We start from the raw sequence: 120,056 nt of genomic DNA, 5'->3' as shown, positions 1-120,056 counted from the left end.
ACGTTGCATTAACACACATCTGCGCCCTGCGCCATTTCACACATAGAGCATAGAGCCAATTAAAGAGAGGAGTCTTATTAGTGGAGGTGTCCCGGCTCTCGTTAATCACCGGGGTTTCCTGGCAGGGGCTTAGTGACACTGTGAGCTCTTCGTCATCTTTATGGGACTTGTCTCATCACTCCTTATAAGACACTCATCCAAACTTTAGTGAGACTAATGATTTAGCCGAACTGCTTGGCCCGCCAATGCGTTCAGTCATCCGCGGGTCTCCTTTGAATGAGCTTTGAGGGATTAGGGAAGGTCTCATGTGGCCAACGCGTGCATGATTTGAAGTATAAAATGACTATAGTGGTTCTTCTTTCTGCATGAGAAGTCATTATAATCCTCGCCGCTCAAACTCAGACCCGGCGGGACGAGGGAAAGTGGCCCGACAACAATAATGTGACGTGAGGCGAGAAGCTGTAGAGAATCCGATTCCAGGGTAAATATCCATCTATAGTCCCCGCTGAAAAGTGCTCTTGTTTTCTTCCCTGGCGGGGCTGAATGGCCTGCTCGGACCACCTGCAGCTCTGCCGATGACAGATTCCCTCCACACACTTGGACCATCTCGGGCCTCGGCGCTAATCCTCCTTCTTGTGTCCTCTAAGGTCAATGGTCCTATCACTCGTGCACACCTTTAGCTGCGTTGACGCCTGTGTGTCAATGAGCAGCAAACCGACGGCACACAGTTTGGAAGTTCCCACGGCGCTCTTATTCATTATCTCTAACCTGTTCTGGCCTGTCTCATGAAAGCTGCTCCTTGTCATTGAAGGGCACTGATCCTTTACTCACTTTACAGTCACATTAACAGTGCTTCCTCCCCCTGATCCAAAACACATTCCTTCACTTGATTTGCTCAACACATTTTACTGCATTGTTGCAGCACACAGTACTTGTGCCAGAAGCTATAAAAAAAAGCAGTGAACACATACTGATTGGCACAGTTTGATTGCTTTTTTTTTTTTTTCTCAAAAGTGAGAGACCCCACACATGATGAGGACAATATCGCCATGTGTCTTCTTACAGTTATTATAGTGGTGTGGTCGAGATGACCAACACCACGCACAAACAGACAATTGGGAGCCTCCTCCCCCAAACCAGAAGGACTGTCACAAGGCATCCAGACTGTCAGAAAACAAAAAGAAGAAATAGCTAACTGTTAGCTTATTTGGTAATTGGATTGTAACTGTACATAAACTCTTCTTGTGATTCTTATTGTGGTGGGTGAATGACTTGTGAGTCACGAACCCTCAATTCAACCGGTTGCTCCTTTATTTTTGTCAAGCTTCAGGTCGCGTCCTCATTGATTATTGCTCTGTTTCAAGTCACTATCATGGAATTTGTCGCTCGGCCAAACTAACCATCGCAAGGATGAACAGGTTTACATTTTCACAAAAGTTTACTGAGCAGATCAGGTAGAGGGGGAAAATAAACACCCTTTAAAGGTGCACACACCACAGGGTAATTGTTCAGGATAGTCTTTCAAACATCTGACCATTTGGGTGTTTGCTGACAATTTTAGCTCGATTTTCAGGATGTGTATATCCCACTTAAGCAAGGCACCAAACTCCTGAAAGTGCAAAGGTGGGGATGGGAGTAGGCTATGTAAATAAAATAAAAAATGTAATTCGCAGACCATTTGCCTGTACCAACATAAAGCCATGTAAATGTAAATTTGTCATGTTTTAATGTAAATATTTTGTACTTTCAACATGAGTTCTTACACAAATGTTAAAATAAAGTGGGTAATTGGCATTTCACACAAATATCAGTTTCATCATATACGGCTAGTGTTGGGGCATAGGCATTAGTTTTGGCAATAATTAACGTTTACCCATTATTCTAAATATAAATTCTGCAATGGCTCTTTGTGTTTTATGGTTAATTAGTGGTTAGCATATCTGCAGACTGCACAGTGTGATGGGGCACCCGAATTTAGTTTGCTCCCAGGTCTCGTATTTTTTTCCCTGCAAACCAGGTTTTAAATTATTGCCAACCCTATGTACACATGTAAAAATAAATACCTGTGTTTGGTGTGGAAAGAAATACCTTATTGCACTCACTTTGTAAGTGCAATCAGTTGAGTTTGTGTCTGCGTTCTAATCTGAGCAAGTCCTGGTGAATGATTTTCCAGGATTAGATGCTTTGCATTTAGAAGCAGATTACAACCGGCACTCTCATTAATGATTTATTCACTGGATTCGACATTTTCTGGGTTTGCCTTCACGCAGACTCTGGGACGTCTCAGTCTGTGTTGAGAAGCCCCTGAGATTTGCCATTCAGCACATGAAAAGAAAGGTTGTCTTGAACATACACCAAGTGCATTTTACATTTTCATGAAGTACGGTTCCAATAAGATGACTTTTAGTTGTGAAGTCACATGTGTGAAGCATGGGAGCCAGTCCTCCTTGACCCTCTTGAGGTCTTAACATGGCCTATGCTGATAGGCCTGTGGAGGACTGGAGGTTATCAGGAGTAAATAGAAGCCACTCAAGAGGCTCAGATTTAGGTCTGCAGCCACGTTACAACTCAACAAGCTCAATTTAGCACAACACTTGATTGTTGTATGATCAAATAACTGAACAAGTGAAACTTGTTTTGCCGCAAAAGCAAAGTAGTCATTTGAAAACTGGCTTGACAGTTTCAGCTACATGCACAACTGGTTTCACTTTTACAGAAATGCCTATCACCATGGGGTGAGAAGGATTTTCTTCCGCACATGATTAATACACAAACACACACGCACACATATTTTATATATATACACACACATTTTATATATACATACACACACTCATTACATATATAAACACATACTATATACATATATATATATATATACACATATATACATATATATACACGCGCGCGCACACACACACACACACACACACGCACAAAAACACAGGCTAAGCATGGTACAGACAACACAACAAAAGACAACCACAATATGACCACACAATCTATCAACAGTTATTTTGTGTCTGTGATGGAACAGTGAGAACAATTCAAAATACCAAGTGACATTTGGTAAATAGGACATCAGTGCCATTTTAGGACTGTTGGTTAACTACAACTTGGTCTTCATTGCCCCCATGCGTTTTCAAAGTGAACTTCAGCGGGGCGATGGCTGAGATCTGGATCAGGCGTTCTGTAACGCCGTCAAATCTATCAAACTATTCAAATTCCAAGGTTTTTTTGGGGGGGGGGGCAAATGGGTACATTACTTGTAAATTAAATGAGAAAATGGGAAAGCCATACAAGATGTGTAGAAGTGTACTGAGAGATTCAGTATTTTTCTTACATTTTTAGTTTTATGGCTGATAATCTGAATACCATTTCAAAATGTAAGTATATTCAATTTATTTTACAGTTGAATAGACTGGTCTAGTTTATAGTTATGAATTTGTATAATTGTTGAAAAAATAAATTCAAACAATGAAAAGTGGCATCTCAAGCTTTTGCTTCATTCCCAGCTAGGAGTCACCCACGAAAGAAATCCGACGCCAATTATTCATGGTTTGAAGTAAATGTTTGGTTTGCAGTAAATTGAGTAAATATTTATGACAGCTGAAATTGTGTGTTGATTTTTATTCAAAAGTTACTGTCTCCAGACAAGTACAAATCAGAAAACAGCGTGACTGAAAGAGGGTAGGAGAATAAACAACTCAGGGTATAGGCAAGAGAAGAGTGCAGAACACAAAATAGCCGAAAAGAAATTAGAATTTGAATATATACACAATATCTAATAAGGATTTATACCAATGTAGTGGTAAGCAACAAATAATAAACAGTACTTTTTCCTTAAAAGAACTTTCTTTTTACTTACATAAAATAATTAGGCAAAACACACATTGACTGCTCATCTACTTGATCACATTACATTTGACCACCTCATGTTTCTAAGAAGCCAATTATCCACCCTTCAAACATGACCAATCTGCTGACATGGAAGATTAGCGTGAGAGAAGAAGCATGTTTAAGGCTTTAGCATGGAATGACTTTAAAAAAAAAAAAACTCAGTAGACAGAACAGTTCATGAAAAGTCATGTGTGACAAACATGTCAAAATCTAAGCTTTGTCTAGCTGCCACATCGCTGCTGAATAACTTGTGTTCAGTAATTTCTCATAGACAACCACGTTTATTAACATTGGAAGTTCCTAAGTATATTCGTGACAGGACTCGAGCTGAGAAACTCTTAAAGCTGAATTTCATACGTTTTATCCAAACTAATTTACACATTAGGAAAGAAGGTAAAAACCCGAAGACATTATCAAGACAAAAGGAAGAAAACAAAATCAAAACGCAAAAATACAAATCTAAAAATCTTTCTTGCTGCATGAATTTACATGCTTTCAATTTTTCAGTTTCTTATACATTTCTTTCATTTGTGACTGAAGGTCGAAAATAAGAAAACCAAAGCACATATATAAAAATCAGCACCAATTCATATATATATTTTTATTTAAAATGTAGAGATACCCATTTTGACATGATGCTGCTAGATTCAGAAAGTGAGAGAGAGAAGAAAAAAAACGATTTCATTGGACCGGGCTACTTGTTGTTCAAGGGAACAATTCTCTTAGCAGATGGCCGGCAAGGAGCGGTCCAAAGCTCAGGTTAAGCTTCGAGACTTACATACTACTGGACTGTGGGACTCTTCACAGCATAAACAAGGATTGAGACTGATTCTACATGACATCTCACAATCTTAACCACCAGTGGTTATCAGGACCTTAAAGAGGGAAGATGAACTTAAGAGAAAGGAGGGCAAAGAAAGTACAAGAACAGAAAGACCTCCATCCACTTGGCTAACACGGTACAGGCAAGCTACTACAGTCTGTTTATAAATTACTACATCACACCTGGTAGTTTACTACAAATGTAAAAAGGGTTAGACAAAAAAAAAAAAAAACAGAATGTTCCTTAAGTTAAAACACACCAATCCATCCATCCCTGCACTGGGAAAGAAAAGAAAAGAGGGAAAAAGCTATTTTTCTTCTGACACGTATCGTCTTTAATAGGTTTGGAAGTAGCCTGTTTCACTATTTTGGAACAGGAAGATATTAACTAAGATTATAAAAGTATATATTTGAAGTCCTCTCTGAGCAAGCAACACTGAGTGTGGGTCATCATTGGTCCACATGGAGTACAAGCCAAAACGTTTTTTTTTTTTTTTTGCTTTTTCTTACAGAAAACACACTTGTTTTCGCATCTAAAATTCTCTTTAAATACAAAGCTCCTCTTCTCGTATCCCAGTTTCAAAATCATTTGGATATTAGTTTAAAACATAGACACTCCCAGGACCTAGAAGAGAGGGGAAAAAAAAATTCACTGAGACGCATCTCAAATGGAAGAAAGGCCAACACATTGTCAAGTGTTCAGACAGACTCAAAGGCAAAAATATAACTAAAACCAAACCATACAATTGCATTTTAAATGAGGATTTGGCTATTATATAATTTAGGTGTTATGTGTTTTCACAAAATCAATTCCTTATGATCTGCTCTTTGCCCGCATACCAAAAACAACATTTTCAGTTTTGGAGACTGGTCTTGACAAAAGACATGACAAAATATATACAAGCCCATTTTCAATGACGCTGGGACGTTGGGTTAAACGTAAATAAAAAGAGAATACCATGATTTGCAAATCACGTTCAACCTATACTTAATTTAATTAAACTACTTTGTATTAAAAATGTGACAAAATTTCCATGAGAACTACACTGGCAAATAGTCATCTGTGGTAGGCTGTGTTTTCATTCAACAAATATCAAATCAAATATGTTCATGAGAAATGTGAGTAACGAATCATTTGGAGTTGACACAAAGCACTCCTGAACATTGTTCAGGGCTCAGAGTTTGATGTCTGACCTGGATTTCAAGGCCAAGGGTAAAGGAATTTTGGCTACGGTGCACACAGCTCAGATAACTGAGCTCGTACAAAGACGTTTCATAAGCCTCATGTCGACGACTCCAATAAACCGTGGCTGAGAGTGGCCCAAGGTTTGTGTTGGAATGAGTAAAGACTTATCAACATGCAAAACGTCAAATATGTAAGCAGCGACTCGGCCTTACCGACTCATCCATAATAGAGGCAGGGTCAAAGTAGTCCGGCTTGAGTTCAGACCTCTCACGACGATTTTTAGATGGAGGCTAGAGGAGAGGAGGACAGTGTGATGAAAGGTGACTTTAGAGGGGAGGGTAAAGAAAAACACATTTCATAGACAGAGGTCACTCAGGTCGGTTTATGCATCTTAAAATAGGTTATGAAAATGACTGTAGGTCCTTTTCTTGTGAAATCAACTTGACGTTTGGAATGCAGTGGAGACATATGTTTTGGATTACAGTTAGTTCTGGTTTTACACTCATCATGCATGGTTTTGTGGAGCGGGTGTAAATTGTCAAATAAATTGGTCATGATGTTGCAACGCACTGTCAACACAATGTTTCATTAAACAACACACAGAGGGCCTTTTACGCGGAGCCAAAACAAAACTTTTGATGATTACAGTTCATTTCTTTTCGCATTTGGAAACGACATTGAAAAATCAACACAAGATGCTCTATGGTAATTGTTGCAGGCCTAACAAATCAGTCTTCTCTGACTGACTGGATACTCAAAAAGGATTTCAGTGAAGCTCTCGTGTCATCTGGGTCAAAGAAAGATGTCTGTTGGAACAAGTGCTGATGAAATAAATTAAATGGTTATGTTTGGGGAAACAGCTGCCAAAGGAAAATGGGCAACTGTAGGATGTTGTTGGGGAACCTCAGATTTATGAGCGTTAAAATGTGACAGTAAAAGTTAGAAGCACATGCTGATACATTCGACCAGATGATGGGAAAAAACAGCATTTGTATTGCTCAATCACCACCACCGCAGTGACCTCGAAGGCCGGTCGCAGGCATTTTGTGATGGCGCTGCACATCAACAGACTACAAATGTAAGAGCAATTAAGACCATGACTATCAGGAGCTTGACTTAATTAGCTAATGACCTAACCAGTTAAGGGTGAACATAGTGTTTGAAAGCAAATGAAATAGAACACCTATAGTGTGATAATTCCAGAGGACCTGATGCAATTATCTGAATTGAGGCCATTACTAGTGCCTTGCATGAGAGTGACGGCAAAATAAATAAAAGAATAAAGAACAGCTTTACTTATAACTGGTTAAGTTGGATAGGGTTTGCTGCCTTATGCGAAAATTTACAAACATTTGTTACATCATCTCGTAGAACAGGATTGACCTTCACCGAATGGAAAACCTCAATAAATATTTCTATTACGGTTAAGCATCGTTTCAATTTGGACAATTTCAGTTCTGATTCTTCAATTCGATTCTGGGTCCTAACAATTCTTAATTTCAATTCTCAACAAAAAAGGAGTTATTTTTTGACAAGATGTGTGAACTCTGTACTTAAAGCTGCACTCAGAGGGATTTTTAGTTTCTAATCGCTACTGCCACCTGCAACCCGAAAAAATTAAATTGAACACTCCCTCTCTTCACGTACAAGGTTTTCCTTTTTTTTTTTTGCCTTCCCCAAACAAACGGAGTGAACAAAGAGTGACCACTGCCACTGCAGGGTCCCAGCGGGCGACAGGAAGGGCATGCCGCACCCACACCGAGTGCACACATTATCTATCGATCCTTCTTTGTTTGTGCTTCTTCCACGTGGCTAACTAGGAAACAAAGTTTAGCACTGACATTTCGAATGATTCCAGGAGAACGCGAATTATGGTGCCAGTTCCATTCAATTCCCAACCCTAATCTCTATAGGGTTGCTCTTACTTCAGGAGTTTGGAATAAATTAATGGTAAATGGTTCTCACCAGGTCAATGTCCATTGTATCAAAGTCCATGCCTTCATTGAGGTCATCCATGCGACCCTCAGATGACATCATCACATCTTCCACAATGGGCTCTTCATCTTCTTCCATGAGGCCGGTGCCACGACGTCTGAACAATTGAACGCAGTCATTGAAATTGGATTTGTTTTTTTCTTTCAAGACATTAAAAGAACTTGGTGTCACCCTGCTGCTGGGTGGATTTCTTACATAGCGTGCTGCAGATTGGTCCTGAGCTTGGCGTAGTTCATGGCTCTTTCCTGCTGCTGACGAGCCTCTTCTTGCTGTCTCTGGGCCAGCATCCACGTCACTTGGGAACTAGACAAATTACATGAATTAGATGTTGCTGTTCACCAACTAGCTAAAAATAGAATTTTCTTGTCTCACTGGCCAGAATTAAAAAATAAATAAATAAAAAAACACCAACATCAGTCACCGCTTCCATAAACCACTTGGCAGGCTGTTGAGATTTACAGTCAAGTTCTAATTCCACTCACACAATAGGCACGCCAAACATATGAAGAATGAGTTTGGATCCGAGATGACATGCACTAAAGTATGAGACCATTATCAATAGAAATCAAGAACGCATGAAAGTGTTCAAGCTGCACATTAGCAATTAATAAATATTACAAATAACAATTGTAAAATTACAGCACGAAGCAAAGAGTCAACATGTAGGAAAGCCTAATTTACAATAATTTAAAAAAATTACCATAACCATCACAAGAGCTTAACTGCCAAAGGTTTTGTGTTCTGTTTTGTTAGACAGGTAAATAGAGACTGATTACATTTAATTTTCTGAATTTGGAACTACTTCAATGACTGCAGTGAAACTTTGTAGCGGACAGTGAAGTCGATATATGGAGTTATCCATACTTGTAATCCATTGGGGTCTGATGGTGCTGAGGTGTCTGTTGGTGGTGTTGTTGTGGGTGTTGGTGGGGCTGTGGCTGGTCGTGTGGGAGGGCGTAGACCCCCATGTAGCTGTCATCACGAACCCTTTTCGGGTCTCGCATGGCAGTGGAGGTGTGGTGGGGGGATGACAACATGACTGGGGTTTGAATGCCCTGCTGCCACACCTCACTGCTACTGCTTTCTTCTGGAAGGGAAGAAAATTCGTTAGACAAAGTACACATGAAACATAAACACCGAGCGGTTCTATCTCTGTTACACAGACTTGCTTTGCACAGATGGCTCACGGGCTTTGTGAACAATTCAATCACAATTCTTGTGATGACAGCAACTTGATCCAAACTCCACTACCGTCACCACCTTGGATGATCCAGCACCATATTTTATTTTCTTGTTGTTGATGAAATGAGGTGGCAATTGTGATAATTAGACAGCTCCCAACCATCTGCTGTTTTATCTCTTTGCCCATCAACTTGCCGGAGCCAAGACGCTTGGAACGCGTTGGGACAGTTGGAAGACATTTTTGCTTTTCTGGGCTTCAACTGCTCTATTGCAGCCATCTTGTAATCCATGCCACTCACACGAACGACTAGATTATACATAGCATACTAAAGTAACAGAAAAGTGGCACACTTGCTCTGAGTATTAAACACTGCAGAGAAGACAGATTCCCGAATGCTTGCTACCTTCTGGAAGCTTTCGCTTTGCTGCAGAAGTTCCAGTTGAAGCAGCAGGAGCCTTCGTCTTTTTCGAACGTACAGATGAGCCTCTGCTGGAGTAACCACTCATCACTGACATGGTGTCGTCGTCACCACCGGCCTGTAGGGAATTCCTGTATGAAATGAGGGGGAGCCAGCAATCCTCTCTTTGCAGTGCCATCTGGAACGTCATGAAACGCTCCAAGTACATGTGGCTGTGGAGAAATGGATAAGAGATTGGGATTAGACAAACAAATACATGCAGATGCAAAAAAATTCCCAAACTCAAGACGAGGCCCAATTTGAAAGAGTTTTTTTTTCTTTAGGTTGTTGCCCTGACTCTGACAGAAATCAAACTTACACAGTCCTCTTGTCTTGTCTCATCAGTTTAGAGGAGAATTCGCTGAGGATGTCTAAGAAGGCCAGGTTGAGAGGTGGGCCACCTTCTCCCTGGGGGCTTGGATCCTTAAAGGAAAACTCTATTCCATCCCTAGGAAACAAGCAAAGACGGACAAGAAAAATGAAAATTGAAATGGGAAGAAAGAATGGCTTTATTGGCTTTAAAATAGGAGATGGTTGCTACAAATGGACAAAATGGTCATTGAAGCTTGACTACAACTGTCAATTGGGTGGCAGTATTATTGCACAAAATCTTACATTAGGATTTCAAGTTTGTTGCGCATATAGATGTGGTGTTTGCAAGGTGTAAAGTGAAAAAAAACATGAAAAAAGTCATACTTGTGTAGCATGGCGATGGCATCTCTGGTTTTCACTTGGTCAAGGCCAAAGGTTAGAGAAAACCGACGGGCCAACTCTTTGATTCCACAGAAGGCGGAGGAGGAGCGATCAAACCCATGGCCCAGCTCTGACAGCATTTCATTGAAAAGCTAACACAAACACAAAATGAAACATTGCATTAGCATTTGCAATATGGCTCAAACAAATTGGAAGCTCTGCAATAAATTTAATGACTACAGTAATCCCTCGTTTATCGCGGATAATTGGTTGCAAGACCACCCGCGATATGTGAAAATCTGCGAAGCAGTGTCACCCTTTTTTTTAACATACATAAATTGTTTGTGTATCAATAAGTGTATATTAAACCATATAAGTGCTATGTTATCATTAGAACATTAATAGTTTCAAACATTTAAATACTATTTTAATACATAGTATAAATGACATACAGAAAATAATGTATAAATAATATAAATATGATACGTGTGTGTGTGTGCGTGTGTGAGTGTGTGTGACATATGTATATGTAGCTAAAGTTACAACAACTTTTTTATAACAAGGTACAAGTGTACATACTGTAAATGTTTTTAGAACTCTTTTATTGTTATAACGTTTTTTATAACAAGGTACAATACTGTAAATATATTTTTAATAACAAGGTACAATACTGTAAATATATTTTTAGAACTCTTAATATTACAAGTTTTTTTTTTTTATAAAAAGGTACAAGCGTACATACAGCAATTGTGTGGACACTCCCTGCCTTCTACTGGCATGTGGGCAACTTTCGTGCCATAATTCTTCAATTTAGAAGGTTTATTTTGAATTTGTGATTTTGTATTTTTGAAAAAAATCCATGATGTACTGAAGCCGTGATAATCGAACCGCGATGTGGCAAGAGATTACTGTATACATAAAAAACAAAACTGAAGACTGACCTGCTGAAGGCTGAGGATGAGGGTTTTGGCACACTGAATCTTGTCAATTTGTCGGGTCTTGCTCATTGTTTCCTTTATGATGTCACCATAATCATTGTAATACTGTAAAAATAAACAGGAAAAAAAAACTTTACATGCACATCGAAAAGGCCAAATAGTTGCAGAGTTAGTTTTCTGGGCATGGTGCGTGAATCATAGTGAAATAAATGATTATTTAGAGAGAGAAAAACAAACTAACCCTCATGTACTGTTTGAAAATGTCAGCTCCGGTTTTCATTTCTACCACACAGTAGATGATCAGTTTACAATAGCCAGCCAGGAGGTTTCTCCTTTTGTGTAACGCTTCAATTTTCACTGCCTCGTCATCCTGTTGGCCATCTAAAAATGGAAAACGACACAAATATTAGTCTTCATAATACACCCCTTGTTTTCTGCAACGCTCAATTACCAGTTAACACACTGGAGAGCCAAGGCGTGAATCAAACTATAAAACATTTAGATAAATATTGTCAAATAAGATAACAAATTTCTTAGAAGTTATAAGTAGATTTATTACGACGGTTTGTTCTTCTGTCGTGGCCAAATGATTTACGCTGCCTTTGAGTTTATACTTGATTCAGATGTGACCTTTTCTTCAGGCATTCCAGAAATTAATGGCAAGTAGATGGAACTGAGGGAGGTCACAGTGACCTTGGTCTTTTCAAAATCTAATCAGGTCTTCCCTAATTCTTTGGCGAAATTCCTTGTAGGCAGTCATACATATCACTTTCACAAGAATAGGATGTAAACAAAAGTTAAAACAAAATGCCTCTGGCCATGGCTGCTGCCAGCTAGTGAAAAGGCATGAAAACCTACAACTCACTTAGTGTCTTTGCTCAGGCCTGTTTGACAGTTAGACAAGACTGGCCTAGAATCAGCCCAAAGATTTTGCAAGGATTTCAAAGAGTTATGAGTGGATATTTGTATATGTATATATACATTCAAGTCAAAATTGACATTTACAAATAGACCATGCCGCTTGCAACCAGGACAACGGTACCTAACCCCACCCCACGCCAAAATTAGGGCTGGCCAGGAATTAAATATCAATATGTATCATGTGATGCTTTCAATAAAATATTCAAAAAAAGAAATAAACGTACATAGCTTGTACGAACACTGAATGAAGGGTAACATATGGAACGACTAACTATACTGCTTTGCGGTAGCATCTTTTGCAAATAAACATTTCCAGTGCACTGCTAAAGGAGCAACTTTGCATATTACAATGTAAACAAAAACAGTTAATTCTTTATTTCAAAATGTATTTCTTTAAAAAAATTATAATAATCAACAATGAGTGATATGAAATATTTATAATGTGAAACATTTTCAGCCAAAATTGCCCAGGCCTACTAAGCACATTAAGCTTAAAAAGATCTTTATTTAATGTTTATATTGACCAGTTTTGACTTTTTCATTGTTGCATTGACCTGTAATCTTAAAGTTAAGTATTCTATGTTAAAATAACCTAAAAAAGCAGATCGATTTCGACACACCTATCAGAGCAGTGGATGGACATGCGACTGTACCTGTGCTATTGGTGTCATCATCTTGGTCTATGAAGACATGATTTAGGATGAAGGAGAGCAGTTCGGACTGGAGCGAGTCCTCTGGGGAATAAACTAAGGGCTCAAGGTGTTCCCTTCCTCCAGCCACCATCTGGTGGCTGAAAATGAGCAGGAGGTCACAAAGGATGGTGAATGCCTGCAGTGAGAAGAAAAGAAAAAGTAGTTACACATTCATGCATGAATATAGAGGAGCAGTCCTTGTTAAAGATAACAATGATTTCCTTATCAGTTAATTTGTAAAGGATTTTTCATCGCTTGAATACAAAGTGCTAATATGAGGTAAAATGTCACCTGTTCTTTAACAGCCGTGTTGACATTTGTGAGGTACCTTTGACACATCATACAAAAAGCCCTCATCTGTTTCCTCAAGGTAACCATGTCCTCCTGAAAAGTCAGACAGGTGTTTAGCAGAACAGCCATGCTTCACAGAATTTGGGTGAGTCGGCTCTCACCTTTCGGGAGCTGCCTTCAGATAACTTGGCCAACTGCCACAGGATCACATAGTGGGTACACTGCAGTGAATGGATGACGATCTGCTCAAAAGAGAAATTAACAAGAAAATTGTCAATACTCAAGAAGTGAATTGAATTCTTAAGACATGTTCATAGAAGCATTCAAACAATTTATCTTCAAATGTTGTATAAATAACCTGCTCGGGCATATCTCCATTCTCTATGCCTGTGTTGAGCAACTTAAAGTTGCTGGTGAAGAGGTCCCATCCAGAGAGATCATGTGCGCTGCAGGAAATACAACAAAGAAAATCAAAACAATTTTCACTCGCACACATCAACATGGACAAACATGGCAAAAAGCGGATTATCAACAGGAATAAATTCCTACTTGTGAAAAGCTGTGATCCTCTTTAGAGTCGACAAGACCTGATATGCATCGTCTTCATCAGTATCTTCACCCTGGAAAGAGGAATTTAGTTGAGTAAACAATACTGGTGATGGTTCGGACAAAACCGCTGGGCGCATTTAGGCGCATGTGTCGAGATCAGAAAAGTAAAGTCTCGTGCCCCTTTAAGAAAAGCTCACATGACCGATTCAGCCCCCATATTGCTCATCACTTCCTGTCACTGAGGTGCCAAAAAAAAAGGACATCTTTTGAAACGCAATTGTTTCCCTTTACTGTGATAGCAAGCTCGAAAGATTAGAGAAAGGATTCCCTCGTGTTTTGATCTCATATTGGTAAATAAGATATTTGTTTTCATTTCCTTGTTTCATCCTGCTCCTCTAAGTTTCAGACGGTGCGCTGTAATGTTATCTGTCCATATGGTCCCATTATAGCCATCATGGCCCATAACTATATTTATATAGCACCAACAGAAATAAAGTTCAAAGTGCTCACTGTTCATATAAATTATTGTTCTTGTTGATAGTCTAGTAGTGCAATCTGGCATTGATACAGTGTAAGGGAGGCGATTGGGTGGTGAGTCAGCCTCACTGAGCAAAGGTTGTGGGTTCGATTCTGGCTCTGGATTTTCTGTGTGGATTGTGCATGTTCTCTGCGTGGATTTTCCTCAGGTACTCTTATTTCCGCCCACAATTCAAAGACGAAATGTATGGAAGGTCAATTGAGCACTCTAAATTGTCCTTCGATTTACATTGCCGTATGGTTTTCCTCAGGTACTCTTATTTCCGCCCACAATTCAAACACGGAATGTATGGAAGGTCAACTGAGCACTCTAAATTGTCCTTCGATTTAAATTGCCGTATGAATGTCTGTTTATCTATATGTGTCCTGCAATTGCTGAGATAGGCTTCAGCACATTTGTGACCCTTGTGAGGATAAGTGGTCCAGAGAGCGGCTGGATTGATTGTCAGTTTATTTTCTATTTCTCCTGTGGTTAATACACTCCACGGTATGCACAAGAACAAAACTAAAACAACCTTTCTCCCCCAAAAACATGAGGATCATCAAGTCAAAAAAGGAACCTTGACTCCTACCTCTTGTAAAAAATCCTCCAGTAGCCTGTTGAACTTGTCCACCAGCTCATCCAGCAACTGGGAGCGGGCAATGTCGACCCTGTTAAATATTGTGAACTCTTCATTGCAAAGGGCATGGTAGGTCTTGGAGCATGTCTCCAAAACTTCAGTGTCTGTGTGCTTCTCCACAATTTCCTTGATTTGGCGGAGCAAGGCTTCGAGATGCTGCAGTCAAAAGGAAACACATATAGTCAGCAATAGCCCAAGACGTGGCACCTAACATATTTGTACTGATTAAATGGCAATATTCATAAAGTACAATAACAACAAATTTCATTTGTAGGCACCTTTTCATTCATTCAAGATCACCTAACAATTATCAAAAATAACTCCAAGTAGGAATCTCATGAAAAATAATGAACTGTAAAAGATGGAGTATATATAACAAATAAGATATATTTTACATGACTGGTGGAGATAGTCAATATCTCAGACTAACTGCAAAAGTGAGAGCAGAAAAACTCTTAATTCCTACATTCGCTACACCCTCTTCTGACTACCCTCGTCGCTTTTTGCACTAGCTTTATTAGGAGACATGATTGACTACAAAAACTCCGGACAAACTACGAATGAACTCCGGACAAACTACGAATGAACTTGTCAATTTGCTAAGGAGCACCAGGACAAACACAGGAAGTGGCTGAGCGAAGGGTAGAGACACACACACGTCACAACGTCACCAGACACGCACTGATAGTCGCTCACAGGTTCAGATGTCAAATTTGGTTCGTAAGAAGAGGCAAAAAAATGTTGAGGCTCTGTTTTATATCTTGAAACGTTCGTAAGTATAGGTGTTCATAAGTAGAGGTTTCACTGTAAAGTAATATAGAACATTTTGGCATACAGTCATCCACAGTGGTGCATTAAATGTTATAATAGGAATCGGAGAACATTTGGCTGACCTTCTCCAGACGTCCTGTGGTGTAAATTTCCAGGTCAAAGAACTGAGGAAGCTGCAACAAGTTGGTCACTTTCTCTGCATCCACAGCATACTGTTGGGCAAACATGAAGCTATATGTTATAACCTACACAAAACAAAGTATCTAAGTAATGACGTGCCTTGGCCAGTAGAGGGGGCAAAGCCACAGCAAAGAGCTCCGTCATTCTGGTTCTGTCATCAAGCTGAGTCTTCTTTTCTTTAGCTGTCATCACCTGAAATACAATTGGAAGTCAAAAACCTTTGTGCTATACCAATTCTGTATTGACTAAAAAAAAAATAGCAACTAGAAATACATGGTGCTAGAAAACCGTAACATTTCATGGAACAACGTCTACATGGAACAGCCTCTGTTTAGACATTAGAAGGCGTTATCTGGCGCCAGTAACAGTCATCAGTTACAATGTACTGTACATTGTGATAAAATTTGAAGGGATGCCACTTTTTTCAGACGGATACAAAAAAAAAATTTTTTCCAATAGTACTTTTGATTCAAACATTTTCCCCCAAAAACAAGAACAGATATTTTGGGGGAAAAAATACCTTACTACCCCAATACATCAATTTTCCTTGAAATTGTATGAAATTAATGGCAATTTTCTATTCTAATTACTAGTTCCTGATTATAAAACGGCCAATACCATGAAAAAATGATTTTTAATATCTTATAATTACCTAACAAGGGCCAAGGGAAAAAATATTAAAGTTTGCTGTGAATTTAGGTGTTTTTGTTTTAATCATGATGATTATCTCTGACGCAGATAAACCTTGAAAGGGTGTTTTTTTTTTTTTTTTTTTTTTTAAACAGCCTTGGAGATGCTGAAGCCTTTGATTGATCATGTAAGCTTTAAGGTGACAATCTTCCATACTACAACATGAAAAAGAAAACGACTGCGATGTGGCAAAATCTTATGTAAAAAATTATGTACTTCTTAATCTACTGTGCAATTTACCCGCTTTCCGGTGCCTCTTCCCACAGGGGGGTGACATTCAGCAGCCTGGCGTACAGTGCACAGCATAATTTCAATCAAAGCTGTCTCTTGTCTATCTGTAAGAGCTGCATGTCACAAAGAAAAAATTACAGTTAATAAATAAACACAATTACGTCAAGCCACATCAGTAACATGTGACTGTGAGGTTTTTGTCATACCTTCCTCTCCTGGCAATGGGTCATCTAACAATAAGCTGATCATACAGTCCCAGTCCTTCAATAACTCAGGACCACAATCCCAGAGAGAGTCTACCAAGTAGGCTGCATGTTCATGGAGCTAAGAATATTGCCACAAAGTATAGGTGAATAATTTGATAGTTTGCATGCAATCAATTACGAGCAACTGAAATAAAACGTGTGTACCTCACTCTCCAGGAAGAAGAAGACAGTGGTCTTGATTAGGTTGGCATTGGGACTTTGTCTGCCTCTCCTTTTAGGGGCGCCTTCCTCTTCTGGTTCCCTCTGGCTAAACAATCTGTGAAAACAAAATTATTTGGTAAAGTAAATCATTTAGTCCCACAAAAATCATTTTGTTAAATTAATGTCACCGTTATTATACGCAAATTAAATTCACAATAACTAAACCACAAGTGTAAATTCCACTGTGTTTGTAGTTTTTGAATGTTGTAACTTGTACCGGCATTACCTAGTGGGGAAACTTGGTGAATTCTTGTATTATCACAGGGACACTAAACCATTTAAACTTCTGTGCAATCCAAATTTAGTTATTAAAGAGGTCATAAACTGTTCATGTAAACACAGCAGGCATACAAAATGATATACTGGTAAATTCCATGTATCCTGGTAGGTAGGATACAATAAAACCGAAGACACAGACGGGTAAGACACGCCCAACATGGAACATAAGCTCGGCGGTGAAAAGCTCAACTCTGTTAAAGTCAAGTCTGACATACTTTTTGTAGAGAAATTCTCCTGCTGCAACAGCAACAGGCCTGTGTGCTGAGTATACTAGATGATAGACACTCTCACAATCCTCGGGGGTCAACACCTCATCTGTACTACTGCAGAAACAAACAAACAAAAGAGCCATTCAAGTAAAAGGTACAAACGGAAATGTTAAGTTACTCCAATGTGCTGGATGAAAAAAGCATGTGTGTGCATGGGTACGTGCATGCATGTATAGGGGGTTTCCATTGAGGAAATTATTTTCCACTAATAAATGGAGTGTTTCGAGTCCGGGACAACATTTTATAATGTACGTACTTCAAAACTAAAGTGAGCAACTTAATTGCTTGTACTGCAACATCATACTCCTTATCAAGGGTCATGGAGACAATGCGGTCCTGGGGAAAAACAATAGGGAGGAAAAAATTATCAGACTTATCAGTACAAGTGAAACATCTGACAAAAACCCGTCAGTAGTGTCAGACATGTCAATACCAACTGGTGAGCTTTTAATCAAATATGTGATTAGTGTCAATTTTCTTTTTAAAAATAACCAGCAGATGGCGCTGACCTTGAAGCGACTGGTGAAGAGTTCCAGTCTTGCATTAAGCTCTCTGTTGTAGTACAGACCCTGGAGAGCTGTCAAACACTTGAGTCGTACCTCACCTTGCTAAAATCAAGAATTGGAAAAAAGAAAAAGTATGTATTTGATAACCACGCACATTCACGTCAAACAAATGACATTTCTGAGGAAGCTTCTGGCCAAGATAAAGAAAATAAAAAGAAATACAACCGCTTTTACTTGAAATATTTGAAGGCTAAGGTTTTGTAGCCATTTTTGTGGGTGAAGATGTGTGGTTTGGTCACTTCATAATGTGAACATTTCAGCAATGTTTTAATTCCTAACCCAATGCAGCGGTCAGATCGAACAGGAATTGAGTGTTTCTGGCGGCGTGTTCGGCATTACAGATGAAGCGAAAATGTTGCTTCTTCTTCAAATTGGCTGGGGCCTACAAATGTTACCACTTTTGGTGTCATCGCATGGCTGAAAGCCAATCCGAGTCAAGAACGTACTTACGTCACACGCAGTGCAAGCATAAGGCAGCGTGGTGAGAAAAGTAAAAACAATGCAGGGAAATATCACTGCGGTTTGGGAGCACCAAAGGGTAAGAAACACAGCTAGCTTCCGCCAAAAAGGAGCAGGCTTGGAGAATGGGGAGCGAGAGGAAGTTGGTATGTGTGGTGAGTGTATTGACTTGTTTACAGTTGTTGACCTGTCAACAAAGCTAGCAATAAGCAGCACAGGTAATATTGTTCAGCACACTACAAACGCATCGCAATTGCACCAAACTGTGTCCTGAAATCCAAGGGGCGGACTGTACCGTAGATTTGCTGTAACGCTCAAGCCCTAGTTTTAATGTGGTATGACTTTTTAGATCTGGAAGAACAATGGAAATTAGTAGAGTTTTATTTTGGTGGCTAAAAGAGATTTCTACATAGGCATCCCTGACAGCAGTCCAAGAGAGAGAAATGTTTGATTTGACAGAAGCATTAAGGGGGACAATGCCTTTGTTTAGCAAAAGAAAGAATATGGTGTAGAAAAATCAGAAGCTAAAGTTACTTTCTGAGCTAACCCACCTTATCGTGCATGGTCCATCCTACATACTTGAGATAACTGTCGTTAAGGAAGGCATCACTATAGAGCTTCATCCAAACTCCAATCTCTTCTATACAGATGGCTCTGATTTCTGCTATTGAATCACTGTTGAAACAATATAATTATCTGTAAAAACGACAATACAACAAATATGCGATGCACAGAAAAAAAACATACCGATAACGATGTACAAAGACTCCTTTGAATATTGCATTCATCATGTTTTCAATCTCATCCTGATTTTCTTGGAGCTGAAATGGAAACAAAGTAAATTACTCGATCTTGTCTGGAAAAAAACAAAGCATCGGCATGCAGGAGGTTGCATGCACAAGGTTAAGAATTTCTTTGTAAAGATCAAGTTTGTGTCAACCTGATGTGACTTGCCAAAAGCGGCAATTGTTTAAAGTGTCCAAAGAACATTCTCCCACAAGCTTTGTGGAATGACACTTCAGTGTTGTCAGTTATTTCAGTAACCATTGCGGGGTTTTATTTCCTTTAGACAAAAGAGTACTATCAATATTGCCCATGCGTTTAAGTGGGAGCCAAATATGCCAGCAGGCTGTAGTAAAGCGGTACAGTGTAAAGGCAGATGGAAGGCATCTTGCTGGGCTATAACCCAATTAACAGATGACACGAGTTGAATAACACCAGGTATAAACGTGCAGACATTTGGACCTCCAACATCACCGTTAGACCGCCAAAAGTGGAAGGCACATATTCTATATGGAAAAAAAGTGATTCACACTAGATAACTGTTATGCATGTTAGTCAAAGCATAAATGCCTCAAATGACTGGCAAAATGCTGTATCCTTACTATAAACATTGCTTCCTAGGGAAATTCTGTCATGGATTTAAGAGGGGGAATACAATACTAACACTGCCAGCGTTTGGGACGTGCAGAAAGTTGCTACAATGTGTGAAAAAAAATAAAATAAAAATACTGCTGTAGAATTCCTCTCTAACCCTCAACCCAGAAGACACATTCATCTCTGCAGTTTCCATTACAAACACACGAGGGCACTGCAGAGATACGACACTTAAATAAATTCCATCCCTCCCTCACTCCCTCACTCCATCCATCCATCCATCCGGCAAACAATAACAAAGGGCTGAATAATAATTTGTACAACTGTTGGCAAGCATCGAATGACGTCGCTGTCGAAGTGTATGGGAAAAATATTGTGGCAGTTGGCTGGTCATACCCTTCCTGTTAATGATAACTGAAAATTAACACTATTCCAAATTTGTATTTGTACAAATGACCGTGACAATACCTCTTTACGTTTCTGCAAGAGGAGCTCCAGTCTGTCATTGGCCCTTTTAGCGACCATTTTATTCCTCTCTGCCTCGTATTGTCGCTGGGTGTTGTCCATGTTAATGCTCAAGTTTAGAGCTACATTCACCAGGGCTGTCATCAGCTTCATTGCTATTGAAAAAGACAGAGCACCAAAAGGGGGGATTTTCAGAAACAAAGTAACAAATGCAATTTGAAAGTAGTTGTCCCGCAAAGCAGTACTATAATGGTGCAACATGCAGCAGCCCTTCTATTCAATTTCAAACAGTGAGAATCTTACCTGCCAGTGTAGATGTGTGTCTGAAGGCTCTGACTTGAGAGTCTGATAGTCCGGTGAGAAGCGAGATAACTGTGTCCATCATATATTCATCGTAGATGATACTGTATTGACACTGCCGTACGAGGACTGAAATGAATTCACAAAAACTTGACTTGAACTTCTTCCACAGGGGCCCCGCTATAGTAAGAGGGTAGTCGCCACTGTCCTACAAAATCCACAGAGGACAAGAGAAGCGTTATTACCAAGAGGTGCTCCTGGAGGTGTTCTCAATTTCGTGCCATAAAATAGTATGTGCAAAAATCATTGGTTCTAGGCAAATATCAAACACGTACAAAATGTACATTATACAGGAAGGGTGAAAATAAATTACCTCATCAAATTCCTCAGTCATTCGTCTGATAATTTCAGAGTTCTGCATGTTGCGGAACATCTCTCCACTAACAACACCTGTTCAATTGGGGAAAAACATTGCATTATCCAATGCGACTTTCAAACGAGAAACAGGCGAGTAGTAGGTTAAGACTTTGTACATAGTAAGGCCCGAACGATATAAATTTTTAGCATGGGAAAACAACCAAAAAATTACCAATTAATCGATCAAAAAATGTAAGGCATAAATTACTTTTTTTCCTTTCTAATATACGTCAATTCTACACAGATTTTTATTATTCGCAGGACGGCTTGGTAACCTTTCCGCACTAAAAGTGGAGGTCAACTGTAAATATAGTTTTTTTTTTGTTTGTTTTTTTAAATCATTTAGGTTCCCACTATGCATTGTGTGTTGCAATACCCTATTTAATGAAGCCATAAGAACATTAATCATTGTCATATATATGTTTGTATTACCAGTAGATGAATGGACACGGGGTTATGGTTTAGATTTATAAGAAATAATGAGACTAGTGTTACTTGTGTACAATTGCTGTAAATGGTTAGACTACATAAAGGTAAAAACAATTTTAGCCGATATTTGGAGAGCCATAACTGATTTAACAGGTGGCCGGGCCCTTGTACATATTTCTTCTCGTGTATGACAATCTATATGCACAGTTAAGATTGTACTTGCTTTGCCGACTGTAACGAGGCAAATTATTGTTTCGTTAATCCCCTTCACACGCAACTGAACAAACGTGCCATGAAAGTGGAAGGACTAGATAAACCATTTTGGGACATGTTGAAAATCACAGCTACTATTAAAGGCACACAAAATGGGAACATGGTCCAAAGAACACTGTGAGCTGCATTCTGCACACAAAATCTTTAACGACATTCAATATATCCAAGTAGGATAACAACAAAGCTTGGAGCAGTTAAAGGTTCACCAGCATTTGTGAAGCACTCAAATAACACTTAATTTTTAACATACCTTTACACCCTGAGCACTGGATGAAGAAGTTGATGAGATCAAGCAGCGCAACATCTCGGTCATGTTTGTAAGACTCAATCCAGTCATCAACAACAGACTGTAAAGGACAACCATAATTCAATAAATATGAGAAAGAATTTTCTTTGATGTGCTTTTTTTTGGGTTGATTTTAAAATGCAACATCAGCGTTTACAATTAAACATATCCCACCTGCATGGCACTCCGCCCAAGCTTAACCACCTCAAACAGCATCATGTTTTCCATGCCATTCTCCTGGTGGTGGCCATTTATCCGACCCGTCCCCTTTGCCCCCTTGCTTTTGTCTCCTGCTGGTTTCTTCCCCTTCTTTCCACCCTGAAAAAAAAAACAATCGCATTAAGGAACCATGAAACACGCTTTCCGACAATTATTGCTCTTCAACAATATGGTCATGTCAAGCTCAGAGATTGTGCAGTATTTACTAAAGTAAGGGTATTCTGGTTGTGTTGTTAACATCTTGACACCCATTTGAGGACATACAACTAAACACTTTAACAGTTCTGTTCATCAAGTGTATGTGTCAATGCCTGGATGTTTGATTTAATAGCAATATTTTTTTTGTATTGTCAGTTTTCATTTACAATTTTGCTTACACATCACTGAATTTTCTACATCTACTCAACACAAGAAGAAGATGCCCAAAATGCACATTAATAACAACACATATGTCAACACAGGAGTAAATAATAACAAAACAAAATAATCAAATATTGACTTATTTGACCTAGACCTGGTCATTTGGAAGAGGCCTGATTACAAACTGAAATAATTCAATTTTGTGGGTGTGTTTTTTTTTTTTTTTTTGCAGATAAAAAGTTTGAATTGTATCGTTTGAACCTTGTAGTATAAACACAGCCCAATTACAGGCTCAATCTGCAACATAAGATATACAAATTACGTGTTTCAAAGATGTAGTAGCCATATAGTGTTGTTGTGTACTTAATATTAATGCATTGTGGCCTAAAAGGCATGCTTGGAGGCCAAACAGGTCAGGACACACTTATATTCATATTATCTCATTAGCCGTAAAAATAAAACAGTTGGCTTTTGTGATCAGCCAATATGGAAGCCTTCAATCAAAAGACTTTGAACAACAATGCAGCTAGATGACGGCACAAATTAGTTTATTATTATATGTCTATTATATTGTCTACTTTGTCATGAAAATTCATAATTTAAAAAGTGTGTTAGTTCCAATAGCAATGGAAGCCAATACTGCTTTACATACCTTTCCTTTAACTGGATTTGAACTCCTCCCATCTGGATCTTCAGAAAAATCTGTGTCTGAAGAAAATTGTGTGTCTGTGTCCCTAGTGATGAGAAAATAGATGAGTGCTTGGTTCTAACAAAAGCAAACTAACAGAACCAAAATTACAAGTAGCACTTACTGAGCAAAGGGGAAGTCTGCTGGTATTTCTGGTGCTGCTATCATTTCTCTAACATCTTCTGGATAACTTCCAATGTATGACTGTCTTGTAATGCTCAGTAAACACAAGACACGGAAGCTTGCATGAAACCTGGATTGAGATATCCAATTAGAAAAGCAACTGTTTGAAAACAAAGCAAAAAACAGATGAAAAATGTTTTTTCTTGCTTCACATGGTAACAGTGGGCGGTACCGATGCTCTTGTAGCACTCAGCACTCAAAGCATTGGTTCCCTCTTGCTCGTCCCCCTTGCTTTACAGTCATTGGAGTCATTCCTCACTGGCCATATATGGATGTGCTCTGTCCGCCCAACACTTACTTCGACCAATCAAAACGCGTTACCAACATCAACAAGATACTGCAGGACACAACTGTGTGTACTGTGTGGAAAAGTGTCACATACATACAAGGAAATATTGGGACAGCAATTTTTGAAACAAAGTCATCTTTCCTATTGCCCCTTAAACAATGTAATTACACACTAGTGTTAATGTGCCACATCGTGCATCCTACAACATATAACGACATGTCGTTATTGTAGAAGATAGGGTTTTAAATAAATCGATCGATCAATAAATAATGCAGAATAAAACAGGCCTGTCGCTGTTTACAATCTCCCGTATTTGTCACGATGGTCTGGACTTGTCAACGATTATAATGCAGGTAAAAAATAGGTACCAGAAACAACTCCAAGAATCTGCTGTTTTGTTTGCAATGGAACATGGCATTGCTTGATAAAGTAATTCTGTTTGTCATCTGAAAACATGATTAATGTGCCCATTTGGCGAGTTACTGCGTAAATATTACATGACAAGATGACGGGATTCAATGGGTGTTGACTGAAAAAGTGGCGCCAAATCACTCAGTGAATCTCATAAACTTGCCTCCACGAAGCTAGGGGCGAAGATCGTGGAGAGAAACGAGCCGTAAGCTCCATATTGAAGAGTTCTCAAGTCAACGCAGCAGCACACAGATACCCGCGTTCACTCCAACCGAGCCGACGTGACTACGCTCTTCGTCGGTTCCTGTCAAAATTGACACCGGTGCGCGGGTGGTGCTAGCGGCGCTAGCAACCGTGAATTTTGGAGCTCTCGAGAGTTGAAATGCACAAGCAAGTGCTTTATACCTACGCGTAAAAGTCTGATTTGAATCTCCACGGCAAGCTGTTACGGGAACTGGTCCGCGTTTGTTACCGCTATCGGAGGGCGACCATAATAACACAACGACGCAAGCTCGACGGTGCAATCACATGCTAATATTAGCGAGACTGGCGTTAGAAGCAAACGCCATCCAGTGACCTGTTTTTCGCCAGTAAACTACGCTTATCCGCCAGACTCAGTTTTGATGCCAGGAACAACAATAATTACGATTCATTTCACGGACACGATAAACTCCGATTGGTCAACCATGCTAACCGAACGTGCTAACGTTCCCTAAAAAAAACATCACGTCCTTGCGTCCTCCATCTTGCCTCGGGAGTTTCAGGACCGTATTGCATAAGCAACAAACACTGTTTACAATTATTGTGAAGTGCAACCAAGTCCATCAAAACCACAAAACATTTTGTTGTGTTTTGACAGACATATTCTGCGTCGTTGTGGTAAGAATTGAGAGCACTGGGTCGCTACCAACCAGAGTAGCGCTAGCCTCTCTCAGCGGAGCTAACGAGGCGACTTGGCTGAGCAAGCAGACATACGCGCTCAAGGCTTCAACTAGCCTGGCTAGCAAGCAGCTAGCAAAATACAAATCAACTAAGTTCCACATAGCTTTCCGCCATTTTACAGCTAACTTACCTTGCTGAGAAATAATAGTTCCAGCTGATCCCGAACTTGAACTACTTCGACAAGCCTCGGCCGAATCTCACTCTAAATTCAGTAAAAAGAGTTTAAAAGTCGCGGTCAGAGGCGGTTTCGAACGTTCTCTCACCCGCTTGCTCCCTAGTTCAATTTGTTGTTTCGACGACCTGGGAGGAGGAAATCCTAGTACAGCGCTACCACCTAGCGGCCAAACGATCGGCGCTCGACGATTCGACACCCAGCGGCCATTGCTCAGTATTGCACATCAGACAATGTTTACTGTACTTGATCGACACCAATTGCACTTTCCCTTTATCAACTCAAACATCTCGAAATTATGTAACTGCATGTATGCATGTTTAAACTTCGTAATTATTTACCGACCTTGTGAATAAATAGGCATCACAGCATATTTCATGACCAATTAGTGCATTTTTTATTGCTGAAACTTATTCAAATAACATATAATTGGGGATAGTTTTTAGGGATTCATTACTTACATTAGTTATAATCTATTTAAACAGAAATAGCCATGGGGTGATAAATAAACGTAAAATTATTTATTAATAAAAAAATCACACAAATGAATTCAAGATAAATACAGTAAGTCATTAGGTAATTTTGAGCTGTTCTAAACACATCAAATGAAAAGCAGTCAAAGGCACCTCTGGAATGGAACGTGGGAAAAAAATATTTAATGTTTCTGCACTAATTATACCCCTATTTAAAAATATTTTATAATATACTCTTGATTTGCTTTTCAATAGCCACTATTTGTTGTTGTCCCGTCTTTTGCAATATTACAGGCTATCTACACTTAACATTAAAACACAGTCAGGGATTGTAAGAACGCAGCACAGAAAGCTTTATCGGAAAAACTAAATATTTCTTAAGCGATGTAAGTTTTTACCTTCTGCGTAATGGCCCCGCAACAAATTGGACACCTAATAAGCGTCTCTGAACATTCCTCACAGGTGGCCAGATGACCGCACGGAATGAAAACGACACAAGTATCTCGATCCATACACACTTTGCACTGTTTTTCCCTCTGCAGTTTCCGTAATGTTTCCAATGGGTCATCATCTGAAAGACAAAAAAAAAAAAAAAGTTTACTCATCATCAGAACATGAGCGCACACAACATACGTTTTATTTCTTCATGGTATATAAATACACCTACAGGGCTAGAGGCAAAATTACATCACGTTTTTTTTTTTTCTCCGACAGGATTAAAGTAAATAATGTGAATTTTAGCATAGTTTCCAATTCCATTCTTAATTTACAGTCTTTTTGAAAGCATTTTTGTCATTTACTGATTGTTACAATGATACTAGGGGAGGGACTTTGGTTCACTTGCATATAGTCTTGTGTTTTGAAGTTTTCCCAGTTATATTTCATTTGACTGATTATTGCACAATAACACAACACCATTATTAATGTTAGCAAACGTTTGTGATGTATAGTACTGCTAAAAAAAACAAAGGGAGATAATAGATATAATGGAAAAAAATATTTTGAGATTTATTCTGATTAAAACTAAAATTGGCATCCTGATTGCAAAAGTGGAGGGGTTTTTTTTTCCCACCATGTAAGATTTTTGTCTACAGGTTAGCAAAATTCCACTGACGATCTGTAGTAAGACCTGTCAAATTATTCCGATTGGACTCATCTACAGCTACAAGGCAACTTGTTTGTGCAGTCGCATTTGAGACAACACGGTGAAAGGTGTGTGCATTTCCCAAGTCCCAACAAGTCAGTACAATCAACATCTGCAAACAAAAAGCAACCATAAAAAGTATTAAAAGGATTAATACTGGCTTTTCTCTTAACGTTTTAACCACAGGCATACCGTTGCAAGTTCCATTTGTTTTAAGAAAACATGGATCCTATAGCTCAAAAAAGTGACATGAAAGAGAAAAGCTGCAGTCAGTTGTCAGTTTGGAAACCGTCCGACTAACACAGACAAAATTCTTACAATAAATAATATAGAAATTGAAAGAGTAAATGAAATAAAATTTCTTGGAGTGCTTATAGATAATAAATTAAGTTGGAAACCACATATAATGTATATCAAATCAAAAATGTCAAAATCATTAGCAGTATTATATAAAGTAAAAGACCTTATAAATCAGTCATTATATTCCTTGTACTGCTCCTTCATACTCCCATACATTATTTACTGTGTGGAGGTGTGGGGCAATATATACAAAACAAACACAGATCCAATCTTTATTCTTCAAAAAAAAGCAATACGACTTGTAAATAATGCTGATTATAGAGAACCATCTAACCCTCTCTTTATTAAACTGAACTCACTGAAATACAACGACCTAGTCGACTTTAAAACCATCCAACTCATGTACAAAATAAAAAAATAATCAATTGCCAAACGGTATCCAGAGGTTGTTTGAGTGGAGGGAAAGTACCTATTATTTAAGAGGAACACTTATGTTTAAAAGAGATTTGGTGAGAACAAACTTAAAGTTACATTGTATAACAGTTAAAGGTGTGGAATTATGGAACACCAGCAGTGAAGAACTAAAGAACTAGTACCTTACCTAAGTTTAAAAAAATGTATAAGGACAAAATATTGATGGGATACCGTAATATGCTGTGAAGCTGTTTAAGTTGCTTTTGTATTTATTTAAAAAAAATTTTTTTAATATATTTGACTATGGTCAAATGTTGACAGAATCAAAGAAAAACATATGTAGTTACAAGAGGTAGAGTCTATTGTACTATGGAGTTATCAGTATCTGTATTTTTTCTACTTTTTTCTTGTATTTCTTTTAATGTTCGAAATAAACAAACAAACAAAACAAGTTGTGGGTGGGAATCTACAAATGTACGTATTTACCTTTGTGGTATGCTGTAAATCCATTCTGATGACTTGAGGTCTGAAAACAAACACGTGCATAGTTAGAAAATATTTTTCAAAACTCAATAACTAGATTGACCACCACAAGATTAAGTTAACAAAAAACTGCTGCTACCTCTTTTCAGGTACAACATAGTAATATAATAAGTGTGTGCAAAGGTTGCACCCATTCTCAGAGTTGCATAAAGATTAGCCAAGTAGTGTAACAAGTTCAACATTAAAAAATACTTCAAGATTCTGTATGGTTAAGAAAAAACATTTATGGTGGAAGCTAAGAGAATATACCAGTAATCTAAAAATAACTCAAATTGAAGAAAAAAAAATCATAAATCACCTTTTTTTTTTTTTAAATGAAATAAATTAAAAACTACAAGCAACTACAAACAATAAAAAAAACAATTGCAACTCCATCTTACATTTGTAAAACTAACTGAAACCAACTTTGTTAAAAATGAGCTTTTTCGGTTAATTTCAAATATTTTGATTTTCAGTATTGCTGACATACATAATAAGTACAGAAATGTCAGTCATTTGAAAATTTTAGATAACCTTACTTTATCAAACAATAATTAGTGACTTTTTTTACCTTGCACTCAAATACTCCATATAAAAACATTCAAATACTAAAACTAGCAAAAACTACACCAAAACTAAGTATTTTGAAAATAGAAACGAATAAAGACTACATAACGACCTGCTCTAACAAACAAATTAAAAAAACAACTAAATTTGAAAAACAAAAGTTATCAAAATAAAAACAAACTGTGGTGAAACATTCCAAACTATTATAATCCAGCAAATAATTATAATTCAGGTAGACAGATTGCGCTCATATTGATTCACATCTTTTGAAACAATAACAGAAATAATCAATTCTATACTCTGTCATCACTTTGAAAACAAAAACTGTAATATTAACAAAATCATGTTGTATGTTGTACATATTGTAGGCTCACATTTTTGTTTTGTTGAGGACCTTGCAGCTGGATGGTGTTGATAAATTCTTGTCCTTTCTCTGCTAACAAGAAGCTGCATCTAGTTGAGGAATGAAATGGCATTCACTGACTTTGAACACTAAGTAAAATGCATGCATGCTGGAATTGCTGTTGTTCTTGTTACCCAGGATAACTTTTGGCATGCTCTTCCCACGGGTCTTCATCAGGCTCCCAGCCTTTTAATCCTCCACCACAATGAAAACACATCACCATGTCTCTTTCCCCTGCACGTATGCATGCACACACACAAGAACAAATGATATTCAGGCATAAGAGTAAATTCAGAACATCATTACACTGAATTTTGATCCAGTGGAACTTCCAAAAGGAACCCAGTGGAGCAAACTACGAATTCAAACCACCATCCTTCAGATCATAAGCATCTCGGATTAACTCCACAAATGTATTTGTGTTTGTGTGTGTTTTTGCGTGCGTGTGTGTGATGCTACTACTACTACAGAAGGGTATCAGTGGTGGCAAACAGGAAAGGCTTAAAAACCATAAAAACTTCATTGAAGTCAATTACATAAACAGCAAGGGAAAATACAGTACCTACACTAATTTTACAATTCTTCATTCCAGTTGTTCCCTCTTGATTGCTTGTCTGCAAGGCGTCTTAGAAGCACGAGTAATTTGCTTTATTATTTAGTTTGAGTTGCACAGTGGCGCTAGACTATTATGGAAAAAAACAATTATGATTATTAGGGCCCGGGCATGAGCCGTGAACACTGCAAGGACCCTATTGTTCTCATAGAAATTCTTTTCATTTTTTCTCCGTAAAGACTCACATTTGTGATTAACTTCAAATGTTGAACTGAGGAGGTTGCAGTGCACATGTGTTAATTACTGCCATACCTGTGCTGTAGAAGCCAGCCCTTGCTAGTCGAACATGATCTATTGGGTGCTGAATCCCTGCAAAGCTGCGCAGCCTCTCTTGGAAACTCCCCATAAGGATATAAGTGTTGCCTTGAGGTGCACTGCGAGGATTCTCCAGTCCCGTGCCCCCCTCGGATGGGACGTTTCCCACGTCATGGCCGAGGATGAAGAAGCAGGTGGGAAAATGTTTGCCGTGTTCACCCCAGGCCGCGTCTCCTGCTTCCCAGCCACCAAGCATGCCGCCGCAGCAAAAACACTGAACCTGGTCACCTTGGCCCAGGTAGTAAAGGCCAGCTTGCGCCAGATCGCTGGGTGTCACAGGAGCAGTGGCTGGCCAGGTGGAAAAAGTCTGACGTCTGGCCTCTTCCCTCCTCATATGAGGGACCATTGGGTAGGTGGACTCATCGACCACCTCCCCTGTTCTCAAACGATATTCCATGTCTTCGTCAACTTCATTGTATCTGGAGCCCGTTAGCTGTGTACTGTGCTGGAAATTGGTGCGATGGGTGCAGCTGAGGAACTTGCACAATGGGGAAACCTAAAATTGAGTTCAAATGCAGTATATGATGACGCAGATCATAAGAAGGATGTGTTCCCCATTTCCATGCCATCTTACCTCCTTATGCCTCTCTACAGGTATGTCTCCCTGGCACCAGTTTTCCACATTCATCCTACAGCTGAAACAGCGAACCCGATCGGCAGGACCAGTGTAGTAGAATCCAGCCCGGGCCAGTCGCTCTGGGGGCACCTGCTCTGCCAGAGTGGAGCCGTTGAATGAATGGAGACGGTCGCTCATTTGGGAGTAGTCGACCATGGAATCGCTCTCGAGTACACCATCTTCTCTGAGGTCTGACATGATAGCAGCAAACAGGGGATTGCTACTTTGGAGTAGAAGGAAGAGTGGGTGGGGAGGGGGTGTAGAGAGACCAGAAAAAGTTAGGCATCTTCTGTATGACTTGAAGCCTACGAGACGTTTTCACCATCGATGTACTTCCGGTGGCAATAGATACATCTGTACCTTAAGTAAGCTAACCTTCTTGTCACGAGGCCAAGGCAGAGCAATTGAGAACACATTGAGAACACAAACAAAATGGCTTGAATGTTGATTTTTAACCTTTCCAACTCGGATAGATTGGATCAAAGGTTTTGCACTTGAAAAATCAAAACGTGTACTTGGGAAAAAATAAAACTTGAAACTGAAAATAAACGTGTTGAGCTTGAACGTTGAAAAATAAAACAACGTACGCATTCAAAATAAAAATACGAAAAGTTTTTTCAAGTTGGAAGTAGTTTGAAAAAGATCTAAATCTGAAAAAAAGAGTTGAACATGAAAGAAACGAGACCTCAAATCTTTAAAAATTAATGGAAGTGAAAACTGAAAATAGTTTATTCAGAAAAAGTACCAAGATCTCAAATCTTGAAAGTGAAATCTGAAAATAGTTTCCTCAAAAAAAGCACCAAAGTGAAGCAAAACTACTTTCAGCTCCAAAAAACTTTTCATTACTAATTAATCAAATATTCTATTTGTCATTTAAAATAGATTGGGCTCAATGGAAAATAATAAAAAAAAATGGTTTTTTTTTTTTTTTTTACCTGCGCGTGGTTATCATATTATTACAACCTGTCCAATATGTTGGGACATAGCGTGTGTGTGCGTGTGGGTGTGGGTGGGTGTGACGGGCACGGCTGAATGAGACAAGTTTGTCTTCAGACTCATACACACGTGAGAACAGGGTGTAGCACTCAGCAACCCAGCAACACAAACCCTGTCAACACAGACCAATATTTACCTCGACTTATCAAGTTTGATATGCATGTCGAGTCAAGTCAAGTCAGGTTTATTTGTATAGCCCTAAATCACAAGCAGTCTCAAAGGGCTTTACATGTACAAAACATTTATTGACAATTATTCTCAAATTCTTATTCGAACATACGAGAAAGCACTGTAGATGATTGCTGCTGTAGTTTTGAGTGATATTCAACTGCACTGCATTATTTTATATTTTATAATTGGCAGGAGGTAAAGAATGTTGTTTTATTATACGCATTTCAAAACTTGATGTTAGAGCTTACTTTTAATTGATGCAACCGTACATCTAGCAGTAACAGACAATAATCGATAAGCAGTCTTTGCTCTTTAAACTCCACATTCAAAACTAAATCACCAAGTAACTGCAACTGCGTGGGGGAAAAAAACAAGGGTAAAGTCCAAATTTGCTGGCTTTACGGATTCCATTCCATAGACAAGCGTCATTACAAATTCCAACCACAGCGTCTGAAACGACTCACGCGGCTTTGAGCGAGCTGGAAGTCACGCTGGGGAAGTAATAAACATAAGATAGCACACGCAGGCATAATACTGATAGGACTCTGTCATTTTGCATTCACAGCTTCGTGCTAGCAGTAACATGCTAGCCCGAGCTATTCTACATGTGCTTGGAATCACTTGTGTTTGTCAGAGTTAAAGAAAATAAGTTTTACCTTTGTCCCGTTCGTCACGCTTTAATCCAACAACAACTTTAAGGAGTTCTTTAGAAGTGACATGAAAGAGGTGTATCGTATGACGCGACCCTTTCAGGAAGTAGTTGCTCAAAGGTTGACTGGTGCGCACCACGTCTGCGCATCCCACGTGACACAATAGTGATGTGCATTGCAGTTCTTTTAAGTGAACTGAATCTTTAGAGTCAGTTCACTCAAAAGATTCGTTCAAACAAATCGCTCAACGAATCGTCCCCCCCCCCCCCCCCCACCACCACACACACACGCACACACACACACACATATCCTTTTTTTTTTTTTTTTTTTTGTATAAATCAAATAATCAAAAATCATGGTCAACGCTTCACGGAAAGTGAAAAGTGCCACACCCGCTGTGACGTCACTCGGACACTCCATTAGGTACACCACCATTTTCAGGTGTTCCTAATAACAGGCCAATTCATTAGGGAATTGTTTTACGGCGAGGTGGCACCAGCTTCAATGCGCATTACCGACACCTACTGGTTGAAGTCATATGAACTGAAAAAAGAACGAATCACCTTAGGAAGTGATTCGTTCACTCTCGTTCACTGAAAGGAATTCGTTCTTTCGAACGTATCGTTGACTCACGAGCCAACACTGACACAACAACGCATGAATTATGAAAGAGACTCATCAAAGTAGCAAACGCTCGCTTGACACGGTTTAAAAAAACGAACAAGTGTTAATAGATTACATGTTTTGTTTTTAATTTTTATTTTTTACTCAGTTGCCCAATATTACAACAGAGAGCATAGGTTTCCAAAGTCTATAATAGAACCCCAAATTAGTGGTTCAAATCACGGAAAATAAAGCTTACGCCTCAACTGTCGGACACCACTCAATGTGATGAAAACACGCCCAGCTCAAATCTTACCTGTCACTTCAAGTTTCTCTACCAAAGTATTTGCTCTACAGTCTTATGTCCAGAGCCTGAATACGGTAGACCACAGGTGTCAAACTCAAGGCCCGGGGGCCAGATTCGGCCCGCCACATCATTTTATGTGGCCCGCGAAGACAGATTGTGCATCAAATTCGTGTGTCATTACTAGAATTGCAAATTGTCTTCATTTTTAATAATATATATATATTTTTTTTAATATTTGACCAGTTTTTACTCATCTGATTAGAAAACGATTTATTTGTCAGTTTGTTTTGTAGCTTTTACTGTCTATAATATGAGGTGCTCATACATTTATTTGGGTTGACAGTCATAATGGCCCTCCGAAAGAAGCTATGACTACAATGCGGCTGGCGAAAAAAAAAAGAGTTTGATATCCCTGCTGTAGACTGTGCCGCTGAGTGGAATAAACAGTTAACGTTCACTGAAATTTTGAGGACCCACACCACACAAAACCAAATGAGACGGTGACTCGCTCTGGCTTCATCCACCAAGATTGCAGTGGATGTGCAACAGAGTACACAAAAGAAAACACACAAAATAAAGAAGCTTAACACTGATTTTATTACGCAATTTGCAATACATCAAATGTCACAAAGGGTGGTCTGTCGTTTGGGCCAGTGCATTTCAGTGTTTTTGGTCAGATATGTTACCATCTGTGCCGCTGAGGAAGCCACACTTGTCTCAGGTCTGGATGAAGCTGAAAATGCACCTTTAGGTAGTCAATGCATCATCCTTCCACAATTCGACGAAGTACGTTGCCTAGACTGCCCTTGGCCATCTGGAGAGGCGTTTTCTCCTCCTTGTTTTCAATGTAAATGCTGGCTCCGTGTTCCACCAAGAGCTTTGCTGCTTCAACCCGCTCCTCATCGCACGCCAGGTGGCTAGTTCAACAAAATGGCAAAACAGTTGCAAATATAAATACACCTTTTGTCATTTAACATTTCCACATTGCTTGATTCAAGTAGTTTAGATCATGCTTTTATGGTTCAGCGGTAGGACAAGTGTTGCTCCAAACATACAGTGCTGTGTTGCCCTGCGAGTCCTGGATGTTGGTCGAGGCACTCTGTTTGAGAAGCAGCTGGATCAGGCGATAGTTGCCCTTGGTGGAGGCTCTATGAAGTGGAGTGGAATCAAGTTTGTCTGTGGCATTAGGGTCGGCTCCATTTTCAAGCAAGAGCAAGGCAATCTAGGAAAGAGGACTGAAATAAGCCTACTTTGCTTTGATTTTCTACTTTGTTCACATCGCGTGTTCCTTTAAAGACTGCCAAAGTGGTTCCAAGTTATATCTCAATATCCATTCACTTATACTGTTTGAGTATATATACAATAGAAATAAATACGAGTTCAAGATTTCTCATCTGTAAATGACTTTCACAACTTTTCATCAGAGGATATGATCTGAAGAAAAGAAATGCAGTTTTCGTTAACGGTGTTGATCATTTTTTGTGGCCCAGCGAAGCAACTAAAGTATGTACGTAATGTTACCGGCTGTCACTATGTTAATGGGATTGCGTGCATTTTTTTCCACTTTTTAAATATACTGTATCCCTCCATTCATCTACCACAATATCTACTGCATCATTTTCCATAACTTATGATTTGTAATTACATTTGATTTATACACACACACACAGTGAAAAAGGGGAGAAGAGAGAGAGAGCGAGAGAGAGAGACAGAGAGAGAATGATGGGGGAGAAAGTCAGAGGGAGGGGAGGAGAGGGAGAGAGCAGGAGGGAAAGTTAAGAAAGTTAGATATTTACCTCATATCTGTCCTTGGAGGCGGCATAATGTAGAGGAGTGCATCCATTTTGATTTACAGAGTTTAGCTGAGCGCCTTTGGCTATTAGTGCTTTGACAATGTCTTCTCTACCTGCAGATGATGCAATGTGAAGAGGGGTCCATGCAGCCTGGAAATAACATCAACAAGGGCTGTCGTTTTGAGTTCTTCCATTCGACAATCAATATTTCCCTGGCTTTGTCCCTATTTTAACCCTTATGATGCGTTTGCATCACTTTTTATTTATATTATTTTACTGCTTTACAGCCAATAGTCAATACATTTATATATACTTGAGTACATTGTTGTTATTTTGTATGTAAAAGAGGATCTGTATCCTGTAGTCTTTCTAGTATGCAGTCAACCTAAAACGATTTTCTTTTAGTGGACAACAGTAGAAAGGTAGAAAGAGTAATTATTTTATCTAAATGTACAGTACTGTGTTTTAATTCATACATCATCTTGCATGTTCACTTCAACTCCCAGGTCAAGCAGAAAAGAAACAATGTTGAAATGGCCAGCCGAACAAGCCCAGTGCAAGGCCGTTCTGTGATCCTGAAACAAGAGAAACGTGCAAAATTGAACATTTAGACTTTGCTATTCTATTATCACGTCAAATAAAACAAATTTTTACCTGGTCCGTTTTGCAGGCAAGGGCTTTATCAGATGTAATGCACTCTTTTAATTGCTCAAACTGGCCCAAATATGCCAAATTACACACGTCAACGTTTGAGACAGACCCTTCCATTCTTAAATATATTGTGCCGAAATGTATTCGGAAAATAATAACTTGTGCATATGCGTACACTGCCGAATTTGAACCACGGGTGAATGACTCAGGAAATTATAACTTCTACTTCCGCATACAACTCATGAACTCGTCACAATAAAAGCAAACGCGAGACATTTCCAAGGTGTTACACTGAAATGCTCTATATTTTAGATGCAGATACAACTACAGATAAACATAAATAATATGTGAATAAATAAAAAAGCCTCGAACAAACCTAGTTGGTAACTGCATTGCATGTGACCTACATCTATGTTTTATTTTGGTAGTTCAAGCTACATCAGCAGGAAGTAAATAAGCGTCTATGCCAACGCCAAGCAAGCGTCAAATCAAGCAATTTGAAATAATACAACGAACATTGCTGTGTTGTAAATCTCTTGCTAACGCTTTTATTTCATTCCGAGACATAGCAGACATTTTTTTTGCTCATGGCAGCGATGTTGGTAAGCTACAAATGAAACCTTTTTCGGCAACCGGCAGTTAACCTCTTGCTCGTAGTATTTGACTTGCACGTGTTCATGAACAAAAACACTAATTTGTTTGCAAACCGTTTCCCCATCCCGCAGGATTTCAGGACTCATGTGGACCAGTCTTGCAGGTATTCGGAGGAGTTCGTCAACATATACTACGACTGCATGGATAAGAAAAGAAGGGTGAGTGGCTGTTCAATTGGTGCAATGACAATGTAAATTGGAGTGATGTTTATTCTCAAACCAGCTCTCTTTCGACATCCTGGAATTATTTTAGAAAGAGTTTTATGAGATTCAAATTTTCGAGGTTACAAACTTTGCTGTCGCAAACAGACTCACTGTTTATTCCACTTCAACCTGAAGTCTATACATGTATATATTTGTGTCATATGTTATGACACAAATGACATGGTGTCTGTATAGCAATTGCATTTATTGGCCCGAATAACACAAAACAACATATACAATATCAAAACCATATTTACACTAACAAAAACATGTGTACACTGATATTTTTGAGTTTTATAGTGGTACACTAAGTAAAAAAAAAAAAAAAAGACAAAAGAAATACAGCCATCGATGCAGCATTTGAAGAAAAGAAAAAAAGGGCTCCTCCTCAGTCCTCGTGCATTGGCACCTTTATTTGCCACAGACACGCAAGTGCCTGCCTTGATGTCAAGCACTTCATAACGTGAACGTCCATTTTCGTTTCGGCATTGCTTGTAAACACTCGGTGTAGACTGGCTAGCCCACCCTATTTCGTAGCAAAGTGACTAGATTTGAGGAGAAGGGCGTGATTTATTTGCAAACGATACAGAAAAACCTGAAATTGAGTGAAAATGGAACTGAGTGTCAATTCTATTGACAATGTAATGTACATGTATTATGTTTGAGGCAGTCCAACAAAATCCCGGCCGATTTTGAACTCCCCCCTGACATTTTTTTAGGGCTCAAAAGTAGGACATGTTTGGGGAAAAAGAGGACGTCTGGTCACCCTAGTTTAGTCAGCTGTCAGGAGCAATTTCAGGAACGCACTAAAACCTTACCAGGTGATCGACCTTCTCTATCGTATAGTGTAGAGCAGTGTTTCCCAACCTTTTTTCATTCACGGCACACCTTTCCATTGGAAAAAATCTCGAGGCACACCACCAACAAAAATCTGTTAAGTGTTACACCAGCTGCTATATTAAAGTCAGTTATATTACAACAAAAGACGTAAAGTTCTATTCCTATATATGTATGGAGAATAAAAATAAATACTAAATATTCTTTAAATTGTATTTCTTTTGTAAATGAAAGTGAGTTTTTTTTTTTGTGGTCAAAATCCAAAAGAATCAATATAACTGTTTACTGTTTTAGACTAGCTCTATAAATATTGCGACAATAAGAACAAAGTCACTTTTAAAGACGCTCTGCTGTTCTGACAGCGACTGAGTGGCTATCACAGTCGAGGTGTCTTGACTTGACTGTGTATTTTATGTTGGTGAAAAATGAACAATCCAGGTTCTCCCGTTGAACTACATGCTCTGATTTCCATCGGACCGAAAACGCACCACAGCCGTCATAGTGTCACTGTTAGTAAAAGCACACAGCAACACACACATAAACTGAGTATGTGCCGATGCCACAACATGTAATCTCAAGATTCTCCGATTTGCCACGCATGCACGTTTAGCAAGTGACTGACCAGGCCTTGCGCTAACTGACCAGTGGTTTGGCAATCCTGTTTATAATGCACTCCGTAATTAATGTTGAACAATTTCCCACGGCACAGCTGAACATCTCTCACGGCACACTCGTGTGCCGCGGCACACTGGTTGGGAAACACTGGTGTAGAGTCTATACATTCAAACGCACATGTCCAACTGTTCAATGCTTCTATACGTTTTGTACACCTGTTCCCTTGACAACAAGGTGAACCGTAAAATGCTCAACAGGTGGTTAATCCATGAACTGACCAAGGAATTAAAGGATGCCCACTTGTTTGCCTTTGTGACTCTTCCAGTATTTATGTCTCAACTCAGTTAAGAACATCATGATGTCATCTTGTCAAAATGTGTTGAAATAAGTAATGTATTGGTCCATTCTCAGATCAAATGCAAATTTTGCCATTCAACATACTGGAGAACAGCAAGTTGTACAACTAAAGTGGACACAGAAACTTTTTTACTGTTACTTGGGATTATTTGTCCTTGCATTGTCTGTATACCACTGGGTGCTTTCCTGTCATACGATCACAGTACTGTTCGGCTTTCTGACGTCTCACTACTTGTTTCTCAGAACCTCACCAGACTCTACCTGGATAAGGCGACCTTGGTGTGGAATGGAAACACTGTGTCCGGACTAGTTGCCCTGGGAGAGTTCTTTGAGGCACTGCCCTCTAGCGAGTTCCAAATCCAAACACTGGATTGTCAACCAGTTCACGGTTAGTGACGTCCCAGGAGGTCAAATGGCAATACAATGTGGACCGAGGGTGTCCAAATGGATTCCTCTGAAGGCTGTATACAGAAAAATCAAAGTATAACTTTTAACATGATTTCAAATTGTTTTTTTGGGTTGCATTGGCCCTACTAGAATAGTTCCGCCCCAGCACTCAACTGTAGCTGAATCTTATTTTCCCCCCCACATTCAAAATCCAAACAAGAACAATCTGGCTAGTGGATCATTAAATGTTTAACTACCTTGATACAGGAGAAAAGTAGAGAAAAACATTTTTGCTTCTGAAACATTCTTTTAGTCACTGTGGCATAGAGAAATTTTGTTGCTCGAGTAGTTAAGTTGCAAATAGCTTTTTTGCATATCTAGCAGAGCCCTATAAAACAAAATGATTAGTACCTGTAGTAATTGTGTTAGTTTTTTTAAGGGGATCAGCTGTTTTAAATATCACCTGTGTCTTCCTTGGCTCACAGATCAAGCAACTCAAGGTCAGATGACTCTACTTGTAGTCACCGGCGGAACAGTCAAGTTTGAAGGGAACAAGCAGCGTTTCTTCAACCAGAATTTTCTTTTAACGGCTCAGGCGTCTCCAAACAACGATCAACCTGTGTGGAAGATTGCTAGTGACTGTTTTCGTTTTCAAGACTGGAATAGCTGATTGTCCTCAGCTAAATTGTCTTTTGATGTATATAGATTTGTAATGGGAAGAGAGGTGGAATGAGATCCACATTTAGTATGAAAAGGGTTTTATTTTCAAGAATAGCTTGAACAGTAAGGCCTGTGATTAGGATGAGTAGTTTGTGTACAGTATACAAACAAGTTCATGAAAATACATACAAACACGATACTGACTTGATCAGTTTCCCCTTTACAAAGGCTAAAGGTGTAGCTGCTGCCACCAAGCATGGTCTTTAGCCATTTATCGTGAACAAAGTAACCTGCTCAGCATGTGCTGAAAGTGCAAGCAAAAATCCTTTTGGCATTGTCCCAAAATAAAACATCTGCTCTTGGTGTTCCTGAGTCATTTATGGTTGGACATTTGGTCTTTTTCAGCATTGACATAAATAGCAAGAATAAAATTAGCCAGAATAAATTAAGTAAAGGTTGTCAAGCATATCTCTGGATAGGGGGTGTTGATGACCTAACGCTTCATGCAAACTCGTCGCATGGCCGTCGATACATTGAACAGTTTGTGAACAAAACGTCACGTAAAACCACTGACAAGTGCTGCAGACTGAAGGCACGGTAACATCAGTACTCCAACTACAAAAGAGTATCGTTATCAGTAACGGTTCAATGACTGTAACACAGACAGCACAGTATTAGCAATGCGTGGAGGTGTGATAGTTTTTGTTTAAGGGTTCCTTCCAAAAAAGCAGTAACCCATGGTCATCTTTAACCATCCTACTTCTACACACCAGTGGCACAGGTGGATCAAAAGCTGCATCTTCTGTGTTCAGCTCATTTTCATTTAAGTCCGTCTGGAACACAGACAGCAAAAAATCCCACACACTTCACAGGAAACTACAGGAAAAAAAGAGTGGCCAAGCTGAAATGAAGCCTCTTGGCTGGGAAAGAGTGCGACTTATTTGCCACCATACATCCTCTCTATGTGGTGGCGATAGTGGTTCTTAAGCTCTTTGCGCTTTAGCTTGAATGCATCTGTGACAAGACCCATCTCAGGTGTCCATGGCTCTGGGCTCAGATGGACCTTCACAGGAGTTTCAAAGCGCTGGAGTTTAACTACAAGGATGAGAAGACAGGTTCAATGACATTGTGTCAAAAAGGTAAAAGAGATGGAAATAGAATCGTCCTAAGACTATGAGCTCCTACTTTTAGCAGCAACCGCCTTGATTTCATTCAGGACCTCTTTCTCCATGTCATCATGGGTGCAGATGTCCTCCCAAGATGCATCCAGCCCCCTCTGCTTGGCCAGTTGCATCAGCCGCTTCGGGTTGGGAACCACAAAGCTGATCACGTAGTTCTGGTCACTGATGGGTAGGATAAGGAAGACAGGGAAATTAATTGAATACACGCCGCATTCAAAATATGTTAGTTGGAAATGGGGGCGACTCAAGCCAATGACTCATGCGTGCCAGATTTTATAGCTGCATCAGTTGAATGATTCATGAAGACTGCTGCCACCTTCTGGTCACTTGCCCTCACTAAAACGGAACATTTCCTTCCCCTTGTTGCCTTTCCTGTGCAACAGCCACACCTGGTTTTGGCTTTTGTTACAAATGCAACATTTGGCTTTGAACTTAGACAGAAGCCAATTCTCATCCTCTTTGTTGGCACATTCGCAATGGTTGCACGTGACTCACCTGTTTGCGTAAACACAAATGTTGTCGATGAGGGAGCTGTTCTTCAGGGCCGACTCCACCTTACCGAGAGACACGTACTCGCCCGCTTGCAGTTTGACCAGATCTTTTTTACGGTCTGAACAAGGATATAAAAAAGAAAAGAAAAAAAGTTAACACAAGGAAGCCAATCCAGTCATTTTTGTGATGATACATACCTACTATTTGGAGACAGCCATCTGGGTGCACCTCACCAACATCACCAGTGCAAAACCATCTTTGACCACTCTCGTCCACAAAAAAGTCCTCATCCTTACTCTCGTACTTGAAATAGCCCATGGTCACGTTTGGGCCGCCAATCAGGATCTCGCCTCTAGGGTTAGGCTTATCTTTGCTGGTGTAGCCGCCTAATTAAAGTAGCAAATGGAGACATCCAATAAGGCAGCAATAGACGGATGTATCACTGGAATGTGCAACAAGTCTGTTCCAACAGACATACCGTACCTTCAGCCCAGTCCCGCAGTCTCAACTCACAGCAAATAAGTGGCGCCCCAACACGGCCGGTGCTAATGTCTGCAACTGTATGGCAGAAAAATAAATTTGTGCATCATCATCACTATATGGTCCCCCTCTAAAATTATTGGAACAGCAAGGTCAATTTCTTTGTTTTTGTGTTATACTGAAGACATTAGGGATTCATATCAAAAGATAAAATACAAGTTCAGAAGTTTAGCTTTTGTTTTGTAGTACATGGACAGCACCTTTTCGTTGAAGCAACCCATTTTTAAAGTGAGTATAGAAATAGACATTATGAAATTAACTTGAAGTGAATGACATTTATTTTTTGGTGGCATATGCCTTACTTGCAAAAACCGCATTTGGGTGTTTCTTCATAGCTCTCATGTTTCTGGCATCAGCTGCTGTTGATCTTTGACTAACCTGTTTAACGTTTGTTGCTCTGTACACCAGTACGTAGTTACTTTTTCAGGACATTCCAAATTAATTGTACTGTTGTTGTATTGGATATGGCAACAAAACTAAAGGAATTGGCATTTCCGTTCTAATGGTTTTGGAGTCGACTGAATTTCTACAGAAAGACTGGAAAGTCAAAAGCTAGGAAGTAATGTGCATTTTAAGAAAAGGTGTTTCTGATCCTCAAAGTAAAACTGGTACAGATGCCCTCGCTTACAAGCGGACACGTTCTAATTGTTCCGTGTTTGCACACATTTCTGGTGGGACGGGAACTGTTAATTGCATCTCCAAGCTTTTACTTTCTTCATAAATATTAAAATTCAAGTGTGTTCTCATGTTCATCTGAAAGAGCCTGTAAATTGTTTGAGACTAATTGCCAATGAGACATTGTCTGTACAAGCAAAGGAGTGGCACTAAGAGCTGATAGGTGAGGAATTGTCAAGAAACTGTGAGGGAATACAATATACTGTATCTGGACACACAATTAGCTAAACAATTAACTCGAACCAAACAATTGTTGAATCATTGGATTTTCATATTTTTATTGTTTAATAAAAGCTTGGCTTCAGTTCACTGGGATTAACCTGGGAGCGCTACAGCTTGCAAGAAAGCTGCTCCTAAACTGAACTTCTTGATTTGCAATCATTTCAAGCCTTGTTAAACTGTAACAGATGTATCTTTTTGTCAGAATTTCCAGTCGACTAGTCAAGGTCAACAGTCTCTCTCTGACGTTCCACAATGTTTGGAGTGTTTGGAAGGGAACACAATGATTCAGTGGTCAAGTTCTTCCTTTACACGTAACCGATTGAGAGAATGACTCATGTGCATATCATGTGCGAGGTACACACTGTAACTGAAAGCTAGACTTCTTGCTGGTTGCTTTATTTTTTGTTCAAGCAAAGAATGATTTCCTCCTTTGACAATTTTTTTTGGCTAGTCTTCAAACTCTCCACATCCGCTGCGGTCAAAAAGATCTACTACACTATACACAATTGTTTTGCCGAAATCTATGCTCACATGGACAAAAAAAAAATCACTTGTGAAGCACTATTAGAAAAAGACGAGGCTGGAAAAAAAAAGGCTGCTTCCGTCCTAATTCATTCGATTTACATTTGTGCATAGATATGCTGAATGTCCGCAAATGTTTAAATAAAAATAAAAAAAGTTGGCACCGCCATTAAGTGGTTACATGATTGAAATTTGAAAAACAGTTAAACCTTTTGTTGGAATGCTTGAAGATATATTATCAGTGATTATACACGCAATATAAATACATGTGTATTGTAACGTTATGGCCCGAGGCCTTTAAGGGGGAAGGTCTTGGTGCTTGCCTCCAATTATTTCCTGTGCCTGCTCGCCCAAGCAACCTGCCGCCTGTCTCTGTGCGGTAAGTAAGAGCCAACCAGCGTGTGGGTGCTCATGCTCGCCACCATCTGTCAGCAGGGTGCCACTGATGCCTACCTCACGGGCTAAGAATTCCCTTCTGTTTGCACATTTAGTTACTTTAGTCTTAGTTTGTTATTTCTTTGTGCAATGTAACCATTTTGTGTGCACTCCATCCTGACAGTATGTATTACTTTCATGATAAAATATCTGTGCTGACTGGCAAGAACATCAATAGACAGATATCACTAGATTGTTTTTGTTCTACCAGGCAAAAGCGTGCAAGTCCAGAGCCAAAACACACAAAAAAAAGTCTGATCAGTGGTTGTGTGATTACAGCCTTACCCTCAGTGATGGTGCCTGCTCCACAAGTTTCAGTGAGGCCATAGCCTTGGCCCACAGGGCAGCAGAAGCACACATTCATGAACCTCTGTGTAGCCGGGGACAAAGGAGCTCCTCCCGACAGCATCAACCGCACTCGCCCGCCCAGCAGCTTCTTCACTTTTTTAAACAACAGGCTGCAACAAGGACACGTATGTGTCACACCTTATAATTTTATCAAGTTCAACCTGCTACTCTGCATGTACTTTGCGTGTAGCAACATGAAAACAGTTGTTGCAAGACAATTCCTTACGCATTGCAGAGAGGTGCGTCGTAGCCTCTCCTGATCTGCTTTAGTTTGTATTGGTAGCCCAGGTTGAAGAGCATCTTCTGAACATAGTTCATCTCCTGCACTTTGCTCATCACGTTCTTGTTTATGCGATCCAGAATTTCCTATTTGGTGGGGCAAAAGAAGAAACGATGAGCTGAGCAGGGGAATAGAGCAAAAACCAACATGATTCTTACCGGCACAGCTGCCATCAGTGTGGGTTTAAGCATAGAGGAGTCTCCCTTGCTTCCTCGTTTTATTTTTGAGGACTAGAAGAACAAGAAGACACAAAATTAACCCACCGCATAGAGCCTATGACGACTAAGTGTAGCAAGCACACAAAATGACTGAAGAAGACCCTGCAGAACATTTACCTGATCAGACAGTGTGTGGGGGGAAGAGTAGCCTATCGGACACCCATACGTGACACAGCTGATCTCCGCAGTCATCTCCAGCACATGAGCCAGAGGCAGATAGCCGATGTAAATATCCTTGGGCCTGTTTAGGCACAGAAATAAAAAGAGGTGAGATCTGTGTGGCCACATCTTGTGTTGTGGTTGGAAAATATTCAAGCACAGTTGGTGACCCCTGAGCAAGCACTGCCCATGACAGCCAATCAAGGAAACAATGACCCATTTTTAGGGAAAGTCAAATCAAAATTGCCTTGTTCTATGCGCTCCAACTAGTCTCAACATGCTGTTCTGATTAATATTGTTTCTAGAAAATAAATAACGCTCCCGTCAAATAATCCTCCTGATTTTATCCATCTCAGGGGGTGGTTAACCTTGTACTGCATCAAAGTGCCTAGTAGTGCCGGTAACTGTTTCTGGTCTAAAACCACAACTTCATGAAAAATGGTGGGGACACAGTAAAAGCTGTGATGGGCATGGAAACACATCTTCAGTGCTGTATATCAGGGCTGCGTGCCAGCATAATCAAACCATTCTTTGCTTCTTTCTTTCTAATAACACGCTGTGCCATCTCTGCCATGCACAGTCTCTATTGTCAGCACTTGTGAGGTTCTGGCAATTCTGTAACTGAGGAAATGAATGAATGAATGAATGAATGAATGAATGAATGAATGAATGAATGAGACAGCAGATGATTTAGTGTCTGTTTTGCAACTGCCAATTTGGATTTCAAAAATGTAAGGGGCTTCTGACTTTCGTCTGGAGGATTCATTCTGTAGTTAGAAGGGCTTTGTTGGCAGCTGTTACCTAAAAATCTCACAGTAGACACCCGCTTATTAACCTTTCCTGATCCAACTGGCAGCCTCAGGTCTGTTGCTGCTTCTAAGCAACTAAATCACTGCTCTTTAATGTGAATAGTTCCACGCAATGGGCATACGCGACTCCAGTCAGCCGAACCTAGTACGTACAACTAAATCTCGATTTTACGCGGACTTTGAGGTCCAGAATTTGGGAATCGCATTAGCTCTGAAAGCGCGTTGGATAGAAAGTCTTGTTTTTTTTTTTAAGAAAGGCATGTTCTTAGGCAGCCGAAAGGGTCCTTCGTTACATTAATTTAGGTCAGGCATGTTGTTGGACAACCCATTCCGTTTGCACCACACATCGAAGTCTGTTGACATATTAAAAAAGAAGTAATACGCAGACGCCAATATCAGACGGATTGAGGAAGTCATTTTGATGCTATGTGAATTGGATGGAAGCGAGAACAAAGCAGTCACTTATTCTACAACTACGCTCTTTGACCTGTGAGCGACTGTGTGGATGAGGTGCTTCTGCGAACTTCCCCCTTTACGAATCAAAAACGATCCTTGCTATCCGTAACACTGTAACAAAGCAGTCATAACGGTCAAACAGCCCAACTTCTTATTATCAAATGCCTTTAAATTGGTCACGGGAATTCGTCGAATCACTAGCGCTAAGATTTACGCGTTAGTCATTGAGCTTCGCACAGTTCTTTGATCATCCATTTACAATACTACTTGAAAATGTATTTATGACGAAGAAAATCGGGATCAATGACCAAACCGCGTTAGACAGCAAGTCGCCTGGAATCGAAGCGTGTAAAATCGTTCAGGTGCACTAGCTGGTGCAGTATAAACTAAACTACCTGCATTAGTTGTCATGAGAGACACGCATGCATCCAGTAAAAGTTTTTGGGACTATGGTTGAATCTCAATTTTGCTATTTAAAGTGTTTCAATGAAACACAAAATGCAAATTTTGCCCCGCAAACTGATGCAAAACTCCTTATATCGAGCTTTGCAGCCAGTTTGGGAAGCTGGTTGGTAGTTTATACTTGCTCGTTAGAACAATTAAAAAGTAATCCATCCAGATTTCACCATTACAGCTCAAGGTTTAACTCCTTAGGCCAGGGGTCGGGAACCTATGGCTCGCGAGCCAGATATGGCTCTTTTGGCGACGTTAAAAACGTTATTAAAAATAATACATTATTACACTCAAAAAATCATTGGTCTTAATTCAAATACATGCATTTAATTGTATTTAACCTATCTTTTTTTTTTGTTTTGTTCTTTTAAATGGTATGGCTCTCAAGGGAAATTATTTTTAAAAAAATGGGCATTTATGTCTCTGTCCGCAAAAAAGGTTCCCGACCCCTCCCTTAGGCTGTGTTTTCTAAATATTTGAACATACCCGAGTCCAGGGATGCGTTCACATTGGCCTGTCATTCCTGCGATCAAATTACTGTGGATAATCATGACTCCTTTTGGGCGCCCAGTGGAGCCGCTGGTGTACATGACCACAGCCAGATCAGACGGCTCCGGCTTCACAAGTTCCTTTCCCACTGCAAAACAGACACATCGTTTAAAAAAAAAAAAAAAAACTACAATTACATTATTTACTGTTTCTTTCTGCACATTCCCTACGGTGCAAAACACAATATGGTAACTTATGAAAGACAACAAACAGATGTGACAGAAACGGCATGCGGGGAGTCAGCCATGGAAAGGCAAACTGGTTTTCAGAGGTTGAAGTGGGCCTAAGTAGAGATGTCTCCATACATTTAGAAGCTGGTTGAGCCCCGTTATTTTGACATTTTAAGCGATGTATTGACAATGATTTCCAATGGACAAATTGCGATCGCTCCCTCAAATGACCACCAAGACATGAAGGGAGGGGAGGGGGCATGGCCATATTCCTCATTAACAGTGAGCATTTTTAAGGCATTCATTATTTCATTATTTCTACAAAATGAATGGGCTTTTTTCATTTCCCTGATCAAAATATTCATAAACTGAGCTTGTAGGTGAAAAATGGACCATGCTTGCTTTTGTCTCTCTTTTAACTTACAAAAACAAATCTGGCTGTAGATACACAACCTTAAGTTAAAAACTATGATTATAATTAATGAGTGTGCAATTAGCACAAAGGTGCAACCGATAAACTGAGGGCGGCTGGACTCGGATGCCACGATCAGGAGTGGCCAAAATTGACATCTTGGAATGAACCCCAAGCACTACTGTTGAAACTCTAAACAGGGCACAGAATCCAAAACAAACTGGAGCCTTTGCGGAACATTGCTGCTGCGAACCCACGGTTATTAGAGTTCTTCTCATTAGGTCAATAAAACGGAAAATGTTTACAGGCAAGGACTCTGAAATTACGGACGGAGAACCTGAATAAAGTAACAATGAACAGAGATAAATAATCATTTAACAATTGGAAATCAAAGACACTCAAGTGGACAATCAATAAAATATACTTCAATGTGTTCTGTGCACGAATGGTGTTTGAGTGTTTCGGGAATGTAAACAGCCAGGTATACATTTTTCTGCTGCAAAGCACAATCACAAATAACTAGAATTTGAAGTTGCTAAGACACCTCACACATTCAAACTGAGTATGAGAATTTCTCTTGGTGCAGTATTGTACATGGTCAAGGTGTGACAGAACACTCACTATTTTCAGGCAGTGTGCCCAGATTTTGCACTTCTTGCATACTGTGGATAGAGACTCCTGCCGGGTAGCCTGCTGTGGTCACTTTCTTCTGGTCCGCATAGATTATATGTTTCAGTTTGGGGATATTTGGAAGCACATTCTGGACAAACAAGAGCACAAATGGGGAGTCAAAATACTTTCATACAAGATTTTTCTTTTTTTTTTGCTCTGAATCTGCTCATGTCTCTATGTACAGGACACCACAGTTTCTCTAGGAGCTTGACTGAGCTTGTGTAGAGTAAAAAGAGACTTGTAAACTGAAAGCTGTCACCACCAACCAGAAATGTAAGTATGGAAATAAACCGTGAGAGGGCAAAGCATCCCGACATTTTCTTGTTTTATTAGCTTTGAACATCCTAATTTCACAACAAGTGCTTATATATTCGGGCTTACATTTGCGAGGAAGCTCTTTGTACAAAAGCCGGTACAACTGCAAATGTTGGAAATAGGCCTGTTTAATTTGCTTTGTGAGGGAAAACTAAAGCAAGTTCAATATTTAGAAATTCACATTTATTTTTTGTGGTGATTATTTGAGACCCATTGTCTATTAGGACAACCACTATTTGGAGTGTATAGAGCAAGTTGAGAAGGGGCAAAGCGGATGGTAATGATGATGCAGAGGGATAAACTCACTTTTAGTTTTGTTTCGAGCAGTTCCACACTTGTGACAAGATGAGAAACTCCAGTTTCATTCAGTCCAAATGCAATTGCCTCCTCTCCCAAGGTTGCATAGAATGTCACCACTAGTGAGAAAACATTTTTTTTTTTTTTAGTGAACATGTACACGCTGTGTTTTCGACACAATTCACAGGAAAGACAATGTAAATACGCACATGGGAAATTATGCCTAAAGCATGTTTGGGCAGTTATCATCCATTCGGCTCTGGTCTCACAGAAGATTGCAATAGTGCTTTTGGGTTTCTGTCCGAGGGCTGTCAATCCGCTTCCAAACTGACTGGCGAGTGAGTCAATTTGGTTGTAGGAGAGCCATTTGTAATCACCAAGGATCAGCTAACGGGAGTCAATACACAAATGCGAAGCCATTAGTCATCCAAAACTGTACACAAAACAAAAAAGGTTAGCCTCAAATGAATAAATGACATAGGTTAGCCTCAAATGAATAAATGACGTATCTACTAACTTTTTTAAAAATTTTCCCATTGGGCTGCATCTCGTTTTCCTCACTCAGCACTTCTCTGGTGCCGAGACACGGCGAATCTCCAAAGCGCTCCACTGCGAATGCAAACAACTTATCTAGAGTGTTCTTGCCCGGCAGGTCTTCCTTGGCCAGCGTGTCAAAGTGGTCCACAGAGCGGTAGGGTCCCTCCGCGCATCCTGAAGTGGAGCGAGCCTTGACCCGCTTGGACATGGCGTTCCTCTGTCCGGCACCGGTGATGTAGTACCATGGTAGGAAGGAGAGGACAGAGTAGAGCCACACCACAAGGTGGACTGGAAAAAGGAGGATAGACTGGACAGTATCTGACTGGAAAGCCATACCGTGGTGGATGTGATGGGGGAGGGATAGGGATGCTTCAAATGGGGTAGGGAAATGCTTAAAAGGCTAGGGGAGAACTATGAAGCCCAGCAATGGCGCGACGTCCACGGTCCCTCAGATCCCAGGGTATTGAACTGAAATTACAACATAAAAGCCTGTCACAAAAGCAAGCAGTGTTATATTTGACACCTAATCAAGAAGCATCAATATGCCCTTTTAAGACATGGGAACTTCAGCGCATAATTCAAGACCTTTTAATCATTTGAAGTTTCTGTAAAGTGCGTCTTTGTCATCAGCCTGGTGCTCTCTGATGGAAACAAAATCAAAGGGCAAAGGAACTTTTTGTATCAGAATCTAAGGAACTTTATTTCCTAGTAATTCTGGTGCCGAGCACAGAAGTCCAACAATAGAACACCGTGGGCGGGGTCATTCCGCCCAATCACGCCCTTCCAATCCTCACTGTCATTGCCAACGTGAGCATTGAAGTCACCCAGTAGAACGATAGAGTCCCCAGAAGGAGCGCTCTCCAGCACTTCTTCTAAGGACCCCAAAAAGGGTGGGTACTCTGAACTGCTGTTCAGTGCATAGGCACAAACAACAGTCAGGACCCGTCCCCCCACCCGAAGGCGGAGGGAGGATACCCTCTCGTTCACCGGGGTGAACCCCAATGTGCAGGCGCCCAGCAATAAGTATGCCCACACCTGCTCGACGCCTTTCACCGTGGGCAACTCCAGAGTGGAAGAGAGTCTAGCCCCTCTCGAGAGGGCTTGTACCAGAGCCCAAACTATGTGTGGAGGCAAGTCCGACTAGACATAGTCGGACTTGCCTCCACACATAGTTTGAAGTGGCTGGGGAGAGGGAAGTCGGGGAGTCCCTCCTAAAGCTGCTGCCCCCGCGACCCGACCCCGGATAAGCGGAAGAAGATGGATGGATAATTCTGGTGCAGGGCCAAAAGTGTTACAAGTTACAACTGCTATCATTCATCAGCGTACACTTGGAATAAATATTTTTGGGAGGGTTGACTCCCAAAAGATTATTTCTCTTGCACTATTTCCTTTGTTGCATATTGCAACAAATTAGAGTTCTACCTGCATCACAAAACCGGACAAGCCCTAGATTTTACATTATGTAAATGACAAACTATGAGAATAAGGAACAGAAGAGCAGTAACACATTTTGAATAATGAACAAAGGATAAAGCATTTGAATAAATGCAAATTTTTTTGACACTTGATGATTTGATATTTGAAGAGAGAAAATAATTTTAGTACGGCGCATCCGATCCATTACAACCACGAGAACCAAAATCAGATGTTTTAAAATCACACCTAAAAATGAATCGTAACTACTAGATAGGCTTCTTACAGCTTAATAGAAGTTAGATTCATGACTTTTTGATACAATTTGAAATGACATTGAAGGCCAACTTCCCTACGTCCTCACAGTCCCTCATAGTCCTAAATTGCTACATTACACATATGACACACAGATGTTCTTAAGAATCCTGACTAAAACTACATTGCTATTTTATTGTTTCCAATATTGTGATTGCGCAATCTTACCACAAGAGTCATTCTGTAATTTTCTGCATTAGTTCTTTTTAGGTTTGAGACTAATTACAATAATAAAACTCTACTTGGCTTTGAACATTCTTTTGACTTTTGAAAGATTGATTTGGAAATGTAATGCCATTTAAGGCATTGTTTTTACATTCAGTGCCCTTCAAGACTTAAAGGATCTGAGAGCGGCGAGATAAGTTATTTTAGGAATACTAATAAAAAAATCATTCTTTACATTTACAAAATTATTCATATTTTTTATGGCAATTTTGAGGAAACAGTACATTCAATACAAAAGGATCCAGGAAACGTCAAGCATAATTTCCAGTTATTTATCCTCAAGAGATGTAGTGATGGTTGTTTTTAAAAGACTATAAAGTTGAATTGAGTTGACTGACCTTTCAAAAGAATGATGTCAAAGTCTGAATGACTGTGAGCAAAACCACACAATGACCAACATTCATCAGCATCTGCAAGACACGCCAGGCTTAACCGCACCCTCCCCCCCCCAAAAAGTGTCTACTGTATGTAATCAGCTAAGGAACTTGGGATGGATGAGCGTCTTCCAACCAATCACAGCACGCAGCCCATCGTGCGAAGGTCAAGCTCGCCTCCTCATTGACCTCACAGGTGATGATGACCCGGCAACTACTAAACAGTTTTTAATGCGGCAAGATGCTAATGAAATTGTGTCAAAATAAATTGTGTTACGGTAGCCGTAACAAAACGTACCTGAATTATCGCATCATGACTATGATCGGAAGTTAAAACAAGACATAAGAGACTCGACTGGATCTGCCTTGAAGTGTACACGTCACTGCGTTGTGGAACATTGGCTGACTAATATTTGTCAAGTGAATTAGTCAATGTATTTTTTTACGTCAAATATGCGACCTTAGTAATCACAGTCTCAGCATTGCCACATTTCCCGTTCACTTGCGCCACAACACAGACTCACCCCACGTTATTTGTCGTTAAATATGAACACATTTATTTTCAAAGAATCGGAAGCAAAGAGAACAGCCGCCGCTCGTCCAAGTGTGCCAGCTCGGCTTTGAGCAACCGTTGATGCCCGCCAAACAACGGAGACGAGGACCAGTTTGGTCGAAAGCTATTCTACGCTTCCCTCTCAAATGAACCGCCACTTCATTCTACAAACAGATAAAGCCACTAATAAGATTAGTGGGCCAGCAAGCGAGTGATAGCCATCAATTGCCATGCTGGCCCCATTCTTACCTTTGACAGCGGGAACCCGGCGAGTCGTGACTCGTGTCTCCATTCACAATGACCGACAGTTACCTCCTCGAAGGACTCAGAAACACGGAACTACTACGTCATCTGATTCCATTTCTCTCGACCAATGGGAAGGGGAAATAAACTTAACCCTCTCAACCATCTACACCCCAAGTATTATATGAGCATGTGCAAGTGTCTGATTTTGCCTCGCGTGCACACACACACACGCACATTATATTATTTATTTTCTTCTTATTTATATTTTTATGATAAAGCATATATATATATATATAGAGAGAGAGAGAGAGAGAGAGAGAGAGAGAGAGAGAGAGAGAGAGAGAGAGAGAGAGAATAAAAAGAAAAAAATAATAAATATAAATGACTAAAAATATATAATAAATCCAAAGGAAAGGCAGATAAAAAACCTTGTGGCATTTGCCAAGGCGTATTGCCTGCTAAACGGATAGATGCTGGAAAAGTGGCAGAAGGTGAATCTTAAGTTGAATTACACTACAGCGCCCACAAATGGATGCAAGATTCACCCAGAAAATCAGGCATGAAAATCATTTAACATATTTGGGATAGAATTAAAGAGGAAGCATGGAAGACAAAACCAAAAAATCTTGATGAACTCTGGGAGGCATGGAAGACTGGATTCTTTGCCATTCCTGATCACTTCATCAATAAATTGTATGAATCATTTTCGAACCGCATGGATGCAGTCCTTCAAGCTCATGGAAGTCATACAAAATATTAACTATGGCTATAATAGCACAACAACTTCATTCACCAATGTGACACATTGTGTTCATTAAATGATTCATATTTCTGCAGTGAAGCAAATTCATTTTCATACGTTCCACCTCGTTTGCCTGTTTTATGTTTTAACAATTCACAACCACAGTCCGTTGGCTGTTGACTGCAATTCGCCCGCTAAACTAAACTGCCCTTACACCAGTTTGTGGACCCTGTGGAGGTTTTCTTGTGTGTTTTGGGGTGTTCTTCTAGGTATTGAGGGGAGCTGTGTGGCGCACCTCGGGATCATTTATAATATTTAAGCCTCTCACCAGCTGGTGTTACTTTTTTCCTTTGTTATTGTCTTTGTTGCTTTGCTTTGATGACTTTTAACTTTTGCACTTATTGGTTTTCTTTGTGGCGCCGTTGTGAGTGGGAGCCTTTTCTAGAAGCCTATTGAGTTGCACTCATGTCCTCAGTATGTCTTTTATATACCCACTCTGTGGTATGAACGCTGCTGGAAACCTGAATTTCCCCCCAGAGATCAATAAAGTATCCATCCATCCATCCATCCATCCATCCGTCCATCCATCCATCCATCCAGCCTTCCTTTTCTTTGATGCACTGCAATCAGAAGAGTGCCTTACGCTTGGGAGCTATATGTATATTTACTATATGTATATATACACACTATATGTGTATATATATGTATGTAGTGTATGTGTTCTTAAAGTGCTGACATCTAAGACTCAATGTAAACAGAAGCATGTGTAACAGGTGAAGCAAAAAAAGTGTGGGCGAGACTTGGCCACGCCCACCCAAAAATCATTCAATGCTAGGCTAACAGTAGACCTTCCTGTTGGACAAGGTGAAATAAAAAAATAAAAAAAGTTTTGCCACTGTAGTGGGGAGCCCAATAGACGATCGATGTTGCTGTAAAGCCCATGTCAGTGCTCCTTTAAAGTGGAAGAATTTTATTTCATTCCGCACGATGATGACTGGATAGCACATGCACCTCAGTGCAGAAGGTCTTGGATTCGAATCCGCACTACGATTTTCCTGTAGAATCTGTATGCTCTCCCCGTGCTGCCGTGTTTCTCTGCGTGCTCTGGCTTCCTCCCACATTCCAAAATCATGCATTGGAGGTTAATTGAACATTAATTTTCCATAGGTGTGATTGTCAGTGTGAATCATTGTCTGTGTGTGCTGCCCGCCCCCTAGTTAGCCTTTCGTAACACAAATCACGATAATCAAATAATGACTCCAAAAATAATTTCATTTGGGGGGGGCATAAGTCAGCTCTCAGCTCTCCAGTTTTGGGATTCAAATCTCATCTGATTGTAAACGAAATAGTTAATGGATCCTCAATTAGCACATTTTCACTTTTTAGTTTTGGATTTATGGAAAAACATATTGTGTAGCATCTGTAGGCTATGCGTTTTTTCACAAGCCAAAAGTCTTTGCAATCACTGTGTAACAGTTTTTTGCTGCTGAAAATTTGTCTCTCGCTTGATGTTTGTCATGTAGCTGAAATGATTCCACTATTAGCTAATTTTCTAAGTAAACTTTGTTGGGTTGATCAGCTTTGTGGTCAGGTGGAAACAAGGCACTTTTTTACAGTGAACTTGTCAACTGACAGTTCACTTCCTAAAAAAAGTCTTGCACTTTACAAATTATTTGATCAGTTCCTATTTGTTCGTTTAACACAGTGGTTCTTAACCTTTTTCCTTGTTCGCACCCCATTCAATTCACTAACCAGTTCTCGCACCCCTAACCCTAACCCTAAATAATTATTATAATAATAATTGGTTTACTTTACAGCTATAAGGCTTAATTAGCATTATCCCTAATGCCAATTAACACAATGACTTCTTGATTTCCAGAATTTTTCACTTTTTTCAGTTACCTGACCATTATCCCCGAAAAATTGTAAATTTCCCCCAGGGTATCCTCGCACCCCCTAGGAAGCATTCTCCACCCCAGGTTAAGAACCACTGGTTTAACCTGTGTAGTGCAACTTCAAACTGGCTATAAAGATTAAGCAATTTAAAAAACAATAGTTTGGAGGTAATATTCTTTATTATAATCACTCACATAAAATGATAATTTTATTTGAAAAAATAAACTAGCCATAAGATATACTGAAGAATAATTTATTCAAACTTTCATTGCATAAAAACGATATAAAATAAATTATTAAATAGGTTTCCCTGTAAAGTCATAAAACATTGACACCAAGCTATTAATCAGGACCAAACATTCTGACTGACCTAGTCGTTTGTCATATATCAAACAGGAACTTCAAATCTAATCTGCTAAATCAGTGACAGAGTGAACAGACTCCTACGATGTTTCTGAAGTACCTGGTCGCATCCAGGGATCGGTTGAGAAGGATTCTATTGAACTTTGATGTTTGCGATTGAGGTGAGAAATTTGGGGAAGTAAAGAGTCATCGTCAGACAGGTCCACCGTTCCTGAAGATCAGGAAGTTGTAGTCACGCACCGTAATTACCGAAAGCTTTGAACATTTATATTAATAAGTCACAAACTGTACCTGCTGTGTTTGCAGCACGACATGGGGACATCTTTTCCTGGCTTTTTTCCTCATTGCTCGACTCTGCTTCTCGCCGCTTCCTGCTACCGGAGTTGGCGGGGTTGTCTAGTGGTTCCTAATCATTAAAGAATGCAAAACAAAAGATGAGTAATGAGTAAGGTTCCTCAATATTGCATTATAGCAGTAATAATGTCACACGGACACTGGGATGTACATAATATCTGAAATACATAGATCAAGTAAGGTAAAAGTGAGCACCAAAGAATACTCTGACTGTTTGGTCAGCCTCCTCCTTTCCCGTGCTGTGAGCGGTGTCTCTTCAGTCTCTGGGGAACTTGGCACAGGAAAAACATCTCCCAAAGGAGCTGAGCACACCCAAAAGCAGAAATTTGATCTCTATTAATGCCACTCGAGGACATTGGAATGATATAGGACTTGTGCTCTTAAAACCAACACAGCAAGTTGCTTTGAGTCCATCAGTTCAAGTACAGGGCTCATCTCTTACCGAGAAAAGCACTATCAGAGTCGAGGAGAGATCCTCTTGCATGTCTTCCTATCACGCTCTCCTGAAACACAGACAGCGCCATTCAAAACTCTGTACCAAGAGTTTCCAAGAAGTTCACAGGAGAAAACAACCAATTTGTGTCACTCACCCGATCGTTTTGATGAGTTGGGTATACGTCAAAACAGTCTGAAACACAACATGTTTATTTTTTGGCTTCCACAAGCAGCAAGAACAAATTGATCACATTATATTCACAACTGCAAAAAACGGCTCCCAGTTTTCACTCAAGAAATTACAAATGGAAAACCTCATCTGTAACCAGGAACATGCAACAATGCTGGTAAAAATATTGGGGTAGACATTTGTATTTGGTAAAACATTCGCCATTCCTGTATTTTTCTTTTTATCATCAGGACATGGCAGTCTCATGAAGACTAACACAATCAAGAAGGTACAAATCAAGTCAAATGTGAAATTCATTAATGTAGCGTTAAGCACAGAAACGCCTCAAAGGGCTTCACATAGCCACATAAAACTATTTTACAACATTAATTGGAAGCACTGTTCTCGAACCATTTGTGCATGTGGATCTCTGGCTGCTGGGCTTCTGATGCGGATAATTATAAATCTGCCTCCTCCTGCTGGCCACACCCACTCTCTCCATCCTCTCAATATCGACGGAGCTGAGACTTGATTCTCGATCTGGCATGCACATACAAACCAGTCAGTCGTAATTTGCTGCAGTTATCAATTCTAGAAAAAAAATGCAATTAACAACTGAAGTTCATCAACCTGTGTGGAGCTGAAGCGAGTCATGAATTTGAAGCAGATTACTTGGTTCCATATTTCTGGAGTGGGGCTTTCGAACTGGAGCCTGAAGCCGCAGCATCGCCATATTAAAAACATCCACTTGTGGACGTGCGTGTCTGTTTTAATCAAGAGAGGAAGATTTTACATGCTGGAATAGGCCACGCCTCCAACTCTTGTGAGAATAAGCGGTTTGAAAGATCAATGAATGAAATTAATCATTTAAAACTCTATTTACACTGCTATACACATCTGTCCATCACTGCATATACTAGTCAAAAGATACATTAAAAAAAATTCAGCAGAAAGTCACGATACTGTGTCCCAACTTACGATCACATGATCAGATTGGGACATCCCTAGACCTCACAACTCAATAAATTGTTTCATGCCAGGATGGAATTGAAAGAGGACTATTGTGAAACATAAGAGATCTGACCTTCCCGTCATTCCGGAGTCCATTTCATCACAACCGCCCTGATGCAGATGACTTTCAAGTCGCTTTTGCTCAGCGCGAAGCTGCCGACGCAAAGCTGATAGTTCACTGTACACATCACGTTTATTGACTGAAAACAGAAACAATGCATAATATCGTTAATTCTGTGAGACCCACAATAGAATGGGAACACAAAAACGCATTTTGTTGCTGTTCTATGTTTTTCTTATAAAAGCAGTCACATATAAGACAACAGAAAGCTAGATGGGTTATTAATTATTGTGTGGTAGTAGTCTTTGCCGAAATAGTCAAAACTCCAAATCACTCCAAGTGCTATTAATGCACGTCATAAAAGCCTAAATCTAAGTCTGCATTTATGTGAACGTAAGCAGAGTACCACGGGATGGGAAGTTCCCATTTTGATCAAACGGAAGGGCCTTGAATACCGAACCAAATTGGACCCTAAAGGGAGTTCAACTTTAACACCGGATGGATGCGGGAAAAAAGAAAAAATAAAGTTTACAGCGTTTTTACTTTATGATACAAAAGCTCGTTGTGTGTATACACCTGCTGCTCGTTGTTGATTCCTGCAAGCAGGGACAGGGGGGGACTGGCGGCCAAGCAAAGACTTCTCCTGAAGACATGAATGGAAAAAGTAGAAGGGTCATATTTCCAATCAGAATGACCAAGTTACACTTGTGAAAGAAAGGTATTTCTGTTTTACGAGTTACCAACACAGGAAACGTACCATAAAATTTTGTGAATAACACATGTCTATGCCCCCTCCAAAATTACGCTTTAAAAACTGTTCTTTTCTCGATAGTTGTCTTTAGTACGGTCACATGGTTTGCTTGCTCCCTTAATTATCGGAGTGAAGAAATAAAAGTTCCTGTAAATCTCAAACTGCTTTTAAATGTTGGACTTTTAAATTACAGCGTGTGAAGCATATTGAATTACATTATGTATGAAATGTAGTAGGATGCAGAACAACCCTTGGGTGCTGCTGAGGTACTTTGGCACATCTAAACAATTTGAAAACTTGTCATTTCTTAATAAGCCTCCTGTATGAAATCACCCCGCCCCCCCATTATTTTTTTTATGAGCTTTTACAGTATTCTTGCTCTTCACTGTATACGCATGTGTGAGACTCACTGAGCGTGGAGGAGAGGAGTGACGGGTCTCAACAACGGGAGACTGGGGGCTCTTTTGCAGAGTGGGAACTGGAGTGGACAACTCCCGCTTGACCTAAAGCCACAGGAGAAATGGTAAACATGACACATAGGGGGAAATCTATTTACTATACTCTTGTAAATTTCATTGTGACACATTTTTTTTTCTTTTAGGACACTTAATACTGTACTACCAATGATGGCTACTAAACTATGAATTGCAGGCTACAAGTAACTGAATTGCAGGCTACAAGTAACCAAGCAAAGACCAGAGTAAACGTACCTGAGCAAGCTTCTCTTGTTCACGTTTCTTCTGTGCTGCTTTCTCCCTCTCTTCAGTCTTCTTTTTTTCAGCTTCTATATCCTTCTGTTCCCTGGCCTTTTCCTGTGATGCAGATTGCAGCCACCTCACAAAATGATCCAGAATCAAGTTTTGGGGCATTGTGCTTTTGTACAAAAGTCAACACACCTTTAATAGCGCTTTTTGTTTCTGCTTCTCTTGTTCTTCTTCATACTCCCTCTTGATCCGAGCCATATCCTCTGCCACTTTCCTCTCTAGCTTTTCATCCTCCAGTCTGTTCCGTTCTCTTTCCTCTGCCTGTTTTTGCAGCTTCTCCTCTATCTGAAAGCAAAGGCAGTTGAAAATATCTTTACCTAGATTCAAAATCATGAAGCAGCTTTCTGGATAGGTACGCCAAATGGAGCTTGGAGGGGTGAGGGAAAATCTTTGTGAAGGACAATGGTGTCTGATTTCAATCTGTATGTCTCTGCACATAAGCAGCCGTACAAAATCTCCACATGATGGACTAATATTGGACCTGACTAACATCCAAACCTGTATGCAGTGTAGCAATCACTCACACAGTCTTTCAGGTCAACATCAACTCTCAATTCTGAGCTTGAAAAAAAAAAAGCCACATTGGCCTCATTAGCTTTTCTAGGAAGAACTTTTTGAACCAACATAGCTTTAGGAGATACCTGCTTTTTCAGGTAAGCTTTGTACTCTTGCTCCTCAGGTTGTTGCTGTTTAGGCTTAGACACAGTGCCCGGGGCAATCTGGGGCATTTGAACATTGTTGAATCCTAACACACGTACGCACGCAAAAAGGAAAAAAAGTCAAGCAGTTAATATTTCAGCATAGAAGTTTAAAGCTGAACAATCAGTGCATTAGAATGCAATTTCCAAATCACGAAGGAATGCAATTTCCAAATCACGAAGGCTTTAATTTGGGGGGGGAAGTCAGTAGGCCTTATTGTTATAAAAACATATTTGTGTTGTGTCTGGATAGGTTTAGTGCTTAGGGAACGCAGTCCACAAGTTTACATGGATTGGTTTTTTTTTTTACATACAGTATATTTTTTATAGTGTATTTCAAGCAAGATCATACAGTCATTTTCTTCTCATGCTGGAGAGGACAGCTATAGTGTTAAAAAGAATATTATAATATTATTAGTGCGTTACAGTATGACCGTCATGGATACTTCTTTCTCTACAGTACCAGAGATCTTGTCGTTCGGATTCTCAGCTGGGCCGGCTGCAAACACAACTGGGGCTTCCTGTTGCTGTTCCAGGTTAGTGTGAGCGTCTTCAATCAACTTGTCTAGCTGGTGGCCTGCAAAAGGAAATTACCTTCAAAATACTGGTTACATGCATTGGTTTGTTGTTGTTTTTTTAGAAGATCAATTTGCATTTCAAGCTAACAGAAAATTAAATGATAATGCAATTTCTACATGTGTCCTTCTATACTGCATGTAAAATAACTTCAACATTAGTCCTCTTTACGTGTCTGAGTAAGAAATGGAGCATTAAAACAATAAAACTAATATATAAATAATGGTGCATGTTAAGGACTCCAGCTGATCTTTTTTTATTACTATTATTTTACTGGGAGCACCATGGCTCCTAACCGGAAAATTTAGGATCACAAGTAGAACATTTTGGGACACACACTGTCAATTAAGTTGCAAAGTATAAATATCACTTTTCCACTGATACTGTTAATACTGATAAATTGGGTAAATGTGGTGCAAATGTTTGTCAGCAACAAATCACAAATACCACTAATAACACTAATAATAATAACAACAACAACAACACTACAATTAACTTACATGTCTCAAATTTTGGGGTGAAAATGCAACAGTTTATCGGCAGAAGGACCCCTGCCTGATATTAGATATCCAAAATAATTTACAATTTCTCTATCTTGTGAAAGCTAGGTAGACAGGGCCAAAGAGAGAGTTTACATAGAGATAGTTTTAGATGGAGAACGAGATAAATTACAGTTAAGGATTAATAACTATACAAGCTCCAGCACTATTGTCATGGATAATTTGCATTGCTACATTACCAGAGATGCTGATGTTAGGGTTGGAGTATTCAACTGGGAAGGTGGCTGTCACAGCTGGGGCTCTCTGCTGCTGTTTTGGGTTACTGCAGGCTTCTACGTTCAACTTGTGCATCTGCTTGAGGTCAGCTGGCCATGTGAAAACAAAGGCTTACTATTATATGTGAACAAAAGAGAGTAGTGTAGTTATCAAATTGGGTATTATTAGGCAAAACGTTGAGGGTAACAGTAGGACAGACCAATGAGATTTCCTGTACTGTCTTTGAGTGGAGCTCCACCTCCACCTCGCCCCCAAGGCTGATGCCTCTTCATGTCAGCTTCGATCTTGGCATCGTAGCGCTCCCGCTCCTCCCTCTCTATGCGCTTCCGCTCTTGTTGCTCCTGAATCTTAAAAATAAACAGCGTTTCTTTAGTCAGCTGAAAATCCTGCAACGCTACTCATGCTCAAACCAGTGATTCACCATAAATATTTACGGCAAGACTTTTTTTATTCCATTTGACCAAATAAATAGATCATACATTAAGAATTACCATTGGACAACAAAAGTCCATTTCTATACAAGGATAAAAGATGCGATCGGGGGTAATAGGGTCCTATACAACAAATGACGAGAGGCACTACAGAAAAAACAAAGGGATTGGGACAGTGTTGGTGTGGCACAGGAGCATTTAACATCTGACAGTATAACAAACACATCTAATAAATACATGTCTTTAGAAGTGGGGATCCAAGGATAGTATAGGGCTGGTCTTAAATTGATTTTACCTTGTTCAATAGCTTGCTGCTCCTTTCCCTGGCATCGTTCTGCCAACATGTCGCAAACTAAGATGCAATGAATCAATGAATCTCAACCTCGTCAAACTTCTCTTCAACCACCTCACATTTTCATACAGTACGTATGTGCAGGTCATATACATTCATTCCCATTTATATAAATTAAAAAATTGGTCGGACCCAGCGTTTCATCAACAGAGCTGTGAATTAGGAATACATCTCCATGATGTTCAGCCTGATATGAGGGCTGCAACTAATTATTTTTAAATAATCGATTAATACAATCCATCCCTTATTCAAAATCAGAATATAACCAGAATATTTTATATTGAAAATATTGGAAATGTACAAACAACATTCTTCCGGTATGGCGCCGTAAGTGGCTGCCTCCCAGCAGTGTTCTCTCTTTTCCTCTTTATTTCCTTCTTTTCTCCTTTTTCTTTCTGTCTTTTTGTCCATTCGGCGATGCTGGTGCCTTCTACCGCACCTCGGTATCTCTTCGGATCGGGTGTTTTTTTATTTATTTTTTTCTTTGTGGGACCGTGATCATCGGTCGGGGCCGGCGTATCTCTACGACGGCTTCCTGCTTATCCGGCCAGTGATGACCGGGTCCCGCGCCTTGGCCCCTGTGGGAAGTCCGCTCCCTCGTCGGAACCAACGACTTTCGCCATGCTAGCCCCGTGGTGACCATCTGCACGTGCACCCGACTGGATGCCCAGGACGCTGCTCACACGCTTGCCTGCTTTGTGATGTTTTTCACCGATTCGCGACCACGGTCCATTGGGCGCCGTTGAACTGGACTGCCCTTACACCTGTCTATGGACCCCGTGGAGGCTATTTTGTGTGTTTTGGGGTGTTCTCTTGTATTGAGGGGTGCTGGTTGGCCGCTGTTACTTTTTTTCCTTTGTCTTTTGGCTTTGTTTTTGCTTTGATGGCTTTTATCTTGTGCACTTTCTTGACTTTCTTTGTGGCGCCGTTGTGTGGCAGCCTTATGAGAGCCTATTGAGTTGCGCTCATGCCATCTGTGTGTCTTTTGTATGCCCACTCTGTGGTATGAATACTGCTGGGGCCTGAATTTCCCCACCCCTGGGGATCAATAAATATTCAATCAATCAATCAATCAATGTCATGATTTAGTTGCTGGTTTGGTCCCTAACATCTGTGATAAAAATCAGCATTGTTTTCCCAAAGTAAAAGCAGATGCAAATGTTGAAATAAATGTCTGTCTGCTTTCATGGAGGGTAACTGAATTCAAAATGTTTACTGTTCAGACGCTGAAATTCTGAGGACTTGGACAATAAGATTTCTTAATGATTCATCAATTATCAAAATATTGATTAATTTGATAAATGTTGCTAATCAATTGTTATGGCTCCAAGTCAGTGATTCTCAACCAGTGTGCTGTTGCGCGGTAGTGTGCTGTGAGAAATAGTCAGGTGTGTGCAGATTTCATCCAATGTCAATTATTTTGACAAAATATTATATAGAGAAAGAGCACGAGAGAGAGATTGACAGATATAGATATCTATGCCAGCCAAGTATATGATAAGACAAAACAATAAAATGCAGGCGGCACGGTGGGGCACTGGTTAGCACGTCCGCCTCACAGTTCAGAGGGTGCGGATTCGATCCCACCTCCGGCCTTGTGTGGAGTTTGCATGTTCTCCCCGTGCCTGCGTAGGTTTTCTCCGGGCATTCCGGTTTCCTCCCACATGCCAAAAACATGCATGGTAGGCTGATTAAGCACTCCAAATTGCCCGGATGGAGTGCGGGTGGTCGTGTGTCTGTCTATGTGTGCCCTGCAATTGGCTGGCAATCGGTTCAGGGTGTCCCCCGCCTACTGCCCCGATGACTGCTGGGATAGGCTCCAGCGCGCCCGCGACCCCCATGGGGACAAGTGGGACAGAAAATGGATGGCTGGATGGATGGCTGGATGGACAATAAAATGCTCTGCCACTACATGCATCATCAACCTGTATAAGCACTTTTTGTGAATCGTTTTGTTAAGCGGTGTGCTGTGAATTGTTTTCCAATGTGCAGAATGTGCGTGCCTTGGTTCAATAAAGATTTAGAAACACGGCTCGAGATATTATTCATTCAAAAACAGCCATTGTAATTGTCAGAAAAAAAAAGTTCACTAGTCTCTAGTCAATAGGGAAATTTAAGGTGAGAATAAGATTTCATAGAACATGCTATTTTTAAAATCCCTTCATCATATACAATGAGGCTGATATATTGGCACACAGTGCTAGCTGACAACCGTTACGTATGTATGAATGTCAGCATGCTCATTTGATATGAATTTCTACAGTACAACTTACCTGTTTTTTCAGGGATTCTGCGTAGTCCAAAGTCTTTTCCCTTGTTGACCTGGACCTCTCTGGAAGCATAATCCCAGTATGGGGACCTGTTGTAATCGTCTCGGTATTGGGCCTGCCAGGAAGAAAAATAATAATTATTTACAATTCAAAGGTCATTTATTTTGCCATAATAAGGCTCTATCAATTAACCTATTAATGTACAGCATTGAGAATTTGTAATGTGATCTGGCTCATTGTAAGCCACCATACTGCAGCCTCGAAGACTAACAACATTTAAGGATTACATTGAGGCTAAACTGACTTAAACAGAGAAGCGGGAATGTTTACAGTGGTGAGGACTCAGGGAAACTGCTCCCACTTTGCGGGCTTGAGTCACCAAGCTGACTTGGCCCATCTCCTCCAGGTGACATGTTGTAGTAAATCAGGGGAAGTCCCATAGCAGGGTAAGGCAAATGACCGTCTAAAGAGGGAGACAGATCAAAATTGTGAGGTTGACTATGTTTAAGATGAAAGTGTGGTTCCTAATCAACAGAAGAGTTTAATACTCACAATGGGCAAGGTTTGGGTCAGGCAGATTTCTGTTGTTGTTGTAGTAGTAATGGGGCTGTGGATAGGGACCGCTGAATGCTTCATTGCCTGCATGAGCGGAATGAAGAGGGGGGAAAGGAATTCTGAAGAATGAAGCAAAGTTGAATTAATCTTTTTGTCATATTCAAAGGATTTTAAGTCATTAGATCTACAGCAACAGGTCAAACTAAAACAAATTTTAAAAAATTCACAGGCCAGAAGTTACCCTCCCTGATCTATTCGTCTATCAGGAGGTGCAGCCCTCTGGTTAAGTCATACCAATAATGTTTCCAACAATTAGAGAAGAAAAAAGGTTACAAACAATGCATACCTGGAAGCGCCCATTGCTCTAGGGAAGGGGCGGCCAACAGGCAGTCTATCGGGAGTTGGCCCATCTCCATGGCACTCAATGAGCGGAGATTGAAAGGCTCCATGTGGTAAATCAGGTGGAGGCATCAGCCTGCCGTTAACGCTTGGCTTGTCATGATTAGGGAAGCTGGATGATGATGATGTTTCGCTTTGACCCAACATGGAATGCCGTGACAGCTGAGACTCTTTTCTCTTGCTCAGTCCAAACTGCCTGATTCGGTTGGGCTAATGTGTGGAGACAAACAAACAAATTTGCTATGACCAGATTGGCTTCGGTGGCTATCTCACATCAGCATAAGCCATAGAGCTCTGTTCAGTATTGATGGGCAGTGTAGATGTAATCTACAAATGTGATACTTGTCAAAAAAAAAAAAAAAAAACATTTTTGTTTTTTTTGTAAAGGTAGGGCAGTGACGTGCGGTGATGTTCATGACTGGGAGGCACTGACGTCATCTGGTGTGCAGTCTTCAACCAAAATAGAAACTAAGTACAAATGATTACATTACAACATTGAAGATCATGAGAATACAGTACAGTGTCTTTTCATAGGCGCAAAAGGAAATTACCTCGTTGCCTCTTGCCAAAGTTGCTTATCTAAGACTGAAGACTTCAGATGTGTTACTTTCTGTAGTTTTGGCCTGTCATGGACATAGTCTTTCACTTCTTTGTGTCCCGAAGACCTTTTCAAAGTCTCAGTCTTCCTGACACATCTCACTTTGTGAATCACTTTGCCTGACGGTAGCTATTAAAGCTTTATGACATGGAGATGATTACCTAAGAGCAAATGTCATTTAAGAGCTTTGTGACCTAAACGTATGTCATTTACATTGCCCACTAATATACTTGTTTACACTGATGGAAAAGATGCCCAATTCAAATTTTTTGTTAAATACCATCTTTTTGTGTGGTCGTTCTCATTAAAACAATAAAAAGAAGAAAAGAAAAAGTGACTTAATGTGGACGGAATTGGTCCTTCAAGTGGCACACACTGGGCAAAAAAACACCTGCAGTATGAACAATGCCAATCCCTACTATACTGTACCACAATTCGAGATTTTAAAAAGAGTTATAGCCCCCCTAGGGAGCTTTTCAGTTTTTGTTGATTATAGCAGCGCCACAAGGACAAAAGCGGTAGTGTTTTGGCTGAAGTCGACCACATTTCCCATGAGTGCCACTGTGCAGTGACGGAATTCTTACTTAAACTAGAGCTGGGAGTGACAAGTGACTTGAAGCAAGGCTGTTTTGCCTTTTATTTGGAGCATTATTTACTAACTGGACACATGCACTACGATGAAAAAAATATACAAGTACCCCTTCATTTTAGATAGAACATCTGCGTCCGATCGCAGAACCTGTGATGGCGTGTCCGCACAGTACATTGCGATGACAACGCTTAAATGTTATATTGTGCAGCGCTACATCAGACATATGCTGACCTGTTTCTCTGGATCGTTCACCCCAGTTGCAGCAACATTTAGCTCCAAATCTTTTTCCCTGTACAAAGTATACATTTAGTATATGGTTAAACATATAATACTTGAGCGGCGCACCAATAAATCAATTAACTGTCAAATAATTGATTATCAAATTATTGATTGTTGGGAACCATTGCTAAAATTAAAACTATCCAAATCCTCGGACTTTCAACTGAAAATATTCAGATGTCTGTAGCCCTGCAGGAAAGCAGACTGAAAAATGCTTCCTTTCCTCGTAGTGCCTGAAAGACTGGAGCTCCAGCATTCCTTTTTTTGGGGAACTCTGAATAACAGAACATTGATTTTCCTAACAGTCAGAGTGAAGCAGTGCGCCCTCCAAACATATTTTCGAACGCACCCACGATTAGGGAAAGGGGGATGTTCGGGGTGAATGTACTTTTGCACTAGTTGTAGTTGTTTCAATATCCCCAAAAAACATGACCTGTGCTTCAATTTTTATAAGCTTTTTCTTCATAATGATTTTTTTTTTTTTACTAATACCACATACTACAAATCCAATACAATTTTCAATAATTTTCAGAATAGTATTATGTTATGTACTCTGGATGGTTAGCACATATCCCTAACAGTTCAGAGGTTCTGGGTTTGGCTCAGTTCAGACCCTTCTGTGTGGAGCTTGCATTGCATTTAATTTGAGATACATTTCATGCAACAACTTGTGCATTTATTCAGGGCTCCGTGCACTCGTGATTGTAGTTCAAGCATTCTGAGCTTTTAAATTCCTTGATACATTAACTTGTTTACATGTGAATGTGTTTTGTTAGCATGAATCATAAATCAGTCAAAATCAAGCTCAGTTAAGACTTGCCTCTGTTTGTTTCTGTGCTGCTCAGCTATCTGTTCCTGCAGCTCCTCTCTGTAGCGCTCTTTCCTCCTTTGTAAGGTTTCATCTGTATGAATTTCTCCTGAAAAAAATGTGTTTGTATCAAAAACTTCATTCATTAGCTGCGTCCTACAAGTCCTTTTTACCAATTAAAAGACTGGTCGAAAATTCAGCATCATCAGCTTTGATCAGTGCTCTTGATCGTCTGCCTTGGCCGACAAAACCTGAAGGACTGTCCCTCTCTTCCCTGAAAAAAAGCCCAAACTTAACAGAACATCCAGAAAAAGAAACAGTTGAAAAGCTATGTATTCTAACTACCTGCCATGAACCTTTTTGGGTTGTGGCTTCTTGTAACTGCAGTCCAACCCCATTCGCCTGCTACTTCTGAGCTCTGTGTACTGCTCTTCCTCCAACTCCTGGTCCACAGGCGTCGTCTCTCGTCGCCTGACCTGATGTATGGGACTCTCAGGAGGGGAAAGACCGCTGCAAGATTCCTTACGGACTTCTGTTAGAGTGCCTACGTCCCTCCGTGAAAGGGGTTGCTGTCTGAGGACACCCGCTTGCTACAAAAAGACGGATATACACAGATTTCTTTTTAATGATACAAAGTTCAATTATTCCTCGTGTTGTTTTTTATTTTTTTTTTTAACTTCCAAGTGGTCAAGATATTCAACAGTCACAATTGCATGGGTGGTGCTTGTGCATTAGTAAATGGTTAATTACATCTTGACGATAAATGCAGGCTAACACAGCTGTATCAATTCATTTTTTCAAACTGTGCAAGTTGCAGGTCATTGCAGAGGAAGTTGAAAATTACACAGAACGAGTGTCATTATTTGGGCACGTGGGAATTTTATCTGTAAAAAATCATGACTTTTATGTAAGCACTGCTAAATCTGTCACCTGTGCAATGTAGTTTCTGTAGTCCATACGAAGCTCATGCTGAAGCCTGTCTTTCTTCTTTTGGTATTCCACACCAAGGGGAAGACCCACATTGCTGCTTTCCACTGACAGAAACACACCAAACAATATTTTAATACTTCATTGGAGGGATTTCAAAACAAGACAAATACAATTTTACCATTTTACAGTGGCTATCCTTGGCTCATATAATCCGTCGCTGTGCATATGTTTCCCATTAAATAATCAAATTTGCAAACAAAACATGACTTGACTGAAACATTAAAAAAGTGTTATAATGCTGATTGATTGCTTAACATTATTTGAGTATGTGAGGAGACGAGCAGTATAAACCACAGGACCTTCCACTCCAGATGACCTTTTTAAAGCCGAGGCAGTACCTGCATTGTCACTGTGGAGATCTGATGAAAATGTGACAAATTTGCTGAAATGGCAAATTTACTGCAACAAACACATCACAGGGAACTGAAATTAACAATGAGAATTAGTGTACCTTTCTTCTGAGCAGTTAATCCAGGGGGGATGTTCTCCTTGAGCAGGGACCCATAGCTTCTATGAGGTTTTTCCTGTCAGATGAAAAGCAAAATATTTTCAATGACAAAATTAGATCATTTATAAAAAAAAACATCTAAAATAATATAGTATTCATTTGAGCTTTTCCACAAACATTTGACTCTGCTGATTACCTTTGATCACAATGCGTTATCAAATCATCGTCATTGTTTGAAAAGTGTATCCTAATTCGGATGAATATGCCAACTCACCTGAATTTCCATGTATGGAGGGTCATGTTCCAAACTAGCTCTGTCTTGGGCCAGTCTTGCTTTACGCTCCCTGATGAAGAGCTCAAGCTCATCTTCCATCTCTACCTGGCAAAAGGTATTAACGTACCACCTGAAATTGTAAAAATACTGTCATGGAAAAAAAACATGTCCAGAAAGTGTAATTTCCACTCTTTTCTTTTGTATTTATCCTAGGATTTTCCATGAATTTTTCATCTGCGACAGCACGACAGTAGTTACCAGTCTGTTTTCAATTGTACTTCATATTTTGTACAATGAACCACCCTGCTTAAAAAACAAACATAATTTACCCCAAAAGAGCCATTCAAAAGAATGACTTATTTATTAATGTATAATGATCCTAGTGAGGAAGAGCGGTTCAGAAAAGAGGTGGCTGGATGCATTGTTGTTGAAGCACAAAAGGAAATATAATTGGGTATTTAACTTTTATGACCACTTTCTAATTTTTTAAAATCCTACTGCGAAATATACTGCAGTGACGGCGTCCTGTGGTAAAGTTCTTGACAAAAAGTTAAAAATAAGGAATTTGAAATAAACTGCTGTGAATTTCTTAGGTTGGCAGACTGGCGGCTTTGTCTTTATAGAAGAGTGGCAAGAAGAAGACTGTTTCTCCCAAAAAACACAAGACTTGCTACAAGCCACCTGGAAGACACAATAAAGGTGAAAGAAGGTGCTCTAGTCAGATAAGACTAAAATTGAACTTGAGGGGCAAAATTGAACGACTTAGTGAGCGAATCTTTTGAAGTATTTTTTAATGAACTGATTTTAATAATTCGATTCACTCATAAGAGTTGTAATGTCCATCACTACTCATCCCCCACGCAAAAAAAAAAAAACACCGGCTACTGCCTCGTTATATTTCCGTTGTCTGGCAACCACAGGCAGAAGCACCGAACAGTAAGCCATGGTGAGCAACAAACGGCGTTAAGACGCTATAAATAGTAGCAAGTGCAGCTTTTATCTTGTTGGTAGGCCTACTAACAATTAAGACTGTGGTTTGTTGTATGTTGTACAAGCTAATACAACCCCATATCTTTGGTTTAGCTACCTTCCTTCTTGAACCAAATAATCAAGGCAAACATTTAAACTAACAAAGCTAACTCGTACATTAAAATATTGGGATGTTAACGTCTCACGCTGTTCACCAACTTTGACCATAAATTCGTTTGATGCGACTACCTACCTTGTGGAATGGTTTGTCGCTCTGTTTTGTGGCGCCTTGTCATAAACACTCACGAAGCGAGAATGTCAATGTAGATTCCTGTGTAACCTGTCGAAATAAAATTCAAAGTTGCAGGCAAACTGACAGAATGGAAGTCAAAGATAACTTTTATTTTGAAAACACGATGCTGCACTTCCTATGTTACATACTTCATCATGACGGAATAAAACTCTGGGAGACAGTGGCAACTCGCACTGTTTCTGGGTTACTGTGAAGCAGCGACCCCCAAACTTTTTAGCACCACGGACCGGATTTTTGTCAGACAATAATTTCACGGACCGGTGTTTGATGACGTCGCGATTTTTGCGAAGAAAACATCTAAAAACAATTCGAGAAAAAACAAATCAAATCAAATGTCGAAAGTACAGAAGAGGATTAGGGCCAGTGACGAGAAAAAAAAGGGGCGACAGGATTCTGTCTTTTTTTCTCAGAATTCTGAATATAAAGTGAGAATTCCCACTTTAAAGTCAGAATTATGAGAATAAAGTCAGGATTCTGACTTTAAAGTCAGGAAGTGGGAATTCTGACTTTATTCTCAGAATTCTGACTTTAAAGTGGGAATTCTCACTTAAATGTCAGAATTCTGAAAATAAAGTCAGAATTAAGTCAGAATTCTGACTTTAAAGAGGTTGCATTCAACACGTTGTCACCTGACTTTAAAGTCAGAATTCTGAGAATAAAGTGAGAATTCCCACTTTAAAGTCAGAATTCTGACTTTAAAGTCAGTAAATGGGAATTATTCACTTTAAAGTCAGAATTCTGACTTTTTTTCTTCACTGGCCCTAATCCTCTTCCCTACTCCAACAACACAACGTGAGTAATGTTTTGTTCACATCATAGGATGTAGGTGAGAATCAGGTACATTTTTCAAAATAAAAGATCATTCAGACTCATAAATAAAACGAAAATAATGCAAGTTATTTATACTTTCTTGTGCGGCCCGGTACCAAATGATCCACGGAGCGGTACCGGTCCGCGGCCCAGGGATTGGAGACCAATGCATGGGTTGGCAACCCCAGTCCTCGAGGGCCGATGTCCTGCATGTTTTCTATGTCTCCCTGATTCAAACGATCAGGATTTTTATCCAGCTTCTCCAGACCTTATACACTGTACAAGACCATGAATGATGGTCAGAGTAGCCACTTCAGACTGAACTGGTTGTGCTGCATAGTAGCGTTAGCGCAACAAATACTTTAAGTTCATTTTGTTGACTTGTGTTAATTGCAATAAAATACATTTGATGACTTCAATGTACGTCTAACGTCTGCATCTGTACGGTACTCTTATTAAAATACTACTCTGTACTTCACTGTAGGGAATGCTACTTATCAAACACTGGAATAACGTATAATTTGACTTAAGTACAGATTGACAAAAACTCTGTTACCACTATTCTTACATTTTTGTAAACCATTTTTGAGACAAAATACCACATGGATTTTTTTTTTCAATATATTTATTGCTTATATAAATGTTCTCTAAATAATTGTTGGTAAAAATAAAATCTATCAATAATTATCATAAATAAAATAATCACAACGACTTTTACATGGCATTATATTGCACAATTATAAGCCTTAACAACAATCACAGAACACAAGTGTTGCTCAGATTTTGTGTAGCAGGAATGTTGAGAGGTTGCATTCAACACGTTTGTCACCTGTCAAAGGCAACAAGCAACCTGAACCCCATTTGTTTTGCTGCATTTAATCAAGGTCTACATATAATCAGTTTGAACATGATGACTGAACAACCGAATTTTCTACTTTCACGATTTGTTTCCACTTTCTGAGCTATAGATCAAGAAATGATCTTCGCTGGCAGTAATATAGATCTGGTGTTTACTGCTAATGATGAAGAACAAGCGTGTCACAGCTTCAAAATGCTAATTCACACATGTGAATTGTGGAGTTAGTTTCATTTGGGTAAAAATATTCCAAATCAGTGTATTTCCACATTGTACCATCATTAACACAGTCCAGCATGTTATCCTTCCACAGTCAAGTTTTACAATTTAGATCAGCCAACTACTGCTTTGTCCATTTATCTTGGTAGGTAATGAGCCATTAACTTTAGAAAGGCAAAGTCCGTGCCAACATAGCGCTTTTTCGTCCCCTCAGTTTAATATTTTTTATACATCCACTCAAAAAACATGTCGTAGAAAATCACTCAGAATTCCATTAGGCTGTCTTTGTTGTCTCTGTCATTGGCAACAAAATAACACTTTTAATGGCTCATTGTGTGCTCTGGAGATGCACAATCACAATGTTCCTCCCACGCAACAATAGGGATCATTTTAAGGTTGTCATTTATGACAGACGAAAAAATAAACTAATGAATAAGGTCGTCACTGAAACAAAACCAAAACTTGTTTTTATCCAACTCTTGGTATCCCTTCATCACAATTCTGGCAGCAGGTTCTGCAAAGAAAAATCCACATTTAATATGGAATAAACAGCCACATTTAATATGAAATAAGCACGCGTACACGCACGCACGCGTACACGCACGCGTACACGCACGCGTGCACACACACGCGCACACACACGCGCGCGCACACACACACACACACACACACACACGCGCGCGCGCACGCACACACACACACACACACACACACACACACACACACACACACACACACACACACACACACACACACACACACACACACACACACACACACACACACACACACACACACACACACACACACACACACACACACACACACACACACACACACACACACACACACACACACACACACGATAAACTAGTACAAAATATCTGAAAATAAAAATATACTTGTTCACATGTTGTCAACTTCTACTCTGAGTTCAGAACACACTTCTTTAAGTAGCATTTCCATCAAGACCTAAAAAAGACAAAACTGTTACGCTTACAGAGATAAAAAAAAAAAAGGATTACCAAGAAAGTTAGTGTTCTTACATAGAGAAGATGTTTGTTGGCACTAGCTTCCTGTAGGGCATTGAAGACCTTGATGACTCCATAACGGGCATTCTGTTGGCCCACTAGATTTGCTAATGCATCTGATATACAAGGTAAAAGAAGAGAAAAAGTTCCCCGTCACTGCGCATCTTGCTTCTAGGCTTTGAACTTCATCAAATACTTAATTCACTCAGCTCCTTGTATCTTTTTGATATCATGCCCACACACTCCTATTTGTTTGCTACCTGGAATATTATCAAGTAGTTTTTGTTGAGCTCGTTCCTTGGTTTCAGTGCATTCGGCATCAGTTCGGACATTGACATGTGGTGCCAGAATCCCGTTGGGCCAGAAAGTGTCCTTGAAGACATTGATGTAACAGACCAACATCTGTTCAGAGAAGATCCAGTTCACCGTGTCCCTGATCTGTCTGTAGTTGAGCAAGACAAAAGGTTTTAAGAGCGTATGCACAACACCATGTTCACACTTCAGATTGACACAATGTTTGTCACTCACTTGTTGATAGTACGTCCAAATGTCACCTGGACTAGTGCAATAAGAGTTTTCCTGACCCATTTAAACACTGAGTAGATGAACAGAAATACACACATTTAAATGAAATAGTATATCTAAACACTCAGGAATGAATTTTTCAAAGCATTTGAAAAACAAAAGTAAGCCTGACATCAAGATAAAGTGTGACTAAAACGAGGAAGTGATGGACTCACTTCCTCGGAGTTCAAATATCTCGCCAATGAGCATAAAGCAAGGTTCGGCCAGAGCGTCTCTCCTGCCGTCTGTCTCATCACCATAATCTGACAAGTCGCTGTCGTCGTCTGCCTCCTCCTGTAAGCAGCAATGACAGCACATGTAGTCCAAATGATGGCCAGACGCTCTGCATGAGTCGCTACCTCTGTATGAGAAAAAAAATCCCCAGGGAGTTTCTCCAGGAAGGAGGCCAGAGAGAAAGAGGACTTCTTCTGAATGGACATCACCTTATAGGAGCACAACGTGAATGTATTGTATTGCCATCAAAATGAATGCATACGAATCGTATGATACGATATTTAACGTAAACAGCTCGGTCAATTCTATGGTGGCAGACCCTTGATGATGCTCATTTATACAGTCTGTTCTGACAAAACTAAGAAACTACCCAGAGCATATTGCAAATTGGCGTGAGCTAATAGACACAGAAATGAAAATCACAACATGCTATTGCTTGTTAACAACGTAAGAGTATGAGGAAAAATTGCTTACCTTTAGGTGTTCCGGGGACGGACTGAGGAATGCATAAAGTGCTTCTGACTGACACAATCGCTCATCTGTCAGCAGTCGCTGCAAACACACATACGAAATTATGAAAATTGTTGATATGGTCAGCAACAATGTGGCCAACTATGTTGACTTGAATCAAACAATTGATTTTGAGGTATCCGGCCCTTCCTCCCTCTGTTCTAAATATTGTTCTAAGGGTGACTGCACATGTAATGTACAGTTTTCAGGTTTACCTGTAAAAAGGTATTGAGCTGAGTTTTGCTCTTGTCTAAGAACTTTTGGTCGATTGATTTGAAGGGAAGTTTGCTGAGCGATGGTAATTGGAGTTTCTTCAAAGATGGAAAACACTGAGAGAAGACTATAATTAGTCGAATGCAGTGACATTGTACATCAAATTACTACTACAAGTATTGCAGTGATGTGGTTACTGGAATTAAGAGTTTGATGCTGTCTTACCTCAGTCAGTTTGCGGTGCAACATATGGAATTCACTAAGTTTTCTTTGGACGCTCCAGCGGCTGTTAACCGCCTCCTCGCCTTCTAACAGGTCGACACACACATTGTAACAAGCTACAGTTTCCCCGCCTTCCTCTGTAGCCTGAAAAACACAGATCGTCATTCGATCTGAAATTAGTTTTACCATTTTTGAAATGACCACGGTACAGATTTTCCCACAAAATCTCCAATGGTTTATTAGCTAGTACCAGACACTGTCATTTGTTAATGCTTTGAAGAGAAGCATTGTGGGATTGTACTGTTCTGTGAAAAAATAAGTCAGTGAAGGGATTGCAAGATCTAATGCACCGGTTTCTTCCTACCAAATGATCGATGTAGAAAATCAGTTGGCTAATTGTGTCACGGTAGTGTCTTATGTATAGCATGAATTATATATTGTACGAAAAAGCAATTACTTCAGCAGTCGTAATTGTAGCCCTCCAGTGACCAAGGTTTTCACACCACCAATCCGTCCTGGTGATATGCTGCTGGAGTTCACTGTGCTCTTTTTCCATGGCTCCTATTTCTTCCTTTAGTTTGCTCACAATCTAGGACACAAACATTTTGTGCAATAGTAAATGTCTGGTAAAAGCATTCATGATTTATTTGCAGATGCCAAGAATTCAATTTGGAGTGGCTTGTGTTAAAAAGTATTGGTATACATTGTACTAATTGTATCCACACCCTCACAAAGATCAAGAGCTTGATGATTAGTTGTAACAGTAACAATTTATGAATGTCCTTACCCTTTTATCTGGTTTTGGTGCATTCTGAATAGAGCCCAAGGCTTGTCTCTTGTACTCCAATTTGTCATACAACTGGCAAAGTTTAGTGGCAGCATAGCTGGCCTGTTCATTGATTCTTTTACTGCCCTCATCACACACCTCCTCTCCAGTATCAAGACCCCGACACTACACCACAACACGAGGGGGGAAAAAAACAAAATCAAAATTAAAACCCTGATCTCAAATTGCAAGGTGTTCTGTGGGGTGCAGTCGGAGGTTACAGTATGGCATATTTGTGCAACAATTACAAGCATGTGAGATAAATATGGAGCACAAAGGTGTTTTTCTCTAGATGGTTGTTGTCGCTATCTTTATAGTTCGATTTTTATTTTGATCAAGGAAAACAATTACAGCTGATAAGAAATACTTCAATTTGCAAGACATTTTCAACTATATTGCCCAGCCTTATTTACACCCAAGAGGAATGTAAACACCAAGGCATTAGTGGATCGTGTGCGTTCATGTTAGGAATCGGTTGCATGTCTGACCCCTTCTTCCTTCTCCTCAGTGCTACACCGTGATTGGCTGTGCTGCTCATCGCATTTGATGAGCCTTTCATAAAGATCCGAAACCAGGAAGGAAGGGTAGTAACGTTCCCTCATCGTCTCAGCCACCTAGAAAATGACAAGGACAGTATTGACACTGTAGTCTCATCTAGACAATGCTTGACTTTTTGGAAATTGTGGAAATTTGACCTGTTCCTGAAGTTTCACAAAGACTTGCGTTCCTCTGTTTCCCACTAAACTTTGTTGGATTTCTTTCAACAAAAACTTCTCCACTGGAATCTCTCTGCTTTCTACAAAGAACTTTTGGTAGATTTCCCCGACAATTTGGGGCACCTCATTCTGTGAAATTTTAATATATATATATAAGAACACACCCACACATACTGTATTGCATTCAAACCTTCGTTGACTTTGTATAGTGAATATTTTGGCATGCGTGTTACCTTGTTGGCAGTTTTCAATGTTTCCACCAATTCCCAGAAGCTTATCAGAGCTCTTTTATCAACTCTCTCCATGTAATCTCGAAAATGTTCCCTGTAACCTGGATTGTGCATGATGTCATCGAAGAGGAGAATCTGAATGTGAGGAAGAAGACTGTTATGAGACTCATGAGGTTTGGTCCAATCACATGCACATTCAGCCAATATAATACGAATAATTCAGGCTTCATTTTGCAAGATGGTTAGAGAATAAAAAAGAATACCCTCTGGCTTAGAGGCTCATCGCTGTCATCAGTTCCTCCATCTTCATTGTTCTCATAGTTTGGTCCACCAAATAGACGGATTCGTTTCTCACATTGTTTCTTAGCAACAGTCAGCTGATTGATGTATCGTTTCATATCTCTGGCCCTAAGCAAGTCTGCCTTCATGGCTGCTGATTCTTTGCCTTTACGCTCTGGGGAAGAAAGAGAAAGACGTAAAGATGGAGTAACCCCAAAATTACATAGTGCGGCATCACTTCTTTTTTTTTTTTTTTTTTTTTTAATTCATTCAATGTTTTACCAGGTAAGCCAATTGAGAACACTTTCTCATTTACAATGGCGACCCGATCACTGTCACTTTATACTCAAAAGCGCGAGTGTTCAATAGATTGTGCGGGTTCAAAACCCAATTGATAGGACTTCAATAAAGTATTAATGTACTGAAGTAGTACTAATTACTACACAGTTGGTAGCGCCGCTCTTTTGCTGCGTAGTAGATATACAATATATACGTGATACATATGATATACATTTCACCATTCCTAATTATTGTGACGTGCAGTGTCTTAAACATATGTAGTATGTAATGGCACAAAATCAGAAGTAATCCAAAAATCCTGAATGATGTTTTAGATAAAAAAAAATAAAAAAAAAACACTGATATTAATGAGAAGAACAAATAGTACCTTTCTGTTTCTTGAGCTGAGGCAGGCTGCTGATGGTGGTAGCATGAATAATTTCTACCACTATCTGATACCTGGATGGAGGAAAAATTGGGTTGTTTAGTAAAAGAGCTGTTTTTGGATGTCAGGATTATTACAGCATTACATGGACAACAAATATTACATGCACGATTATTCTTTATCTTTTGAATCATAATGTAATGTGGCAAGCAATTGGAACATGAGTAATACGACCGAAGTTGGCAGAATATCTTGGACTAATGAGACAAAATAGCAATCGGATTTGTTTTCCGGCATTGAGGTATCTCATATCGCCTCAGACACTGTCTGCTCCCATGGTAACATCAGCTCACAGCTGCAAAAACAATGAGCCCTTAACACCGTTAGCTAAACATGTTTGTGTACATTGCACTCAGTACATTGGACAGCAAGACCTGCAGGTCTCACAGTGTCTTTCCATTCCATCACTTGTGTGCATTATTTTAGTGCCATGCCTGAGTTGCTTGAGGAAAAGGACATCTGTGGAAGTTGATATCAGTTTAATGAAGTCTTCATAAGAGGCAGCATAGGTGTAAGCTTTCTTCTGCTGCTCCGCCTGCTGCTCCCGCTGCTCCATTTGAGATAGCAGCATCCTGTTTATGGAGTCGGGGTCGCTAAGAACTTCCACCAAAGGCTTCAACACTGCAGTACATGCACAAAAAATGAAGACTTGGTTATCAAATTTCCATGAAAAATAAAGTATTAGATGACAAGTGCTCGGGGCATTATCTTGTCATAACAAATCTCCAATTCAAGCTCTACTTTATTACGTATACTTTTGGCTGTTGCAATTGTTTATTCCCAAATGCTGTAGATGAAAAATCTTTTTGTGTGTTATACGTGACGAGTTTGCAGTGGATGTTGAAGAAAAAATTATTACAAAATTGTTGTTAAAATGTCAATGTTTGGTGATGTTTAAAATTAAACCAAGATACATTTATGAACATCAATGTGCCTGGCCGTGTCCAATTGAAAATCTCTGAGGTGAGCTGACAAGGGTGCTGCTCTAACAAACTTGGCGACTCAAGAGCACTTTTGAATGGACAAATACTACCAGGTGAAGATCGACCCCTCCCAAGATTGAACATGGGAATCAAATAAATCGCATTACTTGATTTCTGTTTTACTATAAAAGTATTGACTTAGAATCACAAGCGAGTGACAAGAAAGTTAAAATACCTTTAGTAGTGATGACTTCTGTGAGGCAGCAGCGTAGTGTGTGAGACTTTGCGTCCTTTTGCGGCAGCAGACATAGCAGCAGTATTCTGGCAACACAGCGGAGGAAGGTCAGCTCTGACTCCGGACTAACCAAACATGGATGGAGAGGGAATGGCCGAGCTCCTTCATCCGGTCTGTCCACACAAAAGATGCACAATGAAGAGGGAACAGGATAAACCCGGTATTGAAAGTCCTATTGAGATTAATACTGAGCACTGCAGTGAGTTCTGAATGAAAATTCATACACATTAAAGATCATCATTTATCTTACACAGAAGGGCTGATATTAAGGCTTGTCTGGCCTTTCATGATAATGCAACTAGTTGATCCGCAAAAGCTTGCACTTTTTATGTAGGTGATAGAAAGTGAGGGCACATAATGTAATTTTGAGAGACAGTGAGTCAGATCGGGAAAAAATAGGTGAAAGTTACATCATTACGAAACCATTTTTTTCTTCTTCCTAGAAGTTCACACACAGCCACACCAACTTTTGGATTCAGTATGTTTTTGGTTGTTGTTTGAATTTATAAACATAATAAAATCGGTAGAAGTGTGTACCTTGAAGATGCAGCCTTGAGACCAGTGAAGTGTGCATGTAAAATTTGGACAGTGTCATAACACACCACGTTCACAAGATCTATATCAGCCAGTCGACATCTCAACTGGCCGATCATTTGCCACCAGTCCTCTGACAGCATGGAGTACAACTGGCCCTCATCACGACTCAAAGGAATGTACCAGGACAGGATGTAGTCTCTGTAGGCATAGTCCAACACTGTGGGGAGAACAAACATATTGTGCTTTGGAAAAAATAGCTTTAGCACGGCTGACAACAGAAAATATCACATGAAACAATGTGCCAAAAATATATTCCCATTACTGTACAGTGTAGACACACATTTTACAATGATACACTTACCTAACAAGCAAATGTGCATATGCTACGTTTTAAGGTCTGATGAGACCAAGATAAACCTCGACCTAAGTGATTGAAAGGCCAAAGTATGGAGAGAAAAAAAGGATCTGCTTATGATCCAAAAAACACAAGCTTATCTGTGAAGCAAGTACAGTCATGGGTTGAGCCTGCGTGGCTGCTTTTGCTCTCTTAAAAAGTGGCTCGCTTCAAACAAAAGGTACTCTGTCCTGAGTTGTTTAAAACATCTAGATGTCTGAACTTTTGTCTCTTTTGAGCCTGATATTACCAATGTTATTTGTTACCAAAGGCAAGCAGCAGGTTCAAATACACACTCCTTTGTGTAAATAAGGAAGCCAACTGCTTCTTTGTTTTGTAACTCATTTTGCAGACGTGTTACACTGCTCTAAGAGTTACAATATCAGCGTCTGGCTGTGATGACATGGAGGAACAAAGATCCATCAGTCAGCAGTTTTTTTAGATGCTGAGGTTGTTGAGAAATTTAGAAAAACCAGGTCAACACATGAGGTAGTAGGCATAGTAACAGAAATATATTACAAATTAGAATTATATTCTATATACATTATGAAGACATTATAATATATTATAATTATAAAGACTAATCATACACTTGTAACATGAGAAATGCAAGACACACAGCAATGGGAGTACAGGGACTAGACTTCCTGAAGACATTCATAAATTATGCTCCTAGTAAAATAAAGTTTAGTGCACATGACCTACAACCTTAGTTTCATCCTGTGCACCACCATACGAAAAAATGAAATAAAAATTCTTCGTTTACCTTCCTTTAGTGCTTTGTCCAAATTGTGTGACACCACCACCCTCCGACTCTGGCTCGATTCTTGTACTGGGGCCACAAATCGAGTCTGGGGAAAAACAGTCAACATCAGTTTATTCCCTTCAATCGGGGGCGCAGTAAAAGATTGATATGAAGGTTGGGGGGGGAAATGTACTAGGGCTAGAAATGTAGGATGGAATTGAAAGTTTGTTTTAAGCCTCTACATAAAAGAAAATGCATACAATATGGCTTTTTTCTTACAATATCAACATAAGTCATTGAGCGCAAAAGTGAACAAACACAGCATTGCTGCTAAAGTCAAGTCAAAGTCAAAGTCAAAGTCAAAGTCAGCTTTATTGTCAATCCCTTCATATGTCAAGACACACAAAGAAACCGAAATTCCGTTTCCTCCATCCCACGGTGACGAGACATACAAGTAGGCGACACAAAACAAAAACAAGAAGGCACAAACCATAAATAATAAATAATAAATAAAATAATAAATAATTAGTGAATCAGCCAAATTGTAAATGTACACTGAGCTCACTGAAACCATCGCATTAGTTCTGCTCAGCGCTACACGACAATGTCTGACATCAATCGGCCAGAACAATTAGGTACGATTATTATAAAATACCTGTGATTGGCTGGCAACCAGTTCAGGGTGTTCCGGCCTACTGCCCGATGACTGCTGGGATAGGCTCCAGCAAACCCGCGACCCCCATGGGGACAAGCGGTACAGGTAATGAATATTAAAAAAATACTTGCGTCAAAAATAAAAAAGCTTTTGCACTGTTATTATTGCTTAGTTCCAATGAGCACTGAGACAAAGTTACTGTGTGGTATTTGCTATGTCGAACGGCACTGCATCTTAGGTCTAATATTCATCTCATTTACCTGTCACTAAATACCACAGGCACAGATACATTTGCAATTCATAAATAATCAAATTAAGCAAAATGAGATCGTTTTCTACAGTATCCCTTGTGCAAGTGGCTGCAAATAAAAGTTTGATGTATTATTATTGAATGTCGTGGCTGGTTGAAGGAGGGAGCCTGTGTCTTATTTTCTGACAGTAGCGACATCTTACCATGAGCTTGTTGAAGAATTCCAGCTGTTGGACTGAATGTTTCTTGTGTCTGTCAAAGCAGCTGACTTTGAGCGGACTCTTCCTGACAAGCAGAACAAAGCTCCCAGCCAGGAAACACAGTAGGGCGAATGATACATAAATGAAGAGCTTCAAGAAGAAAGATGTAAGGGACAGGCCTCCCCATGACAGCTGCAACACTACTGCTGCCACCACACCCAGAAGAACAGCTGGGACAAACCGGAAAGATGAGTTAAGAGAAGAGGAAGAGCTGGCAAACATGGGCCCCTCTCCTGCACTGCTGCTCCCTCCAGTCTGTTTTGTTGTGGTAGATGAGGGGGTGGGCATACTGCGACCCCACCATCCATATATGTGCCACTACTGGTTGGGCAGAAAAGTTGATTCGCGTGTCCAAGTGCCGATTTAGAGAGGTAGGTACACTCTTCTATACCCTCAACTACAGCATTGTGTTCAAGAAGCGGCATCCCCACTCCGGCATCTCCTGACCGACCTACTCCGCCGTGTTCCCCGCTCCTAACATCGGGCCGCCCGGCGGCGACAGCCACGCAGCACCGTCACGTCAGTCATCCACAGTATGGTCTTCGTGACAGCACCACAGTTGATCTTGAATGATCAACAGTGGCACGCGTCTTGCAGAAAGATACCAGGCGGAACGAAATGAATGGAAGCACAAGCCCCGTCACCTTGGAGACAAATGGATAGAGGTAGCTTAGTGACGGTGCGAACCCGGATAGCAAGAGGCTAACGCGCGTTGTTGAAGTTGTTAATTACAATCAACATGACATAAATATTCATTTAATAAACAGCAAACTCGCTTGAGAGTTAGCCATGAAGCTAACCGCAACTAGCCAGACTAGCCACCTCTTTAAATAAGCAATTCAACACCAGCTAACATTAGCTACTTCAATATCCTTTCAAATTAGTCCACATTACATTCTCACGTTCCTCCTCAAATATGAATGAGTCGAGCGAGTGCAATTACATTTTAACTTTTTAAAAGTAGCCTTGATCCAGGGAAAAATCATCCGCGACAATCAGTATAACAAGCTGTTATTTTTCATCGAGCTCCAGCTGAACAACAATCTGTCTGAACGCGAAAGAGTATCAGCCAATCAGCTGTGGTGTTAGCGCCAGATGGCGTGGCTTGTTTTGGCTGTCAGCACACTCCGAGCGGACGGGACAGCCGTTGTTGTGCTCAGCGGAAGAAGAAGAAAACGCTAATAGGGAAATAAATGAATATAATCAAGTGCACACACGTGAAGACTTTGTAGCGTTTACCTACACCGGCTCTGGTTCTATGAGAATAGATAAATAAATGTGGCACAACGAGTCTTGGGCTCGTGTCTGCATGTGTATGTGTGTGTTTGAGAGAAAAGAATCGACTTCACTTTCTTCAATCAGAAGTTCTTGTTTTTTCACCAATGACATGATAAACAGCACAAATATGCTCTATATGAGTTATTATCAACTTGTGGTCCGCGGCCCCTCGGTGGCGCGCTGGGTAGCACGTCCGCCTCACAGTTAGGAGGGTGCGGGTTCGATTCCACCTCCGGCCCTCCCTGTGTGGAGTTTGCATGTTCTCCCCGGGCCCGCGTGGGTTTTCTCCGGGCACTCCGGTTTCCTCCCACATCCCAAAAACATGCTTGGTAGGCCGATTGAAGACTCCAAATTGTCCCTAGGTGCGAGTGCGAGTGCAAATGGTTGTTTGTCTCTGTGTGCCCTGCGATCGGCTGGCTACCGGTTCGGGGTGTCCCCCGCCTACTGCCCGTTGACGGCTGGGATAGGCTCCAGCACTCCCGCGACCCCCGTGGGGACTAAGCGGTTCAGAAAATGGATGGATGGATGGATGGTCCGCGGCCCTCTAGTGGCCCGTAGCTGTATTGCGGGTTGTCCGCGAAATTGGAAATGGAAAATAATTGCAACGTTTTTAAAAATAAAATTTAATTATTATTTAGACGTGATTTATTTTCCAGCGAATTGTGTGAATCATTTACTCATCTAAATTATGTCAAATGTAGCTGAGATTCCCAAAATAGATTTACAGATGCAAATAAATAGTCTGTATAGGGCTATCCTCCTTTGGTACAAAATAAAGTAATATTCCGCCGAAGCAGTGTTGCTTCTTGGTTATAATGGTGGTCCCTTGGACAAAATCAGTTGAAAGTCCTTGCTCTATATAAACGTCCTTTTAAATTAATTTAGCCGCGGAACATTCAACAAAATAGTTAATTTAAGCCTATTACAACAAGCCTATTAAATCTTTACCCTAAAGACTTTTCTTCGAAAGCCCAAGTAAAGAGTATCCCCCTTCCCCTCCCCTTGCTCACAAACAGCAGTAGGTGCAAAACAAACAACCATGAAAGCAGGAGTTAGATTGGAGTAGAGTGGACCTTTTAACCTGAACCTCTTAATATAACGTAATTTAAAAAAAAAAAAAAAATGCAAAACGAATTGCTCAATGGTGGTGGTGGTGGGGATAAAATATTTCTGACTGTGCGCTACCACTCCCTAGCTCCGGTGTGACACGCCGTGCCTGGACATAAACTGATGCGAGGAAAAACAGTTTCTATGCAAAAAAAAAAAAAAAATGCATGCGGGATGGTGATAATTTGTACTGATCTGTTATTTTAATTTGTACCGAATATTCCCGTCATCATTTTTCTCCATTATACTCCAGGTACAAGGGCCAAAACAGCTTCGTGACAGCACCACGGTTGATCTTGAATATGCAGGCAAAATGCCCGTACATTAATGCATCCAGTATTGAGGGGAAAAAATATCTATATAAACGTTGGGGTCAATGTTGAAAGTTTCGAGGGGCGGCAGCAGGGGGCGCTGTTAATTGCTAAAGTGCACCGTGCATCCGTTTTAATCCAATAGATGGTGGTAATGTTCTAATTTTTCTAGGCACTCACAAGTTTAGTCGTCCCCATTGGACACTGCATTAGGTACAGTTACACATTTTTGATATCCATTAGTGATCTAAACTACAGGTAATCCAAGGCCAGTTTCAATATTATTGTTGTGGCTTTCCAAAACGAGAATATTGTAGATTATTTAGATGGATATAGTAGATACATTTAGAAGACAAAATCTCAGGCAATGTGCAGAATATTGTAGATTATTTAGATGGATATAGTAGATACATTTAGAAGACAAAATCTCAGGCAATGTGCAGAATATTGTAGATTATTTAGATGGATATAGTAGATAAATTTAGAAGACAAAATCTCAGGCAATGTGCAGACCATGAATGAATAATTTTTACGTTCCGTTGAATTGCTGCTGGCCCGGGCTCCAATATACACTGCTCCAGTTTGTTCCGTCTGAAATCATCGACCATCGTGCGTCCGCGACACTAATCTATCCATCTAACTATCACCTCGTTGTACACATGCAATAAATATATTTTAGCCAGGCTATTATATTATATTATATTATATTATATTATATTATATTATATTATATTATATTATATTATATTATATCATATAATATCATATCATATCATATCGTATCATATCACATTACATTACATTACATTATATTATATTATATTATATATTGCACTGACTACCTTTGTTACAATGTTGTAATCATTTAATACCAAAAGTAACACTAATTTAAGACATGGTGGCGGACCTCAGTACCAGGCCTCTCACCCAGCAGTCCTACAATTAGGGGTGATATGTCCTTTGTCATGATGTCTTTGTAGCTCTGATGACTTTTTTTTTTTTTTCATCTCAGCCTGTCTACATCACAGGAGGGAGGCAAGCATTGCAATGCATATTGTGCCACGTTTTGTTGCCACCTAGTGTCTGAAATGGCAATTAATTGCCACCAAAAATAATACGCACATTCCTACTCTTGTTCACTTCAACCTGTGAAAATACAAAAGCGTTCTACACAATATTGTGGGTTTATGTCACATGTCAGGTCCTATGAGTGAAATCAACCCACTATCACCGGCAATAATTGTGACCTTGTACGTCTTGTGACTACCACCAAGACATGAAGGAACGAGCATGGCCATAGTCCTCATTAACAGTGGTTTCAAGGCATTCATTATTTCATTATTTGTCCAAAATGAATAAATAAAAAAGAAAATTAAACCCACTTTCTTGATCAAAACATACATAAACTGAGCTTGTTAGTGAAAAATGGATCATCAAGGCCTGGAGGTCCTTTTAAGAGCTCCAACGGGACACTAATGTGCCCCAGCACATTGGTTGAGAATCACTGGTGTAGACTGTGGAAGTTTGACATTAATTTGAGGTGATGTATTGGAAGATAAAGGTAACGGTGTTTTTTACTCTAGTAATAATGATTTTCATTCTCAAATATGTGAAATGCCTCTATCCCTTCTTCAATACCACACATGGCATATTTTTTTTTGTAGATTAATTTGTAACGGGATGGTGTTACCAGGAGGTGGATCTTCAGCAAACTTTCTGAACAAATATGGGCCAGTCTGAGCCGTGAAACTCCAGGACTGAAAATGATTCCCACTCTGGCCCTGTTGACCAGTTCGAAAAGGTACAATCCTCCAGGTTACTCACAAAGACCCAAAGTGTTCAAAGACAATCAAGAGATAAACTTGAGCATTGTGAAATGCAAATCGTCAAATTATAAGTGCCACATAAAGCAGGCAGATGCAAGTGTCAACAAAGGGCAGTGCTCCAGTTGACACAAAACATAATCTTCTTCTTTTCATCCCCAAGGTGATTTCTTTAGTGTGAACGGAACCTTGAAGCCATCAGGTAGATAACACATCCAAAGATAAAGCATACATCGCTGGATTTTCCCCGTGCAGTATGGACACGCTGAGCTGTCAACAGCGGAGAAGGGGGGTCAGCTGCAGCTTTTGGGAAGAGGTCAGGCCTCTTGCAGACTTTTCTAAAGCAGATTAACCTGATACTTGAATAAACAAAAACAAAAGTGATGAATCCCCAAACATCTCAGGCTTGGCTGGTGACTCAAACATTGGGCCTATTGATCTCCACTCAAGCATTCAACGGGACTAGTTACTTCTCTCACCAAGGGCCCCTCCAAACGGGCAACACACACAGCCTGACAAATGGCGTAATGACTTCTCTGTGACGGTTCGCTGTTTTAACAAGGTGTAGGCCATAAAATATCTCTTAGCCTAATGATGAGGCCCACTTGGTTATCAATAGAGATCTAGCAACATGCTACTTGAGGCTGCTGAGGGCTATGGGTCTCTTATCGTGCAGGTCAGGATGAAACTACAATGAAGATATGGTAATCTATTTGATCACTTCCTCCTTGTAAAAGCAGGAAAATCATCATTTATTCTTGGTCAACGTTTGAATGGATATGCATCACTAAGCCAATCACCATCAATATTCATATGCACATTCGTACTCTTGTCCAACTTGTAAAAACTAGCACAATATTTTCGATTTTGTGGAGGTGATAGTGGGTTTTTTTCCTCATAGGAGTGCACATGTAATCTCAAAGACTTCCAAAATATTGTGCAGATCACTTTTATATTTTCACAAGTTGTAGTGGACATGAATAGGGCTGTGCACATGAATTTTTTCAGCAATTGGACACTATTAACAAAATGTGACAAAGCAAGCCAGGAAACAATAGTACAATGTTTTTCTCCTTTCCCTGAAATAGTCAGGCTGTTGTGTGAAAAAAAGTAGCCCATGCAAAAATAAATAATGGGCGTCATTAATACTGACTGTTGTTCTAAAAAAACATCTCTACTGAAATTTTCAGGGGTATGAATTTTTATGCAGCCATAATTTTTACTTGCCAATGTTTAGCCCAATAAATGAAACCTATATTGGATAGAAAAGGTTTACGCACTCCTGTTAAAAGGCTTTTTGAAATAGACAAAGTTGAATCATTTCACATTTTCATACCACTAATATAACATATTATATATATAACTCAATTGAAAAATTAAAAACATATTTTTGAGAGGAGTAATAAAATCAAACAACTGAGTTAATGTGGTCACACAAGTGTTGTCAGCCTCATAGAACTGTTGTGTGACTGTTTAGACTAAAGAATTTTCCAAACACAGGTGTCAAAATGTGTTCAACCTTTGGGCTATAATCTCATGAGGTATCTTTGGTGCATTCACAACGCTGAAAGAATATTATACCTGCAGTAAAGCATTTTGATGGTAGCATTATCCTTTGTGGATCTTTTTCTTCAGCTGAAACTGGAGTCTTAAGGTGTGAGTCAAGTTGGTGCAAATTCTAATTAGCAGTCAGTGATAGCACCAAACTTTCAGGTTTCTGCTCCAAAGCACTATTGGGGGTTTATCAGGGGCACTTTAAATTGTAGCTGATCCATGTTAACTCCCATTTAACATGAATTTGCACGTGATTGGATAATTCTGACCCCAGCCACATACCATTTATATGAGCGTGGGCGCGCTTGTATGAGCACAGCATTAATTCATTTGTGTATTTTTATTTCCCCTCTCAAAAAGTTTAAAATGTTTTCTCAAAAACCTGGCATTTGAACGGGAGAGCGTAGATTAATTAATAAATTTACATTTTTCACTCTCGTTTCGATTTACAACCTGAAGAAAATGAAAGAAAAACTTTACACATACATTTCAAAAAGCTGTTGACAGGAAACGTCACCAGCACAGTTGCACATAACACTTAATCTGGGCACGAGCAAATCACAACAGCTTCAATGTATGTAAGTCATTGAGGGAATATTAACAAAACAAGCACACCTTTCATAAAACTTACCCAAAAAAAAGTGGACCATCAATACTTTGCCATGAAAATGTTTTGGTCAGTGCTCGAGAAGAAAATGTGATCACATCATTTGTCACATTCTCTGGATTGTTTTGTCAAGTGCACCAATAAACACGACTGATGAGCGTATCAACTGGATCTGTTTCACACTGCTTCGATTGAAATTAGACTGTGATGCGACTGCCAGCTAAATATTAACACTGGCATTTACTTAACTGCGCCCAAAGCTGTAAATATGTTAGTTAATAGCTGTACAGAGATCCAACCATTGAATAATTACTCAAAGTTAATGTTTAATATCTCATTGTGACTGAATTCGAGCAAGCGGCCGTTGATCCTGCACAGTACAAACACAAGCTCTGCAACGTAGTCCTTTCTCATGCTACTGGCGTCATAGCAAGTATTCTACTGAAAGGAAATACACAAGAGAGTTTTAATTAACAACAAAGTTTCTACTTTATTCCATAAACACAAAGGTGTGTGGAGATTGTGGGAGAACTAAAGAAAAAAAAAGATCAAACATTGTATTGAATACCCATATAAGCAAATAAATAAACATGGCATAGCTACCTTGGTGAGATCAAAAAACAGAGCATGCCCGGTGCCATCTCACATGCTCCGGGCTTCCACATGCTGGCTCCCTCTTTTTCAAGTCCTACAACAGGCACTGAATGTCAGCTCTTAGAAGCCGAAATATTGTACTTTTGGCATTTATGTGATCTACTTGTAGATTAGGAAAAAGCCAATGGACAAGAAAAATAATAGGTGCTATCGATTCAGCTGATTTAGTGATGAAACAAGAAGAGCATTGTGAGATTGTTTGAATTTAGAGTTCCACGATATGTTCAAACAGGCCAAAAAGGAGTATGGCAGGCATGTTGTACTGTGTTCTGTCCGGGAGGCCCTTCATGTCTGACATGAGACTGGCTGCAGCCATGCATGCAGTCTCTTGACGGGACATTGAAGCAATGAATCACATGCATAAGGTGCAGCATGCAGGGTGAAAACCTGACAGGTGATTCATGCAATGTTGCCGCTGTAACCGAAGCCTCATCGTTTTGGTGCTATTTCATTAGGTAAATGCAGGTTATTGAGTCCCTTCCTTCTGCTGGCTCAGATGTAAAGCAGCAGGGTGCAGATGGTTTGATGGTGGCTGTAATGCCATATGGGATTACAAAATGGAATATACTGGAATGGAATACACTGGAGCACTTTACACAGGTGCTTTCTCTGTGGTGTCGGACCACTTTAACTACACATTGCTGATCTACATCAATTACATATATTTTTATATGTGTTATGTGCAACAAATGATCACAGGAACAACACTTGACATCCTCTTTCCCAAGAGCAACCTCAATTCATGTTCTTGAGAATGGCTTACAACTGTTCAAAAAGTTTATTTGTCTGTAATTTTTTGTTATATGAGACAGCTGACCAAATACCAACTCCGTTGTGCTTTTCACCAGAAAAGAAGATTTACAACATGATCTCACAGCTAATTACCAAACAACTCCTGAATGCGCCTTACTGTTGCCATCTCGTCCCATGAAAAGATCCTGATATACTTGTAATTAGAAGACACTGGGGAAAGCCCAACCGCAGGCCTGAAGACATGTCTGTTATGTGTTTTGCAACCATTTCACTTTTGAACTTTAGCTGGAAAGGTACCAACAGTAATGCAGAGGAAATCAAAACAAAAAAGACACACCTAAGGTTCAAGTCATTTGGCCGCATTCTGAAAGGATGGAGCTGTCTATCAGGAGGTGTGTGCGTGCGTGTGTGTGCGTGCGTGTGTGTGTGTGTGTGTGTGTGTGTGTGTGTGTGTGTGTGTGTGTGTGTGTGTGTGTGTGAGGGAGCGAGAAAGAGAACGAGAGAAAGAGAGAGAAAGAGAGAAAGAAGGAGAGTGAGTGCTTTCCACGGTGACGCTTCGCCTTTTCTGACTGGTATCGTCATGGACAATCCCATCACAAAAGGCAACCTGAGCCCAAATACCACTTCGCAAGAAACTGTAAAAATAAAACATGTGGGTCTGGACAGAAACAGTGTCAATCTTCAGTTAAGAGGTTTTTGAAGTACAGCCTCTCGGCCAATCCTGACAAGTACATAAATCATGCGCACAGCAATACCACACACGCTTACATGCACAAGACAAAGACGACAGCAATAGCTAAGATAATTGCACAAGGCAATGAGGAGGATTTCAGTCAAGTAATCAGTCAATGCATTTTTGAAACACAGCACGTAAGACACCCAAAAAATATTAATGCATATGTTGTGAGGGAAGGATCTGGCTTGACTGGAGGTGCAGGCTGTAAAAGAAAAAAAGGAATGGTGCATGGAAGAAATAGAGCATTAAGAGAAATTCCATACATAATTCATTTAGTATTTTAGAACTGGAAGAGAGTTAGAAAAAGCTTTCAATTGATTTTTTTAGTCATAGCCATTTAGTTTATACAACTAGTGTTTTAGTGATCCTGCATTGTCTTTTTGAGCGTCATGAATGCATGAAAAGTTTGTTTATTTTACCTGCAAAGCGTGATGATGTTTTCAAATCTGGAGTGCCCGTTTTAATGATCTTTTTGAAGGTTGTGCAGGTTTCAGATTAATGAAAGATCTTCTAGAGATGCTAAGGTTAGGCCCAGCAAAGCTACCCTATGCCACGTGTGAGTGATAAAACCTCAAAGCGAAGCTCTTATCTCTCTACAGCTATGCATGTTTACATCCACCTGCATGTAGCGCAGGAGATGAAAGCCTCAGACATGTTTTACCCCGTATGGACAATTTCATACTTTAAGAGGTGCAAGCATAGATTCATTCATTCATTCATTCATTACCAATAATACCCGGATGAATGTGAATATCGAAAGCACACATCTCAAGACAATCCGAGCACCCCCAAGATTTTAGAGTTCTTTAGATTATTTTTCGAGTATATTATGTTTAACAAGATAGAAAAATATCAAACTGAATTTGGTATAAATATAATATTTTCCCCAACAAAAATACAGTACACCCCCCATTTGCTTTAAAATGGTTTGATCCACCCCACCTATCCCACCCATGCTTGCGAGTGGCCAGCGCCAGCAAAGCATGATTTGCCTGAAGCTGTTTGAACCTTTCTGTCATACCCCTGCTGACCCACCCCCACACCTCCTCGGTCCGTAGCACCCCTTTAACCTTTGATCCTTGCATTGCCTGTATTATCATCTTAAAGAGCTGTCAGGATTATGCGATAGGCTGTATATTAGTTCACAGGTACAGGTTTATAGGTAGATCTTTATTAGCATAATACTTTATTAGCATCTACTTCTTTTATTTGTATTTTTTCATTTGTATTTCTTCTTTGTTGAACGTCCCTTCTCAGAATATCTGTTTAGAAGAAAGTCATGTAAATGTTAGTCTTATATGCCTTCAGAAGCATGCTTCTTTCCTTTCACTCAAAACCCGTGAGATCAGTAGTTTCTATAATCATTCAGATCACTGGTTGAAAACAGCAAAATATTCATCTAAATTTAAGGAATTTTACAAACCATATAACTGTACCTGCGGAGTATACATGTTATATTACGATATATAATTCCTATATACAATATATAAATTGGACATATTTCATTGAAATGTATTTATTTATTTATTCGTTTGTTTATTTATGTATTTATTTATTTATTTTACTGCATGTGTGAAGACAAATCATATTAATTCATTGAAAAACACAATAGTAGAATAGAAAAGATGATTTTTTCCTATTTCAATTGCAGTTGGAAAATCTGTGTATTTGAACAAAAATGATGCTACTAGATTTTTATATTTTTTAAAAATGCCTTTACAAAGTTTCTAACTTTTATAATAAATACAATTCTCAGAAATGTCTTTTTTATTTCCATCCATTTATTTCCATTCGCATTTAACATGCAAAAGAAAAATCTGAAGGCTTCATGGGGCTGTGCATTCCAACAATTAAAACATAACAGAGAATGCAACAAAAGCTTACTCAGCTTTGCACTGACTTGTTGAGAAAGAGATATCCTGTTTAGTGGATGACAGCTAGAACAGCAAGTACAATTAGTCAAGAAACAAAAAACAAGATGTTCCCTTTTCTCCCCAAATGCGGCATCAAATAGCATCACTAAGTTTGCTTAAGGTGTTTACAAATGTTCAAAGTCACGCATCCTAGATGAATAAGCCATCCAAAGAAAGAGAGCACGCCTTCAGACAAGAGTAATCTTCTCACGCTGCCTGATAACATCTTAAAAGGTGCCTTTTTACTTCATGCTTGGTGTTCCCCTCACACAAACACAAGCTTCACTGAACTGAGCTGACCTATCTCGACACAAACCCAAACAAATTTAAAGCCTACGGCCTCTGATCGTGTTTGGGTAACAAGGTGTAATACATTCTCAAGTGATCTGTCACTGATTGAGAATGGCCGATTCAGGTTTTGTGTCGCGTCCTTCAGCTCCCTTTGTTGTGTGACACGAAGATGGGAAGTGTCACAAGCCATCTCGGAAGACTTGTCTCCTCTGCCTCTGAAAGCATTCCCAAGCTTTTGTTTGCTTGGGAAGATACAGAATCGAGCAAAGATAGTTCTGGGTGACTGCTTGGAGTGTTATGGGGGCAAAATTCAGGCTTTTGATTTTCTGCAAAGAGACATCTAGGAAATAGAATGCTTGAAGGTAAAAACGGTAAAGTTTTTTTTTGCTTCTATAATCCCAGAGCGGAGCATACCTGTTGATATAGAAGTCAGAGGAAGATATGCACATGCCAAAGTTCACCTGAAACTTCGGCACACCAAAGTGCTCCGGCTCTTTCACTTTGGCAGGTATGGCTCTATAATGACAAGATATCTTTGCCTTCAAAGCCTTTAAAGCTTAAATGGGTTGAAGAGAGGAAAAAAAAAAATACTTTTAAGATTCCAGCCATGGCTCACCAATACCACACACCTTCGCTCTTAAAGGGAACCCCCCTTCCCTCCCACCAGCTCAGCCTCTGAGCTCAAGTAGATGTTGTTAGACAATACAGAGAATTCCACAGAAACACTTCATACACAGTGGCAGTCCCGGAGATGTAATCCAATGCTTCATAATGTCCGCAGCGATCAGGGGGTGGCCAGCGGGGCAAGTCTCAACTTAGCTGGGTTCAAACGGCTCCCTCATTCTCAAAAGCAACGCTTTGTTCCCAGATCAATCCAGTGGTTTTTTTTTTTTCCTCCCTCTGACAAAGCCACAGCGTTTAACAGCAGGATTAAAAGCCCCGAATCCCAATACTGGCACTTAGCTAAAGCAACACAGGAGAGAGCAGAGTTGGGAGAGCTGACGCTTGACTGGCTCACCTCACCCACTGAGCGAAAGGTGAAAACCTATTTGTCCACACACTGGTTTGATATTAAGGAGTCCAATGTTATTTAACAACTACCGGTAACAAGTTAATGACATCCTTCTCACAAGTTAAAGCTTGTATGAATATAAAACGACACACTTGAGGTAAGGTACACAACACGATAACTCTGCCAGAGCATTGATGTCACATATTTTAAGAAGAAAACAACAAGACATGATTCTCATTGTTTTTCAGAACATGCTTTGACAATAATGTTTGTTTTTTCCCTCTCCACTTGACTCATGAGCCACTGATGAATCTCGTTGAAATGGATCTCCTATAGAGAGTTGTGTTGTTTATATCAAAATATTAAAAGTTTTGCTAACTACATTAAATCAAATAATCAAATACAATCAGCTTTGTCCAAATGATATGATAAAAAAAAAATTCTATATCTTGCTGGTGAGAGTCAGTGTTATTTTCAATATTGTTGACAATTTCTAGATAAATAAATATGTATGTATAGCACTGCCACTGTCAATTTCACACAGAAAAAAAAAAAAGACCAAAATGCAATTATTGGGTCTGCCATGCAGCCATATTACTATTATTATAAGAACATTTCTCGTAAGGTCCACCTCAGATCTTGTCCCGGGCCAGTTGGTGCAGAGTCCAGACATCAACTTTCAGTGAATACAAAACCAGGAAACGAAAAGTGAAAACCATGTTTATGTGGACAGCTTTGTGCCCTGTGTATTGCTGCCCATGCATTCCAATGGCCAATAAAGGAGCAGATAAGAGAAGGGTGTCGTAAAAACACATGGTGGATATAATGACATTGATAACACTGCCAATAACCTTGCATTGACACATTTTAGAGCCTGCATGGAAGTATGGAATGATAGTTGCTATGTGATCATCAAATGCTCAATGCGCTAATAAGAATAACATGCATGACAACATACATTATTGACTCATTAAGAAGCAGAGGAAAGTTGCCTTTACAATAAGGGAAGTCAAAGTTTTCTCCAACAACGCCAATAATAATGCTCACCATCATATTACATTGCATGTTAAAAACCACAATAAAACTGTCAAAGACAGCAATTAACATTTTTTTAACTAACATGACAAGAAAATAAGGACAGCAGGTCAGAAACCTCAAATGCCAATCAATCATAGCAATCAAAATGTCTCGTCATTACATTTATGGCAAGCCTTGCTTTTGGTCCCTGTGGATCTCAGGTTTGTTGCCACATAAGTGAGCCATAAAAGTGGGGTTGCTGGTAAAGATGTCTATCTTTATGCAGGTGTTATGACTGAAGCACATCAAGCCTGCACATATTGTCTGATGACGCAGCCAATGTGCTTTTCAACGAGTTGCTCTCTTGGAGGGTTCCCATTTGGACACTTTGACAAAGTTATCTGTGATGAGAAAAATTAAAAATGTTTTGGGAAGAAATATATCTATCCATCCATCCATCCATCCATCCATTTTCTGTACCGCTGTGGCCCCACAGGGGTCACGGGCTTGCTGGAGCCTATCCCAGCTGTCATCGGGCAGTAGGCGGGGGACACCCTGAACCGGTTGCCAGCCAATCGCAGGGCACAGAGACGAACAACCATCCGCACACGCACTCACACCTAGGGGCAATTTGGAGCGCTCAATCAGCCTACCAAGCATGTTTTTGGGGATGTGGGAGGAAACCGGAGGGCCCGGAGAAAACCCACGCGGACACGGGGAGAACATGCGAACTCCACACAGGGAGGGCCGGAGGTGGAATCGAACCCGCACCCTCCATACTGTGAGGCGGACGTGCTAGCCAGTGCGCTACCGAGCCGCCCAGAAATATATCTATATATATATTATTCTTATAACCCTTAAATTGATATCATCATCTCTAAATCTGACTGCAATAAGATTGATCATGTAAAACACAAAACAGAACAGAACATTCTGTGATTTTCCTTCAACTTGTGCGGCCGACCTTTCAAATAGGAGCCAGCGGATTCAAACTTCCAAAATCTACTTTAAAGGGTTGGTAAGCACCATCAGGGCCATAAATCTTTGCAGGTGGAAAGCAAAGTTGGAGGTATTTATTTGATAACTGGACTGAGGTGTGATCAGGCAAATCGTGACTGAGCACAAGGTCAGTTTATCAACCGAGTAGCAAAGATGGGACCAAATTTACAGTCATCAGGGGCTTTTGAATTGGAATGCAGCTACTGCAGTTCCCAGAAACATCCAGAGTCTTAATCTAACCAACTTTGGAAACCCCCATCACCAACCACTTAGATGAAAATCAGCTCACGCAGTGTTTGTATAAACACATCAACAAGCTAAAAAAACACATATACAGTATCATCACCTTAGTGGACTCAACACGGAGTGGTGTGACGGATATCCCATAAAATCTCATAATTCATCGCTCATTTTGGTCTTGAGACTATACATCAATTGTCAACATTTTGGGGTATTTTTTTTACGATTGTTTGTTTCAATGTGTATTTGTCAAGACATTGAAGAAGAGCAGAGAGTCAGGAGCCATCATGCTGTGTTTTTGCACAAATAAATATACAGGTTGTTCACGGGGTGAGAATCAGAGGCAGTGGGTTGTTTACATTTGCAGTAATAAATCTGTAGTTACAGATAGCACCAGTCTGTTCTTTCCTATTGTTTTCTTTCCTGCTGATGTAATAATGCAGCCGTCAACCCTACAAGGGCGCCGTTCGTTAACCCGAAAATGTGGTTTTGACATGTTTTGTGTTGTTTCATTGACAATTTTTTTTAATAGCTATCTTGGCATCAGTACCAATTATTTTTTTCCTTGGCAGTGTCCTCACTTTTGGTTCATTTGCTGGAGTTGAGTAATGACTAGGCACGTGCTCACGTCTCATTTCCTGACCATAAGTCAGAGCCTGCAAACGCTCATACACATTCATGAATTATTGAACAGATACATTTATTTTCTTTTTTTTAAAGGATGTAAGATTTCTGTGACATAAAGACAAAATGAAACGAAACAAGAGCCTTGCTTGAATGTTAAAACAGGGTGCATGATGTGTCGGGCCCTACTTTTCATCCTTGTGCACAAGATAATTGTCCAGTCCCAGCCAGATCAGAGCGGCTGGTCTGGTGAGGACAGAGTGGATCTCTCAGTCAGGTGGCACTGTGCCAGTTCTAATGGGTACAGAGAATGTGTTTCCCCACCGCTTAACCATTAACCCCCCCCCCTCACTAACCGACCTCACCAATCATCGAATGTCAGCCCTGCGTACCAGGGAAGTTACCATCCTCCAACAGCAAATCATTTTCTACGGCTGTTTAAGCTTGTGGGGAAGCTGGAGGCTATCGCAGCAGACTACACCCCAAAGTGACCACCAGTTCATCACACTTGGGACGGGCAACCATTCACACGCCATTCACCTTTCAAACGCTATGGAATCGATCCCTCGCTGGCTGCTCAAAAGTCAGCATTGTGTCCACAACAGCAACAGTGACCTAGTTTCCCATATAATAAACCAATTAGCAACAATACTATGGCTGCAACCTATTCAGATTCATTTAATAATGTGTTTATTATTGTGATGTGTGGCGAAAAACCACACTGCATAATTTGAGTGGTATCAGTAGCATTCAGTGTAGTCACTGGCAAAAAAAAAAATCAACACATTAATAGAGATATTGTTCAATAAATATTTCTCTGAAAGTGTTGTATAAAACTGAAAAATAATATCTAATTTCTGATACAGCTATGACAGCAATGACAGGTGTGGTACATTTCTCTCTTGGTGTCTATTATAGTGCTAATCCCAGTTTACCTTTTAGTGAAACTAACTCCAATTCGCATCTATGATCAATTTAGTGTCTGCAAAAGATACCTACTATTTTGTTTTAACGATTCAAAACAGTTGCTAAATGTCATACAGTTTTTCTTATTTACTTGGATACATATTTTAGCTCAGAATCAAAACTCTCAAAAGTACTTGTTCAATCTTTATATCATTTTGTCACTTGTGCTTTTCAAAAAAGTATTTTCTCTTTTTTGTAGAGGGGGAGTCAAGTTAAAAAATTGTCTTTACCATATGTTCTATGCGCTCACATAGTCTAAACATGGCCTTCTGATAAATATGATGTTTGTGGAACAACAATTCAGCAGAAAACTTCACAGGAGGCGGCCATTTTGCCACTTGATATCGACATCACAGTGCCTAAGGGCTCAGGTATTGACTGTCGTGGCTCACCAGTTTTCTGGGTTTGGTCACGTGATGTTGGCAACCACCTTCCCCTCCCCCTTCGGCCAACGATATATGGTGCATGAAAAACGTCTGTTTGCTCTGGAAGCTGCCTTTGCAACCACATCGTTGTTCAAGTATCCGTCCTACGATATGAAGCTGCCTTTGCGACCACATCGTTATTCAAGTATCTGTCCTATGATATAAATGTTTCTATATTTTTGACATAAATTTGGGTTGGACATCTTTTAGGTCATGTGGTCACTGCTCTGTTTCAGCACCAAAGGGCCATGGACAGCGTCTGATAGTGGCAACACGAAAGGGAGTAGACGACTGTACTTTCACATGCACTTGATGGTGTCATCATAAAGCCGATCTGGATGGCGTGTCAAGATTATACCTTGAACTGAGCTGGAGTGGAGAGTCAACATGATGCTAATGTATTAAAATAGACCCTGGAGTACTTTTGTTTTGTTTTTTTTCCAAGCATTGACTGCTGGATTAAAAATTGGACCGAACCAGGAAGTTTGGTTAGTTTGAGACAACTTTGTGTTGTTTTGAAAATACAACTGAATTTGTTGGGCTGTTTTATACAAAAAAAAGATGAGTTTTCTGCAAAACAACCCAGGAAGTTGGGTCGGTCGAATCTTTAACCCACACTAGGTTGTTTTTAACCTGGATTTTTAAGGGTGTAGATTCACACTTGTTGTATGTCTTTGATAGATCAGAGTCTGCCCAAGACATATGCAAAGTTGCAAACTACCAGCACTGGGCACTACAATCACTAGGGGGCACCCAAAAGCAATTCACAATCAACGCAGCCTGAAGTAGTATTCATTTTTGTTTGGTGGGTGGGGGGATGTGGTAGCAGAGGTGCCTGAACTAGCGAGCACTAGGGGCACCCCCCCCATCCACCACCACACGCACATACGCATGCACGCACACACGCGCGCGCACACACACGCACACCTTGCTTTTTTTGTCACGCATGGTATTGTGGAGTGGTACATGATGCTTAATTTCGTGAAACAAAAATCACCAATGCACTTTTAGCCATTCATTGAAAGGTACACACAGTTAGAAATAGACAACATGAGAAAGCACAATACTGCAACTGTTTGTGACAAGCTCAAATGTGCAGTAATTACACTTCATAAAACCTGCTTATTTCTTTATGTTTTTAAATATATTTTTTTCATACAATACAATGCTATTTTTCTGTATTAAAAATACATAGCAAAAGATGGTGGCGTTGTAAGGGCTGGAATTGATTAATTTATTTTAATAAACAACAATAGTTTGTAATAAAGAAATTGAGTTTCGAGCTTGGTCACGGAAAAAAACTAAACCATTAAGTCAAGGTATCACTGTCAGTATTGTGTACGTGATTGTTGTTATGTAAACGAATAGTTTTTACGGTGTTTAAATAAACAATTACCCTTTTACACTACGTGCATAGTTGACTGTCTTATTTTTATTACCTTTAGTAAGCCTAGATCAGGGATCATTAACATGGTGCAACACATAGATGCCTGGTCGGGGGTGCAAGGCGGTCTCCAATTGCCATGTCACATGCGCGGACAACTACATCTTCCACAGGGGGAGATCTTGCAGTTTTCAAGCCAATATTGCAGTCTCCATTTCTGTTTCTGCAATGTAAAGCACAATGTACATAGGCATTCTGCACTCCGACCTCCTTGATTTTAATGCCAATGAGGGATGTTGCTAGGGTTGGTATACATATACATATATATATATATATATATATATATATATATATATATATATATATATATATACATATATATTATGTATCATCCATGAATCAATGTTATTGGCAGAAATAGAGGGCACAAACTCAAACTTTGCTTCGGTCCTCATGAAGGCGTGAATGTCGTGAATCACCCTGTGGCAGAGGGGGGGGGGGGGGGGGGGGGGGTGCAGCCCCGCCAGGACTTGTCTCAAGTGTGACAGCCCCGCCCACTACGTCTCTGCTTTTGCACCTGCTTTACCTTGCCTGCCACTTTGAGCGCAAACCTCCCACGATCTTACTTACCTGCCCGCACTGCAGCTTGTACACATCCTTTAATCTCCCCGCCACGGACCCACAGAGGCATCAACAACCGCATTGACCCGCAGGTATGCAGCGTGAGGAGTGGTAAAACGAGCGAGGGCAGCGAGAGAGAGAGAGAGAGAGAGAGAGAGAGAGAGAGAGAGAGAGAGAGAGAGAGAGAGAGAGAAGCCTGTATTTGCAGAGTGAGGACAGTGGAGAGAAAACATTGCACAGCGTGGGTCTGTAACGGACAACATGGAATAAGTGATCGTGGCGGCCAGGTTCAACGCCAAGTGTGCTCCTCGGTGAACTTCGCGATGGCTGCTTCTGCTGCTGCTTCTCTTGGGGAATTTGGTGGCTTGCACGGCATCGACGGTATTGCGCACGTCGGATCTCATTTCCTCCTGACCCCAATCGTGGACAGTCCGCCGACTCTGCTGGGAGAGCAACTCTTACCGGGGGAAAGACTGTCCCGCAGCTCGGCCACGGATTTAACGCACCTCAAAGGGATCCTGAGGAGGAGACAGTTGTACTGCAGGACTGGTTTCCATCTGGAGATACTTCCGGATGGCTCTGTGCAAGGGACCAGAAAGGACCACAGTCGTTTCGGTACATTGTCCTTTATCTTAAAGAGATGAGAGTACAGCAATTAAAAATGTGAAATTGACCTAACCCTAACCACCGCCTCACACACACACACACACACACACACACACACACACACACACGCACACACACACACACACACACACACACACACACACACACACACACACACACACACACACACACACACACACACACACACACACACGCACACAAAATCAAACATAGGCTGCTTGTCTTGTGTGTCATTAAAGAAAATTCATAGTTGTCAAGTTGTTTACAGTATGACTAATACACTCTTACACTGCATGCTGTGCTGTGACATTTCCAGGTATTTTGGAATTCATAAGCCTCGCTGTTGGCCTAATAAGCATCCGAGGAGTGGACAGTGGACTCTATCTGGGAATGAATGACAAAGGGGAACTGTATGGCTCTGTAAGTACCTTATTTTGATAGATAGATAGATAGATAGATAGATAGATAGATAGATAGATAGATAGATAGATAGATAGATAGATAGATAGATAGACAGACAGACAGACAGACAGACAGACAGACAGACAAACATATGCGTGCACAGAAGCTGCACAATTTTACACTATATTTAACACGTAGCGGATCCACTCTCTTTGAGATTTTGCGTTTTAAAGAAATGTTTAAAAATGCTTTTCCCTTTGTTGTCAGGAGAATCTGTCAGCCGAATGCGTCTTCAGGGAGCAGTTTGAGGAGAACTGGTATAACACATACTCTTCCAACCTCTACAAACACGGAGACAAAGGGGCACGTTACTTTGTGGCTTTAAATAAAGATGGGACACCAAGGGATGGGACTAAATCCAGGCGACATCAAAAATTCACACACTTCTTGCCCAGGCCTGTTGACCCTGATCGCGTGCCAGAGCTATACAGGGACATCCTGGGTCACAGCTGAGACCTACCAAGGTCTGGCCTGGAGCGGGAATAGCTGCTAGCGCCCTTCACACGCAGACAGTGAGCGACGGGGGACGGACACAGCCAGTGCAGGCTGGAGGACAGCGGAGCAACCGGCAGGGATAAAGGCACCGGGGCCCCATCTAGGAATGCACGGGCATCTCTCAGCAGCAACAGAGAGATGAAACTGTCTGACTCTGTCAGTCTGCACGCTCAGCAAGAGGGGGTCATTTTGTCCGTGTGGACGGAAGAGCCACAAAGTACCTGTGAGGAGTAGGAGTCCAAGCGGAAAGGGCCTTCACGGCCAATAAGCCTCTGGGAACGTGTTTATTTGGGTGCTTCGTCTGCTTGAGAGGACTTTGAAGGAAAACCGTGACTTTTTTTTTAAAAAAGAAGAGCTAAAGTGTACCGATTTATTTATTCCTTTTAGATACGTATATTTATGTTATATATTTATTTATTTTCAGAATATATTTTTACATTTAGATACCTGCAATATAGAGAAACCACTAGAAATTGTATGAATTATGTAAAGACTGAAACACTGTACTATTATTATGTCTTATATCCAGAGAAAAGCTCCACAATACTGTAATGCCACCAGGAATCTGATCAATATTGGTGACATTTGTAATGGACCCTCTCATGGACCTTCTCAATGCATTTCACTACAAGTCACAATTGAAATAACACATCTGGCACAAACCATGTGTGTCATCAAGAACATCCTTTACAAATGTCAAACACTAAATACAAATGTGATCGATGTGAGGATCAGAGCTAATTTATGTTCAAGGTTACTTTGGAAAACCAAGAAGCGCACTTTGACTGGTTGCCTTTATCAGCCACAGTTTCAACATATAAACCTGCTTACAAGATCAATGTTGTCTTTCTTCATGGGCTCCATCAAGTTTAGAGGCAGTTCATATAGAGTTGATACGCACATAAAAATATCAAAGTCTATAATGCGCTGAATGGGCCAATAACAACTGTGACCTCCAGACCAGGCCCGACAAGTTAGTGGCTAAATAAAAACGGAGGTCAGAGTGATAAAGATTACGTGACCTCTGCCGCCAGCTTATTTTTTAGATGGAAGTTAAATGTTTTCTTTTTTTTTCTTTCAAAAAAGAAGACAAATATATCTCTTCCAATATGTGTCACTGTCGTCATTATAACAATCATTAAGAAAATATTCAACAGAGTTCCAATGTAAGAGCTATATCAAGAAAAGTCTTCCCCTGTAAAGATAGATGCTCCTTTTTGAGTAAATTTATCATTACCGTAACCGACACTGTCGCAGAAATATTAATCGAACAATATAGGTACTTTTGTGTTTGTAGTTTCTAATATTTGACTCATGTAGAAAAGAGTTAACCAAAATGGTGTTATAGAAGGTTGCTGCATGAATTTATAAGCAGTAAGGAAAAAAAAGATGAATGTCTCAGTACTATATTTTTAGGATGACACATTATTATGTCATATCTGTGCACTGTTTTCTCCTCGGATGAGAGCAGATCTGTACTGAAGCTTGAAAGCTGAAAGCTCAGTCTGTGATGTGCGTGCGTGCAGTTGATGGTGAGTTAGTGGGAGACAAGCCTACTGCCAGCTCTCTCACTCTCTCGCTCTCTCTCTCTACTGTGTGATCCTCTGGGACTTTCCCACTTGCACACCTTGAACATCAACACGCCTCTGTCATCGATTAATGTCAGCAACATGCAACCGGAATTATCACCTGCGTGCGTGTGGACCTCCGCTGTGTAAACACATGCATGCCTATCGTGATACACAACTCTGATGTGCCAATGTCACGACTCATCTTTCTTTAACTTCACACAATAGAAGTGATGGAAGGGGTGTGGTCATCATTCCTTTCCAGTCCCATCTCTCAATGAGATCCAAAGAACACAGTATGTATTGTGCAAAAAAGCTTGATGCTGCTTTGTTGTTTTAATGAGTTCTTTGCCAACAGCTTCATTGAAAAAACAAAGCAAACAACAACAGCAGCAAAACCAAGAATTACACTGGAGCACATCACACATCTGTTACCCCGTGAACCCGTTTCAACTATCAAACAGCTGGACCTACACATGAAGGCTCACTGATTTGAATTTCTCTGCACTTTTGTTGACAGTTTGGTCTTGGTCGTCTGTTCCACATTTGAGTTAAATAAGACTTTTGCGTTGTCCCCCCATTCTTACTCATTATTCATATTATCAGAGCATGTTTTGGAATTTACCTGCCTCCTGAGCTTCAGCTCTTCCAGGTGGTGTGCAACGACTTGCTGAAAACACTCTCTCCCAAGCCTAATGGATGCTCCCTGACTTTCATCACCTCCTCAACGCTGGTCTTGAAGGGCTCTTGGAAACCCAATCAAGTCGTGCATATGGGTGTGTGTGTGTGTGCGTGTGTTTGTAGTGAGTCCACAGTCAAGCACTCAAGCAGGTGTGGAAATCGGTGATCGGCCACTCCTCTCCGAGACTCTGATCTCAAACCTGCTGTTGAGACACGCAGAGGTGGGAAGAAATAATATAGCCTGCTTTGTTGTCTGGCCCTGATGATCCCAGGGCATCACTTCTTTATTTGGATTGAAGTTTTTCAGGAGGACAGGGAGGTCCAAAGAAGCTCACCTGTAGAACCTCCTGAGTTTTATGTCAGATGAATCCTGTGAATCTTTGAAGTTTGCACATTTCTAAGTTAATTGGCTTGTGTGTGTTTCTATGGAGGACACCAGCAGCTTAAGTGATTATCAATTTGACATCACGTGTCAACTATTGTATGGTCCCGTTATCCATTCCCCAACATCCATCCGTCATTCATTTATTGCTGCATTGTACTGTGTTGTGGCTGACAGGACTTTGCGGTCTGGCAAGGAGCAATTAGAGCAGCATACCTGATTTACTTACACTCAACATTTCAAGCAGTCAGCTCCAGTGGAAAATATCCTACTCTGTTTGCATCTCTATCTCCGTGGAAAAAGTTGAAAGAAGCTATCGTTAGATATGATGGCGAGCAAATCCTCTACAATCAAATCCCCAAATTTGGGTGCATTGACAAGTACAGAGAGAGTGACAGAAGCGCTTATGTTTTTCAAGTATTCAACTTTAAAACTCACAGCTGACAGAATACAGCAAACAATAAAGGTTCACACTTCCATCCATACCGATGGATAAATTAAAGTCTTAATCTGACGTTCATGTTTCTGGGAATGTGGAAGTACTATAGAAAACACATGCATAAGAGTACCTCCAAACAAAATTAGCACAAATTTTGAGCCAAACTTGACCTTTATTGTCACACACGTAGTGCAGGCAGACCAAATTATATTTTAAATTACGTTCACAAATATACTGCAAACGTCCAATAGATTTCAGTGAAAAAAGGGGGACCAGGGGGAAGATGACTGGAATGACCTTACACCCGGGATTGGTCACCAGTCAATCACAGGGCACATCAGCTGTTATACTCACATTCACACCAACGGACAATTAAGAGTCACTTCATGTAACATGTATGTTGTTAAAATTTGGGAGGAAATCAGACTACTTGGAAAACAATCCACTCACAGGGAAAACACAACTTCCTACCAAAAGGCCCAAGTAGACATTCCAAACCTGAAGCAGGCATTTGGACATTATTTGACAATTCAACAGGTAAGTTGACTCATAAGTAGACATGGTGGAAATTCTAACATGGTCTATATGCTATAAATTGGAAAAACCCTAACCCTAAAGACAGCAAGTTTTTGTCATAGGTCAGCGGGAGTCCATAATAACCTTTGTGCCTTTTGTTCATAAACATTATGAGGGTTTACCAACTTAAATATTAACCTAACATCTAACTAGGCCTAATGTGTTCAAGGGACAGTGATAATCATAACATAAGTGACAAAACTAATTTTGTACCCTATTTTTGTCTTTATTTATGTGCATACATTTTGTTTTTGATATTTAGTCATTGATTTGTATCATCAGTTCTCTCATTTTGACCACAACCTAAATATCTTTGTATTTACATGAGGTCATTAATAACCAATGTTGTCATTAATAATCCAACCGACTTAAATTGCATGCACATTTCCATGTTTTTGACACAGGTCGGATTTTAATATTGTCTTAAATGATTTCTGCTCACAACATTAAACAAGGCAAAATGGGTTGTGTTGTGTAACTGATTAATGATAAACCATGACAGTATTTGAGCTGCCATGATGAAAACTCTCACATCTGCTCAACAAACCTGTGAGTGAATCCCTGTGGAGAAGCCATGTCACCCCTTCCGCTGGCCCATGTGTGTGTCCACATTACACAGTCACAAATTAGGGCTTGACATTTGGGCGCCATAATTGCCCACCGAAAAGCATGAGGCATCAATTAGGCTCTCAGCACTGTGACAGGTTATCCCCTATAGGAAATAATCACCCGGCTGGACTGCCCTGCCTGCCAGGACACACACACACACTCGCACACACAAACACACCCTTGCTAAATTTGCATTAATCTTTTTTCATCATATTATTCATCCATGCATTTATACCATCATTGATTATAAATTACACCTTGCATGATTAGAATCTGGTATTATCTTATGTGAACTCAAGTCTTGCAGGAGGAGTGTCAGCTTGTCTCACAGTGCCATTACTCTAATAACAGTGTAGCGCTCTCCCTTTGATTTCCCGACTCTGGTGCCGCCTGACAGTTTGTTCTCCCACAGGGCGTAGAGATCTTTGGGGTCAGGCAAAAGGTCAATTGGTTCATTTCCATAGCTTCCACATGAAACATTCCTCTCTGCTTTGGAAGCAATTCAATCAGCAGTGAAAACACTGGTTAGCAGGAATTACCAGCCGCAGCATTCTCTAAAAGATGGATGGATTCCCCTGAGAAATATCATGTGCATCTGACGAGGGTTGGGAGATGATTCTGATGACTTTTACACATAATTTCTGCTGGAGAGATATCATACACGCCTCTGTATTTGCATTTAAATATCTATATAGCTATCGATTGATCTGTCTGTCTGTCCATCTGTGTATATATCCATCTATTGTGACTGTGTGTCTCGTTAATCATTGTTTTTTTTAAATTTACAGATTGGTGGTATTGTAATCAAACAATCACATCACATTTATTTTGATTCATGTTGATATATGTAAAAGAAATTATTTTCTTGAATACCCTCAGTGTACTCAGTTTATTTTTGCTTTTGTCTGCATTTATAGGAAGATGTACAATGAGGTGAGCTCGATCTTGTCAACCGTTTTCGGATTTCGTCTGCAGCCCTTCCTGTGTTGCTGGCTGTTTTGTTATGTCATAACATAATGGAAGACAAATCCATCTAAACCAGCATGCATATTTTGTAATTTGAGAAAAGATGGGAGTACCTGGAGAAACCCCACACACAGGCACAAAGAGAACATTTGAAGTCCACACAGGAAGGCCAGATCCCAAATTTGAACCCATGCAGGACCTCTGAACTGCAAGGTGGATGCGGTAACCAGTGGGTCCACCTTATTCATTCATTACCCATCAAGACATCTATTTTCTGAATTGTTTACGGAATCGAACCAGTGCTCTGAGAAAAAATGACCCGGATGAATGAGAATATCAACAAGCATTCAATAATTTATCAATGTGTTTATCCTCACTGTCTTTGAATCTACAATGTAATGATGATCTGGTATTGAGGGTAATCACATGTGCTGCAGTTGGTCAGGAGCAAATAATCATGTTCTAGGAATTCCCACACAAGCCTTTTGACAGATAATGTGTGGTTCGTGTTTAATGTCTTTTGTGCATGATGCAATACAGATGCAAAGTCCATTAAGGAGTATACAGTTTCTTGCACATCTACCAGCTGTCTGTCTGGTTTTGCTGCAATGCTGTGGAGTTTGAAGGATAAACACAAATTTGAAGGGAGTTATTGGTGAAACCATAAATTAAAAGATAAAACATGCACGTGGTGTTTTCGCAACACTGCCAAACTAAACAGGGCGCTTGGCGGGACAGCCGCTGCTACCAGTAAGGAGACAAGAGGCATACACACTTTTACGCCAGTGACTTCTCAATCTTTATTTTTTATTGTTTTATCTATCTTTGCAAACACGTTTTTACAATCCAACCTCTGATTGTGTGACGTCACTCTTAAAAAGGTACATTTTGTAGCTAGTGTATTTTTGCCTGCTTGCCGTGCTGCTGGTTAGACGTGATGATAGAGAAGGACTGTACTCTCACTGGCCGGACTGAACAGTGGAAGTGGAAATGTGCTTTGTTGCTCCTCATTCAGGTGGAAAATTGCAAAGCCATTTGTCATTGTGTGCCAAGACGCAGAGGTCGGTCAGTGGATTCCTTCATGACAAGCTCTTATGTTTTTCCACAGCCTCACCCTTTCACACCTGCACCTCCAGGTAAAATAACAAAACAAAGGGGGGGGGCAGAGAAAAGAGGGCTTAGACGCAGCACGTTAAAGACAGGGCAAAGAAAACGGATATGTGAGAAGAATTTACCATGAGATCCTGCGTGTTTATTGGTCACTGCACTCGAGCCCAGTATAAATGCACATGCAGCGGAGCTCATGGTGGCAGAAGAACTGCTTGGATTTGGCTGTCATCCCAAACCGTGAATTCTGCCAATTACGCTTGTTTGTGACCAAACTGGCAAACAGTGTTGTTCCCCCCCCTCTTGGTCAAAACAGCAGCTGATGATTTGAGGCAATAAATGACACGTGCAATAAAAGTCTTCCAACGCTTGATTTATTGCCTGGTCAGAGGCTACTGGCTGAAGTATTTTTCATTGAGTGCAGCAGAAATGTCAACTGGTAGAGGGCTTGCAAAAACATATACCACAATGACCTTTCATCCCAGGTCTTCTACAGCAGAACGTCCGAGGTCAAAAGCAATCTTTGTTGACCTGCGATTTGTCCAGATGTTTACTTCCAACAAATTGGAAAATAATGGAAATAAATTCGAAAACCTTTAAGATCAGGATATTGTATTGGTGATTCGGCTTTTTGATGATGGTTGATGCATTTTTGCACATCAATCATTATAGTATTGATTGGTCAATGCCATTCAGTAAGCACATAACACCTGGCAAAAAAAAAAAAAATTGTAAACCATGTGGTTAGTACATCCGCCTCATAGTTCCGAGGTCGTGGGTTCAAATCCTTCCTTTGTGGAGATTGCATGTTCACCCTATGCTTGGGTGATTTTTTTTTGGCCTGACACCCTCCCACATTCCCAAAACCTGTTTGATCACCGAAGACGCTAAATCAGTGGTCACCAACCTTTTCAAAGCCGAGGGCGACTTTTGTAGCCTACTGATGAACGTGAAGAGAGACCAGTTAGATAAACACTTCTGAGGTAACCATTTTGCTCAACATACCTATGATATTATGTATGATATTATGAATAACATTGAAAGACACTGATCATGTTAATGATTTCTCACAATATTTTATTTCTACAAATCTCTGCTGGTTTTTACATTTTATGATGATCATTTCTGTAACGTGACCAGCAAATCACAATGTCTCATGATCGGTGGTGAGCTATTTTTAGAACAGGATGGAATGCATGAGTGTTTTTGTTTGTCCGTATGTGCCAAAGATGGGCGCTGGTCTTCGAGGCCAAATTCAAGTCAAGTGTCAAGACCACAAGTGCAAAAAAAAAAAAATAGTCAAGCTGCACCAATCTAGTCTGCCCTTGCTAGTGCTAACACCATGACTCACCTAACCAGGTCCGTTTTCAAATAACTGACAAAGTTAGGTTGTCGTCTTTGCATCTGTAAATTGAACTCCACACACTTTGCATTGATCAAGTCTTTTGTCTTGTCACCGGAGAAAGTATTCCAAAGCAAACAAACGGCAGCACTGCAGCAGCCTGTTGCTTCAAGTTTGCCATGATAACAATTGTTTGTGTGTTACATATCTGTCTACTCTACGTCATTAACATTGGACGTTGCTCGGGCTTACAGAAAGGTAGGGCGTGAAGGACAGAGATAGAAAGAAAGAGAGGGTGAGACAACTTAAGAGCTGGCACCTGAGCCAAGTGCACGCACGCACGTACACACGCACACACACACACACGCGCTCCGTTCTTTTTCAAACACCACTCCTCCGTAAATGTCGCATGCCATTTCTGATTGGTCTGTCTGGTGACTGCTTTGAAAATTACGACACAAAATACCTTTTCCTTTCCACTATCGGTAAATAGCAATGAAGTCAGTGCGAACCGCGTTTTATACGAGAAGTAAGAAAAAAGTCCATTGGGTTCTTTTTGACAAAATGCTCTATATCTTCAATTGCTTGCTTGAAGTTGGAGTGGGGAGAAGGCACATTTTATATTTGTAAAATGCTTATCTTATGATTGAAAAGGACATAAGTGAGATAAGACTGACGATGCAAAGAGAATCCTGGAAAATATCTAGCCATTGTTTTTCAACTTTTGATCATTCTTTTGATGTCAGAAAATATTGAATGAACTCAATCTTCAAGCATGATCGAGAACAGGGGTCACAAACAAAGTGCCTGCAGGCACCCGTTTGCTCCTGAGGTGAACGTGAGTTGCATGTGGGCCTAAAAATAGCTCACCAGTGAGATATGATTTTTTTTGCTGTTCTATTTTTTAAGACACTTACTAGTGGGCTACTCTTTTTAAAATCTCACTTGTATCTGTGTAAATTTGAGAGACAATATTAATAGAAAAAAATAGTATAGTTCAAAGGTCAATTTTGAAGTGCATGACCAAACCATAGAGTGTGTAGAAATAAGATGATCTACTCAGAAATACTTTAAGCATATTTATTATTTCAGAAGTTGTTTGAAGAATAGTATGAAGTGTACCAAACTGCTAACTGAATCAATACCTAAGTTGATTTCACATTCCCAAAGATTGGTGAATCCTGATCTATTCCATTCTATTATTTCAAAGGAAAAAATTACTTTAATTCAAAGTAAATTTGGACTTGGCTGTACATATGCCATCTTTGTGTAGATTTAATAAATGTTGGATTTCAATGGAAAAATGCTGTGTGAGCAAGCGAGGCAGGTTGGTGTTTACATGTGTGGTATCTTTTTATGTTCGGGGGTTCCCACGATCTCAAGAAAACATTAGTTCAAGTGGGCTGGATGACTCAATGTGGACTAGATAATGTCTCTGTTGCTAGGTTGTTACTAAGGGTCAGCCTACTTACTGGAGTTGACCATTTCTAAACTACACTCAAATGTGTACAAGTGAAGTTTACACACACATTACACATTACTCAGGAGTGTGCAATTTGAAAGAGTTTGTTATACGCGACAACAACAAAAATAAAGAAAAATCCGCTGTAACGACGTAGGTATATCGAAAAGGAAGAATTTTTTTCTATATTGTTTTGTATATTATTACAAAAGAAATTATCGTTCCGAAGTACTATCAGTAGATTCTTATGCAAAATGCAGGCAAATTTGGACCTATGTACAAATATTCAGCATTTCATTCTTGGGTGTCTTCCAGAATCATCGCTGTTTCACACACATCCAGATTCCTAGTTGCAGCAACGTATCAAAATGTGTGTAAGCGTGTGGGTGGGTAGGCGTGTGCTTTTTTTTTTTTTTTTTTCCACAGTAAGACTTTTGCTTCCCATCATTGTCTTTCTCAAAAGTCTCATTTTAAAGTGCTGCAGTCCCACTACTTGTTACTCAATCCTTAAACTAACAGACCAAAATCGTTTTGCTTTTGAATCCATTTGCCATGTTTCCAATAGAGTTGAAACAGGGCTTTGTCATAAAGTACATTAATCTGCTGCTCTCACATTGCGGCCCACTACGATTTACAGTGTAAATCATGGAACCGAACCTGGACAAGTCCCAGCAAGTAGCAAGTGATCCATCCATGCACGCTTTATAGAACAAAAGCGAGCCTGAGGAAAATACTTCAGTCAAGTGCATTTGAATCAATAAATTTGTAATTACTAAAAACGCTTTTCAATATCTAATTACACTATTTGCATGGATATGGGTACAATGAAATATTTGGAGATTATATTTCAGTTAAACAAATGTAAAGTAAAATGTCATTTGAACTGGTTTTATAATTAGGTAAAAGCAAACATTCTAGTATCCTTGACAGAGCAGTGATTATTATATGGAACTTCAGAACAGCATTATGGCAGCAGAACTGTGATCCTCCTCCACACTAACAACTTCTGGAAGAAGGAAAATCCCCTGGCTGGAAGACACATCAGTGCAGCATCTGAATAGAGGCTACAAGCTGGGTGGTTGAAAACAGCCAATATCCAGACACCACCTTGAAAAAACAACATGGAAGAGTGCTGACCTCATGTCAGAGCCAGACAACGTTTGTTAAATCACACAATGTCCAACATGATCCAGTGCAATTTATAATGCGATTCAGAATTTTAATTTGGGTTTATTCTGGTGAAAACAAGAATGACAACTGCAAGGAGGTATTTATGCAAAAAGACACATCTGCTTAGAAATTCTCACCTCTTCTGTCCAAATGCGTGTGGAGAGCAGACTCACACTCAACATTCAGAGACAGGGTCTAAAATGAAAGACCCCACTTACAGTATATTGTTGTTGGTTTTTAAATGACGAGGTGACCTTAACAACCCACCGTACAAGAAAAGAACAAACAAATCCTGCTGCCTGCCATGGGACGTCCACGGGGTCCAGATGGCCAGGAGAAAACATCTGATTCTAACAAATCTGAGTTATTCTTGCAATTTTGCAGCGTCAATATTAACGGAAGGTCTGTCAACCTGTCAGTCTGTCACTGATGACGCACTCTTTCTTCTCTGTCTGTATCAGACAACTGGCCAGTAGACAACATCTAACGAATCTGGATTATTCTCTGAATTTTACCACCAGCGCATATTCAGCCCTGCATGCATGATGAATAAAAGATGCCACGTTCAATCAGGCAAGTTATAGGTCACATTAAATGGTTTACCTTATTTTTTGTTAACAAAACCTGTCAAACGAACAGGAGCATGTCAACTTTTTTCATCCATTGTATAGTAATTGTTTGTAAATATTTTGGCATAAACATCAAGAACGCATTGCTAATGAAGCTTCTGCAAGTTGGTCCTCCTTTTTGGTCTAGGAAGCCATGTATCCATTCATTTCCCAGCAGCTAATCATGGCACAGATCTGGCAAAGAACAGAGTCAATGGTCACAGGAACTATCATTTGTCAGGTTCTCTCAGGTTTCACCTGAATCTCCCTAATTCATTTCCCATGTCATGATCAGGACGATCTCCATGTTGTCTTATTCATTAGAGACAATTAGCTTTCACAAACCTGGACAGACCCTGACAAAGAGCAGGATCAAATGTTTTTGGGGAGAAAAAACTTTTTTTTAAATTATATGTTCAAGGTTGGGTGTAGGTTAGATGGCATAGTTAGAAGTGCATATATGTGATGCTCGTCAATGATGTCCAACAGTTTTTTTCGACGTACAAAGAGACTTATGACATAAGAGACTTGGACCAGCAAAGTTTCAAACATTTTTGAAGTTTTTGTCTGTCTGTAGGTGGGCTATAACCTCTGTCTAGATCTTCACCAGAGACAATGCCTAAGCATCCAAAGCTGTTAAGTATCTTACAAATGTACAATCTGGTTACAGTACAAGGGAGGCCTGGCTTGGCATTAAGTGCTGGACCATGAGTATATCTTTGGCTCTTTCTTACCAAAATGAAGAAATTAAATTAACCTGTTACCGAGTCAAACTGCAGGGACTGTGTCAAGGAAAAATGCGAAATGATAAACACACCTTGAGATTAAGAACAGAGGTGTGTATTCTCTCAGATTGATGGCAGGTCCATCAGCCTGCCCATTTTGCCGACGATATTAGATTGACGGAAAAGTGAAGTCCACCGGAATTGTACCTTTTGAAATAAGTAACAAGGGATTCTGGTTAAGGTAAGCAAAACTTTCAATTAAAACATTTTGTGTGTGTGAGTGTGTGTGTGTGTGTGTGTGTGTGTGTGTGTGTGTGTGTGTGTGTGTGTGTGTGTGTGTGTGTGTGTGTGTGTGTGTGTGTGTGCGTGCATGGTTGCGTGCATATTCTATTGTATAATGGCAGTAGATCCAGCGATATATAGTGCATTGCATTTTGTTTTGTTTTCGTTTTGTTTGTTTTTGGACCAAAGTGCTTACAAAAGTAAATTAATGATGGACTGACTTACAGTTTTGTTCGGTTTGCAATTTGAATAAATGGTGGACTGACGATGATAGATGGCTGCCCAAGCTGCTGATGAATGTTAAAATGCAGTAATATAGTACTCACCTTTGATCAAAAAATAAGTTTTGCTCTGATTACAATGGTCACAACTCGTAACCATACTTGCTTATGATTGAGAATGCCTCTTAAAGCTTCAAAGATGTCTGAAGTTGAAACTTTCTGTTTTTCATTCTCAGTGTTTTTTTTTTCCAATGACATTGTGTTCAGGTGTCATATTCACAGTGATCTTTTCACTTTCCATAAAACCCCAGCTGCAATCCCATTCTGCTTTTATTCAAGTTTAACGTGTTGTTTTGAATGTTTTATATTAGGGTTTCGTATTTCTCAGTATAGTATTTCTCTGTCGGCTTGGCTCGGGTGCCGCACTAGGCCTGGTATGTTTTTATTGGAGCCAAACTTATCAGTGAGATGATCAGAGACCTGCTGCCAACGGGGCAGGTCGGCCTCTCTGTGTTATGAAACCAGAACGCATAGTTTAATTGCTAAGAGGGAACAAATGTACCTCGATGTTGGCAACAGGTATGTTGCACGGATTGTAGTGGCCAATATGACAAATGTGCTTTCTTTAAAAAGGAATGAGCGCCCATTCTTTTGGACAGCTGACGCCCACCTGCCTTGCAGGATCAAAGCGCTTGTGTGTGCACGTTCGAAAAATCCAAGGTCTCATTTGAGCTGCTCCAAGTGCCACATAGATGCTTTGCACATTCCCCCTGTCAGAAGCAAACAAAGATGGTTTTCTGGGAGGCAAATCACACGGCATTTCCACAACAGGGCTCATCTGCAGGGACCAATCACAATGGTCGTTCCAATCCCAGGCCCTGAAGGGAGATAGGTGAGGATTTATGCTGTCATTGGTGGATGCTTTACAATCGGGCGTAATACACGGCGCAGATCGTGTTTATTTTCACTAGGACCAGCTCATTCCTTTGGTCTGACCCGGAGAGATGTGGCGTGTAATCATAACAACATTGATAGGGACGCGTTTAAGCAGCAGACGTTACACATTCATTCAGCATGCGCTATGTCAACAAGCACACTGTCATCCTGCGAAAAGTCTTCATTAGTGATAGATTCATTCAATGACACACACTGCACACACAGCAAGAGTCCTTTCTGTAATTGGGTCTTTGTCTTTCTTGCAGGTGTCCTTTCTCCTTTTTTTTTATTATTATTATTTTATTTTATTTTTACAAGATCAGTGTAATTTTGGAGACAGAAGGTTCAGCCAAAAGAAAACAGAAGTGCCAAGTTCCCGAAGACAGGGAGTGGTGGCTGCTTCCTGTCTCATTTTATTTATTTCACTTACAAAAGCAACTCCAGTCATGTGAAGTCTCAAATCTATTCCAAGTCAAGACCTGATTAGACTTGATTCTCTCACAATTCACAAATTTGTGAAGGGGATTGCATTTTGTTTTGAAGCTTATTTGATATTTTTCTTATATTTTATTTTTTACACTTAGAGCAACTTTCTTTGCACACTTGCACTCAAAATAAATGCAGACATTTTTAAGCTGTCTTTACAATTGTGCATATTTTCACATAAATTGGTCACTAATGGGTCACTCCCATGACTTGTGACGGTGTCAATATATTGGACTGGTGTCCAGTCTTGGGTGTAGTATGCCTTGAGCCTGACACTGAACAAGATAAACGGTTCTAGAAAAATGACTTTTTGCTAATTTGCTCCCAGGTGAGCAGTGTCATATACAACTCTTGCATTTGAGGACATTTATAGCATTTCATAGCTTTAAATATCATAATAAATACAACTAGTGATAATTATGAAGATTCCATGACCACGATGTCAGCCTCATTGCATTTCCAAGAAAAATATGCGTTTCTAACTCCAAGTGAGAGCTCAGCATACTGTACATTCAGCCGCCAACATTATTGTTATTAGGTTCAAATGTACCATATAAATAGAAGAGACAGATTTTCAAACTGAGTTTGCCAAACGAGTTCTTGTTATCAAATGTAGTTAGTGCAGGTGTACCTAATACATTGTCCGGTAAATGTATATAGAGGTATTGTATTGTTTTGTTGCAATATATTTATTTTTATTTATTTATTTATTTATTTTTTTATGTAAAGGTTGCTGATTCACTTTCCGCGTCGGACAATATAAATAAACATGTCTCACAGTTGTTGTTTTTTTAAAATGCATCAAGGCCATACTAAAAAGAGAAAAAAATATATGCATTATACAGTGCAACAGGAATAAAGTCATGACTTCATCAGAGAAGAGTTGCTTTTTGGACGTGTAAAAGTATTATTATTACTTAGTTCATATGTCAGAGTGGTTTTCATGTCTGCCTCGAATTTGAGCAGTTCAGCGTTACAATCTCAATTTGAGTTTGGAAGCTCTCTCCAAGTACAGCTTCCTCTCAAATTGGGAAAAAAGAACATCCTTGTTAAGTTAATTGAAGACATGAAATTGCCCATAAAATTATTGATTGTCTACCTGTGCCTTGCGACTGATTGGCAATAACTCCAAGGTGTACCTCGCCTCTTGCCCCAAAGTCAGTCGGGATCCGCTCCAGCTCACCAGCTACCCTATTGAGGATAAATGCTATCTATAAAGATTAATCTGATAGTTTCCGGCTGTGAGCAGTCCAGAAATGATGAGATTGCAAGTATACACACTTCCCAGTAGAAAAACCATTGACAGGGCCAAGTTCCCCCTCAGAAAAAAAGAGTAGCCTAACGTGCAAACATTTTTATTGATGCCTCTGTGTTGTTGTGGGGCAGACAAGAGAAGAAAAAAAGCTGATGACAGGACACTTTCATGTTACTTATCGTGACGTGCAATCAGAAGCATCTAGATGTGCCAGACAGAGTACCACCAGGTCCCGTAGCTTTAAGCAGAACTTCATCTGTTTCATCATATCTCGCCGCCTTTACTCCTGAGAGGAGATGAGCACTTGGTGGTCTACACTGTTGTACCATGCTCTGAACGACAAGATAAGTTTTGTTGGATCCAATGGGGGGGCATCTGTCTTTTGTAAAATAAAAACATACACAAACAGGAGAAGAAGAAGAGAGAGTGCATCTCTGATAACACACACACACACAAACACACACTGTCTCACGCAACACTTCTCAAGAGGAGATAGATCACTCATCTCTCAAATGTTCTAAGCTTCAAAGATGAAACGTCAGGATGGAGGCAACATGAATGAAGAGGACAGCGATCAGACAAGAAGGGATGAAAACCTGCAAGTAGCAAATGCTTTTCACGGGACACGTACATGTTTGCATGGGTTTTCTTTGCACACTCGGGCTAGTTCCCACATTTCAGCTCCAGCTCACCCACAACTCTGGAGAAGACAACAAACGGGTGGGTGGATGAATGGATGAGTCCACGAGCCACATGCAAATAGTGTATGGAATTGTTGCCTCTATAGCTGTGCCGTGGCAATTGGGCAATTATCCATCATTGGTCATTTGCCAGTGGCCGTCATTCATCACTCCGTCACTATTTCAGACTGGCGGGTCGGCCACTAGCGAATGAAAAACGATGGACGAATTGTTCACCTCCAGAAAATACATGTGCATGAATCAGTTTTATAGCAATTCATACGTTTGCATTACGCAACAAGAATGACAAATGGAGCTTGACCTCCAGATACGTGTGCAGGATTTGCTGCAATGTTGTTTGTGGAAATAATTCACCATTTTGGCATTCAGACAAAACTCCTTTTGTGTTTTATGCATCAAAATATTACATTTCCAGGGCAGGAGCAACAGGAGACTCCATTTTTGGGGTGTGTGCAAAACTGACAGAACCGATGCTCATTGTTGGACCCTTTTGAGGAAAAAAGACATGATTGTAACTTTACACATAAAAATCCCGGGAAGGCATGACTCACAAATCCCAGCTTTCTTTGAGCAAACGGCAGGGTCCATGAGGGCTGCAGGCATTTAAATCAAATTCCTCGTGAAATCCGATTTTTAAGGCTGACTGTCGACACAGTTTTTATTTAGCAAGTGTCCAAATCAGATTTGGCCCTGTCAAGACTGGACCACATTAATGTTGATCCATCTGACAGGTTGAGCAAAGGCACTGTCCAGCACGCAAAGTGTTTGACGTCATTTAGTTGTGACGGTGGCAACACAAAAAGTACTTTCATCAATGGACTCATTATACCATCGACTTTATTAATTTATCTATGTGCTCCATTCTTTGCCTCTCCTCATTCGGTATTGCGTCTTATAGCATGACGTCACGGACAAAACGAATTTAAAAAAAGAAAAAACAAACTCAAAACAGATTTGTGGACTTGGAGCAATTTGAATTTAGATCTGGATGGGCAAAAAATTCAATTTTGGTCAGCTGTTTAAATGCCGCCATAGACAGACAATACGTATATAAGCAGATGACTATTCACACTCACTCATACATAAGGAGTCTTTAATGAAACTTAAATGCAAGTTTTGCTTGTGTCATCCCAGGGAAGCCGCACTACCTGAGCAACTTGTGTGGGCAGCAGGTGAGTGCAGTGAAGAAATCCAAACCAGCAGATGAAAATGAGTCACAACCTACAACTGCAAGTCGATGTCCCGGAGGCAAAATTGACTTGTGATGATTATATTTGTGATTGTTTCCTTTTTTTTTTTATAATGGCATTAGATCATGACTTTGTTGAGAAAAAATTACTATCACTTTATAAACACAATATCAGAAGCTAAATCAAAGCATTTGTCTTCTCGGGGCCCCGATGGATTTTTTTTTTTTTTTTTGCAATCAATCAATGTTTCTGGACCAAGAGGGCTCGTAGTAGCACAACTGTTTATGTTGAAAGTATTTGGCAGTGACAGTATGTAATTTCCTCTTTTACTGCAGCCCATGTTACTGCGTGGATGCAGGTGTTACGGTGGGAAACCCCAGCTAGCCAAGAATCAGCTCATCTGCAGCAGCGATGACAGGTGGCCGCTTTTGACACAGCAATAAAAAATGTGTATCTATTTTCCATGCTTGTAATGACTGAGCTTGAATTCCGCAAATAGCTTCAATTGCAGTCTTGTCATTCTTAGCTGACGTCTCCAGAGCACGGCGTGGTGTATTTTGGAGCATTGCACGCTAAAGTACCTGTCATCTTTGATCATGCTCATCTGCACTGTTAAATATAGTGCGATTGTAACAGGAGCCACACAAAGACGGAGGGGGGGAAAAAACTCATTTTAAATGACACTAATTTTAGACTAGGTGTGAGCTGCATTATTCAAAAAGCGCATGTCTTAAGATGCTGCCACTACATGGTGGAATTCTTCCATGGCAGAGATAAGGACAGACTGCTCTATTTGTCAGGGCATGGGGCCCCTTTAAGGCCCTGGAGAATCTGATGGCCACACTCTCTTTTTTCTTGTGCACTCTGACATTTTCTCAGCAGTATGAGGTTACATGTGAGGAAAGGGACATCGACATCACTAAGCCTCCTTCTTTTCTTTTTTTTTTTTCTGCAAACGCACTCTTGTTTCTGATGACATCCGGGCAGACGTTCCCATAAGGCTGCCCTCAAAATGACGCTGTTTCTAAATGAGAACGGGGCAAAAGCTGGTATTTTTAGATGACCTGTGAATCACTCACTATTTTTATCGCCCACCTATGTTTGGACTACTGACCTGTGGCCCGTAGGTTCTGACTGGATTTTGGAGGAGGGCAAAGTGCACAAAGTGTCCGCAAGTACATGCCCTGGATTGCAAACGTTTCAGGGTGAGTGCTTCCAACCTGCAGTGGCTGCAGGCTAGTGGGGTCACAGCCCACCCATTGGGGGAGGGTGGACAGGGTCACAGAGGCTGAGGAGGAAGTACTTTCCCAAAATGAACAGCTCCACAACCTAAACCCTCTCTCACGCCACAGGCAGAACAAGGAAAAAATCTGCTCAGGCAAAAGGATGAGTATGGACACAAATTTGAAATGAATCATTCCAATTCATTTGAAAAGGGACCAGTGATTAGAATGGTTC

At 40.1% G+C, this 120,056-nt stretch overlaps 8 protein-coding genes and 1 long non-coding RNA gene across 26 annotated transcripts; 2 read left to right on the top strand and 7 right to left on the bottom strand.

Moving 5' to 3' along the window:
• Positions 1 to 3,613: 3,613 nt before the first annotated feature.
• Positions 3,614 to 25,642, bottom strand: stag2b (stromal antigen 2b). Of its 3 annotated transcripts, XM_037261556.1 has the most exons (35): positions 25,599 to 25,642; positions 25,466 to 25,537; positions 23,635 to 23,763; positions 23,475 to 23,556; positions 22,418 to 22,561; positions 22,208 to 22,304; positions 21,212 to 21,288; positions 20,842 to 21,046; positions 20,542 to 20,693; positions 19,444 to 19,517; positions 19,248 to 19,371; positions 18,181 to 18,279; positions 17,928 to 18,007; positions 17,618 to 17,725; positions 17,067 to 17,178; positions 16,863 to 16,980; positions 16,666 to 16,769; positions 15,835 to 15,927; positions 15,678 to 15,767; positions 14,737 to 14,940; positions 13,628 to 13,698; positions 13,437 to 13,524; positions 13,240 to 13,320; positions 13,079 to 13,171; positions 12,749 to 12,923; positions 11,416 to 11,555; positions 11,178 to 11,279; positions 10,240 to 10,388; positions 9,863 to 9,991; positions 9,490 to 9,716; positions 8,768 to 8,990; positions 8,099 to 8,206; positions 7,874 to 8,000; positions 6,121 to 6,198; positions 3,614 to 5,347 (listed from the first exon to the last, which is right to left on the bottom strand). In XM_037261556.1, exons 3-35 carry the CDS (start codon positions 23,676 to 23,678, stop codon positions 5,324 to 5,326), a joined length of 3,822 nt encoding a protein of 1,273 aa, XP_037117451.1. In that variant the 5' UTR covers positions 23,679 to 23,763; positions 25,466 to 25,537; positions 25,599 to 25,642; the 3' UTR covers positions 3,614 to 5,323. The 3 variants fall into 3 exon arrangements, with proteins under 3 accessions (XP_037117451.1, XP_037117450.1, XP_037117452.1); XM_037261555.1 differs by having other exon boundaries at positions 25,466 to 25,642; XM_037261557.1 differs by having other exon boundaries at positions 8,768 to 8,987; positions 25,466 to 25,642.
• Positions 25,643 to 26,013: 371 nt separating this feature from the next.
• LOC119129134 (X-linked inhibitor of apoptosis) lies at positions 26,014 to 32,829 on the bottom strand. 2 transcript variants are annotated; one of them, XM_037262203.1, is made up of 7 exons: positions 32,698 to 32,829; positions 30,833 to 31,097; positions 30,196 to 30,754; positions 29,465 to 29,564; positions 29,302 to 29,380; positions 28,325 to 28,364; positions 26,014 to 26,551 (listed from the first exon to the last, which is right to left on the bottom strand). In XM_037262203.1, exons 2-7 carry the CDS (start codon positions 31,070 to 31,072, stop codon positions 26,358 to 26,360), a joined length of 1,212 nt encoding a protein of 403 aa, XP_037118098.1. In that variant the 5' UTR covers positions 31,073 to 31,097; positions 32,698 to 32,829; the 3' UTR covers positions 26,014 to 26,357. The 2 variants fall into 2 exon arrangements, with proteins under 2 accessions (XP_037118098.1, XP_037118099.1); XM_037262204.1 differs by having other exon boundaries at positions 30,833 to 31,094.
• Positions 32,830 to 34,177: 1,348 nt separating this feature from the next.
• Positions 34,178 to 36,253, bottom strand: psmd10 (proteasome 26S subunit, non-ATPase 10). The gene is made up of 5 exons (XM_037261550.1): positions 36,049 to 36,253; positions 35,871 to 35,969; positions 35,398 to 35,544; positions 34,657 to 34,823; positions 34,178 to 34,518 (listed from the first exon to the last, which is right to left on the bottom strand). The coding sequence occupies exons 1-5, from the start codon at positions 36,160 to 36,162 to the stop codon at positions 34,365 to 34,367; spliced, it is 681 nt and encodes a 226-aa protein (XP_037117445.1). The 5' UTR covers positions 36,163 to 36,253; the 3' UTR covers positions 34,178 to 34,364.
• Positions 36,254 to 36,489: 236 nt separating this feature from the next.
• On the top strand, positions 36,490 to 40,121 carry nxt2 (nuclear transport factor 2-like export factor 2). The gene is made up of 4 exons (XM_037261551.1): positions 36,490 to 36,647; positions 36,771 to 36,857; positions 38,955 to 39,099; positions 39,584 to 40,121. Exons 1-4 carry the CDS (start codon positions 36,633 to 36,635, stop codon positions 39,766 to 39,768), a joined length of 432 nt encoding a protein of 143 aa, XP_037117446.1. The 5' UTR covers positions 36,490 to 36,632; the 3' UTR covers positions 39,769 to 40,121.
• Positions 39,840 to 52,734, bottom strand: acsl4a (acyl-CoA synthetase long chain family member 4a). 4 transcript variants are annotated; one of them, XM_037261548.1, is made up of 16 exons: positions 52,630 to 52,734; positions 49,837 to 49,968; positions 49,481 to 49,717; positions 49,173 to 49,350; positions 48,973 to 49,082; positions 48,301 to 48,439; positions 47,035 to 47,185; positions 44,789 to 44,912; positions 44,612 to 44,683; positions 44,400 to 44,539; positions 44,111 to 44,283; positions 41,915 to 41,989; positions 41,629 to 41,817; positions 41,435 to 41,549; positions 40,944 to 41,101; positions 39,840 to 40,853 (listed from the first exon to the last, which is right to left on the bottom strand). In XM_037261548.1, exons 3-16 carry the CDS (start codon positions 49,706 to 49,708, stop codon positions 40,696 to 40,698), a joined length of 2,010 nt encoding a protein of 669 aa, XP_037117443.1. In that variant the 5' UTR covers positions 49,709 to 49,717; positions 49,837 to 49,968; positions 52,630 to 52,734; the 3' UTR covers positions 39,840 to 40,695. The 4 variants fall into 4 exon arrangements, with proteins under 4 accessions (XP_037117443.1, XP_037117442.1, XP_037117441.1 ...); XM_037261547.1 differs by adding an exon at positions 51,792 to 52,041 and having other exon boundaries at positions 49,481 to 49,968; positions 52,630 to 52,694; XM_037261546.1 differs by having other exon boundaries at positions 49,481 to 49,968.
• Positions 52,735 to 55,501: 2,767 nt separating this feature from the next.
• Positions 55,502 to 70,521, bottom strand: LOC119128505 (centrosome and spindle pole associated protein 1-like). Of its 11 annotated transcripts, XM_037260975.1 has the most exons (31): positions 70,441 to 70,521; positions 69,219 to 69,348; positions 68,948 to 69,020; positions 68,796 to 68,855; positions 68,437 to 68,540; positions 67,852 to 68,096; positions 67,680 to 67,780; positions 67,519 to 67,615; positions 66,651 to 66,708; positions 65,177 to 65,439; positions 64,828 to 64,949; positions 64,606 to 64,738; positions 64,279 to 64,390; positions 61,949 to 62,005; positions 61,422 to 61,569; positions 61,186 to 61,311; positions 60,334 to 60,447; positions 59,814 to 59,917; positions 59,305 to 59,457; positions 59,119 to 59,220; positions 58,819 to 58,911; positions 58,234 to 58,300; positions 57,670 to 57,796; positions 57,216 to 57,349; positions 57,084 to 57,125; positions 56,997 to 57,032; positions 56,572 to 56,609; positions 56,424 to 56,484; positions 56,177 to 56,283; positions 55,919 to 56,033; positions 55,502 to 55,838 (listed from the first exon to the last, which is right to left on the bottom strand). In XM_037260975.1, exons 2-31 carry the CDS (start codon positions 69,315 to 69,317, stop codon positions 55,708 to 55,710), a joined length of 3,222 nt encoding a protein of 1,073 aa, XP_037116870.1. In that variant the 5' UTR covers positions 69,318 to 69,348; positions 70,441 to 70,521; the 3' UTR covers positions 55,502 to 55,707. The 11 variants fall into 11 exon arrangements, with proteins under 11 accessions (XP_037116870.1, XP_037116868.1, XP_037116869.1 ...); XM_037260973.1 differs by having other exon boundaries at positions 56,997 to 57,125; XM_037260974.1 differs by having other exon boundaries at positions 56,997 to 57,125; positions 68,835 to 68,855.
• A 1,567-nt stretch (positions 70,522 to 72,088) lies between these two features.
• Positions 72,089 to 83,072, bottom strand: snx25 (sorting nexin 25). Of its 2 annotated transcripts, none has more exons than XM_037260984.1 (23): positions 82,937 to 83,072; positions 81,937 to 82,637; positions 80,850 to 80,934; positions 79,690 to 79,906; positions 79,093 to 79,265; positions 78,369 to 78,555; positions 77,878 to 77,948; positions 77,195 to 77,385; positions 76,935 to 77,066; positions 76,681 to 76,830; positions 76,474 to 76,599; positions 75,947 to 76,111; positions 75,617 to 75,748; positions 75,163 to 75,303; positions 74,940 to 75,053; positions 74,689 to 74,766; positions 74,340 to 74,423; positions 74,157 to 74,274; positions 73,945 to 74,011; positions 73,677 to 73,858; positions 73,432 to 73,532; positions 73,288 to 73,357; positions 72,089 to 72,899 (listed from the first exon to the last, which is right to left on the bottom strand). In XM_037260984.1, exons 2-22 carry the CDS (start codon positions 82,279 to 82,281, stop codon positions 73,292 to 73,294), a joined length of 2,925 nt encoding a protein of 974 aa, XP_037116879.1. In that variant the 5' UTR covers positions 82,282 to 82,637; positions 82,937 to 83,072; the 3' UTR covers positions 72,089 to 72,899; positions 73,288 to 73,291. The 2 variants fall into 2 exon arrangements, with proteins under 2 accessions (XP_037116879.1, XP_037116880.1); XM_037260985.1 differs by having other exon boundaries at positions 82,445 to 82,637.
• Positions 83,073 to 93,434: 10,362 nt separating this feature from the next.
• LOC119128508 lies at positions 93,435 to 94,069 on the bottom strand. The gene is made up of 2 exons (XR_005099028.1): positions 93,612 to 94,069; positions 93,435 to 93,536 (listed from the first exon to the last, which is right to left on the bottom strand). It is a non-coding gene; the product is annotated as an uncharacterized LOC119128508 (long non-coding RNA).
• Positions 94,070 to 100,174: 6,105 nt separating this feature from the next.
• fgf20b (fibroblast growth factor 20b) lies at positions 100,175 to 102,731 on the top strand. Its single transcript, XM_037262485.1, has 3 exons — positions 100,175 to 100,923; positions 101,252 to 101,355; positions 101,605 to 102,731. The coding sequence occupies exons 1-3, from the start codon at positions 100,632 to 100,634 to the stop codon at positions 101,848 to 101,850; spliced, it is 642 nt and encodes a 213-aa protein (XP_037118380.1). The 5' UTR covers positions 100,175 to 100,631; the 3' UTR covers positions 101,851 to 102,731.
• Positions 102,732 to 120,056: the final 17,325 nt, after the last annotated feature.

This window comes from Syngnathus acus, chromosome 10 (genome assembly GCF_901709675.1).
Source record: "Syngnathus acus chromosome 10, fSynAcu1.2, whole genome shotgun sequence".
Taxonomy (NCBI): domain Eukaryota; kingdom Metazoa; phylum Chordata; class Actinopteri; order Syngnathiformes; family Syngnathidae; genus Syngnathus; species Syngnathus acus.
This window is presented reverse-complemented; position numbering and strand designations above follow the sequence as displayed.

Excerpts from the sequence above, each read along its gene's own strand:
- stag2b (XM_037261555.1), bottom strand. The coding sequence starts at position 23,678 with ATGATAGCAGCACCAGAAATACCAGCAGACTTCCCCTTTGCTCA. Across the intron at positions 20,694-20,841 it reads ACACACATCTACACTGGCAG|CAATGAAGCTGATGACAGCC; the intron begins GTAAGATTCTCA and ends CTTTTTCAATAG. Across the intron at positions 10,389-11,177 it reads TCATCCTCAGCCTTCAGCAG|CTTTTCAATGAAATGCTGTC; the intron begins GTCAGTCTTCAG and ends TGTTTGTGTTAG.
- LOC119129134 (XM_037262203.1), bottom strand. The coding sequence starts at position 31,072 with ATGTCAGACCTCAGAGAAGATGGTGTACTCGAGAGCGATTCCATGGTC. Across the intron at positions 30,755-30,832 it reads CTGTAGAGAGGCATAAGGAG|GTTTCCCCATTGTGCAAGTT; the intron begins GTAAGATGGCAT and ends ACTCAATTTTAG. Across the intron at positions 29,381-29,464 it reads CATGCCAAAAGTTATCCTGG|ATGCAGCTTCTTGTTAGCAG; the intron begins GTAACAAGAACA and ends TTCCTCAACTAG.
- psmd10 (XM_037261550.1), bottom strand. The coding sequence starts at position 36,162 with ATGGAAGGGTCTGTCTCAAACGTTGACGTGTGTAATTTGGCATATTTG. Across the intron at positions 35,545-35,870 it reads AAGTGAACATGCAAGATGAT|GCTGCATGGACCCCTCTTCA; the intron begins GTATGAATTAAA and ends TGTTATTTCCAG. Across the intron at positions 34,519-34,656 it reads TCGCAGGGCAACACAGCACT|CCACCTGGCGTGCGATGAGG; the intron begins GTATGTTTGGAG and ends TTGTTGAACTAG.
- nxt2 (XM_037261551.1), top strand. Across the intron at positions 36,858-38,954 it reads GCATGGATAAGAAAAGAAGG|AACCTCACCAGACTCTACCT; the intron begins GTGAGTGGCTGT and ends CTTGTTTCTCAG. Across the intron at positions 39,100-39,583 it reads GGATTGTCAACCAGTTCACG|ATCAAGCAACTCAAGGTCAG; the intron begins GTTAGTGACGTC and ends CTTGGCTCACAG.
- acsl4a (XM_037261546.1), bottom strand. The coding sequence starts at position 49,834 with ATGGCTTTCCAGTCAGATACTGTCCAGTCTATCCTCCTTTTTCCAGTC. Across the intron at positions 41,990-44,110 it reads AGCAGGCACCATCACTGAGG|TTGCAGACATTAGCACCGGC; the intron begins GTAAGGCTGTAA and ends TCTGCCATACAG. Across the intron at positions 41,102-41,434 it reads ATTTGTGTTTACGCAAACAG|TGACCAGAACTACGTGATCA; the intron begins GTGAGTCACGTG and ends CCTACCCATCAG.
- LOC119128505 (XM_037260973.1), bottom strand. The coding sequence starts at position 69,317 with ATGGAAGATGAGCTTGAGCTCTTCATCAGGGAGCGTAAAGCAAGACTG. Across the intron at positions 65,440-66,650 it reads TGAACGATCCAGAGAAACAG|CCCAACCGAATCAGGCAGTT; the intron begins GTCAGCATATGT and ends TCCACACATTAG. Across the intron at positions 61,312-61,421 it reads CAGTACAGGAAATCTCATTG|CTGACCTCAAGCAGATGCAC; the intron begins GTCTGTCCTACT and ends TCACATGGCCAG.
- snx25 (XM_037260984.1), bottom strand. The coding sequence starts at position 82,281 with ATGCCCACCCCCTCATCTACCACAACAAAACAGACTGGAGGGAGCAGC. Across the intron at positions 75,054-75,162 it reads TGCACCGCAAACTGACTGAG|TGTTTTCCATCTTTGAAGAA; the intron begins GTAAGACAGCAT and ends GTCTTCTCTCAG. Across the intron at positions 73,358-73,431 it reads CCAACAAACATCTTCTCTAT|GTCTTGATGGAAATGCTACT; the intron begins GTAAGAACACTA and ends TGTCTTTTTTAG.
- fgf20b (XM_037262485.1), top strand. The coding sequence starts at position 100,632 with ATGGCTGCTTCTGCTGCTGCTTCTCTTGGGGAATTTGGTGGCTTGCAC. Across the intron at positions 100,924-101,251 it reads AAAGGACCACAGTCGTTTCG|GTATTTTGGAATTCATAAGC; the intron begins GTACATTGTCCT and ends TGACATTTCCAG. Across the intron at positions 101,356-101,604 it reads AAGGGGAACTGTATGGCTCT|GAGAATCTGTCAGCCGAATG; the intron begins GTAAGTACCTTA and ends CTTTGTTGTCAG.